Source organism: Aythya fuligula, chromosome 1 (genome assembly GCF_009819795.1).
Source record: "Aythya fuligula isolate bAytFul2 chromosome 1, bAytFul2.pri, whole genome shotgun sequence".
NCBI classification, from domain to species: Eukaryota; Metazoa; Chordata; class Aves; order Anseriformes; family Anatidae; genus Aythya; species Aythya fuligula.
In genome coordinates, this window is record NC_045559.1 from 137,082,707 (window position 1) to 137,204,602 (window position 121,896).

Below are 121,896 nucleotides of genomic sequence, written 5' to 3' on the forward strand. Positions count from 1 at the left end.
GCAGTGAAATATTAAAGCTACATCAATGCCCTTGTCACTACTAAAATTTCACTTGAACAGTGTAATGTCAGCAATCAGCAAACCTTTGCTGTATGCAGAGGCATCAGTGATGTGTTAGCTGCTGAAATGGTATCTCTTAGTATAAATGCAAATCTTCAGAACTTCTGCCCTTAATTAGTTTTGACCACTCAAAGTATCATCTGTGAAGCCATTTATGCCACTTAGGCTTGTTAGCTGAAGGTCATTGATCTTATAAAGAGCTAAGATGTTGGCTGCTGTTGGCTGCATTGGCCTCTGTCAGGCACAGCAGCTCGCGGCTAAGTGTGTAACTCTTCCACAGGACAGCAAAGGATGCTAAAATCAGATGTAAAATACAAGTTTATTCAAAATGTTGATGATGATTAAAACTTGCACTCATTTCTGAGCCTGCATATATATGTGCAGCAACTCCTACCTTACTATTCTTATTTTTGGTAGGGGATTGACAGAGGTGAGGATATTACTTCAGCATTGTCTCCACTACTCCTGACAATCCGTAAAGGCTGAAAAATCAGGGCATGAGTTGGTCGATGTGCAGCACCATGGGTGTGGATAAGCCTCTTAACTCTTGCCTTTTGCTTCCAGTTCAGTCCATTTGCCTTCACCCCGTGACATCTAAGCTTCATATCAACTTCTCTGAGCTGTGGTGTTTTTTCCCCGCTGTGCCGTATGGTGAAGGAACACCCTGGACTTCACAGCAGGACCTAAGGGGATGTTATCTGCTTGGACTGTGGTCTGAGCAACTCCTGCGTCTGGTACCCAGGAGGACGATAGCAGGAAATTACTATTAATTTTGCAGTTAATGAATAACACAAATAGACACCAGGCTCTTTGCAGCCTCCTTTTGTATCCAAAGACAGAATGAAGCAAATACATAGAATAACTGCAAGGAACAAGCTGCACTGTTGTGGCTATAGGATTAAGGGATGTGTTTTTTTTTTTTCCCCAAGAGGATCCCAGATGGAGTGGATAACTGCTTTGTTATCCAGGCTGTCGTCTTATATTTTGGAATTATTTTTTTCTAACTTGCTTTTTAGGTACGTATGAAATACCTTACCCTAGCTTGTTATTTTGCTATTAAACAATGAAGACTTACTGTGAGAAGGCACAATGCAATTGTTTTGCTATTTTTGTTGTGGTGGCTTAGGTTAATATATATATATTTTTAAACTTGGGTAGCATAACTCTCTGCTGGAAAACTATTCTGATGCTTCAGGGAAGATTTACTGACAGTTTTGAGCTAGCATTTTCAGACAAGGAAATTCTACTGTGAAACAAACAAACAAACACATAAAATGTGAACTACGTCCAGTTTGTAATTTCCTGTGAGTAAGCCAGGCCTAACATAATGTAACAGGGCTGGCATAGCTGGAGTGAGTGGAGATGACATTATCACAATCGATTATAGAAATGAGATTGGAGTCCTGTGACCTTCCTTCTTTAAACAAACAAAAAAATGTGTATTTTTTTCTTAAAGATCATTGAGAGAGGCACATCAGGATTTTACTCTCTACACCATTGGTGTAAGTTTGTTCTTTCAGCCTGACACTCTTGCTCCACAACTCACTTTGCCATCTTTCTTTACTGTGGATGAGATGCCTGCACTTCTGAGTGTGATTCCTCCATCTTACTGAGGGTGGAAAGAGTTGCCTTTGAGGTGTTTATTCCTTGCCACTGGCAGCAGATTAGTCCAAAGATCTAGCCTAAAACAGCTGATACTAGCCTCAATCAGTGCTGTATTTTAAAATAGCATAAGTGGGAGGAGTATTGAGGGTCACTAATTATTATAAAGACAGTATGCTCTACAGGGTTGTTTCTGACAGTTTTCTATTTTAGATGTGAAATCCCGGTGACCCCCCCTTCCAATTACACCTAGTATGTACCACTGTAAATCAGTTACATCTGATTTACTTGACATCAAATTTTTGCTGTTGTATTACCCCGATGAGAAGTAAATGCCACCACAGATTTCAGATGGGACTGCAACTGCCTGTCCTCAAAACAGGAAGGAAGCGTGTACGTCTTGGGTAACTCATAAAACTCAAGGGATCTTTTCATCTGCAAAAAGTTATTTATTAATAACATATCTATAAACAACTTCATTAATGTCAGCCTCCAAACTAGCTTGTTATAAACATGCCAGGCTGTAAACTAGATTTACCTTTTGGATCTGGTTTCAAGCATAGTATATTAGCTCCAAAGACAGCTCCCATTTTCTCAGCTCCTCTTGAGGCTAAGTTAATAAATACCAATATAAAAGAGAAAAGAGGCTATAGAAGTGAAAAGAATTTAGATGCCATCAGTAATGGAGAAAGGTTGATGGTATGAGTGGCAAAGGCTAAAAACTTTATAAAACATTGATATCTCAAATGTGTTATGTTGAAAGCTAGAATCCATCTGGGACAGATATAGGAACAAGAATCACACTCTGGGAGTGGTGGTGGGAAGATCTGCATTCATTGTTTTAAAATGCATGTGGGGCCAAAACTACACGCAGATACTAGGGGCTGTTGTATGAGGGGCAGAGATCCTATAGGAGAAGGTCCCTAAACTTTACGATTAAGCTAGAGTCTTACCATCACAGCACAGACATCGCAGCTTTACATCATAACAGTCAGTCAACTTCAGAGAAAAGGTTTCATAAATATTTATTAAAATCTTATATACCGTCTGAAAATGGACTAGAAATTCAAAATTGGTAGGGAAGAGAAGATTCATAACAGCTCATTTCCCGGTGTTGCAGTTTTCCTGGCTATAATATTCTTCAAAGTGTTATGAACAAGATAAGATGAAAAAGACTTTCAGGGTCTAATTTTTCAAAAATACTGATCATTGAGATTTTGAAATAACATGGTGTAGAGACAAATCTGCGATCTGGTTGAGAAGTAATGAAAACCTACTGCTCTGAAGAAAGCATTAAGAGCTGGGAACAACCACTACATAAGACTTAGCAGTGTTAATGCTCCCATCCCGAAGCAGAAGAAAACCGGGTGTGAATGCTGTTGGTTGCAACACTTGGTTGTGTTTGCTCCGAACATAAAATACCACAAATGCAACAGAGGTTAGTGTAGGAACAAGCTGAAGCACACACTGTCTTGGTGGACTGTTTTCCTTCCTATCTGAACTTCATTTTAGACCACTCACGCTGTTGGCATCCCCTTAGAGTGCAAACCATGTTAGCGTGTCTGAAATATCGCGTGATTCTCCCTCAAGGATAAAATACGTTCTGAAATTGTAATAAACGGGATGGGATTGGGAAAACAGATGAGAAGGAGCAAAAAGTTCCTGCAAAAAGACTGCTGGTGTTTTGGGTTGGTATTCATTTTACATATTAAGGACAGTCCCAATAAGTTGTTTTGATTCTCTTCCCTCCTGCCCCCCAACCTGGGCTTGTGCTTTGAGCAACCTGTCCTTGACCTTTCTATTTAGCTGTTAATACCTCGCCCAACACCAGACAGCAAGGACAAAACATGGCATAAGTTCAACTCATTCAAACACTTTTTTAAGTAAGTTTTTTTTTTTTTTTTTTCCCTTATGAAGCATTTTTGTATGGAAGGATACCATATGGCTCTAGGTTAACAAACCCTTTATAGAAATACTGCTTCCTTTCCTGTTTAAATGAGTAAAGATTCCCATCAGCATTCATAAAGTGTTTCCCTATACATTAAGCAATGTAAAAAAGCTAAAGTGTTTTGGCCACCTTCCAAGCATTAGGAGAAACTCAATACTTGGTAGTTTCTAAATGGAAAGAATTAAAATTAGCATCATGCTGTCTTCTTATATTGTAGGAGATTTTTCTCATGCTTTGATTATTGGCTAAAGGATACTGTTCCCCTCTCTGTCTAGTAAAATTTCATCCTTCTGCATCCACCTACACTATCTAAAGGGCATAGATTAAAAAAAGTCTAGATCTTTAAGAGATCTAATGCTTTTCTCATTTTGCCAAATAATTTCCATTTTGTTCCTAAGTGCATTCTAATTTGCATTCTAATTTGGGGAGGGAGCAACATTTTTGTTTATCTGCTTAAACTCAAAATTCAAAAGGCACTTGCTGTTCAAAATGAACACTGAACATCCCTCCATCACGTTATGTGATTGTGAAGTATGTTGCAATGCCCACTGATAGGTTATTTTCTAAATCTTAACTGGGCAACTAGCCTCCTGTCAAGCAGAATAGGTTCAAATACTGGTAATCTATTTGCATATATAGACTACATATACTGATAAGCTATTCGCATAATGCAGACTCATTCTACCCTCAATATATAGGTCAGTATAATAGAGAGGATATAATTCAATTTCTAGCTTTTCTAGCATAACTAGCATTATCTTGATGTTTGGGTGGATTTTAAGGTTTTATCTTGATGATTTAAAAATCTAATTTTTGTAGGTGAACTGTTTTATGAGCACAGCTTAGTACTGTAATCTTTAGATCCCATAATAGATGTCATTATTAGCAAATCTTATTTCCTGTATGGAATATTCCTGTAATCGAGAATCCCCTTTAAATTCAAACATATCCTGCTTGGCTTTAAGTCATTAATTGTATTTAATATGAAAATGATAAAGAGCTTATGGAGGTTGCTAATTTTAGTATGTGGAATGCATATATATTTCCTATCTGAATTTCTGACCTGTCCTTTGCTGTATACCAGATACTTTTCATTTCCATAGGTCTGTAATGGATATCTGAGTATTTATACACTATTTATTTCCAAAGTCTTCTGAAGATCTGCTTAATGAGCATATTCAAGCTGCCATTTCCAAAGCTACTTTGCGAGTCAGAGAACAACATCCATCTCAAATATTTTATGAAATAATTATTTTGAATCTATAATTTAAAGAAATATAAGGAAAGAATTAATTTATTCTTGGTGTTGAGTTCAGAGATGCAAATCAGATCAGACTGGTTTGGGCTGTAAAGCAAGAGCCTTCCTGGACAGAAAAACTGGGGCTGGCCTGGGGAAGCAAAACAATCCTTTTTCTCTGTAATGGAAACATTACCTGGAGAATGAGCTGTTGGGATAGCATTTTTCTGGGAGATTAGAAACACTCGTGGTTGGTGTTGGATGAGCAAAATAAAGGGTAGGTGAGGCTGAATTTTGAGCTTACTGAAGTCAATGAAAACTTCACTGCTTGCTTTAACAAGGGCAGGATTTACCCTCATTTTAAAAATAATTAACTATGCAAAATGTAATTAACAACGGAGTCTAATTAGCTACCTTTGCAAAGTGTGGCTTTATTGTGACAGGTTTTAGTTGCTCTGTCCTTCATTTTTCTTAACACTGTGAGTTGCTTTTCCAACACCACCTCTGCAATTGAGCTGTGTCAGCTGTACAATGCGCTGTGACTCACAGGTTGAAGACTCTTTCCACAAAGAAAAACTGTCATGAGAGAAGGACTTGTTGAAGCTCTGTGTGTAAGCAATATTCTTCATTTAAGATCAGGGCTAAGTGAAAAGGAGGGGCAGGGTTAATTTAGTTCTGTTTAATATTAGAACAATACAGTTTCCAAACTCAAATGGGTATGTGTCACTGCCTAATCAAGGTAGGAGTGAAATCACCTTGGAAGTGTGGATGAATGTGAAGGCTTGGGGTTAGAATAAAGATATGTAGAGAAAAAGATGAGAAACAGCAGGGCTGTGACCACTGCAGGTGAGAAAGGACCAGAAAGCCATGCATGGAGGCAGGAGATGTTTCATTGTCCTAAAGAGACATAAGGAAACAAGGTTGGGATTTTGATGGCAAGGAGTTTGGGGTTTTGAACAAAAAAGCTGCTTCCATTGTTTGGTTGTTCTGCTTATGTAAATTTATTTTATTATTATTATTATTTTTTTTATTTTATTTTTTCCCCTCAGTAATTAAAATGGCTAGTAGAAAGCATCATTATGACTATTTAGAAATACTGGTGTGGGGGGGGGGGGGGAAGGAGAAGAATCCTTTTATGTCCTTGCTCTGTCCTGTTTTCCCTCTGAAGAAAGCACTGGTGTGGAATAAATGTACTGACCAATGTGAACTGATGGCATTCATTGCAAATAATATAATAAAGAAGTAATGGGCCTCATCATGATCTTTTAATTGCATAAAACTGAAATTTTGGCCAACAGTCCAGTTCAGAGTGTCTTAAAATAACAAAAGCTACTTGTAAAAATTTCTCACTTTCTTTGGGAAAGCTTTCATCACAGAGAATTAGCCAGGAAATTCTTTGTGACCTGTTTTAAACCCAGAGAGGACTGCATTTTGTATTTTGTGGATGATAACACACAAAGACTTCGAAACTCAGTGGGAGAGCTCAACACAAATGGCTCTTGAAAAAAATTACAAACAAAAAAGCCATTGTCTCGCAGCGAACAGTTGGGCACTGCTCTTACAGAGATGGTTTTGTGTCCCTTTCACAAGAGTAACAATTATTGAGAGAAAATGAGAGAAAAGGAATGTCCCACATTCTGCTGCTGATATAACAAGAACGGACTCCCTAGAGCTCACACATTTAAAATAATTATTAATTAGTAAAGATTTGACCGTTATACCTAGAACGCCTGCGGGTAGGGCAGGGTACTTGGTTATATGTAAACATATACTTTAATATTTGAGGTCCTTTATGAATAATAATAAAAACTTCTATTGTTTTGTTCATTGGTTCTTAAGGTTTTGGATTTAGGCACTTGAGAATGCAATTGTCTCATTTTTTTTTGGTGACTGATCCTGTCATTACTTATGATCTCATTGGCACAAGTGAAATAAAAACAAATATTGTGCTACCTAGATTGTTCAGAGACGCTTCTTTTCCTTCTGTCTGTTCTGCTTTAGATTATTAGTATTAGGTTATTAGTATTTAGCATTAGTTTATTCAGTTAGTTTCTGTTCTTCCCTGTCTCCTTAGACCTGTCTGACTGTAACAGCCAGTGCATGGAGGTGAGGGGAGGGCATCATTCATGCTAACAACCCTACGTTTTCCAGCCTTGCGTGTGTACCACTAACCTACTTTTCCTCTACCTCCTGTACCCCGAAAGTGCCTCTTCTTTGGTATGTCTCCTCCTCCACATTTACAGCAAAAGGGAGGTCTCCTGCCCAAAGCCAGGCATTTTTAGAACACACTCTATTGTTTGTAAGTGCTCTAATAAGTGCAACAGAGAACGAGACCTTATTAGAAAGCATTCTGATATGCTTACTTATTGCTTTGGTCCATTTTAATAGTGGTTTATACAATATATCTAGAAGCAGCTACATGTAAATGACTGACTTTGTCTGTCCATGGAAATTAGATTTTTTCATGTCCAGCCATTTTGCTGGAGGAAGCAAGAAAGAAGTGCGAGGGTTTTGACAGATTTGCAGTGAAAGCAAAGAGTTTTCTTCCACCTCACTAGCAGCCTGCCCTGCCATCCCGAGGATGTCGGTGTCTCTAAGGCAGGGACATCAGATCCACTTAATGATTTTCTTGGGTGTAAAGTAGGTTACTTGAGCAAGCTGGGCCACAAAGGATGACAGCTGGTGAACCGATTTTCAAGATCATATAATCTTGCTTTAAGGTGGAAATATGCATCAGAAGAGTAGAGTGCAAGAGTGGCTGTGGAGTCGTAGCACTTCACCTGTTTGGCTTGAACTTGCCTTCAGAAATCTGCCAGACATGTACATTACCACCCTCATTACGTTGGTCTGTCAGAAGTAAAACAACACATCATTGTTATTTAAACAACATCAGAATAACATAGTTATTGATGGATTTAATAGTGCGAATACTGTGTATAAAGATGAATTACAGGTTCCAGAGTCTTTGCATTTTCTGCTTATTAATGTAACTGAATTGTTTTTAATAATATCATCAAAATAATAATTTATGTTGTTTTACCAGGTATACTTTTATCTCTGAAAAATTTGGTGGGTACATAGTATTTTTGTAAATGAGAATGCCATTTTAGATTGCATCATGCTATTACAGTGCATTTGAAATGCAAACAAACATTATTCATCAGAAGTGAAATCTAAATCTGGAAAATACAAACTAATCCATAAATTCTTCAGAAGCATCACTATCTGTTGAATTTCCTTGGTTACTGCACCCAAATATGTTTTGATTTTTGTGGAAGTGAGTGAGTACAGGAAGTTCCAGCTGAATATGAGAAGGCACTTCTTTACTATGAGCATTGGCACAGGTTGCCCTGAGAGGTTGTGGAGGCTCCTTCTCTGGAGATATTCAAAACCTGCCTGGACGCCATCCTGCACAATGTGCTCTAGGTGATCATGCTTGGCAGGGGGGGTGGACTAGATGATCTTCAGAGGTTCCTTCCAACCTTGGCCATTCTGGGATTCTGCGGGTACCTGCTAATTGGGCCAATGATTCAAGTCTAACAGGTTAGCCAGTTATGCATTCTTCAAATTATTCTCATCAAGAGTTAACAATAGAAGATTACTGCTGCTTGTTATTTAGTAAAAGTAAGAGATTTATCTGAAATAAATGCAAATGACCTTTCTGGAGAGCCAAACAAAAATAGCAAAGAATGCAGCACATGCAAAGCAGCTCTCTGATATCTGACTTGCATATCAAGATCAATGGGCACCATGGTTTCAACCAAGTTTTACTAATGCCTTCTGGTTTGGACTCCATACATTGCAAAGTGTTTTTTATCACTACTCGCAATATGACAATATGACTACTTTGTTATATTTCCAGTCTACCAGGAAATAGGAGACTAAAACATTTCCCATCCTGGAGTGCTAGTTGCTGCTCAGACATGGACTAGCCAGAGTAGACATGACATGAAATGCATGACAAAACTTTCACTTCCCTGATATATAACATAAAGCTTTTGACATACAGGCATTTGGGCAGATTTTTCAAGGGAAACCACTTTTGTTTTTAAAGGTTCATATTTTGGAGTTTTGGAGAGTAACTTCTGGAAATACGTTATTTCTGTATTTATTATATTCTATATTTTATATAAATTTTCAGGCAGTTCAGAAACGTACAACTTTTCACTTAAGGTGGGTGTGTCTTGATCCCATATTGGTCCATGGTGAGTCACAAGCTGAGCAGCTAGGTCATGGCAGCATTTTTCTGTTACTTGGAAAATGAACACCAAAAAAATAAAATTCGCTCCACTTTACTGGTAATAATTACGACAATGTTTCTTAGAATCACAGAATGGTTTGGGTTGGAAGGGACCCTAAAGATCATCTAATTCCAGCCCCCTGCCATGGGCAGGGACACCTCCCACCAGATCAAGTTGCTCAAAGCCCCATCCAGCCTGGCCTTGAGCACCTCCAGGGATGGGGCAGCCACAGCTTCTCTGGGCAACCTGTGCCAGTGCCTCACCACCCTCTGAGTGAAGAATTTCCTCCTTATATCTAATCTAAATCTACTCTCTTTTAGTTTAAAGCCGTTAATCCTTGTCCTATCCCTACACCCCCTGACAGAGCCCCTCCCCAGCTTTCCTGTAGGTCCCCTTTAGGTACTGGAAGGCCACTGTAAAGTCTCCTTGGAGCCTTCTCTTCTCCAGGCTGAACAACCCCAACTCCCTCAGTTTGTCTTCGTAGGAGAGGTGCTCCAGCCACCTGATCATCCTTGTAGCCCTCTGGATTGCTAAAACAAGTCCATGTCTTTTTTTTTTTTTTTTTTTTAATTCTTAATCATAATAAAATGATTTGCCTAAGTATGATAACCTTTGCCCAAATGCATGCAAATGGTATTGGTTCTGTAGGAATTTTGTTGGTGTGCAGCCTGTGGTTGCACATGGGCCAAAACCCATTGTAGTCTCATCTGCCAAGCCCTGCTCCCACCTTTGGGCTCCTTGAGTGCTGGAGAACTGCAGTCTACATGCTGCAAGATACTGTAATTTTGATTAATTTGCATTTTGCACTACTGATCCATTTTGTCATCCCCGGCACAGTTTCAGCTTTTCCCTTTGGCAAGGGGCGCGCCGCGTTGGCCTGCAGCCCCCCTCGGCCCCTGCCAATTCCCCACATCACCACACCATAACAGCGGAACCTGCAGCTAAAATGACTGAAGGAAGTAAAGAGCAGAACAGCACTTTTTTATTTATTTATGTTTCTAAATCGATTTCTGGGTATAGTACGGTTTAGCGGAGGACTTGTTAGTGTTATGTCAGAGGTTGGACTCGGTTATCTCGGAGGTCTCTTCCAACCTAGAAGATTCTGTGATGACAGAGGGCTGTGTTTTTGCTACTGTCTATTTGATTTTACTTTATTTTATTTTATTTTGTTTTATTTTAAGCCGTGAGGCGGTGTCACACTTCAGGCCTTCACCATGCTGGAGGGGGGGGGGAGAGGTTGGGGGTCTGAGGGGGACCCCCTCCCTCTGCGCACTGCCCATCTATCTCCACTGCGCCGCTCCTCTCTATGGTGCGGCCCACTCGGGGCAGGATGTCCCGCCTCCCCCTCCCTTCTGATTGGCTGCGAGCCTCTCTGGCGTGCATAGGGGCCGGGCTGAGAAGGGGCCGAGCTCCCCCCCAGCTTCCAGTGTGGAGGGAGGGCGGGCGCGGGGAAGGCAGGGCCCGGCGCTGCCGGCGGACGAAGTGGGGGGGGGGGGGGCGGGCGGGCGGGTAGCGGGAAGGAGGGGCGAGGATAACCCGGGGCCGAGCGGGGCGAGGCGAGGCGAGGAGCCGCCGGTGAGTGCGGGCAGCGGGCAGCGCCTCCATCGGCTGCTGGGGGGCGGAGGGGGGACACACACACAGGGACCCCCCCGCACCCAGCCCCGGGATATGGCGGCGGCGGGGCGGGGGCCGTGCCCGGGCCTCCCTCGGTCCCTCCTCGGGCCCCTCTGGGTCCCCTCCCGGTGCCTCCGTCCCCGAGGGGCTCGGGGCCGCCCGGGGAGGCCTTCCTCGGGTGCTGGGGGAGGGGGTGGCCAAGGGTTTCCAACCCCCTGAGGCCCCCCCGGGGGGTCGCTCGCACCCTAAATTATTCAGGGCCCCGGGGGAGCCGCCCCGAGATACCCCCTGGTTGGCTTTGTGCCGGGCTGTTATTTATTTTTCTGCTCGCTGCGTGCCGGGTTGCTATTTATTTGTCTCCTCCCGCAGCAGGTTGGGTTGCTCGGCCAGGAGGCTGGCGGAGGGAAGATGTCTTCTGAGGCGTTTTGTCTGGCTGCGCAGGCGAGGTTCGACTCCAAATGGTTGAAGACAGACCTACAGGTGAGGCGTTGGGAGACCTTCCAGGTGCTTTGCAGGCTGGGCTGCAAAAGTGAGGTGGCTTGCTGAAAGGAATATGTACCTGGTATCACACTGCACTTCACACACACAGGCGCACAGAATTTCTAGGTTGGAAGAGACCTCAAGATCATCGAGTCCATCCTCTGACCTAACGCTAGCAGTCCCCACTAAACCATATCCCTAAGCTCTACATCTAAACGTCTTTTAAAGACCTCCAGGGATGGTGACTCCACCACTTCCCTGGGCAGCCTGTTCCAATGTCTAACAAAACTTGAGGGAACACTAAATTATTTTGAGCTGCAAATCTGTATTGTCAGTCCAGTCTCTTTTGCATAGAAACAAGCTGGACTACACGTGTGTGTTATCCTTGTGCAGTGCCAAAGCACACACCTGTGTACAGAGTGTTACTGCTAGAACAGAGTTCTTTAGGCTGCTGCCAAACTTCTGATCTTCAACCAAGTTCGTGGTTTTAATACACAAGAAAACTGACGTGAAAGACACTAGAAATCAACTTAAATTTTAAAGAGTTCAGATTAGCTGTTACCCCAATTGCTTGGGTAACAGGTGTAGGCTTCCTTTAGGCATCCTTTTCCAAGGGAGTTAATTTTGTATGGAGTCTGTCAAAGAGAGGTGGCTGAAATGGAACTGGTCTTTGTACTGGTATATGGTGAATTTTGCTATAGAGGATGACATGTTTACTTATCAAGATTGTGTGGTAGGGGAATGAGGATATTATCATGTTTGCCCAATTTGAGTTTGAAAGCAAAGAGGAAAATACAGAGAAGTTAGTGTTTTGGGTCAGTTACGTTTGTTTTGGATGAAATGGGTAACTAGAATAAGTCCTTGTGTTGTCTGTCTTCCTTCCTCCAGATGTAGCATAGAGATACCTTACTTTGAATAGGCTTTGCAAGTTCTTGCTCAAATCTCTGAAGTTCTTGTTGGGACAGGTCGGCTGGTGTTATTCCTTTGATAGATTTATTTATTTATTGCATCCTGAGTGACTTTACCCAAAAGTCCATCCTGCATAGGCTGGATGGTAGAGTTCAGCTGTCATTGTGTCTAGACAAAGGCCTGTTCTATGCACTTGTGACCCAAAAGCAAACTTTTTCCAGTATTTTACATCAAACAAGCTAAATCGGATTCTGAAGTGACAAGTTTAGTATGCAACCAACAGGGCTCTACTATACAATGTAAGGGCCATAAAATTACAGGGATCACCCTTGATTTGGCTAGATTAGTTCTGTCTCTTGTTTTTTATCCTTTCCAAAGGCCAAAGTTTCGGTTCAATGTTAGATGTTTTGGCTAAGGAGATGAATACGCTTAGTACAAAACAATTGGAAGATAAATATATTAAGAGTTATAGAAATACTGTTTCTAGTCCCTGGATGCTTAGTTCTAGATGGCAAATAAGTTGCTTTGGCTGTTTTAAAATTGTAGCTGAAAAAATGGCCATCTGTCTGGAATGGCTGCTGAATATGGATTGCATACTTTTCTTCCGTATTATACAAGGTGAACAATGTGACTATTCATGTGATTTGTCATATTTTTCCTCTCTGTTGTAATGTTTTTTCTTCTGCATCCCGTTTTTTATGCTTACATGCACTTTTGACAGGAAGGTTTCGATTGCCATCCGTACCTTAAGGATTATTTTCAACTGAGTGCATAAAATGCAGTGAAACACTTGTCTTTTATGGGACAGTTTTATAGCTAATGGGTTATAATAATTCCACTAAATAATAAAAATCTTAATTTGTAACAAATCTCTATGAATAAGTTCTATGAGAGTTGTTTATGAGTAATAAGTTAGACTGTAATTGCCAGGGTTCTCCCTTTGTTTTCTTCTAATCATGCTCTAGCCAAAATAATGAGATTAATGAAATAAGAGAACAGTAATCGTTTGTGATCTGCTGGACACAAACGTCGCTTCTCTGGAATGTGAAGCGTAGGCAGACCTCCCAGGTATCATACAGTTTTCTTACTAGGTTAGCAATTTTTGGCATTAGGCAGGTCCTCGTCACAGAACTCTGTGTAGATGTATCTGTTGGTTACTTTTTATTAATTAAAAAAAAAAAAAAGGCATGTGGTTCTTGATTTGCTCTTTTTATTGTATTAAATGGCAGATGTCTTCTGTCAAGTAAAGGGGTTTTAGGCTCTGGGGAATTTTTGTATTGCCTGATTGACCAGCATGACCTAGCTACTTGTGAAATCTCTTTGTAGACATAAATCCTGTATCACTTTGTTCTTTTTGTACCAAGCATGCAGATTTCCTGCCTTGTATGTATTTTTTTTTTTTTTACCTGCTTACTGTAGAAGGGCCTTGTCAGTGTTCAAGAGATTATTGACAGAAATAGAAATTATGAGAATAATACCTAGGAGAGATTTGAACAAAGGCACACTGATTTAAGTGAACGAATCGAGCTGACTACATGTTACTGATTAGAATTGACTCTGAAACTCTTCACTTTGCACCTAGATTCATAATTTCTTGCTTTACAGTAGTCAAAGAGCATGTTGGTGGGATTCCTTGGAGAAGGAAACTTGTACTGGGGAGTTCTTCACCTTAGGAGACATACAGAGATTAACCAGTCTCTAAAAGTAACTTTGTTGTTGTTGTTCTTGAATAACATTCTTTGCTGTTGCCTAATTTGAGGGTTATAGCTGGAAGTGGAAGGGAAGTATTTCTTCTGATTGATGAGCAGTTTCCAAAGTCTGACTCCTCCGTTTTTCTTGCCTCTGTTGCCAGAGGCTCTTTATTTAGACTTGATGGCTGTGGCAGTCACTGTGGATTAGAGGCACTGAAATGTCTCTGATGATCATTGGATTCTTTTTTGACTTTAGCTCAAGACAATGTTGTGGTAATAATGTAATAAATGATACTCTAATGTTATGTGCATTAATAGCAGTCTGTAACGTAGTGGTATTAATGGAATAAAATCCATGTGTCATTCTTTTCTTAGCATGGATTGTGTTTAATCACCTGTGAGAACCACTGTTTCAGCTGGCATTCAGGCCAAATTTAAGTATACTTACTGAGTTTTGGGGTGTTGGTGTTAACAGACAAAGCCAGCATGGTGTAGCATATTATTACTGTTCTTAAGAAAGTATCTGAGCCCTTTGTAGTAACAGTGAGCCTTTAGCCTCCAGGAGCAATTGACGTGGTGTGAAAAGTTGGTGGACACTATATGTCTTGATGACAGAATTTTTGCTTCTGTTAATATTAATTAAATAAGCTTCAGAGAAATTATTATAGGAAGCCAAAATGCTGTAGACTTAGGTGCAGCCCACAACTATGTCAGATCTTTTTTTTTACAAACTTTGTAATTAATTGACCCATTATTGTATGTTTAACAGCTGCTAGAAAAGTCTAAAAAAGTTTAGAAAAGTCTAAACACTCATCTTGTAAATTGTGTTTTATTTGTGTTGTTAATGATTGTTGTTAATTTGTGAATTCCTTCTGAACTTGGAGTTGCTTGAAAGGTTGGATTACCACTCATTTGATTTTATACATTTTATATTTTTGGTTTTGTTTTAATGCATATTAAAGCATATACCCATGCATGTCTATTACTAGTAGAAACCATCACTTGTGTAACAAAATCTGTAACGGGAGATTGTGTTCTAATGGCTATTCTAACGAAGGCATCCCTCTTAAAAGGAAAACATAACAAACTACAAATGCTAGGGAAGATTAAAGTTGTTTACTTAAACCTAGATAAGCAGTTTGCCAAGTCAATATGAGCTTTAAATAGTTCCATTGAAGTGAAGGTACTGCACCAGTTGTTTAGAACCTGGTGCAGAGAAGTTTAATTAGTGATGGCTGAATCATGAAAAAAACAGAATCAGTCAGCTAATGAGATGCATGCGTGTGTCTGGTGCTTATTGGACTGCCCATTCTGGATCCTGCAGAGGACTGTTGTGCTTAATAGCAGGGGATAAGGGAGAAAAGCTTTCATATTCCTGTAGCATGGGGGAAAAAAAACCCACAACGAAACTTTAAGCAATAGTGAAAGGTGCAAGGGCTGTCTACGAAAAAGACTAGCATGGATTTTCATCAGTTTTCATTCAATTTATGGTTGGTAGGCTATTTCTGTCTTCTTTTGCCACAGGGATTTGAGAGATCCTTTTAAATTGAAGCAGTCGCCTATTAGAGTTGCATTTGTCTGAAATCTTTTCACCTTCCCCCAAAGTTAAATTTGGCCTCTGTATTTTTGTGGAAGGCCAGTTGTTCTAGCACCTAGGTCAGTATCTTTGCTGATGTAAGTAAAGGATGTCTTGACTGTTAAGAAGTTAGTGAAAGATGTTTTCTTTGTTTTGTTGATTTCCCAGTCATTTTCTCCTTAGTTTCAGTATGCTGATCAAAAATGAAATGTAAAACTGCAAATGAGAACTCCTACCTTTTTAAATGTGGTGAAATTTGTAATGGAGAATTCTTAATATCTAAGAAATGAGGTAATTCTCCCTCCAGAATAAAAAGGAAGGGTCCAGAGAAGAGGTGAGGACTGGACTTTACATGGAGTGATAGGCTGGAGAAATTAAGATCAATGTTTGTGCAGGTATTTGGGCTTAGAGCTGCTGTTCCTCAAATAGAGGAAGTTAGAGAACTTCCCTTTGAAGTTTGAGGGTAAGACTTAGTTTTTCTTTGCTTTTGAACTTTAAATGTTAGTAAAATTTTGCAACAAATGGAAGCCTGGTCAACAGGGGGACGTTTCTAGTTTGACCCCAAATCTGTTGAAGTGACACAGGACTGCTGAACTTCATGGTCTTTGTCACCAGAACTTTAGAGCAATATGTTAGACCTAATGATGCTCCTCTGTGCTTTGTATGGGTGTGATTAGCAGCTGGGGTTTGTGGCATGCTTTAACAGGGAAGGAAGGAGGCTAGGACAGAATATAGAAGACAAAAAATGAAACATAAATTGAAGGGATTTAAAACAGTGAAAAGAGTGGAAAGGCTTAGGAAAGCACTTACTGTTTCTCCTGTGATATTCTTCTGTTCATGTGTTGAAAAAATATTTTTCACCTATTTCTAAATAAAAATGTATTTTAACGTACCTTTTAAAATGCAACCTATAGCTAATGCAGAAGTAACTGAGTGGAAGAACAGATTTCTGTCCACATTGCCCCCCCACCCCAACTGCTGACAATTCTGAGGTGAAGATTATTAAGTAGCTTATATTTTAAATCCATAATGACGTTTTGTGATTATCTTCTATTTCCAACGTAGCTGTATAATCAGGAATCCTACCTGAATCAGACCTTATGGCCTGTTTTTATGTTGTTTTCTTTCACTTGCATCATTTTTCTTGAACTCTGTTTAAGTTTTACAGAGGCTTCTGTGCTTGTTACAGGACAGTTTATGAAACCACATCAAGAATGCGATCTGCTAGAGCACATGGAATAAGCGTTGTCTGATTTTAAATAGTTGTCTTTAGAACCGAATCACAGCTTCTGATGGTTTTTAAAGTAACTTACTGAAAACAAACCTTGTAGTGGTGTTTTGAGGATTCCCAGAAGCTTATCCAGTTGTGGTTGCAATGTTTCATTTTGTAGAAATGTAAGGAAATGCTAATGCCTTGTTCTGTAGAGGTGATGGCAGGAAAGGGATATGTATGGGGGCAGAATTTCACTGCCAGCCCCATTGGAGAATAGGAATAACATATGCTAGCAACCAAACTAGAGATCCCTTTGACTGAATTAAGTCTTGTACTAGACAGAGTAAATTACAGTTTAACTGTAGAGATAAGATTAGCAAAAGATTAGAGTAGGGGCTGCTCAGTTTACAGTACAGTAAAAGTTTGCTTTGAAGTCTGTTTGGGCCCTTGCTTTTTTGACTTGGGTAAGTGATCAGGACTGAGATTTAGGTCTATGTGGGAAGTATAAATTTGGTGAGGTGCGTGCCTTAGAAGTGCAGAGATCAAGAAGATGTGGTCTAGAGATGAGAACGTGTAATAAATGGTGGAAGTAGGTTGTGTTTGTGAAGGTGAGGTGTAAAGGAGATGAAGATGTGTGGTTGTATCTGAAAGGAAGTTAGGAGCTATTATGGGAAAGATGAGGGAGATCTGGGGCATGGGGAATGCCACTTGATACGATGAAATGAGTAGGGAGGTTAAGAACAAGTGGCAGGGCTGTAGGGTACTGGTTAGTGGGGCTGGAGTTATGGCACTGCTGTTGTCTCAGACTTGGGAAGCAAGTGTCTGGGTGGTGGGGCAAGCAGGGACTTGGGGTCCTTGTGGTAAATTTACAGAGCTTACATCTCTGCAACTGTCAACAGTTGGAAACATTCAGTGAAAACTTATTCTTTGTTAATTTAGTGAGTTTGTCAAATTAATCCCTTTAAACATTCACAAATGAAGGTACTAAATTATTAGAGGGAAAGATGATCGTGTAAATCAAATAAATAGTGGGTGGGTGTTAGACTTGTACTCTTGTACTTGCCATGCCAGTATGTCAGAAACAGTGAAGAGACAGTAAGATGTAACATACTCCTGCAGAATATTTGTGAGAAGTCATTGTGAACAGCACCCTCTTTTTTAACAAGTAATTTGCATATTTAAGTAACTGCATGGCATGCAGAGGTCCCACAATACATTGAAAGTTCTAAATTCTGCTGGTTAATAATTCATTCATGTTAAAACATACTGGCTTTCCTGATACTATTATTCTGTCATTTTGTGCTTACATGTGCGGTGTGCTAGTTAGGGAATGACTTTTATGCTATAAAGTTGACTTATTGTTATCTTCAGCTGCTAGTTTCGCAGAAAAACAGAGGGGCTGAGGCTGTCAGGGCCCTCTGGAGGCCACCAGGCCCCAGCCCTGCCCCAGCAGGGCCACCCAGCGCAGGCTGCCCAGGCCCATCTCCAGGCGGCTTTGGAGGGCCCCAAGGAGGAGACCCCACAGCCTCTCTGGGCAGCCTGTGCCAGGGCTCCTCACCCGCACAGCACAGAAGTGCTGCCTGGGGCTCAGGGGGAGCCTCCTGGGGGCCTGGTTGTGCCCAGGGCCTCTGCTCCTGGCACTGGGCACCACTGAAGAGAACCCGGCTGTGTTGTCGCTGCGCTCTCCCTTCAGGTGTTTGTTGACATTGATGAGGTCCCCCTGAGCTGCCTCCACTTCAGGATGAACAGCCCCAGTGCGCAGCCTTTCCTCATATATGAGCTACTCCAGTCCCTTAACTGTTTTCATGGTCCTTCACTGGACCCTCTCCAGTTCATGTCCCTCTTGTACTGGGGCCAGAACTGGGCCCAGTGCTCCAGATGTGGCCTCACCGGTGCTGAGCAGCGGGGGAAAGATCACTTCCCTCAACCACTGTCAGTGCTTCGCCTGATGCAGTGCAGGACACCGCCAGCTTTCTGTGTGGCAGGGGCACATTGCTGGCTCGTGTTGAACTTTGTGTCCCTCAGGGCCCTTCCTGCCAATCTGTTTCCCAGCTGGGTGGCCCTCAGCATATGTTGGTGTATGGGGTTGTTCTTCCCCAGGTGCAGCACTTGGCACTTCTTGTTGAACTTCATGAGGCTCCTTTCAGCCCGTCAAGGTCCCTCTGGATGGCAGCATGACCCTCTGGCATATCGGTCACTCCTCCCACTTTCTGTGGGTTAGCTGAAATGTGAAGGGAGTTGGGAAGCTTCTGTTACGGTTCTGGAATTTTTGGATTATGTCAATAAAACTACTTGAACAATTTATCCCTTTAAAATTCACCTTCGCTTCCACTTCTGGCTGTCACAGTGGCGCTGTTTAATGTGTTTGCTCTACATCGAGTAGATTAATAGCGACCCTGTTACAGTTGGAATTGAGTTGCCTGCAGTTACGACACGTGAACTGGTTGTATGTACTGCTTCTTCAATATCCTTTCAGGCGGTTGCTTTGGTTATTGCTGCAAGGAAAGCCCGATAGTCCTTTACGTTCAAACTTGTCCCTTCCCCCCTCTCCCTCAGTGCATATTCCACTAGCAAAATGTTAACGACAGCATGAATGAAAGCAAGTTTGTTTTTTTGGAGTCTGCTTATAGTGTAAGCTTCCACATGACATATTTGGAGGAGGAGGAGGAGCGCTCTCTGACCTATAATCTCAGTGGCTGCTTTATCTTTGTGCAACATAACAAGAAAATGACTGATAAGAATTTGAACGCCAAACCCCAGGCAGAAGAAATTTTGTTTACTCTTTCAGTTTTGAGCTGCTTGAAGGACTTGTAGAGCTTAGGGATATGGTTTAGTGGAGGGCTGTTAGCGTTAGGTTGGAGGTTGGACTCGATGACCTTGAGGTCTCTTCCAACCTAGAAAATTCTGTGATTCTGATTCTGTGACTTGAGCGAGCTTTGTGCCATGTAAAAAGGTTAGAGGTTAAAATGGAAAAAATCCTTTTCATTCTGCTATGGCAGTGCTTACAAAAGTAGGAAGTTTTCCTGATTAATATAATGTTGCATTATGAAGAATCATGAGTTCAAAGGCTGTAGGTTTCTCAGTGTGTAAGTTTAAGGGCAGTGAGAACTATTTCCATGCCAGGGTGATTTGAGAACATAAAATGGAAAAGATGACAATTTAATGGGCAGAAGCCTTTATTTTGTGAAAATTATTTTTGCAAAAGTTATTTCTGCAAATCATCCCAAGGGTTGCCTTCTTTCCTATTTCTCAAGCTTGTGTTTTGCCATAGATTAGCATTGAGCAGGTGAACATCCTAAAATAATTAAACATCTTCTATGCAATAGGAGCCAAAAACAGTGAAAAAGAAAACCTATCATTGACAACTGGGAAAAATAAATTCTTTAGGTGTCCCAGTAAAGAATATGCCCATGTCTGATGAAGGAGAAAATGAGCGCCTGTGCCTTTGTTGAAATATTTATAGACCTAGAACAATGCAAGAAATTCAGTCGGTGATGGAAGAGGGTTTTTTGTTTGTTTTTTACTTTGTTGAAGTGTGGCTTTAGTTCAATCTATTCTGTGTTTTTTTTTTTTTTTTTAATTTAACCCAAGCGTAAAGTTTTTAGGAAAACCCAATCTCTGCAAGAGACCCCTATTCCCTCTAGCCCCAAAGAAAAAGGAATGTCACTTTCTTTAAAATAAGTTCACAAAGTAATTCTGGTGCTGCATAATTGGTAAATTGCAGATGAGTTGAGTGAGGTCTAGGTCAGACTGTGTGATTCTTCTCTCTATTACCTCCCTGAGGAAAGGAAATAGCAAGTGACAAATACATACAATTTGTCAGCCCGTACTTTGAGTAAAAGAAAAGGAAATCATTAATACTTGTTGGAGTGAATTTCTGGCTTATGCAATATGAAGTCAAAAAGCTAATGTGGTGATTTAGTATGCTGCAGTGGTGTCATAATGTGCAACCTGTCTTTAATTTTTCATGTTGCTTAGATTAGCTGGGTCAGCAAATGACCTCCCTGCAGTTGGTTGTGGCTCTTAAAAACTGTGATCTTCAATAAAATATCCTTAGGAAACTGATCAAAAGAAAGTACAGGCAGACTTCTGTGGATAAAGGCAAATATTAACAGCAGTTGTGTAACTTCTTTGTGTTATTCCTCCTCACTTAAAACACTTTGGACTTGAATGTTAGTTACATAACCCAAGAGTGCTTCTAAATAAGCTTTCAGCATTTTTCTTGGATGTCTCCGCTGCACGGCTCTGGCATGCTGAAGGAATTCTGTTTGCCAGTTCCATTTACTCCCCTTCTCCCTTCTGCTACGTGGTTGCAAATTATAGCCTGGTTATTAAGGAGTTCGCTTGAGATGTAGACTCCTGTTTTGCGATGTCCTATAGAGCATAGATCACCGGCAGCAGAGGAGAGGTTATCTTGGTCAGTAGGTTTCTTCAAAGGAGATTCAAGGTAGTTTCATGAATTGGTGACCTTCGTGTCATGTACCCTGACTGAGTTCCATGCTCTTCAGTCTCTGGTTTGGAGAGGGGATTGTAGTGACTTCCCCTGTGAAAAAGGGGAAAAGGGATTTACCCAAATTAGTGCATGATGTCATCTTGAAATCGGGTATTTCTGAGGTGACCAAATCATGCTTTTTATGGGAGTTATTCACCAAAAGCAAATTGGTCTTGCTGTATTTAAGTCCACACAGTCAGATCAGATAGTTCTTAATCTGAAAATAGCACAGCTAGAGAATCGGAGATCCTGAAGATCATTTAAGTCTCTGTCAAACACACAATGAATTTACCAGTGAGGTGACATATGGTGTTTTTAAAAATTTCTTCCGTGTTGGCTTGAGGGGAAAAATACAACTGTATGTAACTGCATATAACATTGTTTTTTTTCTTTTTTTTAACAGCTTGCTTTTACACGAGATGGACTCTGTGGCTTATGGAATGAAATGGTAAAAGATGGGGAGATTGTATATCCTGGAACAGAATTAACACAAAGTAGTGAACTACCTCCAAGAAAAGGTATGTTTTTTTTTTTCCTTTTTTTGTGGTGAAAGTGGAATTCGGAGTTCATACTGGTTCATACTGGCTTTGGTTTCTTGTCACGTGTCTACACAGTCTGCCAGTGTTCATATTTTGAGTTAAATGCAATTGGAACTGATCTCTTTTAAAGTGTGCAGGAAGGTAATGTCTGAGTCTTCAAATGAGGGCTTAAATCTGTTCCAGTCTCTTTTTAAATTAAACATCATAACCACTCGTGTTATGATGAGCGAGGCTTGGCGGTGTCCTTCTGTTCACTCTCCTTGGTGTGTTTACAGCTGAGGCCTTTGTCTAAAGGAAGTGGGCTGAGGAAGGGGTAAAGGTGATAGTGCTATTTCTAATTTTGTTTATAGTCTTCATGAAGTGACTAAAAGGTCAGCTGAAAACTGTCCGCAATCCAGCTGCACATGTAGTGCTTTTTTTTTTTTGTCTTCTAGTTTCCTTTAGGGCAGGTCAAACACTGCAAATCAAATGACAGAGTAAAGTATCTATTCAGATTAATAATCACATTCTTTGATTAGAGACTTGCTCAATATTTTACGAAAGGAATAGAGAATTATTAATATCTGTCATTGGATATTCAATGATTTTCATCTTTCTGAAATACCTGGATTTGGTGTGCCATTTAGCTTCCCCTTTATCAATAAGGGGGTTTGTGGAAAGCAGCAAAAACTTTCTTAAAAATGTGAGTGTTCAGTTACTATGAATAGCACAAGTAGTCTGCCTTTTTGTTCCTTTGGAGGTGTGAAGTGTAGGTCCAGTAGAGTGGAGGTCATGTCCGTTCTTTTCTACGTACTTCTAAAACACCTATATATTTTTTTTTTTTTTGGAAGCTACAACAGTTTAGAAATCTTAAGAGTTAAGAGCCTGAGAAGGCTATATTCAGATCAGTGTATGAATTCTCTTTCAGTGTAGTTAGCCGCCTTAAATGCCACCGTGCTGGGCTGCAGGGTTTGTAAGGTGTAACTGTTTTGTTTACTAGACTTGAACTTTGAAAAGGAAAAGTTAATCAAGGCTATTTCTGGTCAGCGTTGATCAGGTTGTATGTTTGATTTGGTTAGGCACTAGTGAGTCGTGAAACCAGAAAAACTGGTGGTCCTTTTGCAGCTCAAATTGAATTTCATGAAATGAAAATGTGGAATACTTCAGTCTGTTTAGTTAGTAGTTCATTTTTTACATAAATGTTGTACAAATCTATTTCAAGAGGAAATGGAAAAGTGCATGCCAGTAACCAGACTTACATAAATCCTAGTGTTTTTATATGAAAATCAATATATTCAAATATCAATATTTGGATTATGCTGCTCTATCGACTAATTTGGAGATGAGAGGTTGCTGTAGTCCTTTTTATTTAGTCTGTTGTAAGAAGTTTTGATTTATACTCATATGTTCTAATCCTTTTACTTCACTAGTGCTGTATCGTTCTCTGCTAATGCTGGCTGGGCTGCTGGGCAGAGGTGCTTCATTCTTGCAGCGGGTGATCAGCAGAGGCAGTAGATTGGAAAACCACGTTACTGATAGTGAAAAGGATTCCTTCTCTTCTCTAGAAAGTACAAATACTGCATTTGTTTTCCTGTTAGCAGAAACATTTGGTTAGGAATAACCCCTTTGTTTTTTCTTCATGACACTTTCAGAAAAACATGTGTGATTAATGCATCCAGGGAAATGAGTTTGCTTGTTTCCAAGTATCACCGAAGGGCACAGCTGTGACAGTAGTGATGTTCAAATTCAGGTGTGCTCGCGGTATGGCATGTACTTAAAAGGTAGTCGGGCTGCCATCAGGAAAATTGGATCAGTTTAATGTCTGGAAATACTAAAAAGTATTAAAAATATTTTTTCCTATTAAGCTTTTAAGTTAGGAAGCCATTACTGTACATTTTGAAGATGTCAGTTGATGACGCAAGTCCTTTTTTTGTTTCCACAAACTTGTGTGTAAATGGAATTTCTGTTTCAATTAGCTACATTAAATAAGGTAAAACTATAAAATAATCAACTTCACGCCTCTGTCCTGTCACTGGTAAGCACAGTGGGTTTCCTCTCCTCTTGTTGCCTCTTCTCTTCTGTTGTGCCCCTTATCTGGAAGTTGGACCTTTGTCTGTCAGCCTGGTGCTGTTGAATGCATGCGCCTCACTCAGCATTGTGTCTGCAAACAGATGATCAAGTCCAAATGCCCAAGTGGTTGCAGAGAGGCTGGCACAGCCCAAACCTTTGTAATGAGAATAACAGTATGTGGGAAGTGGTTATGCTGGCTACCCTTCAGACAACATGTATATGAAACTGTAGCAGTGAGCAGGCATGCAGGCTGGCTCCTGCTTTGAGACTCCTTTCATGTTTAAAAAAGTTCTTTCTTACATGGGAAAAGTGCCTCTCTTTTTCTTGCTCTTTGCTGTGTCCTGCAAGCTATTTACATTGGCTCTACTCAGTGTTCTAGTCATTCAGTACTCAGCTGTGGATTACCAGACTCTTTGCAGGACCAGAGGAAATCCGAAGTCATCCTGTTGGACAGTTTGACTTCATAACTACCAAATGCTTTATTGCATGTTCGACAGATTTTTTAAAAAAATCATTTAAAAAGTAGTATACCCCAGAAGACAAACTTTATTTCTGGTTAGGGCTGGGTGATTGGAATTTTCTGTCATCTGGACTTCCACACCTTGGAGGCTGTGTAAATATGATTTATATATGGTTAGGCACGCATCCTTCCTTCACAAATAGCAATCAACATGTATGTATATTTACGTAGTCTATATCATGTAAAACACTTAGCATTTGGGCTTTTCAGTGAATCTTCCTCATCCCATGTAGCAAGGTATAGTCATTGTTATCCATCCCCTCATCTTTTCCTTTGCAGAAGTCAGGAAGAAGCTGGACTTGAAAATGTGTGTGTCCAGTGTCAGTGATCAGGTCTGGGGGAAGTTTTCACAAACATGTTGCTTGCAGATGCTGCAGATCTCAAGTTGCTGATCCTCTGAAGGGTTGGTGGTTATGGGAAAAGAAACTGGAAGAGATGGCTTGGATGTTTAGGGCTTCATATGTTAATGCTGTTATCTCCTGGCTGGCTCTTTGGCGGAGGGAACTTGTTATTTGTTACTGGTATTGAAATATTTCCTCGATCTCAGATTACCAAATACTATTTTAGAGTAATTGTGAAACGCAGCCTGCCCTTAAAGCACACTGTGTAACTTGTGAGCGGCAAGGTATTTGTGGCAACATCTGCTGGGAAATGGTTGCAGGCTTTTTTCTTCTGCTGAGGAATTCCTGACCTGATCAGTTGTTGGAACCGGGAGCAGCACAAGATCTTTCTGTAGTAGGTGCTTGAGGCAATTACATTTCATGTTCAGTGAAGAAAATAAGGCCCACTTCTAGCTGTTTCCTTTCTCTCCCCTCTTTATGCTTTGGGAGCTAACTTCTAGCTGTGGATGATTACTTCAGTTGCTCGGTTTTCACTCTCTGAGCATACCTACCTCATCCTGGAGGCTTATGATTATAAACCAAAATCCAGTTAAGAGAAAGTTCATTTGGGGAACTGTAACATAGGTGTTTTCCCCTTCTACATTCCTCAGTGTTCACACATCAATTTGAGAAAAATGATGTTAAAATAGGCTGCCACACTGCCACTTTTTTTTTGTGTGTGTGTTCTTTTGAAAACTGCCTTATTGTTTGTTATTTTGGTCTGTGCAGGCTTTTCTCAAGTTTTCTTCCTTCCAGCCCCCATTTTCTTTGGGGTTCCCTTTCCACAATCCCTTTCTCTAAGCATAACTGAGCTGCCATGAATATGAAGACCGTGCTGCTGCTTTTAATTTAGACTGATACCAGCATTGTCCCTACAGAGAAAGTGGTTTTGTGCAAGCATAGAGAAGTCTTTGAGAAACAATTTGTCATGGGATTTTTATGTGGTTTTCTGTTTTTTTTTTTTTTTTTTTCTCTTTTAGCTCAGCTCCCTCCTTTTTCCCCCTACCTTCCTTTTCTGCTCATATAAGAAAGTAAAGAAACTCCTCCTAGTGGATTTGTGTATGTTTAATGTCAAGGTTATTTGTGTACGACACAGTGCTGAAGTTCCAGCCTGGGCTGGGACCTCGTCTCCTTGCAGTGAGGGACTAAGTTCGTAGCCCTTTGTTGTCATCCTTTGCCAAGGATCTGTTAAAAAGCATAACAAGCTCTCTCGCAGCTCTCTGCAAAACATAGTGCCTTGGCACAGCACCCTTCTGCCCACTGCCTGAAATCCCAGCAGCTCCTGTGGAGCGTGTCTTTAGGTGTGTGGGTGAGTGGGGAAACAGCGAGAGCATGGTGTTACTGTGGGAATAGTCTGAGCTGCTCTGGCTAAACAGGGTGCTTGCTTTAACTCCATGATGGGATTTGTGCCTTCGAATGCTACTTCTGCCTTGGAGTAAAACCAGCTGAATTCAGTCATCTTTTGGACACGTTTTATTATGCTGATGACTGCTGGACTGGTGGATGCTCCTTGGTATTTGGGAGAGATGGTCGCACTTGGTATAGTCTCCACTTGAAAGTGGAGTATCCAGGCTGCTTTTCCTGTGCTCAGGTGAGCTGTGCTATCCTTTCCTTAGCCCACAATCTTTTCTGTAGCACTAACTGTGCAATTGTCTGTTTTTTCCCTCTTTGCCTTGTCTTCAGGTGCCACCTCCTGAGTGCTGCTGCATGTTGCGGGTTATGAAACGTTGGCTTTAATTTAAAACTTGTATGATTAAGGCAGCTGAAAAAAGCTTATTTTGGGAGGTGCTATTGTCTGCAGCCAAGGAAGTGTTTAGCAAATAGTCAATCACAGATCCAGTTACAACCAGATCAGACATTCATTTTTTCTTCAAGCCAGATGGAGGAAATGGTTGAATGTTTTTGGAAATTGCAGTGCTCTGCGTGCTCTGAAGTAATGCGAGCCTTTGATACCCAAGTGGGATAGGTGCAATCAGCTGCGTTGTATCTGGCTACAGCTGTAAACTTCTTGCTTACTATCATCTCCTGGAATGTGCTGGTGCAAATGTTTGTATTCGGTGATGGGGGGTGAGATGGGAGGAAAGACAAAATTGTGGTTGTGGTCAGGGTTTCTGGGAAGGAGTCTGTAGCCTGGCTTGGCAGATAGGAGCTGAGGACCAGTAATTTTTAAGAGCCTGGTAAAAATGTCTGGGTCTAATCTCTTCATGGATAGGTTGCAAATGCTAGTATTGAGAAATCTGGGGGGGGGATATTTTTAGAAATGAGGGTTGTAGTGGGAAATGCAGTTGCCTGCGAGGCCCTGAATTGCAAGGCAGTCTTGCATGTTGAACTGGCTGGAGGTAAGGATATGGAAATCCATACGAGTAAGGAGAGAGACTTCCAGCTGTCTGGTTCCTCTGTGTTTAGCAAATTGGGGCTTTCATGCAGTCTTTGATTACAGAGATAAGTGACTAATGTCTGTTTTCTGTCTTCATGAAAGTAATCTTAAAAGGATTGCAAATGCTTTTTTATTGCTTGGGTAGAAAGTGGTGGTATTATTGCTTGCTGGTAATTACTAAGATGCTAGATATGTTAGAAATGTTGATACACTGCATAAAATTAGCGTAAATGTCAATGTATAGCTCTCCTTGATTTTGAAAGTAAGCCAATTGCTGTATTTTACATGTTGGAATATGAAAACAAGTAAATGAAACAAGTGGAGGTAGCTGAGAACAAAGTCTGACTTAAAGTGCATTTATTGCAATGCTGACTTTGTGTTAGTGTGGCTTTTAGTCAGATTACCTAGGAGGTTGTGGCAGTGACTTCAGCATTTTGAAGTCACTGTCTTATGAAATGTAACATGAGACCTAGCACCTGTGGCAGTTAACATGGTGCACACCACTGTATTTTCCCTTCTTTGTTCTATTAATGATAAACAATATGGCTGTAAAAATTTGGGCTATGAGCTTTACCTTTCTAATCTAGATCTGAATTAAAGGAGGAAGTAGTTTAACTGGTCTCTCTCTTTTTTTTTTTTCCTCCTTTAGATGATAGCACTGAATGCCAAACTGCATCAAAGAAAGAAGAGCAAAATGACAAAGAAAAGAAAGATGAAGAAGAGGCTCCGCCGCCCACTTACAGGGCCAAATCGATTGTTGAGAGTTGGGTGTGGGGCAAACAACCAGGTATTGTGGCTGTTTTGATGATTCTCACCGAAGCATTACTTTGTTCTATATTGATCACTGCTTTTGTAGCATCAGGAAGTAATTGGATCAAATGTAGTTGTTGACAGGTGCATCTGTTAGGTTAGTGGAATAAGTTTGGTAAGTGGTTAACTGTGATTCAAGATAAACATTTGCCATAACTACTTTCGGGTTTAATTACGCTCACGACTTGGAGAGTCAATTTGCACCTTTCGTTCTACTTGAAGGAATGATAAATTGGCTTGGAACAAATGCAGTTATGCAGTGAAATATTAAGATGCCTTTAGATTTCTGTTCAGTTACAGACACACACAAAATGCTTAGTTTCTGAAGCCTGAATTTTCTGCAGGCAATAAAGGTTTAATGGGTGGTTTTTCTTTTTGGATTAGTGGTCTGGTATGAAGGAGTTTGAGTGAATTATGGGAGGAATGTTGAAAGGGTTTGTTCAATTAACTGTCCTGACCTTTACTGACAGTAACATCACCTGTGATGTCAGTGGGAAAATAGTCTGTGTTCACATCTTCAACTTTGGCTCTATAAAATACTGATCCTGATACTGAAGCCAGTTGAAGTTTGTAGCTCCTTATTGCTGCAGAGCAGCAACACATTGTCTGAAATGATCCAACTTTGAAAGCAATGTTACAAAAGAAGCTTCACTTCAGTGGTTTGTTTTGTACTTCTGGTGCCTGATACTACCTGATTCAGATACTGGAATGTACAAACTTCAGAGACATCTGTTGTGCACCTGTCCCCTCACCCCGAATCACTTGAGGATCCCTGGCAAGAAGCATTGTCTCTTCAGTGCTAGAATCTGGATCTGCGTAGCTGTCTTCGCTAGGGAAGCCCTGTAACTTGCTTCTGTTGAGCCATAGGTCAGCTGCCAGTCTGCTGTCCTCTGCTCTGTGCCAGCCAGCTTTTTCCCCTTTCTTAAGGACAGAAGGGCAGATGGGCTTGATGTCACTCTAGAAGTAGGACAGAATTTTGCAGTGTAGGAGGAATGAAAAGAATTGCCATTACAGTGGAAGGGGGAGGGAGTGTTTAAGGAGGGAGACTGTGTTGAAGAGACGCAAGTTAAAGGTCATGTTATTTTTGTTTTATATTTGTATTTAATGCTTGTTGCTGAAGAAGAAAATAAACCTATTGTAAAAAATGGTAATCTAAATACTAACTATCCTACCAAATTTCTCTCAACTGACCAGGGTGTTTGGGATAAGAGCTGGCCTTTAAATTTACTCTCCAATTATTTATTTAAAATTAAAAAAAAAAAATATTAAAACCTGTTTAGAAAAGGTGTTTGTGTGTATGGAGATTTCAGGAAAAAAAGTTAACTTCTTGCATTAACTTTCAGTGCTTATATATGGTATGGCTCATTATTGTTGAACATATTATTTCTAGGGTAAATATCTATGAAGATTTAATGTACTAAATTTGTATTCCTTGGTTTCAGTTACCTTTTGTGCTAGAAGATCACATCACCTTGATCTGATTTAACTGTCTGGGACAGATAAATCCTGAAACAATATTATAAACATACTTGTATTTTATTTATATAAATGTAACAGGTGGCTTTCACTCATGATTGTAGGTAGCTTTTTGTTTTCTATTTGTAAGAAATAGAATTAACAGCTGCTTTTTGCACCATGCTAGTTTTTGTGGCTTGGTAATTCATTTTGGAAAAAAAAATACTGAATTAATTCAGTCTTAGTGCTTTGCATCTGTCTCATAAAACAAGCAAAACTATTTTAAGCTTGTCTTCTGTCATCCTTCCGAAAAAATAAAATTGATCCTTCGGTATTTGTCAAAAGCATGAAGGAGCTTTTGAAAATGAGAATTGTTTTTTAAAGATATTCCTACTGATCCAGTAAGAATGAAAAACTTACCATGTTTTCACTTGTTTTATGTTCCTTCACGAGTAAGGTCTGTGTTTTGGGTTAATACTCCGAGCTATATTTACTGAATTTAATGATTTATATTATGAAAGTCTTATGTTATGGAAGTTGTACCTAGGCATTAGATAGTGGATTATCTATGTTTTAGAAGTGCTGTAATACAGTCTTACTTTGCCAAGAAGTCTGGAGGATCATGCTATTGAACTTCAGCAGGCTAATCCAGGTCGCTGGGCCTTGTGACATCCCTCCCCCATGAGAACTGAGGGATTTGGAGAAAGCACAAAAAAAGCTCTTCATAAAATGTGTTGAGAAGCAGTGCTTTTTGTCTTCCACTCTGTTTTGTGATCAGGGCACAAGTTCAGTGAAGCAAAATGCTTTCCTCAGTTCTAATTTATGCTGAGATCACTGCCAAAACAGGGTGAAGATGTCATACTTGTGGTGTTTTTGTTTTTTTTTTTTTGAGTGGCCTTACTATGCTAAGTTCTGTAAAAAGAAATAAAAAATGCGTAAAATAGTAATAAAAACATGGGTAGTTTATTATTTGACTTAAGTTGTTTTTCTTCTCTCTGGCTTCAGTGTTCATTTCATATTCAGCTCTTACTTGATGCCAGATTCGAGCCTCACTTATATAAGTGCTTATCTTCCCTTCGTCCTGTCCCCACAAGACTGTGCATTCATTAGCTAGTCCTTCTGATTTTTCTTAAAAATCTTGTTTTATTAATTTCATCCTTTTTCTTGGGTAGTCGGACCTGATTTAGCAGTCTGTTTTAGCAATGAATTAAACCACTATGCTGGTAAATCACTGTCATGGCACAGCACTTCTGGGGGCTCCTCAAAGAGGAGCTGTTTATAGATAATGCTGCCTCTTGTTTCCTTGGTAATGTTAGTATAGCTAAGTGCACTGAGAAGTGGTTCAGAGGCAATGCCTAAGGGAGGGGAAGTGAAAACCACCCTTGTGAATTCAGTGAGATACACACGAGAAACATGTCACTGGCAACAGCAGTTGAATCTTCGTCTCCTGTAACAAAGGGAGAGACACGCTGAAGCTTTGTTCTGTAGGAGCTATTATGTGAGTCAGGTTTGTATTGTGTACAGAAGTAACAAAAGCATTGGTGGCATTGAAAAATCTTTTTTTAAAACAACAGATTAAAAGTTAGTGACACATTTCCACTTTGATTTAAATAAATAAAATTCTTGATTGAATGCTTTTAATTTCAGCTTTAGAAAAGCTGATAAAGAGAATGGTTCAGTGAGAGGATGACATTTGCCCAAGGCCTACCCTCCTGTTTTACATCTCACAGAACTTCTGCCTCCCTGTTTTTTTTTTTTTTTTTCTCCATTTTCTTACCACTTCAAACAGTTTTTAAATCCCCCCACACCCTGAACTTGAAAGTTATTGTCTGGCTCCAAGCATCTTTTTGATTTTGAATGTTGAATCTTTCAACACCTCACTAAATGCCTCACTAAATATGAATAGGGTTAGGCGTGCTGATGGGTGTCCTTTGGACAGGGGGAGCGAAGAGAAGGAAGCAAAAAGCTAACCACCCATTAGGAATTTGTTTTTTTCACAGCACCCCAGAGGGGCTGAGGCTGTCTGGGCCCTCTGGAGGCCACCAGGCCCCAGCCCTGCCCCAGCAGGGCCACCCAGCGCAGGCTGCCCAGGCCCATCTCCAGGCGGCTTTGGAGGGCCTCCAAGGAGGAGACCCCACAGCCTCTCTGGGCAGCCTGTGCCAGGGCTCCTCACCCGCACAGCACAGGAGTGCTCCTGGGGCTCAGAGAACCTCCTGTGTTCTTAATATAAAACAATTACAGGAGTATATTTAGCCATGTCTCTGAAGAAAATCAGGTGGATGTGATGGTGTTTTTGTTTTTCCCTCTAGCTTTTGAATCCACTGTGCATTCTGTGGCATTGGCTTGCTGGCCTAGCAGATGCATGTTAAGCTGGGCTGACCGCATCCTCTGGCTGCTCTTAGTCCAGTGGAAGTACTGTGTAGTAGGAGGGGAAAGAGACAAGACAAAACATAAAAAGCTGTAGGAAATTAGAGCACATTAGCCCTGCTGCTGACAGGAAATGTGTGCTCTTTATAGTAGTACATTCTTGCCAAATTGTTTGAAACATGTTTTGAATTTTCAGGTCTGAACTCTCTTTAGACCGTCTCATCTGTATTTGCCTTTTGCTAAAGCTCGTGTCTCGTTGGAAGGGCATTTTTCATGATCTTTATTTGCCACTTAGAAGCCTGCAGAGTTCTCTACGAGAGCTACTGACACAAATGTTAAGAAACCATTTAGTATGTTACTTTTTTAAAAGTTGATAAGGGAGCAAATGTGCCCTTAACAGGCTACCTGCCTTAGACTTGTGTCGGATCAGTGTATTGGCGGTGGCTGAGGTGATTTAAGAAGTTACTGCCTTCAGCTGCTTGTTTTGCCCCCTCAGAGTTGCTGACGGAACTAGGGAAAGCATCACTGCTTAACCCTGTTCTGCCAAACGATCTAGGTTAAACACTACTGGCATTTTTCCTTCTAATGCAGGGAATTTCTGGCAGGATGAATTAAGAAGTGAAGACATGTAGTTATGTTAGCTGCCGTGGGGAGGCAGGGATGTGATAAATTTTAATAGAAGATGGTAAAACCCTTACCTGCCTCCGCTGCAGCCAGGAACATATCTGACTGTAGTTCTCACTTAAAAAGCATTCTGTGAATGATAGCTAGAGAATTTAAACTTGTGTGTTATGACATCAACTCTTACATTGTAGGTGTGGATTAGGTAAATAATTTGTCTCCAGCCTTCAGAAAATAGCTGACAAAGCAGAATGTTGCAAGGGACATCTGGCATCAAGGACTGGCGTGGTGGCATAAACAGTTTTGTTTCAAGAGTTCGCTGTAACCTTCTCAGATGAAACTCGAATCGTTGCTATTAATAACCTATTCTCTCAGTAGTCTGTTTAGACACTGGGTAATATATGTTGCTCGGGCTTGACCGATTTCACTTGGTCAGTTCCCCAATGTATTGAAAACTTTCTGAAGAGGAACTAAATTTTCATCAAGGCTAATCTACTTATGGAAGAAGAGAAGATTTAAATATGGGAAGTGTGTAGATAACAGCTCACTTAAAAAAAACACACAACATAAATCCAAAGACACACAGACACCCTTTTCCCCCAACAGTGTTACTTCTAACAAAACAATGCAGTCCTTGGTTCAGTTTTGAGGCACATCTGAGTTGTAGGATTACCATAGCTAACATTGTCTGGAATAGCTGTTCCAGCCTTTACCTACACTTTGCGTATGAAATTTCTTCTGGATTATTGAAATAATCAAGTACATATAAAGTATTTTAAGAAAGGAATTACTTAATTTTGGGAGAAAGCCTCCTAAAATTGTCGCCATTTCAGATTGTGAAAGCAAAGTGAGAGGAGTAAAGGAAAAGAATTTTACCACAACTCAAGTCAGAAAACTTACATTAATGGTTCATACGTGTTTGTTGACTTAGACAGGAAAGAAAAATAACTTGCTTTTGAAATGAAATATCCCTTGCTTTAAAAAGTACTATCATGAAGTTCTCGTTTTGTGAAACTTTCTGTATTTAATAGGACTCAACTCCAATCATCTTGAAGTATTATGTAGATCTTCTGTATTAAACAGAATTGAACCTTTGAGGTACTTAAAAGCTACAGTAATGTTATTTTTTGTCAGATGAGCCAGTTGTCACATCAGATCATTGACTATCATGTTGAGTTTCTTTCAGGTAGTCCCCAGTATGTATTGTGCTAGGACTTAATTTTGTAGGTGCTGCAGATGAAACATAATGCTTTTTTTTTTTTTTTTTTTCCTGTACAGACATGGTATTGTGTGCACACAATGGTCAGCTTGAAAACTGCTAATGCTTGACTTGCATACATTGTATGTGCTTTTGTAGGATTTTTTTTTTTTCATTCAGAGTTTGTATGGTGTCTCCTATTGCATCAGAGTGGATGGGATTTTCGTAACAGCAGTAACGTGCCTGATTGGAGCTGGCTCTGAAAGTATTCAGTTGTGGTCTTTTAGGGAAACTTCCTCATAACGAATTACATCTAATGTAGGTAGCCTCTGCCCATCCTGATTCTTTCCCTGTGTCATATGTTTATTAAGTGTATTACTTTGAAAGGAAGGGCTCTGTCACCAGAAAACATGTTGTTCCTTAACTCTCAGAAAGAATCTGAGGGGCTGTTCACCTGCAGATAACTTGTCAGCCAGGAGGGGATTATGAAAACTGTAGCTCTCTGTTAGTTTATAGACTCGGTGGAGTCTGGCACCTAGTGCTTAGTATCTCTATCACCAAACATACACTCTATCATTTTCCCCAAACACAGACGCTAATGAAAGTGCCATTTTTTTTCCATCAACTGTTTATTTACTTTTCCTGTGGATACATGAGTGTGTAATATGGGGAATGAACCTGCAGAGTGAAATTGGTTGACAAATAGGTGTGTCAATAGTGACCATATTCTGTTACAGTACTTTGAAGCTGAGTAATGCTAACACTTTTCAACTGATTTTTTTCCTTTGAAATTATGGTATTCATTTGGAGGTATGCTGGAGCTTCGGGCTGGGGACTCATCCAGTCACCCATGAAAACTTCCTAGTAAACTTACATCATGTTAAAGGACATAAACATAGAATTAGAATCAGTAAGGTTGGAAAAGCCCTCCAAGACCATCTGGTCCAACCATCCCCCTACCACCAATGTCACCCACCAAACCATGTCCCAAAGCACCAGGTTCAACCTTTCCTTAAACACCCCCAGGGATGGTGACCCCAGCACCTCTTCCAATGCCTGACTGCTCTTTCTGAGAAGAAATATCTCCAGATTCCCAACCTGAACCTTCCCTGGTGCAAATCATTCCCTCTTGTCCTATCCAAAGCCAAACCAAACATGCCTTTATCAGGCATTTGTTTTATTTATGTTTAGTTTACAGAGTGATCTGGCGTGGCTCTGTTCAGCTATGGCTGACAGATCTGTCTTACAGATGTCTTTGTAGGGAATTTTATGGGGCAAAAATTAAGGATATTGTGGCTTTTTTGGTCACATTTCCTGTTGTTGAGCCAAAGCATGGATGTGTATAATAGCTGCTATTATTTCTGTCTGATTTCTTAAGGTCTAGGCTGTAAGGAACACTTACTGTTCTTACTCACTAAAAAAGTCAGTTGTTCGTCATAAGCGGGAAAAATGCAAATTGCCTCAGGGAAAGGAATCTAACACATGAAATAGTGAAATGTGAGTAGCAGTGTTGAAAGCAGGCTGGGGTGATGGGTGACAACAAGCTGTGTGTGACTGGGCAATATGATATGGTGGCAGAGAAGGCTGCTTGAATTCTCTGCTGGCCACACAGAGATTTATTACAGAGGAAACAAAACTTTGAAATACTTTAGAGAGTTACATTTACAAAAGAATAAAAAGCCTCCTGCCTCATTAGATACAATTTTCAACTCCAGATGCTACCATAAGAGTGTCTGAATTTCTATAGCTTGGAGGCTGCTATTCCATTTATTTTCTTTTCTCGAAGGCTTTTGCCATCTTTTCACAAACACAGGTACATATTTGCAGGTAGCTTTTTTTTTTTTTTTTTTTTCATAGCCCTTAGTCAGGCATCAGTTGAAACAAAGTCACTTCTGTGTGGCAGCCAGGCAGCAAATGCTGGTGGTTGGCTTCGGGACGAGGGCTGTAGTGAAGAGAAAAGCAGAGTGGGGTGGCCCAGTGATCAGACTGTTAATAAAGGGAGAGGAAAGAAACCCTTCCAAGACAAAAAAAAAAACAAAACCAAGAACTTTGTTGCTGTCTATCCGAAGAATTAAAGCTACAGAGAATGTTTTAAAAAAAAAAAAAAAAAAAAAAAAAGGTGGGGTGGGGGAGGAAAGCACCCCCCCAACCAACCCCAACCAAATAGAAAACATTACTCCAAAATTCCTGTTTTCAAGTGTTTTGAGACTGTCTTTGTCATGTGTCATTAGATAATTTGGACTTCAGGCTATTGAATGTTTTTTTCTGGTTAGCAAAGAATTCTCTGGTGGTGTCGGTACGTAGGTCACATCTTTTATTTGCTGGTTTTTACTTGTGGGTGTCTTAAATTTCTGACAGCTTGTTTCAGAAGCTAACCAGCTCTTGGCAGTGACCCTGGAGCTTCTGAGAGTAGCTTTATTACTTCTGAGAAACTTAAGATAATGTGTATCAGTGCAAAATGAAAGCATGTTTTCCTAGGTACTTGCAAGGTTGTTGCTTGTACTTAGGAGAAGTCTGGCTCTGAGGTCTGCTGTTGATAAGAATTTGCTGTATAACTTGTTTTGAACACTTGCATAAATATTTTCTATGGCATTTTAATCTCAGACACGAAATATGAAGGTTAAGATGTATTCACACCAAACTAGCTTTAATGATAACTGTAGTCTTTGTGTAAACACCTGTTAAATATGACTTGTAATTGTGTAATACATACTGCTAATTAGAAATGTGCACATTAAATACGGAAACAGTGAATTTCACTAGGTTTTGAGATTCAGGCTTCTAGTCAGCTCATAGTTGTTAATTGTTCTTGACTTTTCCTGGTAATGTATGTAAGAAAGTTGAACGCCACTAAAATTATATCTTTCTCTGATTCTTAGATGTGAACGAATTGAAAGAGTGCCTTCATGTACTAGTGAAGGAACAGCAAACTCTGGCCACGCAAACTGCTACAACAGCTCTTTCAGCTATGAGGCTAAAGCAGAGGCTCGTTATCCTGGAACGATACTTCATTGCATTGAACAGAACAGTTCTTCAGGAGAATGTCAAAGTTAAGTGGAAAAGCAATAGTATTCCTCTGCCTACGGTGGATAAGAAAAGGTAATGACAAGTTGTATGGATAAGTTAATATATTAGCAACATCATAGAAGGGTTATCAACCTCTGCGTGACAGCTTAATGGGATTTCTTTCTCCTCATGAAGCATTACCAGTAAAGACAGTCTTCTTATTTAAGATGGTTTTAGGTGGTGCTATCTACCACACAGTTTTTTATCCTTGGCTGATGCTTACTTATGCTGACTGTTCATATTGGCTGACTTTTATTATAATACACTTCAGTAGATGTTATTCTTTGAGCGATAAATCAGACATTTCATCTGAAAATGTTTCAGGAGAACTATCTGAATAAGAAATTATCTTGTTACTTTCTATATCTAGATAGTTTATTGACCTAAGAATAGAAAAAAAGTATTAATTGAGGCATTAAAGAAGCTTGTCAATAGTTAACTAGTTGCTGTTGGACAGAACAAGCAATTTAACCAGGGAAAATTTTATTTTAGATTAGCTGTAGCTTCAAAAATTAAAGAGACAGTAAGCAAATATCGTGGATGAGTTACCATCTGTGGGATTGTTCTGATGGGGATGTCTTTCTCTGAATAATCTGTTCTTTGAAGAATAATTTTTTTCAGTTCTGATTAAAAAAGAACACTGGTATGTTTAAATTATCAGAGTGCTTAAAAAGAAAAGCCAGATTAAATTTTCCCTTGCTTGAAAAAGTCTTGCAAGTTCACTTTCATTGTGATGTGAGATTAAAACCAGGTTTGTGATGGTTTGCATAAAAAACAAAGGTAATAAAAATGTTTGGGAGTCCAGTGAATGCCAACAAAAATTCAAGTTCTCTCTCTTCTGTACACAAACCAATACAGAAGCTGCAAAGAGATTTGTAATACTGACACTTGAGTGAAAAGATAGGCAATGACAAAATGGATGAAATTTGTTATCAGTAATTGAATAGAAGATTTATACAAAATTTAAAATTCTAGGTAATGCAGTCCAAATACACTAGAAGTATGAACATCCCAGATAAAAATGAGTACGTGAAACATTATACACTTGTGTATTTTTAGTATGCAGTCATAACTTCACTCTAAGTAATTTAGGAGCCTTTCCTATGGCAATTATGCCAGTCTGGTTTATTTTTTCTCTGTTAAGCTTTTTGTTGTCACACATAGGGTTAGCTGGGTTTTAGAACAGCTGAAGTTGCATTTTGGTTGTCGTTTTGGTGTTGACCACCGTCATTCTCAAGAGGAACTTACAACTATTTATATTAAAAAAAAAAAAAAGTAATTGTATCTGCATGCATATAAATAAAGTGGAAAACTGTAAAATACATATATTATTAATATTTTTTATAATGTAATTGTTACATAAACTGTATAGAGACAATGCAAATATGATTTTTTTTTAGCCCAAGACCTGTAGGGAAAGGTGTAGAAGGACTTGCACGAGTTGGATCCCGAGCAGCACTTTCATTTGCATTTGCGTTCCTTCGTAGAGCATGGAGGTCAGGTAGGTCTATTCTGTAGCATACTGTGGATATTTTTGATTTCTGAAGACAATTTTTTCATAAAAGCACGTGCATGTATTAAAGATATAGCTCTATGCAAATACTTATAAATATTTGACTACCATAATTGTATCTTACTTTTATGTGGTATTATGTCCAACAGTGTTGTTGTCGATCAAAGCCATCGGAGCCAGTCATTGCTATTCAAGCCAGTCCAGCTGCTGTATTGTGCTGGGCTACTTTTGTGCTTAGCTATACAAACTGGGATTTCACAAAGAGAACGCGTCTTAATGCCAGGTTTCAGAGAAGTTAGATTTATTTTTCAGAAAAGATGTATCACTATACTACTGCAGCACAGTAGTCTTTCTTCATTCCTCTCAGGCTACGGGATGCAGCTTCCTCCCCACCTGTGTGGAGGATCAGTAGCGGGTAGTAGTCTGTCGAGCACACCAGTTTGGGGAGTGTCCTGGTGATATCTGTGATCTGGGGATTCAGGTAGACTGCAGACTTCCCTATGATGAGGTTCAACTCTGCATACTGAGCCCTCTGCTTCTCTCAGAAAGGAATTGCCTACTACAATTACCCATCTTTCTTTCTTATTGGAGTCAGTCTTGAGGCATGGTGTCACTCCTCCTGTGTGTAACCTTGTAGTTAGGCCTTCCACCACACCCTCTCCTACCTCTCGTTCAAGATTGAGGGCCTCAAACCTATTCTGGAGGGGCCCCTGGGGAAGTGAGGTAGGTAGGCAGGGGGCTTGCCTGTGACACTGAACTGGGACTCGCTTCCAACCCTCATCTTCTTTTTGGTCCCCTCCCTCTGCCCAAGAGTGACAGGGCAGGGGCTCCACCACCCTTTGGGGGGGCATCCCCCGGTGCCGTTCTCTCTGGTATGCCAAAGAGTTACTCCACCAAGCAGTCTCCAGCTCACATGCTCCTTAGTCTCTCCTTAGTCTTTCCACCTGCTCCTTGATTTCTGTCACCGTGGCCAGCACACCTTGCACCTGAGAACTGGCAGTCTCCCCGCTGCCCTCTCCTGGCAGCAGCAGGCTCAGGCATTCCCTGCAGCTTGAGGCCTGAGCAGCCGTGTCTCTGGGCAGGCCACAGTCTTTTTGAAGTGAATTCTCTGCCTAGTGGACACCATGGTAGGTTTGTTGTCTCACAGACTTACCTAAATATTTGTCTCATTCTGTGCTATTTGTTTAGATTGCGGTTATTTGGCTCTTCATCTGGGCTAGTTCTTTTCCCAGTTGCCTCAGCAGATGCATAGCAGGGCAAGCTGTTTTAAGACTTGCTGCCTTTCCAAATGCATTTTTTTTGTGAAGCAGATTGTTCTTCAGAAGTCTTGCAGTCAAAATGTTTGTATGAATATTGAGAACTCATGTACATATTAAGTAACTCGTAACAGTGAGATTAAAAAAATAAAAATCCACAGTGTTGTAAAGAACATCTGTATGCCTTCTGTGAAGGTGTGGGTGTAACTAGTGTTACTGTGATCCTTAGGTGAAGATGCAGACCTGTGCAGTGAGCTGTTACAGGAGTCACTTGATGCTCTACGAGCTCTGCCAGAGGCATCCCTTTTTGATGAAGGGACTGTATCTTCTGTATGGCTAGAAGTTGTGGAAAGAGCTACTAAATTCCTAAGGTCTGTTGTGACTGGGTAAGTTTCTTCTTTAGGGTATTGCTGAAGTATCTGTTACATGGCAAACTTAAATCTCCTACCAACTGACGGCCTGAGCAGAAATAGTTTAGAAAAGAAAAACAGTTGTTTTCCATAATGTTACATCAAGCAAACAAATGGTACATAAATTGTTGAAATGACGCTCCTCAAGCATGGTTTAATTCCTTTAACTATTTAAGAAGAACCTAAACTTGAGTATTCTGAATCACCCTGTATAGACTTACCCTAAAAATACTATATCACTGTTGTAAGCTGTATCCATATGAAGAGTTTTTAGTAATGCAATGTATGTGTATGCTTTACTGAGCCTTTCCACTACAGCAATATAATACAGACTGTGCATAGGGGGACAAAATAAAGATACTCACTCTGGACTTGGAGCACTCCCTTACTTTTCCCTGTTGTTTAATAACTCTTGAGCTTACCCTTTTATGATTGTTAAATTATCTTTTGAATACTGGAACTGCATCCTTATGGTGAATATCATAAAGAATATTTAAATTATACATGTGAAAAATGTGTTTTTCATGTTCTTACCATATTTAAGAGAGCTAAGGAACAGATAGTGAAGCTTTGGGCAGTTTTAAAGCTTAGTTGCCACTTTAAAAATAACCTTTTGTGGAACGTGTCAGCTTTTGTTACATGCTTTCATTGCCAATTTTATATTCTTTAAGTTTAGTGGTTCTCGGTGTTTTGTAGATGCTTTTGTTAAGCAAATATCTATTGTTTCCAGTTATTTCTTAGCTAATGGATATTGTTTGATTTTTAAATAGAGATGTGCATGGAGCTCCCAGTACCAAAGGCCCAGGGAACATTCCGTTACAAGACCAGCACTTGGCACTTGCCATATTGCTAGAACTGGCAGTGCAGAGGGGCACGTTAAGGTGAGGAGCATGAACACTGATTTTTAACCACTGCTATTGGTTTGAATGATCAGAGCAGTGCCTGTCTTCAGTTTTCATTAGTTTTGTATAATGATTGTGGTTCAAAACATGTGGACCTTTACTGTAATGCAGTGGAGATCAAACTCTCATGTTAACTAGATTGTAAAATCCATTTTTGATATTCTGACATCTACTTAAAATGTAAAGCTGTGACATCTGGTTAAAAATAGAAAGTGAGTTGTATGGATAACCTAAAATGGTTTCCCTAAAAATGCTTATTAATGTAAGACATAATCTTCCTCTTTCAGCCAAATGTTGTCTGCAGTTATGTTGTTGCTTCAACTTTGGGATAACGGAACGAGGGAAACGGATAATGAGCGATCTGCACAGGGAACAAGTGCACCCCTTCTACCTTTGTTACAAAGGTTTCAGAGTATAATATGTAATAAAGACGTGCCCAATACTGAGGAAGAGATTCAGGTACTTACATTTGACTTAGTTGGAAGAGGCATTATCTTGGTATCAAACTTGATTTCGCTGACTAAATTAGCTACAAAATTATCCAAACAAAATTTGGATTTACTTTAGCAGTAGTATTTTCCTGATGACATATATACATGCACCATTGTTGTTTGATTTTTTTTGGCGTACATTTGAGTTCCTTGAGCTAGGAGGAGGAATTTCATAGTATGATTATAGATAAACATTGTATTCAGAGCTAATGCGTTTGTGTTAAGTTACAAATGTGACCAGTTAACTTTTCTGCACATTTGGATTGTTTTTATTTAATTTTGTAAGAAGTTAATTGAATTACAACTCTTAGTGAATATTACTGGGGTTGATAAAACACAGCAAATGAGTGTTAATGCACTTACAACTTCCTATTCACAATATGGCTGAATTTTCTCAACATAAGTGTTCGGGATTTTCCTTTACTATAAGAAAAAACATGTGCCTGTTTAAATAAGCTTCTCTTAAACTTGTGCAGATACTCAGCATATCTATAGTGTATTCTGTATCTGTATGTGTAGTGGCATGGAAATATGTTGAATATTCTTCTGACTGTTCTTTTTTCCTTTTTAGCTGCTGACTTATCCTCTGAGTCCAAATGAAAGTTTTCTAAGGTATCTGACTTTACCACAGGACAATGAGCTAGCAATTGATCTGAGGCAAACTGCAGTTGTGATCATGGCCCACTTGGATCGTCTAGCCACCCCATGTATGCCTCCACAGTGTAGCTCTCCTACATCTCATAAGGTAGCTATTTGCAGAATCAAGTTTAGTAAGATACATTTCCTAAAAGTGTAACTAGTTTTCAGTTTGGAAGAATAATGACTTTTAAGATTGTTTTGTTTTCCTTTTGATTTTCACATGGTAGCTTTGAGTTGCTTAAATTTGTCTTTGGTATCTTGTACGACATTCAGAAATCTTTCAGTCAGCCTTGGAGTACAATTCTATGGTTTGGGAACAATTCTTTCGTATCACAATATTATGGCTAATTCTGCCATGTTTTGGACTGTTCCTGTTGTTTATCAGAGAAAATTCTCAAGACCAGACTTACTAAATGTTGGCTGTCTGGCTTACTTAAAAACCAACAACAGGACAAACCAACAATCAAAAAAAAAAAACAACACCAAAAAACAAAGAAACCTCTTTATATGTTAAACTTCCCATCTTGAAAGTCTACACTTCCTGTACATATTTATAGCCTATTCAGTAAAAGACTGAAAGTGATGCATGCAAGTTTTTATTTTTGATATCCTGCTAATAGGCAAGACTTTTTGACCATTGACAGTAATGACTGTCAAAGATGTGAGTATATTTAGCATAGAAAAGCTTAAAAAATACAAAACCAAAAACGTTGCTGCATCTTTTTAAATTAAGTTGCATATTTCAAAACTGTACTTACAGAATTTCTTATTTTCTAGGGATCTTTGCAAGAGGTCATTGCTTGGGGTTTAATAGGTTGGAAATACTATGCTAATGTGAGTGGTCCAATTCAGTGTGAAGGACTTGCCAATCTTGGTGTTGTGCAGATTGCCTGTGCAGAGAAACGTTTTTTAATATTATCTAGGAATGGACGAGTTTATACGCAAGCATACAACAGTGATACACTGGTGAGTTTTTTGCATATTTTTGAAAATGTGTTCTATATTATTTCATTATTTCATGCAATAGTTCTGCTTTTATAATATCTTGGAAGAGCAGATGAAGACATGCTGATTTTTCTGAGCTTCTTTGTTGTTGTTTTTGAGCTTTCAGAAGTTAAACATATCTCATTCCTGTAATTTCTGTCAGGCTAGAGGTTATGAGTATTATAATACTTGATTTCATTGCTATTCTGGCCTTGGTAGCAGCTGTAGAAATCAGCAGATGTGAAAGGAATTTTAGTTCAGTGCAGCATGCTCAAACTGTGTAGTTTGTCAGACAAAACTGCACCGTAACAAACATTTGTTGCTAAGATCTTGTTTAAAATAAACACTGTTTTCATATATACTAAAGAAGTATAAGGATGGGAACAGAATAGTTGCAGAGCATCATTTTTATCAGATTTAAATAGCAATTTGGCCTTTTCTCTACTTATATCTACTTCATTAACTTAATAGATTTGACAGGTTTGATAAGCCTTGGGAAAAGTGTTCCTAGTTATTCTCTATATAGGCAAATGATGGAAAACATAAGCGATTTTAATAACTCTATTACTTTTGGTTCACAGGGACCACAGCTGGTGCAGAGTTTAGCTTCCAGAAATATCGTGAAGATTGCAGCACATTCAGATGGGCATCACTATCTTGCTTTGTCAGCAAATGGTGAAGTTTTCTCTTGGGGCTGTGGAGATGGTGGCAGACTAGGCCATGGAGATACAGTGTATGTAATAAAAAAAAAAAAAGTAACATTTGTCAGTGTTCTGAATTCATAGTAGAAACTATTTAGTTGTGTGTACAAACGCCCATAAGAAATATTATTGAAATGTGGCATGCTACACTGAGACCATGCGTAAAAGGTGTAATATACCCTGATCATGATTTATTAAAGGGTGCCTGTACTTTTCAATCATTGTCTGACAAATCAGGCAAGTAGGAAACGTTGTTAATAACCATATTTCTGATACTGTCCGAGCTGGTAGTTGTGACTTGTTCAGCAAGTAAACTGGCTGTTAATGCTGGCATAGTAACTGACCGTTCCTATGTATGTAGTGTTCTATGTGTTGTCATTGTGGCAAGCAATTCTTGATAATGAAATTGTCATAAAGCCCATTGCTTTGGAAGTTAATGTGTTTCTGCAAAATCCTGGTGCATGGTCTCCATACCTCAGACAGTCTCATTAACAAGCAAGCGTTTTTTTTAAGTAGGCAGCTAAAGATTCATAACCTCAAATATTCTATTGCTATACAAAACAATACAAAATATAACGGATAATCCATTTTTAAAAATAATTTGATTTGATAATCTATTAAGTATTTCACATTTACCGTAAGCATTCCCTATTCAACTCTGTTACCAAACAAATTATGTTCTCTCTGCATATATTGTCTTTTTAATATTCCTATTTCTGCACTGATGCTGTCTGAAATACTTGTGAGTAGACAGCGTAGTAGTAGTTGCACTATTACCAGGCCTTTTGTTTGTGGTTTTATGAATCCATAGTGTATTTTCTCTAGGAACATTGATTCAGATGTCAGTGGAGTTGTCTTTACAAATGCGGTCGTGTTGCTTACATCATTCATTTTGCCCTCTGACACCCCTTACTAAACAATAACATTATTGTCCTGCTTTTATGTAGGAGCATTTTTTTTTACAGGGGTCCGGTGGAGGGCTATGAAGATGATTAGGGATCTGGAGGTCCTTTTTTAAGAGGAAAGGCTGAGAGAGCTGGGGCAGGGCAGCCTGAAGAAGAGAAGACAGAGGATCTTAACAGTGTATATAAAAATCTTAAGGAAGTATGTCAAGACAATGGGGCTGGACTCTTTTCATTGGAGCCCAGCAACAGGACGAGGAGCAGAGGGCACAAACTGAAACACAGGAAGTTCCTTGTGAATATGCGGAAAAACTGTCTTTACTGGGAGGGTGACAGAGCTCTGGCCCCCAGAGGTTGTGAAGTCTCCTCCTCTGCAGATACTTAAAACCTTCCTGGATGCCATCCTGTGCAACATGCTCTAGGTGACCATTCTTGGCAGGGGAGGTTGGACTAGATGACCTCCAGAGGTTCATTCCAACCTCAACCATTCTGTAGGAGTGCGTATCAATATATTTTAGGTTGTTTCTTCCCCCTGTGTTGAATTCCTGATAAGCAAGGCAGTTACTACACAAAGGTTAGAACTGTAGATGCTACATCTGAACAAATAATGTTATAAAAGATAACATTTTTGTAGTAGGCTTAAATATTTCTGAAAACCACATCATTGATTTAATTGGAAACAGAAATCATAGTTGTCAGACATCTCTGTTGCTTTGTATGTTGTTGAACAATCTGAATTTTATTTTTGATTTACAACTCTATTTTGATACCTCAGGCTACTAATACGATTTGCAGGTAGAACTGCATCAGTTATTTTCTAACAAATATGGCACACCTTTTATTACCTACTCGTCAGATCACCCTTTGTGAAATATGTCACCTTCTCTTTAAACAGCCCTCTGGAGGAACCAAAGTTGATATCTGCCCTGTCTGGAAAGCAAGCTGGGAAACATGTTGTTCATATAGCATGTGGAAGCACTTACAGTGCAGCCATTACTGCTGAAGGAGAGCTATATACGTGGGGACGAGGAAACTATGGCAGGCTTGGTCATGGTATGTTATTTGACGTCTTAAAATCAGTTGTTTCTCAATTAGCTGTTTAGTGTTTATCTCAATCTTTTATCCAACCTACCCATAGCTGATTTGAGAAGCATACATTATGAGAGGAATTGTCTCTCAAATCCACCAAGTCTTTGAGCTCTGTAAAAATAGGCATCTGGATGGAGAAGAATCATAGGGAATCTGCATTGTCCCGTTCCCTTCCTTGTGAAGCAAAGACAAGTGGGTGAAAATCCACTTTTCTTGTGGGTGAAATCCGTATTAGATACCTAAGAAACCATATGGGAGCTCAGTCATAATACTCAAATCTGAAAAGAAAACAGAACAACCCCCTCCACCCCAAAACAACGAAACACCCAAAACCAACCAGCCAAAACCAGAAAAACCCACCAAGCCTTCTTGGTTTTGCTGCTCACCTTATCTACTTTATATTGAAGGTTCCAGTGAAGATCAGACCATCCCAATGCTCGTCACAGGGCTGAAAGGACTCAAAGTTATTGATGTGTCATGTGGAAGTGGAGATGCTCAGACTCTTGCAGTTACTGAAAATGGTTAGTAGCAAAATATAACAGTTAAGCTTGACTTTTCTTGCTTTCATTCTAAAGATATGTATTTATATTGCAAATACCATGCTTATTTTTAGTGGCTTTAACTCTTTAAGAATTTGAAGCTGAAATTTCATTTGGGGAAATATATATGTGCATTTATTTTGTATGTTATGTGCATGGATAACATTTCTATGTATATGTATGCAATATACTCATTTTGAATATACGTATTTGTATTACCATTTGTTTGATATACATTTAAAAAAATGACAAATCTATAATAGACACACAAAACATTAAATATATGTACATCTGTATTTACATTTTATGCATCGTATAATTAAATAAACTCATGTCACAACAGCAAGATTTTTGAGGAGGGATGTTGTCTATGTTAACCCATGGAAACTGACAAAGAGAAGCTCCTTCTGGAATCCAGCTTCCTGGCATCCCTGAGCTAGATTCCCAATGCGAGAGATTCAAAACCTGAATTTCAGTGTATGAGGTTAGGCACTAAAGTCATCATTTGGAAATCAGGTATCTCTTGGAAGCGAATTATTCTATTAAAATGTAGCTGGTTATGGTGATATGCACAATTAAAAACCTGAAAGATTTCCTCATACAGGAATTTAAAACTGAGATTTCCTAATTATTTTATTCCTTGGTCCTGTTCTTGCTTATCAGAGTACCTTTGGGAATAGCTTATGAAAGGATGGAATGTAAGTGCTCTAGAATGTAAGACAAAACTTGGAGATGCTCATTCTTGAACTATTATTAAATGAAGATGCAGAATGACTTCATGATTTTTGATATTGTAGGGCTTAGATTAAGTAGTGAATATCGAAAGGCAGTGATAACAGACAATGGCAGTTTTCACTTCATTTAGTGAGATGATTTGAGTGACAAGAACTGAAAACAGAGATCAGCTTTCACAGACAATTTGACCATTCAGTGTGGAAATAGTATTGCAAGTTCTTAATAACTAAAGATCAAACTAGAGGCTTGATTTGTGGCATATTCTCTACTACATATGCTTTTAAGAAGGACTTTTTGCACAGTAATGAATTTTTGTGCATGTTATACATGTATTTCTGTGCTAGTTTGGTCAACATGAGAACTTTACAGATTAAGAACCACTGTTCAGAACTTTCTCATCCTTCATATGTATTTCATGAACTATTGAAAATGCATTAATAACTGATATTCCTAATTTACAATTTCAAAATTGTGCTAATTATAGAATCTCAGATTTTTTAAAAATTTGCTTGTTAGAACAGATAACTTTATTACATGAAAAAGCAGTGCAATATTTCTGTTTTTCTTTCTCTTTAAAGGCCAAGTATGGTCTTGGGGTGATGGAGATTATGGAAAGCTAGGAAGGGGAGGCAGTGATGGTTGCAAGACTCCCAAGCTGATAGAAAAACTTCAAGACCTGGACATTGTGAAAGTACGCTGTGGAAGTCAGTTCTCTATTGCTTTGACCAAAGATGGTCAGGTGTACACCTGGGGAAAAGGTGACAATCAGAGACTTGGGCATGGAACGGAAGAGCATGTTCGATATCCCAAACTTCTGGAAGGTTTGAAAGGTAATTAGCTGGAAATACTCAAAAGCTTTTTGTTGTTTTGGGAACCTTTAGCTAGGAAGTGATGATCTCAACTATACAAATGACAATACCATGTACTCTGGTGTCATATTCTATACCGTTTTCATTGTAAAAGGTAATTGTGCACATTTCCCATCATTTCTGCCTTTCCTGCCTTTAAAATTTCAGCAGACGTAGAGCTACTATGGTAAGATTACTTTAAATGCTGCTTGTCCTAGTGTTCTACTTATTCATACTGTTTTTCTCCTGTTAGGTTTGCAGGAATGCTTATTTAAAGACATGTTTTTGCATTGTCAGGAAAATATTTTTGACTAGTTTGTAACAGTGAGGGTTACTTCTTCAATGTGATAGAAACCTGAGGTTCTGGAGGGGAGGATGAGGAGAAAAACTTTCATTTCACTGTCTTTCCTAAAACAGTTGTTCATATATAAGGAATGCTCTAATAGAAAGTAACTTCTGAACTAAGGAGTATAATGTAACTTTGTAGTCCCAGTTCATGGGTGGGGAGATCTTTTAATAACCCTTTCCTGAAAAGTGATCCAAGTGGAAGGGATACAAAATAGAAGCTGTTTGTTTTGAACTTGTAGACTTTCATGTTTCTCTGTTAAGAATCTTTAAATATTCCCTTGATTTTTCTTTTACTGTACTCTTCCAATCCACTAGTAAAGCAAAGGTAAGACTATTGATGTCCATAACATGTTTACAGTTAAGTGTGAACACAGTTATAGTTAAGTATAAGCACAGTTTTCTTTCCTTCTGATATTTTTCTCTGTTAATAATTACAGTCCTTAAGTTATTTTCGATACTTTACTTTTTTACTCAGGAAAAAAAGTGATAGATGTGGCAGCTGGATCCACGCATTGTTTGGCACTGACCGAAGATAGTGAAGTGCATAGCTGGGGGAGCAATGATCAGTGTCAACATTTTGACACTTTGCGGATCACCAAACCAGAGCCTACAGCTCTCCCAGGATTGGACACAAAACATATTGTTGGAATTGCCTGCGGGCCTGCTCAGGTGAGTTTTTAATCTTTGAATTGTTAACTGCAATTTGTCTCTATATGAGACTAGTTCTGTACACTAATCGCAGTCCCTTTTTCTGTGCTTGTATGAATTCTTTTATTCCTTATTCTGAACAGATGAAGGCTTGGAAAAAAAACAAATTTCATGCAATTGTTCTGCCAAAAAGAGATGACTAGCTTTCCCTCTGAGTATTCTGAGTAGCTATATCCTCCCCACTTGCGGAGCACTTGAAGAGTTGTTTAGCTGAATGTTTACTGCAGCAAAGATAGTGAGGTATCCGGATTGGCATAATAGCACTTTGGAAGATGTGATAATGAAGTTCTTTTCTGGGATTGGTAGGGTTTTGTGTATGTTTACAGGAATGCAGGCAGAGAGTTCTCTTTTGCAGATGCGCAGATACTGCTGAAACCCATTGAATTTTGCATTTTTTTTTCTATTTATAGAGTTTTGCTTGGTCATCATGTTCCGAGTGGTCAATAGGCTTGCGTGTGCCTTTTGTGGTGGATGTTTGCCCCATGACCTTTGAGCAGCTGGACCTTCTACTGAGACAAGTGACAGAGGGAATGGATGGCTCTTCTGACTGGCCTCCTCCTCAGGAAAAGGAGTGTATGGCTGTGGCAACGTTAAACCTTCTAAGACTTCAGGTACCCTAAGTTTCTTACGCATTGAGTAGTCAGTGAGATAAATGTTTCAGTAAATTGCTTGGATGAAAATAATGGATGTAGGGTGTTTAAAAACATTTTATTTGATAAGAAAGTGAAATAAGTAGAATATCACTTCCTACTCCCTGAAATTTTGCAGCTTATGGTTGTTTTAACTTTGGCTTTCCTTACTTTAAAGCTCAGAAATATTATACCCCCCCCACCCCCCAAAAAAAAAAAAAACAAAAAAACCTCTTTTCTTCTCTTGACTGTATTTGAATGTCATTAAATATGTAAATGGTGTAGGCCTTGCATACTCAGTCACTCAGTAAACCCATTCTCCTAGGGATTGTAAGCATTTCTAAGAATTTTAAACAGCATTTCCAAGAGTGTGTCCTCTTCAGACTGTATCTGACACATGGTGAAGATATGTTGCTTTACCTAGCATAGTATAGGGGTGTAGAAACAGTTACTTATTCTTTAGGATAATTGAGAATTTTAGTTGAGAATTTCAGGGGATATGTTAGTAAGTTAGTTGATAATATTTGACTGTTAATTTAAATTCAGTTTATTTCAGCAAGCCAGCATTTTCCTTTAATTTTTACAAATTTACAGGTAAAATGTTTATATCTAGGTCAGTGAATTTAGTTGCTCTAGGACTGCCTTTTTTTATTTTATTTTATTTTTTGTCAGTTTTGTATGTTCTCTTAATTCAAATTTCCCATTTTTTTTTCCCTCTTTCTTGTCTTTCAGCTTCATGCTGCCATTAGTCATCAGGTGGATCCCGAATGTCTTGGCTTAGGTTTGGGCGGCATGCTGCTGAATAGCCTGAAGCAGACAGTCGTGACGTTAGCAAGCAACGCTGGTGTTCTTAACACAGTGCAGTCGGCCGCGCAAGCAGTGCTGCAGAGTGGGTGGTCTGTGTTGCTGCCAACAGCAGAGGAGAGGGCTAGGGCTCTGTCAGCGCTCTTGCCCAGTGCAGGTTGGTTCTAAGATGAAAAAACTCTTTGGTGCTTGCTTTTCTAGTTCATTAATAGTTTTTTTTTTTTTTCCTATTTTTAGTTTCAGGAAATGAGATGAATGTAAGTCCAGGCCGTAGATTTATGATTGACCTCTTGGTGGGCAGCTTGATGGCTGATGGAGGCTTAGAGTCTGCACTAAATGCTGCTATTACTGCAGAAATTCAGGTACGTTCTAACGGCTTTGCAGTTCTATACAAACAGAGGAAGGAGATGTATCAAGTGTCTTCTGAAGTTTGTGGAGCGATGTTATCCTCTGTTGACCTGAAACTTGAAGCCTCAGCTGGTGTTTGTATGGAAGTATGAATCATGTTCTCCTTTTTAGACAAGTGTTCCTTATTGTTGCCTGGAGTAATGACTTTAGCAACTGTAACAAATGTTTTTATAAAGCTCTGTAATAGCATAATTTTACAAACTGCTTTGTAACTTTCTGTGGGATTCTTAAGTTCTTCACTTCCCTGATTACACCCACGCTTTTCCAGCAGAAATTTCATCTGTTTTACTTAGAATTCATTCATCTTGAATTCCTTTGCAACATCCCAAATTTCTGTAGGCTCAGTTTCAGACTGGTTCAAATGTTCATCACAGAGGATAAAAAACATTTTGTATATATTGCCTTCTTCAATACCCTCAGAGGTACAACATCCTCTTTACAGACTATTTTAAATTACTGTATTTATGTATGGCTGAGAAAGCACTAATGTGCTTTTTCCTTGTGCAGTTTAATTCTTCCTAATATATTTTCTTTTTGGTTACTCTCCACTGTTGGTATATTGTGAAGTATTTGATACAGAGGAAATAGTTAATGTATTAAGTTTTGCTTTATGCATTAGTGTTAGTAATTAGTATTTTTTGTTGCATTTAAAGACATGCAAGATGTATTCTCAGCCAACTCTACTATGGTATGTCTACACTATAGTGTAGGTCTGAGATGCCTGAGCTGGCTTTAGATACATGCTGAAAGTGATCTATTTGACAGCATACAGCACTGCAAAGGGTAACTTCAGTTCCCTAAAAACAAGGTGAATTAGTCATAATGAACTCCTACGGAGTCTATAGTTCTGTAGCAAATCAAACCCAGCTTCTGCAATGGACTGGATTCATTACTTTTATAAATAGAGAGTAAACACACCTTCACTTGTAAACTGTGCAGTAGCTTCTGCCATGTTAAAGCAAATAGAACAGAAATAAATTGTTAACTTGGTTTGGTGGAAGCAAAATTTGGAGTTTGTCTTGCTTTGTTTCTCCCTCTGCCCTTTCTTTGTACACTATAATTATTAAAAAAATAAACAAATCCCACATAGTCCTTTTGGAATATACAGTATATATTTCTATATAGGTAAAAGTAACTATTTTGTTTTCATGAAAACTTATTTTACCTTAGCAAAATATTTCATCATGACAGTGGAAGTCTGTGCATTTTCTTAAACTTGTTCTGCATTTTTAGGATATTGAAGCAAAAAAAGAGGCACAGAAAGAAAAAGAAATTGATGAGCAAGAAGCAAATGCATCAACGCTTCATAGGAGTAGAACTCCATTGGACAAAGACCTTATTAATACTGGAATCTATGAATCTGCAGGAAAACAAAGTTTACCATTAGTTCAGTTAATTCAGCAGTTACTAAGGTAATTACATCAAATTTAATTTATTTTTGCATGGAAAATCTGTTAGAGAAATATTTTACAAACCAGTCAGATAAAGGATGGCTAATTTTAGTTAGCAAATGCAGTCTTCATTCTAGAATTCTAGCTCCACAGAATTCAAAGCATTGAACATTTTTCTGGTTTATATTTACCTTTATATTTACCTTGGCTGTTTTATGTGGGTAAAGTTCTCTAGCTAATTACCTGATTTTAGGAAGATTTATTACTTTAGCAGGAACGTCAGCGCAAATTTATTTAGAACTAAATGTTCTGCATCAGGGAGACCAATACTCTTTAAGTGGGGAAGACACCTGAATTCTAGATTCTTGACACTGAGAAAGCTGTGAATACATGATTAATAAGGTGCTGAGAACAAAGCTTCTTTATGCCAGCTACAACAGTTTAACGTATGGTAGGAAGAAATGATGAGCTTACTAAGAAACTTAATGTGCTTTTTCAATTAAGTGTGATGCTTACCACGTAATATAATCAGTACTGAGAGTCTTCTGAACTAGATAGTGTCATGACTGTTAAAATAGTCAGGTTATGTTTTTGTAGTGAGCGATGACAAAGATTGGTGTATTTTAAATACCTCCACAAAGGAAGCCTGACTTTTTGGGTACTATGATGCAAACAAAGTAACAACGTCCTACAAGGAAACTTTGCATAGGTTTGTGAGAAGTTCCAGCAGAAGCTTAACTTGTGTTTCTTTGGCCTGTCTTCACTGTGAACTCTTTTAAATTCTTCACAATGTTTGTATACCAATTAGGAACATCGCTTCACAGACGATAGCCAAACTAAAAGATGTCTCTCGTCGCATTTCTTCTTGCATGGACCATGAGCTTTATAGCAAAGAGAGATCTGCTTCTCTGGACCTGTTGCTCCGTTTTCAGCGTCTACTTGTTAGTAAACTTTATCCTGGAGATTGTGTTGGGCAGGTCCCTAATACATACAGTAAGTTATCCTAAAAAATATGTTCCCCCTCCCCAAAGCACTTCTGTAACACATCTTTTGCAAGATTGTAGTTTCATGTTTTAATTTGTCTTCTTTCATTTGTCAGTCTAGTTGTTGACTTCTGAGAAGTGTTTGGAAGTAGTTTCTTTAAATTGCTTTCTGTAAAAGAAAATGCCTCTTTGGAAGGCAGTAGGATCTAGATCATACAGTTTTAAAACTCTTGAGAGTTTTAGAAAAATATTTCTTTATTCAGTGTTAATACTGAGTGGCTGTGTTTCAGAAGAGTTTGACAGCTTTTGAAGACTTCCTTAAACATGACTGTGATGGTTTTCTGTGCTTTTCCTGCTTTTTATACAGGTCCTGACCTCTTAGGTGTTGGCTCTTTACTGAAGAAATACACTGCTCTTCTGTGCACGCACATCAGTGATATACTTCCTGTGGCAACCAGCATCGCTTCTGCTAGTCATAGGCATTTTGCAGAGGTATCTCATGTTGTAGATGGAGATTTAACAGGTAGGTTTTTATTTATTGTCCCCCTGTCGTTCCCTTCCACAAACCAATAAAATGTTCTTGGAAGTGTTAAATGAGTGAAAAAGAATCTACTTAATATTTTGGTTGGTGTGAGAGAGAGGGGACAAAGTTGATGTAGAGAAGAAAAGAGCTTTGTACTGAAGAAGTAATGGAAAGTAGAATGTGTTGCTTGGTGATTTACTTCTGTGAAGCTATTACCCCAAGTCTTTAATTAAATCTGAATATTGGCTCTGTTTTTTTTTGTGTTTTAGGCATTCTTCTTCCAGAACTGGTGGTTTCTATAGTGCTGCTACTCAGTAAAAATGCTGGATTAATGCAGGAAGCTGGTGCTATCCCTCTGCTGGCTGGCTTGCTAGAACATCTAGATAGGTTTAACCATTTAGCCCCTGGGAAGGAAAGAGATGACAACGAGGATCTAGCATGGCCAGGAATAATGGGTATGTGCCTGAAGCATCTGTACCAACTTATTTATATTTTCATAAAGTAGCTATGTAAAAACAATGACTATTCGTATGAACACTTCTTGGGAAGGGAATTGTGTTTTACAGGACAAATTTTTATTAACCAGTATACAGAATTTACTAGCAGAAATACTGCTGTATTTCTTAAGGAAGTAAATTCTTAAGGAAGTTACTTGTAAAGGTAGGATTAAGCAGAGTATAAATGCAGCTTTTCAGAGAAGTAGTGCACTTTATGTAGTGTTTTGCATAAGTTGCAACATCCATTTAATTTTTCCATTTTGAGAGTTTAAAGTTACAGTGAATACACGAGTACTTCTCGTGTATACTTCTATGCATTTTGTTACTAATTCTGTTGGCATTTCATAACAGGCTGTCTCTGGGGTGAGAAGAGAAGCAGAAAACATGCATTTCTAACTGAGCTTTTAACTGGTGGAGGGAGGAATGAAACACATGGTCAGCATAATCAAACAGAGTGAAATGTCACACTGATAGTGTGTTGGGGAGAACAAAAGCTATATGAAAATTCAGTTAGTGGTCTAAAAGAACAAAGTGAGATGGAGATGCCCACGTGAAAACCTTACTTTGATCTTTCTTGCCTAAATGAAATTACATTTGTTTTGAAATAGTGTATTGATATGTAGATTGGAAGACTTTCCGCATGTGTAAGTAACTGCCTTTTTAAATAAAAACGTGGACTTAAACTGAAATTAAATAAAAATCCAATGTCTTGCAGGCAAGCATGTAGTAAAACTGAAGTAATTTTAAGGGAGAACCAAACAGCAGTAGTCTGCTAGAATAGTTGTACTGCTCTACCTCCAAACAAAACAGCTGTGTAGTTGGGTAATGTCAGGTCTATTGCAAGGTGACATTGAAGATTACTGCATAAAAGAATACAGCATTTAGACAACGGAATTGCATGCTGTGTATAGTGGGAAACATCGATATTGAAATCAATTTTGACTTCTAAGCATGTCAAAAGGCAAAGAGCCTTTGAATAGAAGTGAAGAATTCAGTTATGTGACTGTTAAAAGGATGTCCAGAGAAACTTTGCTTTTTCTATTTCTGTTAATAAATTCTCTATTCTTTTTTATACCTGTAGGTTCATTTTTTACTGGCCAGAGTTGCAGAAATAATGAGGAGGTGACGCTTATACGTAAAGCCGATCTAGAGAACCACAACAAAGATGGAGGATTTTGGACAGTAATCGATGGGAAAGTGTATGATATAAAGGACTTTCAGACCCAGTCTTTAACTGGCAATAGTATACTTGGTGAGAATTAGCATCTGAATTAAATGCACAAATTACTTCTGTTTAAAAATAGATGGCATAAACAGGCTTTTAGATGCTATTCTGACTACCTCATTCTCTCATTAGCTCAGTTTGCAGGTGAGGACCCAGTTGTTGCTTTGGAAGCTGCTTTGCAGTTTGAAGACACAAGGGAGTCAATGCATGCCTTCTGTGTTGGCCAGTATATGGAGGTAAAAATGTTATAATAGATGCACGCTCTCTTAAGTAAAGTACTGCTTTCTTTCCAAAATCCTTGTTGGAGCTCAAATTCTAGCTTTCAACTCATCTTTCTTTTTCCCAGCCCGACCAGGAAGTGATTACAACACCAGATCTCAGTACTTTGTCATCACCTCTAATCGACACAGAAAGAAATTTGGGTCTTCTCCTTGGACTGCATGCTTCCTACCTGGCAATGAGTACACCACTTTCTCCTCTGGAAGTTGAATGTGCCAGTAAGCAAAACTTCATGTTGCATTTGTCAAAGCACACCAGAAAAGGCCAAACTAACAGAACATCTTCAGTTCTTCAGAGGACAGTAAAACTGAAGTTCTGTATTCCTGATGTTAATTACCACACTCAACGAGGCCAAAGAATTTAGCAAGATTTAGATAGGAATTATAATATAATTTTGAACAATTGCATATTCAGAATTTTGTAATATACAAGGTATAGAGAATTTTCAAAGAGAAGGATATCTAACTGGTAACTATATAGCACAGTTAACTCACAGTGGAGTACTCCAATAAGAGTGCCTGAAGTATCTGGTGCTGGATTCTTCCATGTTGAATACCATTATTTTGTGAATAGAGGATATGATTCCATGTTAATCCCAGAAAAATGGCTAAGGCCTTCTCATCTGTAAACAGGTGGTGACTGCCCTGTTACTTGATTGTTTCTTAGTTGTAGATTCCTTTTTCAGTTGAAAAATGTTCCAGCAAATGGAAGAGTTGCTGAAACTTCTGTTTGGAGCTGTGTATGCATTTCGTTTCCAGGATTTGTTGAGTCTCAATAGCTTAAGCTTTCATCAGAATACAGATTTGTGTCTTCTTTATTTTAGAATGGTTGAAGTCATCTATCTTTTCTGGAGGCTTGCAAACTAGTCAGATTCACTACAGTTACAACGAGGAAAAAGATGAAGACCACTGCAGTTCACCCGGGAACACAACCCCAAACAAATCAAAACTATATTCACATCGATTAACTCTGAGTGACCATTCACAACCCTTTCTCCAAGCTATTGCAGATAATAATATTCAGGATCATACTGTGAAGGTAAGCCCTCAATTGTTCTGTTTAAAAAATAAAATTGCTGAGGACGTAGTGGTGGCATGAAGCAGTTTTGTTGGTGCAGATCCTCCAAAAGTTACAGCAGAGCAATTCTGAAATAACTTTTTCTATTGTCTCTGTGAAAGGAATGATTGAATACTATTAATGGATAAGAATTAACTTGATATCGTAACAGTACAGTTTTTTCTTTTGAATTTTGGAGTGTAGAACTAAGTATTTTAAGTGTATTCTTACAGAACAAATAACAAATGCATTACTTGTGATATCAGGCTTCAGTAGTATTGACAGACTGTGCTCACTTCCAGTTATCCAGAGATAACAGTAGCTTCATTACCTGTAGCTGTGTTAGTCTTTTTACAAGATGAATGATACAAAGTGTTTTATGTAGTATTGGGTTGTAATTACCATGTATTTAAGTAGTTGTGTACTGTGTGGTGTCTCTGATTTCTGAGTACTATCTAGGTCAGGTTGTGTAAACCAGTTATTTAAATGCTGGCTGGAGTATTTTGAATCCTTTTGATTGTATTTAAAAACAAAGCTAAATAGTGGCCTTTTTGTGTTTTTGTAGGACTTCTTGTGTCAAATAGAGAGATATTGTAAACAGTGTCACTTAACGACACCAATCACATTCCCTCCTGAACATCCTGTGGAAGAAGTAGGACGTTTGTTATTATGTTGTCTTCTGAAGCATGAAGATTTGGGTAGGTAGGCTTGTGGTGTAGCTGTTCCAGAATACGTTTTGTACTGGTTTAAACTCTACTACTCATGATTTTGGAAATGCATGTTCAGAAATTGTCTTTTCCCATTAAGGTCACGTGGCATTGTCTCTTGTTCATCCTGGTACCCTTGGAGTTGACCAGGTAAAACATAAAACCTTACCAAAATCCGTAGTGGATGTGTGTCGTGTTGTCTACCAAGCAAAATGCTCACTGATTAAGGTAAGTCTTTTACGTACTGACATTTGGATTATTTGAATTGTTTTATTTAAAAAGTTGCTTATTCTTTTTTTTTTTTTTTTAATTGTATACCTCATAGTGATTTAATCTTTCAATGTCTTTTATAGACCCATCAAGAACAAGGGCGTTCTTACAAGGAAGTTTGTGCTCCTGTCATTGAGCGTTTGAGATTCTTATTCAATGAGCTACGTCCTGCAGTTTGCAATGATCTCTCTATAATGTCTAAATTTAAACTTCTGAGCTCCTTGCCCCGATGGCGGAGAGTAGTTCAGAAAATAATTAGAGAAAAAAGGAAAAAGAGAGGTAAGGCAACATTAATATTGTTTTTTATTTGAAAGAGGGAAAATTAAGCTCATTCTAAAGTTTACTGCTCTTTTGTTAGCTGAAACGTCAAAACCTTGCTTTCTGTTACATTTCCATGATTTCAAAACCAATGGTTATACATCAGTTCCCAGGGCAAAGGCAGGCAGATGAGGGAGACAAGCTTAGGTGAGGCATGCTTCTTTGAGTTCCGGCATATTAAAATTGCTGGTCCTGAATTGGTTTTAGTGCAGCTTAACCAGAAGTGATATCTTATTAAAAATCATGTTGTATTAAAGCAATGTGGTCAAACATTCAACTGTTCAACTGGAAAGCAATTGTGTGATGAACACTCAGGTGCTTTTGAAGTTTGCCTTAAAGATATAAGCATATTGCAGATACTACCAGAGCTAATTTTGTAGTAGCTACACCTAGAGTTTACTGAAGTACCCTTCCATTTTATCCCTGGCAGATCTTAAATGTTCTGTATGCTCAGGTTATCTTGCAAACCTAAAAATATCAAGCCTAAAAATATGATACTGTAAATGTTACCAGGTTACACAAAGGAGTAACTTTTTATTTTTAGTGCCAAAAAAATCGGAATCTGCTGATGTAGAAGAATCCAAAATTGGAAATGAGGAGAGTGATTTAGAAGAAACCTGCGTTGTACCTCACAGTCCTGTACCTATAGATAAAAGGCCCATACCAATCAAATCACCTAAGGTAGGATATCGGATAAATCAACCTTATAAATAAAAAGAAGAAGAGAAAGAAATATTAGTTAAAGCGATGATTGCAATAAATTGACAATATTCTAATAGTGTTGTTTGGGATATGTGACTAAGTATGGCACACTGATTTAGTGAAACTTAGAATAATTCATAAAAATAATCTGTTGTATTATACTACATGCATATTTAGCATATGTAAAGATATACCTTCTCAAATTATAAGATTATTGATAACTTAGTGTTCAAATAAGGCTTCATTTCAGCATAAAATTATGATGACTTACTACTTTTTTGAATAGTAATGCATTTGAAATTGTATGTAGCAATTGTAAACAAGATAATAAATTAGAAATAACGTTAAATTCTTCACTGTCTTTGAAGACCTTTTTTCCGGGTTTATGTGAAATAACTTGTTTTCAGTAATTTAACTTGGTTTAACATGCTACTTTCTTGTTTCACAGGATAAGTGGCAGCCAATTTTGAGTACAGTTACAGGTGTCCACAAGTACAAATGGCTGAAACAAAATGTCCAAGGCCTGTATCCACAGTCTGCCCTCCTTAACACCATTGTTGAATTTGCACTTAAAGAAGAGCCGGTGGATGTTGAAAAAATGAGGAAATGTTTATTAAAGCAGGTAAAGTGGATGAAAATGGGCATTGACATGTTAGCAATTTACATAAGTATTTACATTTTTTTTTTTACCTTTTGCAGCTGGAAAGAGCAGAAGTTCGTCTGGAGGGAATAGATACTATTCTGAAATTGGCAACAAAGAATTTTTTGCTCCCATCTGTGCAGTATGCTATGTTCTGTGGATGGCAGAGGCTTATTCCAGAAGGAGCTAATATAGGGTAAAACTTTATTTTTCATTTTCCTTTCACAATTCTATATTGAGGGGAAAAAATACTTACCTTTTGCTTGTTGTTTTTGTTATGTGAAGGGAACCTCTTACCGACTGCTTGAAGGATGTTGATCTCATCCCACCTTTTAACAGAATGCTCCTAGAAGTAACTTTTGGAAAGTTATATGCATGGGCTATTCAGAACGTCCGGAACATCTTGTTAGATGCCAATGCGAAATTTAAGGAATTAGGTGAATACTTTTTTCTTCTTGCTGTTGGCTGGGGAGAAAGGTGTTTTAAACTAACATCATTACATTCTTTGAAGTTCCCATTAATTGGAATTCTAAAATTAATTCCCTTGCTTTGTGCTAAGAAATATTTTGACCTTCTTTCTCTGTATTGTCTGTTGTCTCCTCACCTCCAACTCACTCTTCAGTGTTTGAGAATGTTGCTGGTTTTCCAGCAACAGGTGATTTGATTATTCATTAGTGACATTTTAACATTAAAATCTAAGATGTAAGAAGTTCTTGGAAGTTTGGCTTGTAAATTCTTAAAGCCAAGTGTGGAATCAAGACATATTTTAAGCCAACATTCAAATAAATTTGTACTTTATTGTTGCTTATATTTTACTGTAGCTTCCTAAGTGTCAACTGACTATGTTACTTATATTCCTTCTGAATTAGGTGTGCAGCCTGTTCCTCTGCAAACAATTACTAATGAGAATCCAGCAGGACCAAGTCTTGGAACTATTCCACAAGCACGTTTCCTGCTGGTTATGCTCAACATGTTGACATTGCAGCATGGTGCTAATAACTTGAGCCTGCTCCTCAACTCTGGCATGCTAGCATTGACACAAACGGCACTGCGGCTGATAGGTACGAAGTCTGAGTCTGGTTCTGTTTTGTTGGGAAGAAACCAAATTTACATGTTGGTGTACCCAAATTACGGAATGACTTTGCTACTTAAAAGTAGTACTTTAAGCTGTTCACCTTTAATCCTACTACCCCCCTCCCCCCACCCTCGAAAGAAAAGAAAAGAAAAAAGAAAATGAACTGTAAATATGATTGAGAGGGAAGTCAGTTTGATTACGGCCTTTATTCAGTTGTGATTTTTTTCCGTAAGCTTTTGCCTTGGTCCTTATTTGCAATACTTTGGAAGTGACAATACACCCAATACATTGTTACATCTGCTCTACTTATTAAAACCCTTCCCAGTCTGTATATTTAAGCTGGAAGCTTCCCTTGTTAAATTTTTTACAAAAAAACAAATGTGGTCTTTTGACCTGATTCTTTTTCCTGCTTTTTTAAAATTGGTTTTCCTAGACAATATGAAATACTCATTATTTTACTTAACTTGAGTTTTCATATGAAGTTTTTCCCAAAAAAGTTCTGTTTGTACAATGACTTAGCTATTGGCCTCATCATTATAACATCACTTACTTTTTCAACATGAATCATTGTGCATTTAAAATCATTACATCCCAGTTCTCTAAAAAGCTCAGGTGTGTTTCCTATTTATTATTTCATGCTACAAACCTGATGTGCTGCAAGGTTTAAGTGTGACAGAGGTACTTATAAAAAAAAAAAAAAAAATGAAGCTGTTATTAATTTTTGTGTGGCATCTGTTTTTCTTTTTTTAATTTTAGGGCCTAGTTCTGATAACATTGAAGAAGATATGATTGCTTCTTCTCATGGAGCTTCTGCCACGGTCCTAGAAGAGTCAAGAAAAGAAACTACACCAGTTCAGCTCCCTGTTTCTGGACCAGAGCTGGCAGCCATGATGAAAATTGGTACCAGAGTGGTGAGAGGGGTAGACTGGAAATGGGGTGATCAGGTACAACTTATTCCATACAGGTTTGAGTGTGTTAAAATCTAAAGTTTGTGATTTTTTAATTTTTAAATGTTAAAGGTAATTTTATGTTTTCAAGACTTGGAGAGTTAACATAAAATAGATTAAGTATTTGTTTAATTTTGGTTTTGGAGATGAAAATTCTTTTTCTAGTGAGAATGTTCTGATTCGTGATTTAGAATGAAGTTGGATCAAATTTGCTACAAGATTATGCAATTCCAACTAGGTGTGTGTTACTTACATAGTATGTTTTTGAATAGATTAAAGATTAAAACATTAATGTTGCTGGAGTTGACTGGGATAATTTCTCTAGAAGACTGTGAAATGTTTTCCAACTCTATGCTGAATTTTAAAATGTTATTGAATGTTTACTACCTGTACATTAGGTTAGCAGCAAAAAAGAGCAATAGAGTTATTACTTTATGAACTTTGAGTCTGATATAATGTTGATTGTATAACTTGAGGCTCTCTCTTTTGTCAGGATGGGCCTCCTCCAGGTTTGGGTCGTGTGATTGGAGAACTGGGAGAAGATGGCTGGATTAGAGTACAGTGGGACACGGGAAGCACAAATTCTTACAGAATGGGGAAGGAGGGAAAATATGATCTCAAACTAGCTGAGCCACCACCGGCAGCACAGCCCGCAACAGAGGATTCAGACACTGAGGATGATTCTGGTAAAATAAATAAATAAATAAATAAATAAATCAAAACAAAACAAAACAAAATGAAGGCAGGGTGTTAATTGAATTCCAAAATTGACATCTTATAATATGAAAAAAGGCTGCTTTCACGAGAAAATGCTAGATCAAAAAGGCTAATTTAATAAGTCTAGATTTCTGGCTAGAATCTTTCTTAAAATATATTTATCATGAGAAAGGTGGATAGAAAGCTTAGTATCATATTTGTTGCATATTTATGGGCTGAAGAAATCGTCATTACCCAAGTGAAATAGTTTGTTACTGGTCTCAGGAGGTATACGTTTGAACTTATTCTAATGCTATTCTAAAGTTTGCATTTTACGTGGCCTAATTATGTGGTCTAGTTACTTTCTTACCTGTTGTCAGCACTGCATTCTGAATTTCTTCTAAATAGTTTACTGCCAGAGAATAAATTGTAATATTTGTAACTAATTTGTAATAATTGTAAATATTTGCACAAAATGCCTGGTTTATACTTAATCCCTTACCTTCTTCATGTCAAATCATCTAAAGAAAATATTTACCATGAATTTCTAGCATCTTGTTTTTTGCAGATTTTTTTATGAAATAGATTGACTTGGTATGATTGTATCTCTTTGCCTTTTGTGTCTCCCTTCAGAAGGAGAACAAGTTGAAAGAAATCTTCACCCTACTGCCATGATGCTGACAAGTACCGTGAACCTCTTGCAGACACTGTGCCTCTCTGCTGGTGTCCACGCTGAAGTCATGCAAAGCGATGCTACTAGGACCTTGTGTGGCCTACTCCGTATGCTTGTGGAGAGTGGAACAATAGATAAATCGGGTATTTTCAATTAACATAGTCTGATTCAGCTGTGTGCTTCTCTTTTGTGTTTTGTTCTTAGAACTTTGTAAATCTTTTGTTACTAGTTTTTATTCTTTAAATAGAAAATGCATTTTTGGACCTTAAAAACTTGAATTGTTGACAAAAACAACAAATGATCTTGAGCTTTCATAGAACATTAGAAGAAGTAGCAGGAGAAGTTTGTCAGATACTGAGGATTGGGATATATATGTAATTGTTTTAGGTAATGAATTTCTTAGCAGTTGTCTTCTGTTTGGGGGAAGCAGTGTGACTGGGTATATCGTATTCATTTCCTAGCTTTGTAATTTCAGGAGTAATGCTGTTAACTACTTGAAATGAGGAAGCAATATAAAGATGAGAATTGTTTTGGAGGCGTATTTAAGAAAATTAGTCTGTAAAATTAAAGTTCCTAGCTCCTATAATGAGTTTAATAACTCAGTGTTATGCTTTGTCCAAAAATCCCAAGCCTATAGTATACACAGAATTATGTAGCTGGTAGCAAAGTCAACTGTTATATGTATGTCTTTCTATTTTCAGCTTCCTTGCCAAATAAATTAGTTTATAAAGAACAGCATAGAAGCTGGTGCACACTGGGATTCATTCGAAGTATAGCGCTCATGCCTCAGATGTGCAGCACTCTCAGTACCTCTCAGTGGATAACTTTGCTAATGAAAATTGTTGAGGGGCATGAATCTTTCACTGCTGCTTCACTACAAAGACAGGTAACGTGTGCATTTCCAAATGACTTTGATAGGCCATGAATTCAGTAGATTTTAGTTGTCTTAAAAAAAAAAATGCATGAAAAAAGAAACAACGTGGGAAATGTACTTAACAAGTTTCTGATTAATTGGAAAAAAAAAAGTTAACTTTTTATATTTAGGGTTCATTGTTTAAACATTGTAAAATATCTGTAAAGATTTTGAATGTTCAGGGTAGTTAAGGCTCTCTTGTTCTACTGAAAGCCTTAAAATTTTGTGCAGTTGTGAGGTCAAAACAGAGTTCCAAAAACATTCTCTGGAGAGCCCATACAACATTTCCTAGAAGTTGAATAAAGAGAAGAGAGAAAAATGATTAGGAAAAAGGTGCAATTTCATTGTAAAGGTATCAAGTTAGGTATTATCTACTGTCCTTCCTTCCATGCTAAACTATTGTTACTGTTTTAATTACAGTCTTAAAAAAGCTGCATCTTTGCATCTAATTTTGGCATATTTTTGTCTTTTTTCCTATTTTTTTCTTAATATCTTTTAATGCTTTTTTCATGAGATAGAAAAGACACCTTTATTATGGAATAACTCTTCCAAGTTTTAAGACTTGGGGATCAACAAATCTTAATCTTTTCCTTGACTGAGATATCAGAGTTTTTTTTTTTTTAACTTAAATGTGGTATCATAAAGGCCTGTACACTTGTTTTTGCAAGCTTCCAGTGATTTCTTGACAGTATTTTTCATCTAGTGAGCCTTCTCTCATCATCCAGGACTTAGAGCATTATAGTTATCTGTACTGCTCAGGGAATACTTGAGAGAAATGAACATTCCTCACATGCCAGCATTTAGCTTATTAGTAACAAGGAAAAGATGAGACCTTCAAGTTTTAAAAAGTTGTAGTATTGAAAGAGGTTTGCAACAAGAGATTCTTCTCTTCACTGCTGTTGGTCAGTTGTATTTGTCTTCTGGGCAGAAGATGAGGAAGCTTGAAACCTGAAATGCTCCTGCTCAGACTATGCAACCCCATCTTCTCTGGTAATGCATGGCTGTGCAGTTCCTTGCCAGGGACAGTTCCTGTCCATGTTCCTTGTCAGGGCTGAATTGTCTAGATTTTAGAGAGGTAGCCCGTTCTTTTTACACTATTTCAGAGGCTTTAGTTACATAGTAAATACTCTTGGGTGTCACTTTGATTGTTTTTACCTTCTTGTATCGTTAGGCTTTACATTTCACATTTTTTTAAATTATCATACCTTCATTGCAGAACACTTGGAAACTTTCATTCTGAAATACATGTTAGTGCTAAGTTCCAATTCTGTAATTGGAACACTTCCCATTCTTTTTCTGTTTTTCTTAATGTGATTTTCTTTAATATGATTTAGTCTGTCACATTGTTTCCCAGTGTGTGTTTGTGTCTTAAATACTGCAGAGGCTGGATTCACTTATAAAGTGTGACAGTGGAACTGTTTCTGACTTCAAACTGGCACAATTTAACAAGTTTCTTAGCAAAATGAACAGAAAATCGGTAGCTCTGTAACTTCTTTAGCCAGAGAGAAATTGGTATTGTAGGAAAAAAAAAAGCAAAGGAAGGCTAACTTTTTCAGTGTTCTTCTGTATTTAATGTTTGAGAATTTTTGTAATATTTGGGGACTTAGAATGGAATAACAACTTTGTTCTCTTTTTTAGATTCTTGCTGTACATTTATTGAAAGCAGTACTTCCATCCTGGGATAAAAATGAACGAGCAAGAGACATGAAATTTCTTGTGGAAAAACTGTTTGGTTTTTTAGGCAGCCTGCTTAGTACTTGTTCTTCAGATATCCCACTACTCAGAGGTAGAGGAATTTTCCTCAATGGCTTATTTTTTTTTTTTCATAGGAATTGCATGCCTTAAACTGATAACTCTGTGCAATTGCTTTATCTTTTCAGAATCTACTCTGAGAAGGAGAAAGGCCAGGCCCCAAGCATCTCTAACTGCAACTCACAGTAGTACTTTAGCAGAAGAGATAGTGGCACTGCTGAGGACACTCCATTCGCTAAGCCAGTGGAATGGACTCATAAACAAGTACATCAACTCTCAGCTAACCTCCATCACCCACATCTTTGCAGGAAAACAGTCAGAAGGGGTAGTTTCCACGTTTTAAAATAAGCTCATTTTTTATAGCAATATTTATTTTGAAATAATAAATGTAAACAATATTAAGCTTAACTTTGAAACCATTTTTTAATTTATATATATGTATTTGTGTTGTAATCTTTAAATTAAAGTATGTTTAATTGACCTTGTGTTTTAAAGCAGAAGGAAGCCTGTTTTCACCCTACAGTTAATTTTATTGTTCTTTCTTAGGCTCTTTTGGATGACTACTTCCCTGACACCGAGAATCCAGAGGTGGGAGGCCTAATGGCAGTGCTAGCCGTGATCGGTGGCATAGACAGTCGCTTGAGACTGGGTGGGCAAGTGGTTCATGACGAATTTGGAGAAGGCACGGTGACACGCATCACCCCGAAAGGGAAAATCACCGTGCAGTTCTATGACATGCGAACATGTAGAGTGTGCCCACTGAACCAACTAAAACCAGTAAGTGAGTTTTATTGAGGCTTTAATACAGGGAAGAGTATAGCTTTGTGAAATTAGGCTTTCACTTGGTGCAAAGAATATCTTTTCATTGGGTTAAATACATTGACATTCAAGACCTGCAATGCTCTGAATGCTAATCTAAGATGATACTGATGCAAGCCTCTATCGGGTCTTTAATGCCTTCATTTGTTGGGGAGGTGAGGAGAGGGTATTTGAGCTGAAGTTTTTTGACTTGCAAAATTCCAAGTCCTGACAACATGATTTATATCTCTTACATGAGAAGAGCTTTCTTATTTGTCTTTCATTTTATTTGCTAACTAATGTAGAGACTCTCAACATGTTTTCACTTGAATCTTAATCTCAGACTGGTTAACAAGACTTGACAGAAAGCACAGCCAAGGTGCCTGGTCTGCTTCAGGGATTGTAGTTCTTCCTTGCTTTAACTGTGTCTTGCCTCTTCACTAAGTATAGCTGGGATTATGTGGTACAGATACAAGTTTAGGAGCTTGGTAGGGAATAGAAATCCTCTCCAGTTGTTTGTTTTATTGTTCTTGACCAGGTACTGCTTCTTTCTCTTCCTCAGTTAACAATAATACAAACATCTGAATGACTTTGTCAAATTTTGTAAAATGCTTACCAGTATTTTTTTTGTTTGTTTTTGTCTTTCTTCTCCATCTCTGCAGCTTCCAGTTGTGGCTTTTAATGTAAACAACTTGCCTTTCACTGAACCTATGCTATCCATTTGGGCTCAACTAGTAAATCTGGCTGGAAGTAAAATAGAAAAACACAGAATGAAGTCTCCCAATCAGGGTCTTTCCGGTACAAGTTTCTTTTTTCTTTTTTTTTTTTTTTTTTTTCTTTTGCTTTCTTTGCTTTTGTTTTCTTCTTAAAGGGCTCGATATTCTCAGGGAAAAATACTGTTAACAGCAAACATATATTAAAAAAAAAATCTGTAACCTTAACTTTCTTCTTAATTGACATTGAATAATATGCACTTATGAGACTAGTTTAGCTAGGAGAAAAATTTCCCTGCACTGCAGGTGGAATACTGTTCCTAATTAGGTGAGAAAATATAAATATGGTTTGGGGCTGGTCTTCTTATGTTGAATTGGTTTAACTGTTGCCTACATATAGTATCTTAACTGCACTTACTGTACCATATATGAGCTGTATTGTTGTCCGAGGTGTGAAAAGCAGGAAGGTGGTGTTTTTAATATCATACATCACAGAATGCCTGCAAACTTCTTATCCAGGTACAGTTCAAAGTAACTCACACTTCAGTAGCATTTCACAAGTTTTCATACGGAGTTAAGATGTAAACTGATTTTTGGACTGAGGTTGTATGAATATAGCCATCATAGTGTTAATGGCTGCTTGATGTTTCTGATAGGTCAAGTGGATTTGGATCTGCTGAGATGCCAGCAATTAAAGCTGTACATACTGAAAGCAGGCCGAGCTCTGCTCTCTCATCAGGATACACTACGGCAGATCTTATCTCAGCCAGCTGTTCAGGAGTGTGCGTTAAATCCTGCAGGTATTTGGAAATGCAATCTGTGTGTGTCACTGTTTGCTTAGGTGTTAGAGCACAGTGATTGTAACCCTTGCTAATGGCAGTTGTAGGTTAGAAATTAGGTTTGCCCTCTAAAGACTCAAAATTAAATATTAGAATTCAGGGATGACTTAACAATGTATATTAAAAGCTGTCACAGGAGATATTCAGCACTTAACACAGTTTGAGTGGTATGGCAGCAATTTGGTTTATTGATGGCAAGTCACAGTGATTAGTCTACTGCATGTTTGAGTTGCTCAATCTTAATATAAATTGGGTACCTTCTAAAGATTAAAGTTTCATTCACCATCAAGCATCTCTTGACCTTGAGGAGTAACCTTGAGAGACATCCCTGCCCAAGGGGAGATCTCTGCCATGCAGCCTGCTGCTTCAGCAAGGAGAGCTCAAATTAAGCTTTCTCTGACTGCTTTATTTATAGGATAAAGTGAGTGGGTCATAGTCATACTTAGTCTTACTGAATTGTTTTTGACCTCTCAATGTAATTCTTTATTTCTTTGTAAGGGTTTTCAACTGGTTATCTGTTTTAGGGCTTGTACCCCTTTTGATGGTGGTCACGGCTGTGTGCATTCGCCAGGTGCTTTATTATTAATGAGCTGTCCACTTTAGGGAATAGTCACATTGAGGCCTACTGTGGTTAATAAGCTAGAGCAAGACTTGTGTTATGTGCAGGAGTTGAGTGTGTCCATCGCAAATACACTTTGACTTCTTAACTTTGGCTTTGCAGAACAAGTGGGTCAAGTGTTTGAAGTTTAAATATTGGAGTTAGCTAAATTTGTAGGTTTTCTATAATTAGTACCAGGCCAGATTTTTTTATTTAAAAAAAAAAAAAAAAGTATTAAGTTGTTTTTGCAATGCTTGCTTTTTCTGATTCAAAGCTTAAAGTATGAAATGTCATTTAGTTATTTCGTTGAATTAAAATGCTTTACAATTTCCAGAGCAACAGGTACCAAGAAATAACATGTTAAACAGAACCTCAAGAGGAATTTAAGGAACTGTAGTTTTAATTAATTTGAATTAATTATCTGCATGCATGCATTCTACACATAAAAATAAAGGAAATAGCTTTGCCATCTTCCAGTGTAGTTATTGATGCCATTCTAGTTCATATTAACTCTTTGGGAACTTCTGAAGCATATAATGTCTTTAAATAAATGTTTGTTCAGCTTGTATGTTTTGTTTTATTTTCAGTTACCAAATTCTAAGTCAACAGAATTATCAGTTTTCTTACAGAAATTGAACAGATTTTACTTTTACCATTGGATTTTTAGGGCAGGAGGAAAAAGCTTTAAAAAACAAACAAGCAAAGACAGCATTAAGTACATGATGAGTATAGTTACTCTGCTATTGTTTCAAATATGAAAACTTTTTTTGGAGTTAAGAAGAACAGTCTCACTTTTCACTTAAGTATCACAGTAAAGATCCAGGAAACATGAATGTTTATGCCAAAAAGAATATAAATAATAAAAATGGCAGAATCGAGAGGCAGTTGATTCAAAAAAGGTTTATTCTTTTGAACGGGCAATGAATACTTATTCGGAGCTCTTCCCGTGAGGTGTATTAGAAAGGGAGGTGACTTAGTCCAGCAAGTAGGTACCATGATTTTGGGAACAATGAAAGGAGGTTGTTAGCTATCTTAAAGTAGTTTATTGTGGACCTCTGTATAATCAAGTTGTAACAAGGTCGGTTCACAAGTTGCTTGAGCAGTTTCTGCTAGACATGTTCTAGTGAATTTCTGTAAAACTAGCGTTCATGATCTACAAATTTCTCATTTGCTTTTTGTATGGAAGTGTAGCACACATGGTTTAATCTTAAACATGTGCTTCCTGTGGAGAAGAGATATGTGAGAAGTAACAATATGTTTGATCTACTGATATGATTTATTCTGGCTCCAAAATAAGTCCTCTGATGGACTGGTGTAACACGGTTTTGGTTAAAATAATGTTTTTGTTTCAAGAGGATGGAGCAGCTGCCTCTCCTGACATAGGAGATATGTCTCCTGAAGGACCTCAGCCTCCCATGATACTTTTACAGCAACTTCTGACAGCTGCTACGCAACCATCACCTGTGAAAGCAATATTTGACAAACAAGAGCTTGAGGTAGAGTCTGTCTTTTCTGCTAAAAAGTATCTTAATAAATAACCCTTTTTAAGTCACATTCCTATTGAAACTCGTTAAGCTATATGTTAAAAAGTGGCACTGAACCCTTTTTAGTAAATAACGTTTAATTTCACATGCACACACAAACTGTACTAAGTATGCTTGTTTTACTTAGACTAATGAGTTTGTTGTCATTTAGGCTGCTGCTTTGGCAGTGTGTCAGTATCTGGCGGTAGAGTCTACGCATCCATCAACTCCAGTGTTTGAAGACTGTAGCTCTAGTGAGGCTACAACACCCATCACAGTGCAGCATATCCGGCCCACGAAAGTGAAGAAACGCAAGCAATCTCCAATTCCACCCCTTCCCATTGTAGTTCAACTTATGGAAATGGGATTTCCTAGGAAAAACATTGAATTTGCATTAAAATCTCTGTCTGGAACATCTGGAAGTGCGTCTGGGTTACCAGGTATTTCATTTAGTTAATTTAATGATGTTAGAAGGAAATTTTGCTAGCAGATTAAAATGCTACTTAACAAGGGAACAACTGTTCTCTATTTGGATATAATCCTAGGAATGCCAGAGAATCCCTCAGTAACAGACTATATTTGTTTTCTGTATTAGGAGTGGAAGCGCTGGTTGGCTGGTTGTTGGATCACCCTGATGTTCAAATTACTGATCTCTCTGATGCTGATACTATCTCCGATGAATATTCAGATGAGGAAATAACAGAGGAGGTCGAAGAAGCTGAAGCTGCTTGCCCTGTGGTAAGTACCAGGTTACTAAAAAGTAAGTAAGGCTAGCTGACTGTAAATTGTAATTCTTTTCTTTTATGAACTTGGTTAGATTTCAAGAACATTGTGCTGACCCAGGCTTTCAAGACTAAAAGAAGACCACATTGGCCATAAGTTTCTAAAATAGACCATAAAAGATCTCAAGAATAATCTGTGAATGTATGTATGATTAGCACAGAAGGAGGAGTGGAATGCAGGTTTATCTTTCACTATCAGTAACTCTAGGTATCCCATACAGTTAGTCTCAGTTTCACGTAAACTAGTCTGTGCTATAGAGTAGTATTTGTAAAGGACTCCTTTAGTTTATTTTTTTCTTCCTTTGGCTGAAAATAAAAGTAAAATGTTAGCAATAAAGCATAACTAATGAATTAGTGAATAAATAGCAAAAAGATGCCAGTGAAATAACTTCCTTTTCCTTATAACAACTGTTTTCAGTGATTGGCAAAAAAAAAAAAAAAAAAAGCCTTTTGAGTGTGACGGCTTTAATGTAACATTTTTGTAAACATCTGTACTAAAACAGGAATCCTGTAATTCTCAATCTTTATAAAAAATACATCTTGAAAGGAATGATATTCCATCTCGTCAGCTTGTTTTTGTAAGGGAACACTTAAAATCTGATTTTTATATAACAACAACAAAAAAGTAATGTAGTCTAAGTAAGAGACTACTATTCACACACTTTTGTTTTTTTTCCTTGGCAATCACACAACCTAAGGAGTGGAATGTGAATGTGTATGTGTAAGGCTAAGTAGATTACTCACAAATCCTTTTTGCACTAATACTCTTTGGCAAGCAGATTTCATACAAGCAACTTAGCGATTTTTTTTCCACAAATCTTGAAAATTTACAGCTTGGCAAGTCATTCTGGAAACTAAGCTTTAAGGTAGATCATAAACAATAGCCCTATAAAGAGTTGACTCATTGAAGATTTTTCCCATGAAGAATTGGCATGTAACTTAGGTATGATACTGGTTTTTTTTTTATTGGATTATCTTCATTTTCTGCTAACAATCCTATTTATCTGAATTTTAAACAATTTTTTTAACTGTTATATGTTTATCTTGGGTTTTTTTTTCCAGTCAAATGGTGCTGTTGTAACAGAAAGCCAGACCTATAAGAAACGAGCTGATTTCTTAAGTAATGATGATTATGCTGTGTATGTGAGAGAGAATATTCAGGTAAGTATTTTCCATATAGCTTTCATCACCATGCTTTCCTTCTGGTACAAACATCTCTGCAGAGCTCTGACATTTTATCGTTCTTTTTCTGTAGGTGGGGATGATGGTTAGGTGCTGCAGATCCTATGAGGAGGTTTGTGAAGGAGATGTTGGCAAAGTTATTAAATTGGATCGAGATGGCTTGCATGACCTCAATGTACAGTGTGATTGGCAGCAAAAAGGTGGTACTTACTGGGTCAGATATATCCATGTTGAGCTTTTAGGTAAGTTGGTTGCTAACTTTTTTTTTGAATAAAAAGCTTGAATGATATATTAAGGGAGATGAATTTTGGGGGTGAAAAAAAAAGTACTTACCATGCATTTATTCTCATGACTGCTAGGTTTCCCACCACAGAGTTCTGCCTCCCATATCAAGATAGGTGACAAAGTGCGAGTGAAAACCTCTGTTACCACACCCAAATACAAATGGGGCTCTGTTACTCACCGGAGTGTGGGAGTTGTCAAAGGTAATGTATATTCAAAATGGGGCATGGGAGATAAAATGGGAAAACACACAGACTTTCTGCAGTGTTTAAGGACAGAATCTTTTAGACACACTAAGAAATCATACTGTTGTGATTTCTCTCTTACTGATGATAAGAATAGAATGTATGTGATATCCGTGATGGGTTTAGAGACATGCCCAGGGAAGTGGTTGAGTCACCATCCCTGGGGGTGTTCAAGGGAAGGTGCACAGGTCCCTGGTGCACAGGGACTTGGTTTAGTGGGTGACATTGGTAGTGGGATGATGGTTGGACCAGATGATCTTGAAGGTCTTTTCCAACCTTAATTTTTTTATGATTCTGTGCACTCTGTACCTACCCAGTACTTTTTTGAGCTGCTGTGTTCACGTCTAGTAAAGAGATCTTAAGAATTTGTGCAGTTTCCTGCACAGTTGTAGTTCTCCTGTATACTTTGGATGAACCACAAAGGTTTATTACGGTTTCCCTTTAAGAAGTAAACATGACTTGAAGACTCTGTATGAAAGTGAGCTAAAAGTGAGGTACACTAATGGCAATTGATGTTACAGAAGTAATCTTTGGGGTATTGATTTTTTTAAGAGGTACAGATTTTGGTCATTCTATTTATGCTTAGAAATGCTCTCTCCCTTTGTAATATGAAGTCAGGGAATTTTAATATATTTTTATCTATATTCTATTTAAACATATATTCTACTTATAGAATTCTTTCGTACTCCTTTTCTCTCTGCACCTTCCCAGACTATCTGACTAGGTTAATACGTAGTTCCATTAAAACAAAAGATTGCTTATGAAAGAGACTTCTGTTTTTTTTTTCTTGTCCGATGTTGACTGTAGCCCTGGACTCTGCTGCATTTCATAGAGATTTGTAACACGTTTTATTTTCTGTTTGTTTTTGTTACAGCTTTTAGTGCCAATGGGAAAGATGTCATTGTAGACTTTCCTCAGCAATCTCACTGGACTGGATTGTTGTCAGAAATGGAACTGGTCCCCAGCATTCATCCTGGAGTCACGTGAGTGATGAATTATGTCTTGTTTAATGTATATAGTTTATTATTTGGCCTTATTGTCTTGATTCCATTATCTTGACTGCTGGTATAATTAGCTTCTGTAATGAAAACTGCTAGAAGTGTATTTATATTTTCTCCTTTTGTGAAATCAGGTGTGATGGCTGTCAGATGTTTCCTATCAATGGGCCTAGATTCAAATGCAGAAACTGTGATGATTTTGACTTTTGTGAAACCTGTTTTAAAACTAGGAAGCACAATACCCGACATACTTTTGGCAGAATAAATGAACCAGGTAAGTTTCAGAATTCACGTGCTTCCAGGATTTACTCAAAATGAATTTGTTGTAAAAAGTTTTAAAACTCAGCATCGTATCATAATGAAATTAATGGTTGGACTCACCCTCTAGACAACAAAACATTTTTAACACATCACAGTGCTGTAGCAATTGCTTGTGATGAACTACACCAAAATGCCAACCCTTAAGCTTTTGTTCTAGTGTTAAATAAGTTTAAAAAAGGCTGCCTGACAACTAACTCTTTGTTAGAACTGATCTATACCAAGAACCAAAATAGTGTAATTCTTTAATCTTCCTGCCTTTTGCTGTCAGTTTAACTGTAGGTGAATGGATCCTCATGACAGCAGTTAAAACTTTAAATATCTCCTCTAAGATTCATTTTTAGAGATCTATTGCTCTGTAATAGTGTTGCCTAGCAATGTGTGATGACTGTTGTCTCACTTCGTCCATGATTTGGAGACTCTAGATAAATTTGTAAGAATGGCCTGTTACAAGAAAGGGAAACCTTTTGAAAGACTCATCAGAATTCTTTACTTTCTAAGACGAGAACAGTTGAACCCATTTTAACTCCCAAACTCCTGGGTTTTGCATCATCATTAATACCTGAAATTGGCTTTTGTTTATTTTGTTTATTTTCCCACCCAGCTAAAAATCAGTCTCACATCAAGCTTTTGCAAGGTGATGCTGGCTTTTGAACTAAGCTTCATATTTACACATAGCCAGTCTGATTAGTTTGGAAAATAAATAAATACTTACTTCCTACTAGAGATCTTGAACATACTTATACCTACTAGAGATCTTGAACATATTTATATCATGGTCTCTTGAAAGGGCGAGAAAGACTTCCCATTAAGAAATCAGTTAGTATGGTTGTGTATTGGTAATCCTGCCCATTGCACTGGGTGTAGGTTAGAGAAGTTGTAATATTTTTGGCAGGCTTACTAGAAGCTACAAACATCAGTAAAGGGCTTGTGCAAGGAGGAAGACCGCAGCTCTCTAACCTTTCTTGTTCTTGACTAAGGTTCAGAATTTTTGAGTGATGAAATTTAGATGCATATGCTCCTGTAAAAGATTTCTCTTGAGGGTTGGCTGAATATTTTTCATGTTCTGTGGTGGTGTACAAAGCTCACGTGCTGTGGGCCTACGTTTTGAAGTGTATGTACCATCGAACTTTGATTGATATTTCAAAAGGAAGGGACATTTTTCAGAATTACTCTTAGTGTTATACATTCCTAGAGATATTAGAGCAATTTTCCTTAATTTGTTGATAATCATTTTTTATGAAATCATGGATGGTTTCTTGGTAGAAATCAATCCTAAGAATAGAAGGTGTGACATCCTGAATGACAGGCATGAGAACTTGTCATCAGATACAGTGCTTGGAACTCATAAAAAGGAATAAATTTCAAGCTATGCCCTTTAAACATGAATAATATTACCATATATATGGCATGCTTTCTTCATGCTTATGTGTCGCGTGTTCTACTTTCAGATCACATGTCTGAAGTCTTTGATTTCTTCTGTTTCCTTTCATGTTGCTTATGGATTTATTTAAAACAACTTTCCCTGAGAGGTGCATGCTTATGATTTCATTTAACCACGCAGGTCAGTCTCCAGTGTTTTGTGGGCGTTCTGGAAAACAGCTGAAGAGACGGCATAGTAGCCAGCGGGGAATGCTACTGGATGATTGGTCAAGAATAGTGAAGAATTTGAACGTCTCGTCCTCTGTGAATCAGGCTTCACGACTTATTGATGGTAGTGAGCAGTGCTGGCAGTCTTCTGGCTCACAAGGAAAGGTAATTTGAAACCGTAACTGGTTTATTCTGGCATCCTTTCTTCTCAAGAGGATAACTGTTTACCTTACTTTGCTAATATATTTGTTTGTTACCTTCATGTAAGATAAAAAAGTAGTAAAAACAGACATCTGAAGTACAAAGCTATGTTTCTTCATAGTAAATATGCCTGTTTTTAAAGCTGTGCTTCATTACAATTATTTCTTGTAAATTATAAGGAACTTTTGTGAGTTTTGAGATACAAGGTAATTATTTTACTCTGTGGTTGATGATATGATTGCAATAGCCTTTTCAGTGTAGTAACTGACATTTTTTATCATGTTGATTATATTTTACTTAAGTGAGTTTATTGCAAGAGGAAAAGCACCGATGTTCCTACTAAATACAACTCTTCTGGCTGCTTCTCACTTGCACTCCTTCTTAGTCTATTGGCCCACAGAGCTGCGTTGTGGCCAGTGTAGGCTTCATTTGCACCTAGGCCTCTTTCAAAGATTTATGTTGTCCCATTTCTTGACCACCAAGGGTATTTTGTTTTCTCAGTCTTCTAGATGGTGTTGCTCTTGAGTGAAATCAATTGCTTGCTGCAATTGTTTCTCTTGACATGGGGGTTGGACTGCCCAGATTCCATGCGTTACAGATGTGTGCCAGTGTACCATTGGAGAATGTTTTTTCACTCTTTATAGAAAAACACATTTACTCTTCTTAAGTCATACAGTGATTCTACAAATACCATCTGAAAATTATTTTTTTTTCTTTTCCTTAGCACTGGATTCGCTTGGAGATTTTTCCAGATGTTCTTGTTCACAGACTAAAGATGGTAGTGGACCCTGCAGACAGCAGTTACATGCCCTCTTTAGTTGTAGTTTCAGGTATGTGAATGCACTCTGAGAAGCTTGAAAAATACATTTTTGTATATCCAAGAGTAGGTATTTATCTGGCTTCAGTCAGTATAGCCATGTATTATGAATACATGTATAACACATGTATTCAACATGTGTTCCTGTTCATGACACAAACTCCTTATTTTAATGTATTTTTTTTTCAATGTTTTGTTTTCTAGGGGGGAATTCCTTAAATAACCTTATAGAGCTGAAGACAATCAACATAAATCCTACAGATACCACAGTGCCTCTTCTCAGCGATTGTACTGAAGTAAGTGAACTTTGTGTTCAGAGAATTATTCCTGTATGCGAATAAAAAAAAAATTTGTTGAAAGAGATGGATCAGAAGAAGTGCTGTTATTATTAAAGCATGGTATTTTACTTTTCCTCTCTATGAGAAGCATTTCCGGCAGTGGTAAAGTTATTTATCCTGGTAAGTTTTACTGTAACCACAGTGCAACTCTGTAATAGCTTTAGCAGACATATATATTATTTTTTGTGTGTGATGTAAATCAATATACTTATGAACCAAGGTGGCCTCCCAATAAACTTAAATCTGGGGATCACTTTGGTAGGTGATTTTATTTTGCATGGTAGTTCTGATCATTTTCAGCAACAAGAAAGAATGAGTACTGAATATTTTAGATTGGAAGTGAAATCATCAAACTAATGAGGCCACATGTTTATCTTAGAGTACAAATTATTTTGTGCTGAAAAGCCAAATAATTGAAATTACAAATTCATTTAGTTAATGGTTACAAAAATCAAGCAAAAGTTCTAAGTCTTTCCTAAGTTTTGTAAAGCTATAGAGGATGCAGAAGACGGCAATTTTTTTTTTTCTTCTTAGTATCACAGGTATATTGAGATTGCAATCAAGCAGTGCAGGAGCTCTGGAATTGATTGCAAAATACATGGCCTCAGCATACTGGGACGTATACGTGCAGAGGATGAGGATTTGGCTGCAGTCCCTTTCCTTGCTTCTGATAATGAGGAAGAAGATGATGATAAAGCTAACACTGGGAGGTAGGTAACTGTAGGTGGGGGCAAAAAATTATAGAGACTTAGCATCTATATATTCCATTCAGGAGATTACTTGTAAGCAATGCAATTTAATTAGGTTGAATGGCAGAAAAAGAAATCAGTATCTTTGTCAGAACTGTAGGTAGGCCATTTGTTAATTAAATATATTTTGTAAGATTATCACACTGGTAAGATGGTAGCATTTTGTATATCACCTACTGTTCTCAACCTGGAGTTGAAATCCTAGCTGAAAACTTGATAAATTCATACTTGGTATATATTTACCACTGCTCAAGAGAATACACACTCTGGGTTTTGTGATGTTTGTTTTTCGTAGCTACCTCTCAGCTGGGATGATATAGTTTGGATACCAAAACTATTCCAGTATTACAAAATCAGTAGATAAAGTAAAAAAAGTTTATATGTTGTAGCATGAAGGTTGCTTAGACTAACTTTTTCCCTTTTTTTTCCTACTCCTAAATATCCTCAGTCTTGTTAGAAAGAAGGCAGCTGGGCTGGAATCGGCAGCTACAATAAGAACCAAAGTTTTTGTGTGGGGACTGAATGACAAAGATCAGTTGGGAGGACTAAAAGGTTCTAAGGTATGTTTGTGGTTTTAATACTTCAGTATGAGATGGAAGCAGCTAAAAATAAAATATGCAAGTTTCACACAACTCAAATTTAATTCTAACATGATCGGAATTTTAAAGTTCATTACCAGAATCTATTACGGGTAGATTTTCATGGGTTTCTGATGTTAAGAAGTGTAGGTATATGCTAGATGGAAAGTTTAGAGCAAATATGCATTTTGGTTGTTACTCTGAAATCTAGTTTTTTTTTTAGCAACCACTTAACTGTTTGGTTTAGATGATAACAAACTAATTGTCTTAAAAATCTGTAGTGCACTCTGTTTTATTCCTTTTGAGTTTATTATATACATTAAGTGTAGATAATAGTGAACTTCTCTATGTATTACCTGTAAGCAGAGCTGGTTCAGTAATCAGAAAAAGAAGTTTAATTCTAATTTTTTCATTAGTGTAACTTGATTACATTTTAGTGCATTTGAAAGGAATTTCAGGTCTTTTTGCAACTGCTTATGCATAATTTTTGATATGATGCAAGATGGGAGATGCATGGTGAACATTGAATCAGTTTGAGATTTTAATCTGACAGGTATGCTAAGGGCATTAATTTCTAAATGAAACGTGTACTGTTGTGTCTGTGGAGTGCCTTTCACAAAAAAAAAAAAAAACACGAAGTTAAGCACCCTCAGTAAGTTTGCAGGTGACACCTAGTTGGGCGTGGGTGTTGATTTGCTTGAGGGTAGAAGGGCTCTGCAGAGGGCTCTGGGTAGGCTGGATTGGTGGTCTGAGGCAAACTGTGTATGAGGTTCCACAAGGCTAAGGGCTGGGTCCTGAGCTTGGGGCACAACAACCCCAAGCCGCGCTACAGGCTGGGGGCAGAGTGGCTGGAAAGCTGCCTGGCGGAAAGGGACCTGGGGATATTGGTCAATAGCTCCCTGAATGTGAGCCAGCCGTGTGCTTAGGTGGCCAAGAAGGCCAACAGCATCCTGGCTTAAATCAAAAATTAGCATGGTCAGCAGGACTATGGAAGTGATTGTCCCTCTATATTCATCTGGACAGTGATGTCAATATTAGCTTACAAAAGGCCTATGGAAAGTTTTTTTCCCTATATACTGCAATAAAGAAGTCTGCTGGAAACTGTTTTTTTATCTGCATAAAAATAAATAACTGATATCTGCCCTTCTTATAAAAGTGGATATGCCAGGTTTGAATATGTTAATTTAAAACACTTGAAAAGGGAGTAGTATTAGTATCTATCCATAAATATTCAGCTTGATCAAAGACTCCTTTGTAGCAATGAGGAAAACAGGTTGCTTGTTTGTTTCTCTTCTTGACTTTATCTCTAATCCAGATAGCTAAAGTGTTTTGCTATTGAAAAACTTAGTTGTGCTCCAGTTCCTGCATACTGATTAGAAGTGTGTTGGTCAACTTGTGTTTGTTTCAACTTGGTTTATTTTGCTTTTTGCCTTTCTTCAGAACTGAGTTAGATTTTCTCAAGAGAACTATACTGAAAAAAAAATCCTTGTTTTTATCCCATTTCATTTTCTCTCAGGCTTCTTGTTTATCATGGTTTCAGTATTGTGTGCCTTTTCTTGGTTTCTGTCTTTTGCCTAATGTATATTAACAGATGTGTGAACTATCTGAATAATACAGGGAATTTCCATGTATCTTAAATGTAGCTGTCAGATTAAGTGGATGATCACTTCAGAATAGCTCTTCTATTAAAAGTATAAAACTTTAAAATGTATTGTAGTAATTTCTGTTTCCTGTCTTCTCTAGATAAAGGTTCCTTCCTTTTCTGAAACCCTATCTGCCTTGAATGTTGTACAAGTAGCTGGAGGGTCCAAAAGCCTTTTTGCAGGTAATACAAGTTTAAAATATGTATTGGGTATTTAAGAGCAGAAATAAATTTCCAGTTTCAAAACATTAACGGTGTTACAAAATGTTTTTTTCCCCATTTTAGTGACTGTAGAGGGTAAAGTATATGCCTGTGGAGAAGCTACAAATGGAAGGCTGGGTTTAGGAATATCTAGTGGAACCGTGCCTATTCCTCGCCAGATTACAGCTCTCAGTAACTATGTTGTAAAGAAGGTGGCTGTTCACTCAGGTACTGGCTATTGCTATGCTTACGTACATAAACAGAGCATATTAAGCCTAAAAATAGAAGTTGTTTTGCAGTTTCTTGGGTACAGTGATGCCCCAGCATGCTTCTGTTTTTTTATATATATTTTTTTTATTTTTTAGAAGTAGAGTGTTAAGTACTGGAGGTCTTATGGTAAAATCTGTGAATTTTGAACATTCTTAATTTCTTAATTTGAACACTCTTAATTGCTGGAAAAGTTTTTGCAGTCTGATCCAGAGAAAGTATTTTCATTTTTTTTTCATACTGCTAAATTGTATGTGTGATACTGTTTTTTATTTTCCTTGCAGCATTAAAAATAAATTAAGTGATTATTTTTTTCTTTTAAATGTGCCAGGAAGTCTACATTCACAATTGTTTTGTGTTTTAAATTAAATAACATAAAAGCTGTTCAGAATGTGACTAATGTGTTGGGTAGAAAGGCTCATACAAATAAGTTGCAGAAACAAAGCAGTATCAAATTTCTGAGATATCTGCTAGACCTCTGCCTGTTTCAATGTTTAAATTTGTTTTTACTTTCAGGTGGCCGGCATGCTATGGCATTAACTGTTGATGGAAAGATATTTTCATGGGGTGAAGGAGATGATGGAAAACTTGGTCACTTCAGTCGAATGTAAGGATACCAATTTTATCTGTGTTCCAGTAAGAGAGAACATTGCTATTGTGTGTCATAGCACAGCTAACCACCACGTTTGACAATTACAGGGTTCTTAATTTAATAGGAATAAAAAATTGTGTCCAAAAAGACTTTCTCAACAGAGTATGACAACTAACTAAATAAATACAGTTCAATCCTCCACATGGCAATGGTAAAGAAAATTTAAATTTGTCAGGATTGTATGCAAATGGAACAGAGTTTTGAAAGAAAAAAGATATAGATATAACCAATGGGGAAATCTTTGTTTTTCGTTCTGGTATATTCTGAGATGTTGCTCAGAATACATAGAAAATGAAAGTACTCAAATCAGATATTTAATATATGATGATACATAAATATTAGGGGGGTGTGTGTCACTCAAATCTATGAAAATGGAAGTCCAGATTAGAGCAGTATTATCATTTCCTTGTTCAACTGCCTCATGTTTTCTGTGATGTATTAACAGAGAGACTTGGAATTCTTATCATGGGCATTTATTGGGAGCTAACTTTCCAAAAGTCACATGTATATTTATAAAACATGAATAGTGGCTCTGATATAGTCAATATTAGAAAACCCTTTTGAGTTGAAACTCTTCCCTATATTCAAAGTATATTGTTATGATGTGAATAGTAAATGTTTCCAGTACTCTCACAGAAACCTGACAATAAATTCCAGTTCTGATTTCTCTTATTAACAAGCAAAATTGGGATGGAAATGTCAACTTTTAATCTTATTGTCTGCTCTTTGTCATCACGGTGGAAAAATAGTTATACCTAACAAATCACTCAACCTTGGGTGATGATAGGATATCAGTTTTCACTTTATATATATGCTTTTTAATTAATTCATAATTTTGATTTTGATATTTTAGTTTTGTCACCTAAATTTTGCAGTGTAGATGCTTAAAAAAATTAAAATCCAGACAAAACCTTTGGAGTACATTAGAACAGTATAAATTTAAAATGTATGGTGCTACTACAGGATACGTCTTAGAATTGTAAGCTTTATTTTATTTTATCTTCAGGATACTGTTAGTTTTACACAAATATTTTTTTTAGGTTATAGAGGTTGATGTATTGTGTAACTCTTTCAGAAGTGATGCAATGATATATTCTTTACTCACTGTCTTTAGGAACTGTGATAAACCCAGACTGATAGAAGCACTGAAAACCAAACGGATCCGTGATATTGCTTGTGGCAGTTCCCACAGTGCTGCCATTACCTCTAGTGGTGAACTGTATACATGGGGTCTTGGAGAATATGGAAGGCTAGGACATGGAGATAATACTACACAGCTGAAACCTAAGATGGTAAAGTAAATGTTTCTCATCTCTGATGAAATGCGAGTGTTTAGTGACTGATAAAGTAAAGCAAAGCCAAAACTGTAAAAGCAGTATGAAGACATCATTTTGGAGCAATCTGATGAGTTTTTGGTACACACACCTCTTTATTAGGTATGCAAGGTATTTCAGAAAGGCCAAGAATCACAGAATGATTTGGACTGGAAGGGACCTTAAAGATCATCGAATTCAAACTGCTGTGGGCAAAGACTCCTTGCTCAAAGCCTCATCCAACTTGGCCTTGAACGCTTCCAGGGATAGGGCGTCCACAGCTTCTCTGGGCAACCTATTCCTGTGCCTCACCACCCTCTGAGTGAAGAATGTACTCCTAATATCTCATCTAAATCTCCCCTCTTTTAAATTACCCATTGTCCTATCACTCCACTACCTGACAAAGAGTTCCTCCCCAGCTTTCCTGTAGGCCCCCTTTAGGTACTAGACAGCCACTGTATTGTCTCCCTGGAACCCTCTCTTCCCCAGGCTGAAAATCCTGATCCAGTTTCTCTTGCTTTGTCATGGAAAATGATTCAGAGCAGCTAGTGCTGTTCTGAATATCCATGTCATGCATCTGCTTTGACACATAGCTGGAAGCTACTGTTGTCACTGAGCAGTGTTGGATATTGACTAAGTGGGGCTTGATTAAAACTTTCCTAAATAGCATGCTCAGGCTGGACATAAAGAACAAGATTAATTGTAAGAGCTTGAAAACGTTTGTAAAACTTTTAAAATATAATGAATCTCTTTGAAACATCTTTTTTTCTGTTTTGTAGGTTAAAGTGCTCCTTGGCCACAGAGTAATTCAGGTTGCTTGTGGAAGCAGAGATGCTCAGACTCTCGCTTTGACAGATGAAGGTAGGAATGTCTTGTTCCAGAAGCTTTCTGGCATGTAGGACTACTGTGATCGTTGTTTGACCTGCAGTTTGGTGTTTGTTAGGTTTGGTGTTTTCTTGGGGTGATGGTGATTTTGGAAAACTGGGCCGAGGAGGAAGTGAAGGATGCAACATTCCTCAGAACATTGAAAGACTAAACGGCCAAGGCGTTTGTCAGATTGAGTGTGGTGCACAGTTCTCGTTGGCACTGACCAAGTCAGGAGTGGTATGGACATGGTACGTTAAATATGCTGGAAAATATTAACAAAGCAATTGCTAAGTATGTGTTATTTGCTGCTCTTTGTTCATCTTAACCCCATCTGTGCCTTCTCTGTGTGCAGACTTCGTCTTTTAGATTGGAATCTCTTTGAGACAAGCTGTGATCTGTTCAGTTACTGTCTTGTAGCATGCCGAGTTGTCTGTTGTACTTTGTTTTTGCCTGGGTCTCACTGAATCAGTGGAGGAAGTAGAAGATCATTCCCTCTTAGGAACAGTAAAGCATGCAAAGAAATGTTAATTTTAGACTTTGGAGCAGACTGTGAAAGAGAACATGAGAATTCTATCATGGAGTATGTAGCCTACAGTTAAAATAGAGACAGAGTAAGGATGTAATAAAGTAAGGACTCATCCAGTATTGAGAGGAGATGGAAAGGACTGCACTGGAAACACATGGGACATTGCAGAGTTCATTGCTGCTCAGAAAGCCACTGAATTGTCAGTAATGATCCTTTTTCTTCTCTCTATCTGTTCACTTCTGCTTTGTTATGAACACAAACTGGCTTTTTAAGTTTATAAACCTTTCCTAAAATTTTTGAGTTTCCTGAGTGGCAGATCAACCTCAGAGCCTTACCCATCTTTGTGTAATATAACTGTGAGCTGTTTGACATATATCAAAGCTAAGAAGATGTAAAGTGATCCTTTTTGTTTTATAAAGCAGCAATTGATGAATAATACATAGAGAAATTGACAAAACTTCTATTTTTATAAGTTTCTTCTCTTCTTAAAAGGGAGAATTGCTTTTAGGAGAGTTGTCATTTCTGAGTGGCTACTGGAAGCTGTATTTGTCTCTCACTTTTCCCCATATTTTAAGTTACTGTGGTGACAAAAGGAGTAAGAGGAAGGGGAATTTGGCAGTCTTTAAGGATGCTTTGCAGAATTCTTGTTCATTCTCTCCTTCCCCCTCTTTGTCTTAATACTTACTTTTAGTCATAAAATCTACATCTATTTCATGACATTTCATGACAGGATTACAATGAGATTTTTTGTCTTTCTGCTGTACATGTCTGTACTTTAGGGTGGCAGAGTTCCTTCTCACTTTTCTTATCTTTATGAGTTTGTACTGATTTGAGGGCAAAATCGTAACTTCTGTGTTGTGTCCTTAGGTAGGCAATAATACACTGGAGGCAAATGTGACGTACAGTAACATCTTTTCTTGAGATATTGGAATTGGTAGTACTGAGCTGCAGAACTGAGTGAATGGTTACTAAAAACACAGTGGAAGAAGTCTGTTGTTTTCGTCTTCACTGATGTTATTAGAGAGATTTTAAGCTGTCTGTTGCTTTTTGTCTATTGTATATTTTCAGTGCCGTTTTAACTTCTGTATGACAAGACTAGATAGACTGTGGAGGCTTGAGAGCCTATACTGAGGCTTGCAGTAGTGTGAAAAATGTCAGTTCTGCCAACATGGTAGTTTTTGTATTATTTTTTTTCAAGTGAGTGGACATGGCAAGTGGTCTGTTATTTTTAGGTGTATCTTCAATAGTATAAGCTCGTCCAAACAGACTTGAATGAATTTTGTAAGTATACAAATTCAGCTGCAATATATACAAAAAGTAGTCATAAATGATGCCTGTTCTATACTGAGGTGAAAAGAAATAGGGTCTTAGTATTAGAGTTACATTTTGTATCCTTTGTATATGTGATGAGTATATATCATTTACGCAATAACTGAGGAGTGTTGATTTTGGAAGCTGCATTGACAAAGGAATGTGCAAACAGTGTAATTGTCCTGAATTTTGCTTTTATTTTTCTATCTGTTTTAGGGGTAAGGGAGATTACTTCAGGCTAGGCCATGGTACTGATGTGCATGTCAGAAAGCCGCAAGTAGTGGAAGGATTGAGGGGTAAAAAGATCGTGCATGTGGCAGTAGGTGCGCTCCATTGCCTGGCCGTTACTGACACTGGACAGGTATGCTTCCCTTTATCCTTGATCCAGAAAGAAACAAACTGTTGAAGAAGACTGTAATAGCATCAGTGCTGATTAAATAGAAGAAAATTTTCTCACTATATTTATTTGCTTTTTGAAGTACTGAACAAATATGTGCATTTATTATAATTTGAAATCCATTAGCCTCCATATTACTGTTGGACTTCAAGTGTAGTTGTTTTAGTATTTTTTGTTGTATTTTCTTAATTTGTGGATTATTCACATGATCTGTTTCTGGCTTCCCACTCTTAAAATGAAATAGTAGTCACAGTATTTGGATAGCCGCTTCTGCTGTGGTCCAGCATTGTTACTATCATAGTATTGAGATCTCCAGTGTAATTACTGTGCAACTGATTCTTTTAATTTAATTGTTCACTGTGAACATTGAATAATTTATGTATCAACCAATGATTTATGAATCTACAGTAATTTTTGAGTCACCTGATAAAGGACTGCTTTGATTTTTTAATGTATGGTAATTCCTGCATTATTTAAAAATAAAAATAAAAAAAAAATAAGTCATGGCAATAAGTTTTCTGAATTATCTTGGCTTAATAATACAAATCACTAAAGCTTCTCTGCAGAAATTTTAAAGAAAACAATTATATGAGGCAATCAGTGAGACAAAGTAATAAACAGAAATGTTTACTGGCAGGTTTATGCTTGGGGTGACAATGACCACGGACAACAAGGCAACGGAACGACTACAGTCAATAGAAAGCCCACTCTTGTACAGGGCTTGGAAGGCCAGAAAATCACCCGGGTTGCTTGTGGATCTTCCCACAGCGTAGCTTGGACAACAGTGGATGTAGCTACACCATCTGTTCACGAACCAGTACTTTTCCAGACAGCGAGGGACCCTTTAGGTGCTTCTTATCTTGGTTGGTATTCATCGCCTTATGTTTTCTTTATGCCACTGCAGAGCTCGTTGTGTTTGTGGTTTAACAGTTGATAAAAGAGTGCAAAAAGAAAAGTGTGTTTCAAAAAAAAACAAAAAACAAAAAAAAAGACATAGAGGAAAAAAAATGAACAAAAAACATTCCTGACCCAAAAAGCAAAATCTCTTCTTGAAAATGGAAGATAAAAAGGATTTGCTCAGAAGAAACATTAGTTTGAATGTTTGTTTATCTTCAGGCAATTAAAATGCAGCATAATTTATCAAATGCCCCAAATTCTTTGTCTTTATTCTGTGATAGAGCTTTATGAAGATAATAGTAGATGGATGCTACTGTCTTCTTACATTGTCTTTTACTTAATTTCTGTTTTTTTTTTTTTTTTTTTGCTAAAGTAAGTGACTAAGAATTAGGGAGGCAAGAAAGCGATGTTTTTGTGTTGAATATAAAAGGGCCAGCATTTTGCTAATTATTTTCTTTCAAAACATGGGTATTTAAAACAAGATCAAAAACTACATAATAGAATATTTGTTTAGAATTGCAAGGGTACCTAATAAATATTAATGCTGTTCGGGAATTTTTGTTTAAGAAAAACTTGTTTTAGATTCCAATAGAGAAAGTATTTATCTGTATCACACCGTTGTTCGTGACTAAGTAACAAGGTGGAACACTTCATTTTATGAAAAGCACTTGCTGAAAAGCCTCAGTATTGACTTTAATATTGCAGCTGTAGGAACTGCAGTTTAAAAATCTCCTGTAGACTTAGATTTACAGTCGTCTTTACTGTGTGACAGAGCCCTGGCACAGGCTGCCCAGAGAGGCTGGGGGTCTCCTCCTTGGGGATCTCCAAAAGCCGCCTGGAGATGGGCCTGGGCAGCCTGCGCTGGGTGGCCCTGCTGGGGCAGGGCTGTGGCCTGGTGGCCTCCAGAGGGCCCTGACAGCCTCAGCCACTCTGTGATATGTGATCTTTAAAGATTTACAAAAAAAATAATAAAAGAACATAAAAATAAATACTTGCTTTCTCTTTTTTCTCCTTACTTCAGGTGTTCCTTCAGATGCAGATTCTTCTGCTGCCAGTAACAAAATCAGTGGTGCAAACAGTTCGAAGCCGAATCGCCCTTCCCTTGCAAAGATTCTCTTATCACTTGATGGGAATGTTGCCAAACAGCAGGCACTGTCTCATATTCTGATGGCATTACAAATTATGTATGCCAGGTAGGCATGCAAGTGTTCTTGTGTCTTAAGGAGTGAATGATGATATAGCTGGCTTTCTTTTAGTGCCTGTTGAGTCAAATATAAATGGTTTTACCAATTTGGAATCCTCAGGATGGGGCCAAGCTTCATTGGAATTATCTTTTGATGTTCCTGTTAACTTTATGATGTTGTGGTTTCTTCAGAATGAGGAAATTTCCAGTACCTGAGGAAAAACAATTGTTTATTCAAGAATGCTCAAGTAAACCATGTAAAAGGAGCATAAGTAATTTGTGATAGGTGAAGTGGAAGAAGCAGTGGGGGACAGGGTGAAAAGAATAATAAAACTTTGCTGTGCCCTCCTTGTTGGTAGAGAAGAGAGTATATTTGTGCTAAAATTTATAAAGATGAACTTATGTAAAATAGTGTGGCCTTAAGAAACAGCATTAACCATCTGACTTGAAGGATGGGGATAAACTACTCTATAAATTCCAGAGTTTGGAAACCTTTGGTTATTTTATTAAGACAGGCTCATATTTTCTCAAGTTCAACAAGGGAGTATAATTAGGTTTATGTTCATCTGTCTTAAATGATTTCAGGGATGCAGTTGTTGGAGCGTTGATGCCTGCAAGTATGATTGCACCAGTAGAATGTCCCTCTTCATCGCCAGCCCCCCCGTCAGATGCCACGTCTACAGGAAGCCCCGCAAATGGAGATGAATGTATGCTTGTAGGAGATCTAGAAGAGAGGCTGAGCCCAAATCCATGGCAGGACAGGAGAGGGGAGGTAGTATCAAATGAATTTTCCGACATCATTTAACAGTAAAGCTGAAAAATACTGCTCAGTGCTTAGTTTGATAGAGAGATTGAACAGTTCTTTTGTGCTATGATCTCTGGAGTGGGTATGCTGTGTGCGTCAGATTTGGAAAAACTAAGATTTTAGTCTGAAAGCAATCGAGAACTGAGAATGTAGTATGTCATTAAAAGGCAATTATGATTTTTTTGTAGTATTTTAAAGTTGATTTAAAAATATTAATTATTTGGTTAGATATCAAAGTAATTTTACAGGAGTGATCTTTAAAAAAAAGTCTGGATTTAAGGGAATCTTCAAAAATTACTTAGTGGAACATAACTTGTAAACTTATGTTAACTAATGTAGACAGGAGAGCTTGAATGAAATTTTACTCTCTTGATGCCTAACTGCTAAGAGAAGCAGATAAAAGGAAAGGCTTGCTACTGAAGATCTTTCTTTCTCAGGCTTTTAACATGCAGTGTTTGGGGTCATCTTCTGCACTGCAGACTCCTGTGCAGGCACTCATGCTTTATTGTGTTTTTGTAGCAGCTGGCATTTGCAGGGGTCAGGGCTGGTTTGCCATGATAGGAATATAAAATAGAAGCCAGAAAAACAGGGAGTGAATCTGTTGTATTTGAATTTGTCTGTTTTTGAATTGCTGCTGACTTTGAATGTAAACCCTTCAAACAAATAGACTCCTAAAGGATTTACAGTATCCTATTGCAGCCTTTGTTACTTACTGTTCATTTTGGTTAGGTTGTTTCTTCAGAAGATGCTGTGACGCCATCTGCTGTAACTCCCTCAGCTGCTGCTGCTTCTTCACGTCCTTTCATTCCAGTCACAGATGATCCTGGAGCTGCCAGTATCATTGCAGAGACCATGACGAAAACCAAAGAAGTAATGTTGTCAATGCCTTCCTTAAGTTCTTTCAGTGTTTTTATTGAGCACTTGTGCTATTTTAATACTTAAACTATTCTATATATGAATGCATTTTTGAAGTATATTAAAAGACAGGTTAATTAATATTACTTCCTTTTCTAAAGCTGAACAAGGTTAGTTTTAGAAAAGCCTTTCCACTTGAGAAACAAGTTTAACAGTAGACTAATTCTGCGCCCATGTAAACCTGTAATTAGTAATTGTCTTGAACTACCTTCAGACTTCTTCAGACAAATTACTGTGTTTAGATTCAATGAGATGCCTCTTTCTTCTTCGCACTGTCAATCTTTCTGCAATCTTTCTTGTTTTGTAGGACGTAGAAAGCCAAAGTAAAGTATCTGGCCCGGAACCTCAGTACTTGGATGAATTTACTAGTCTCTTAGTACCAGATGACACACGAGTCATGGTTGACCTGCTAAAGCTTGCTGTGTCCAACCGAGCAGGTGAAAAGGGAAGAGATGTTCTCTCAGCTGTTCTGTCTGGCATGGGCACAGCTTACCCACAGGTCAGGTTTTGTTTATCTTGCAGTTTAACTGTCATTTTTACTCTTAGCTTATTAGAAATTTGTCTTGTATTTGAAATATAGTTTGATTTACTGAGAAGCTTATTACGTATGAAAATTAGAGTTGAACGTCATGTATGTAAGCCTTAATGTTTTTAATAGAAATATGATATGAACTTACGTATTTGCAGTAAATGTCAGTATATTTCCTTGGTTTGTCATGCTGGCAAACCATGAAGCTGAATTAACCAAACCCTATTTGATGAATCTCTGGAACGTTAGTTTAAAAAGTTTCATGTTGGTTTTGTTTTACACTTAACTTTATTTCTCAAATTGGTGCAGTCATTATTGCAAGCTAAAATGTCAGTGTTGTTAAGAATATATAGTTCTTGATTTTTAAGGTTTATATTTGATGCATTGAAGCTTGTAACTCTTTACAAAGTATCTATGGATGTGGGTTCCCTTGGGAAAACTAACAAATGATTAATAGATGTTCTAACCCTGGATGCTAACAGCTGTACAAAAGAATAGGACAAATCACAGATGTTTTATATAATGTCTGCTAATAGGAATGAACTGAAAGTTGTTTAACATTTTCCAGCTTTACCCTTTAAATATTTCCCTAATGAGCATGATGCGTTTGTTTTAAGATCCTTACGTGATGTAGTTCATTTATGGCTTTGCGCTGCTTAAAGATTGCTTTGAAACATTGGAAATGATGCAAAGCTGGTGTTTGTGTTCCTTTTTAAAACTTGGATCGCTATCCGAAAAGATAAATAATGATTCTAATAAAGATTGTATATTGGATTCAGAGTTTTTAAAAATAAATGATATAAATGACAAGACAGCTACACTTAAAAGAATTAAAAATAAAAATGTCTATCTGTCCTAGTAAACTAGGATTGTGTGAGACCCTATCTGATGTGATTAGTATAGGAGTAATAAAGTGACATTTTTGGAGCTGTTTTTTCCAGTTTTTAAATTCCTTATTATGATCAGTTCTATGTATACTCCTGTTCTGGATTTGAGATAGTTATTTACCTCCCACCCCAGTGAAATGCAAAGTATATATGTACTAACATATAAGCATTTTCCCTTCTAGCATTAATAGTGAGTGGCTAAACAACTTTTTTTCTTTCCTGCTCTTTAAAAGATGAGTACTATTCTCTCTAAATTTTATGTTTTAATGTTATGTTTTGGTTAAAAGATTACATCTTTCACTAATCTCTTGGCCTATGATTTAGTTATGCTCTAGTTTAGTTTTTCTGCAAGGGAAAAATATTATTTGTTCTGGCTTTTACTTATTGGAGATTTATGGTGTTTGGCTCCTAGTTTTAAAATTTTTCAAGCTTTAGCAGCACTAAAATTATTTTTTAATGAATACAGTAGTTTATGAATCAGAGAGGAAAATGTTTTTTTTTTTTTTTTTTTTTTTTATTCAGGAAGAATGGTAGTTGGCTTTAGATTTCTTGGGTTAATCATACATACTTCTTGTAAGCTTGATTTTAGGTTTGTCTCTTTCTTTTTTTTTAGGTTGCTGATATGTTGTTGGAGCTATGTGTTACTGAGTTAGAAGATGTGGCAACTGATTCACAAAGCGGTCGCCTTTCTTCGCAACCAGTTGTGGTAGAAAGCAGCCATCCATATACTGATGATACATCTTCTAGTGGCACAGTTAAAATACCAGGTATAGAATTCCTAGAGTTTTGTTACTGAAATCCAGTTACTTGCAAGCCTACATGCATATTTTTTTTCCTCAGCTTACAAAAATATGTGTAGAACTTTTCATAGAACAATTGAATCATAGAACAACTTGGGTTGGAAGGGACCTTAAAGACCATCTAGCTCCAACCCCCCTGCCTTGGGCAGGGATGTCACCCCGTGCACTAGGTTGCCCAGGGCCTCATCTAACCTGGCCTCAAACACCTCCAGGGATGTGGCATCCACAGCTTCCCTGGGCAACCTGTGCCAGTGCCTCACCACCCTCCGAGTGAAGAATTTCCTCCTAACCTCTAATCTAAATCTCCCCTCTTTTAGTGTAAAACCATTCCCCCTTGTCTTGTCATTGTCCCCCTTGTCTGCCTGAGCAAAAAATTGTTCCCTGTCTTTTTTATAAGTCCCCTTGAAGTATTGGAGCCTTCTCTTCTGTGGGCTGAACATCCCCAGCTCCCTCAGCCTTTCTTCAGCCCTCTGATCCACTTCATAGCTCTCTTCTGTACCCATTCTACCAGATCAACATTACAATACAAACAACAATACATACAAAGATACAACAGTATAAAAATATTACTTTTAAAGTAATGCTACGTATCCTGTTGCTGTAATAATATATTTCTTAAAACACTTGCATACCACATGAACATCTCAGTCCTGTGAAATATACTTTTACCCACGTTTGGGTTCTCTGTGATGGAATTCTGTATACCATTTCTCTGCAGCTATGTATTACTGCTGTCTTCTGTTCAGTTACAAAGCTGAGAATAATCTGAGTTGTTTTCAGGGTCAGTAACTGAACACCTTTCCTTCAGCCTTGATCATTAGGAAATACTTTTTTCCTTTCTTTACTGTATTTTCATGTAATGCTTCCTTCAGTATGTTATCTGGTACTTAGTTCTCTGTTGCCTGTATCTTTTGATATTTGTCTTAACTGTAAATAGACTTTTTTTTTTACTAGGGCAACTTCAGTTGGGACTGTTCTTAATATAGTCTTCTGTCTTCTAGCCCCAGTTCACATGAGCTTTCTACGATGTAAGTCTTTCAAAGAGAAGATATTAGACAAACAATGTCATGAAACCAAAGCAAGTCCACGTTCTCATTTTTATTAATGAGCACTCTGGCTTCCAAACCATTGCATTTGATTTCATGTGGATTTCTAAAATACTGCATTTGTTTGTGGTATTGATTGCTCTGTAGAAGTGTGTAAATTCTTTGTTGCTGTTTAGGTGCTGAGGGACTGAGAGTAGAATTTGATCGCCAGTGTTCTACAGAGCGGCGTCATGATCCACTCACCATCATGGATGGTGTCAACAGAATTGTTTCCGTCCGATCAGGTGCTCTTCAAAAGTGTCTTGTGTGATTTACTGTTAAACGCTGAATGAAATGTACCACTGTGACATACTCCTTGTCAAAGATATACCAATAACAAAGAGGAAAAACTATGTAAATTGATATTCTCTTTTAAAGAAAAAAAAGAAGACAACCACTGTATGATCTACATACAGACATGAAAGATTGCTTTTCCAAAGAGCAGTTGGAGTGTAAAAAATTAATTACTAGCACCCATGGCACCATGTGTGAATTTCTGTATAATCAAAGCATATTTTAACAAATTGGAAAAACAATTGTAAAACAGTATTCTTTAGCTAGGTTTTGTCTTTTTCAAGTAATAATTATAGAGATTTGAGCTTTTTTACAGTCAAGACAAATGCTCTTCTGCTGTTGAATGCCCAAAATATAATCTAGGCTCTCTCTTTCTGTTTTCTGCTCTGATCTATGTAACTAACACTACATAAAATCTTACATCTTTTATCATAATCTGTAATTTCATTTTAAAGCACTGTTGATTTTTCAGTAGATGATGGAGGAATATTTTTAATCAAATCTTATATTGACCTACCCATACATTGTGTGCAAGGGTCTAAGTAGTTACTGCCTATGCTTAACACTTCCAAACATTCGTGATGTGGGCTTTTACTGTTCACCACTTTTTCCTCAACCTGCTTCAGTTGCACATGTTCACACGATTCGTTATTGAGCTGGCTTTGGTTGGAAAAAGACCTAAGGTTTACGAAGATCTGTTACAATGTACTAAAAGTTAGCATGAAAAGAACTTGAAAATTCTTGCAATTTTCAAACAGAACAAGGGATTCTAATAAGGTCTCATGATTGTCTTTTGAAAGAGGTATTAAAAGCACTGAGAACATATGTTAAAAGTGGTAATTGAACTGTTTAAGAATTAAGTTTTGTTAATGTAGCATCTTTATAGTTATATTCACGTGCTCCATATACCTTTTTATTTTGTATTGTATTAGTGATGTTTACAAGACATAATCATTGAGGGAAGTTACTGTTGGTGAGTGGCTTGCATTGGCTCAGTCAGTGTATGTGAATATGTTCATATTACCTGCTGTAACAGGTCGAGAGTGGTCAGATTGGTCTAGTGAGTTGCGAATTCCAGGGGATGAACTGAAGTGGAAGTTCATCAGTGACGGCTCTGTAAATGGATGGGGATGGCGATTCACTGTTTACCCTATCATGCCAGCTGCAGGTAAGCTCATCACATTTACATAAGGATGAGAGAGTATATTTACTAGTTTAGTTTCTACAGTTAAATTTATTCCACAATCTAAATATTTACATACTGTTTAAATATTTAATTAACATTTAAATATTTAAATTTATATTCATAGTATGAGAAATTTTTTTCATACCTGGGAAAAATTTTCAACAAAGTCCTGAGAGGTGTACTTGTACAGGAAGGAGAGAAACAGATATTTTTGTAATTGTTGTAACCTCTCCATCAGTGAAGAGAGGTTACTTCTGAGGCATAATTCATGTGATTTTTTTTCTAATGAGCCTTTGGAATTAGATGAACTATGTTGTGACTGGTGATAGGATGCAATGGAACGGCTTAAATCTGATTTGGGGGAAGTTCAGACTGGATATTAGGAAAGAGCTCTTCACTGAGAGGAGGGTGGTCAAGTGCTGGAATAAGCACTCGTGGTCATGACCCCAAACCAGTTGTTGAAGCCGTGTTTGGTAATACTCTTAGATACAAGGTTTAACTCCAAAGAGCTGCCCTGTGTGGAGTCACAAGTTGAACTCGATCCTTGTGGGACCCTTCCAACTCAAGACATTCGATGATTCTATGTCATGAAAGTGCATCTGCCTTCCTGTCCCTTCAAAGGGAGGTGGAATGGACCAACTCAGATGTAGACCAGCGCTGTAGACTGCTGCATTTGGTCAGCTAAATCCTGCCCTTGTTCTGTTCTTATGTCAGTTCAAAGGGAAATCTTCTCTACCTTCTATTTTCTTAGTTTGTTTTATTTTTTGTTTCTTGCAGGCCCCAAGGACCTTCTCTCAGATCGTTGCATTCTTTCATGTCCCTCAATGGATTTGGTTACATGTTTGTTGGATTTTCGCTTAAATTTTGCTTCCAACAGGAGTATAGTTCCTCGCTTGGCAGCTTCTCTTGCAGCTTGTGCTCAACTGAGTGCCTTAGGTAAGTGTAAGTCTTAAGTTTGTCTGCTTGTTTGAAGTTAAAATGATTGTTTAAAGTAATTCTGGGTTTTGTGTGCTTATGTTTCTTTAGCTGCTGGCCACCGAATGTGGGCCTTGCAGAGACTACGGAAACTGCTCACAACAGAATTTGGCCAGTCTATTAACATCAACCGGATTCTTGGAGATAATGATGGGGAAACACGAGCTTTGGTAAGCAGGCTGCAATGCTCTTCTCTGACGTTTTTCACATTAAGATATATGCAAAGCATTAAAAATGTTGGCCCTGCTGTAAAAGGCTTTTGTTAACCACAAAACAGGACGTGCACATGAATAGGCTACTTTCACAAGTCTCTAAGTCCCTGTAAAGGGACACCATTTTAGGGGAAAAAAAAAAGCTAATTCCAGTTTTATATGTGTGATTTTGGAATTGTCAAAAAAAAAAAAAAAAAAAAAAAAGAAAAAAGATGCAAATACTTCTGTATTTGGAAACAATTCGTCACAAAACTAACTGTAGTTTGGTAAGTTACTAATTTTTTGTCATAGTTATCTAAATAACTCATTGCAATGCATAAACAAATGTTCTTGTTCTGTGGTTTCTCCTAGAGTTTCACAGGGAGTGCTTTAGCTGCTTTGGTTAAAGGTCTTCCAGAAGCTTTGCAGCGACAGTTTGACTATGAAGACCCTATTGTGAGAGGTGGCAAACAACTGCTCCACAGCCCTTTCTTTAAGGTAATGCAATCAGTAAAGAATTCATTGCACAAGTTATTCTGGATTTTTTTTTTGTGATACTAGCTCACGTGGTAGTGATAGAGAAAATTCTTGTGAAGATTTTATTCTTATCTTAATTAATTGTGAAAAATGGGTCTGAAGTCACAGATGAAATTGCATAAAGATTAATCAGAATGCTGCTTCTAAAAGGGGAACCAAATATGCAAATACAAGATCAGGAGTACCTAGCTAGGCAGAGGTAGGTAGCCTTGAAAGTATAGTAGATTGCAGTTGAAGCTGTGTTTTTGACAACTGATTTGAGTTTCCCTAACAGGAGTATTGTATATTTTTATTGGTTTAAATACCCTGAAGATGTTCCTGACCTCTGGTTGGAAGAAATAAAAATGCCTTAAAAGTAAGGCTCTTTAGTTTTGGGTCTTGTACTTCAAAATGCAAAGAGCTGAGGAGGTCTAGGGAAAATCAACAAGAGTAAGAAGGCTGAAAAAGCCTCCCCTGTAGTAAAAGTTAAAATAAGAGGGTTTATCTACCTTAAAGTCTTCCAGTAAAAGGTTTTACAGAGAAGTAATCTATTGTTCACCATCTTCACCAGTAAACTAAATTGATTTCATTAGTGGAAAGATACTTACTTTAGAAATGGAAGGTAAAAAGTTCAGCATGTGTCATTTGATGTTGAAAAGATAATTAATCTAGGAGTATTTTTCACAGGGGTACTGTGAAAATTGTTGGATTGGAGGAGGAAATGAGATAGCTAACTGTGTGAAATTGTCTGGGTACACTTGATGCTGCCCAGTCAATGAGAGTAATGAAGATGGATAGCTCTTGATGTCCCCTGTACTTTACATTTCTTTGAGACTGTGTTCATGCCCTGCTGGTCTGAGCTGTTCTACTACATCAAATGCGTATTACTCTTTATTACACATTTTTGATGCATCTGTTTCGTTTGTCTGCAGGTGCTTGTGGCTCTCGCTTGTGATCTAGAATTGGACACTCTCCCTTGCTGTGCAGAGACACACAAATGGGCTTGGTTCAGAAGATACTGTATGGCATCCAGGGTTGCTGTGGCTCTTGATAAAAGAACTCCATTACCTCGCCTTTTCCTCGATGAGGTATTGCAGGAATATTTTAAATAGCTCATGGAACATGTGAAAATGTTCCCTTTAAAAGAATATGCTGAGATTTGAAGTGTTTTATGTCAACTACGGTAGGATAATTGGAATAACATTGTTTAATCCAAAATATTTTACAGGTGGCAAAGAAAATCCGAGAATTAATGGCAGATAATGAAAATATGGATGTTCTTCATGAGTGCCATGATGTCTTTAAGAGAGAACAGGATGAACAGCTTGTCCAGTGGATGAATAGGTTATTGATTTCAACTGTCACTTGTTTTGTCTTGTGATGCTTAACTCTTATGCAACAAACAACTTTTTTTTGTGACTTCCTAGAAGCTCTTTTATAACTTTTTTGTTTTGTTTCAAATTTTACGTAGACGACCTGATGATTGGACACTTTCAGCTGGAGGCAGTGGAACTATTTATGGTTGGGGTCACAATCATAGAGGACAACTTGGTGGGATTGAAGGGGCAAAAGTCAAAGTCCCAACTCCGTGTGAAGCTCTTGCTACTCTTAGACCAGTGCAATTAATCGGTGGTGAACAGACTCTGTTTGCAGTGACTGCTGATGGAAAAGTAAGCATACAATAAATAATTTTTTGTTAAACTCCCTTTAAAAATTTCATCCTGTTATTCAGAATAAGTTAGGCCAAGTCAGTAGTAATATGTGTATCCTATTTAATACATTAAATATATTTTTAAATGAAACTAAACTGTACCAACTCTGCCGGTACAACACAGGAATTCAATGTACAGTTGCATTAAATGCTTGAAACAAGACATGAATACTTTATTTTTCAATTCAGAACTGTGATCAGATTTTGGAAAACAAAGAAAGAATAGAAACAACAGGCTCATAGAGTCCCATAAAACAGTACAGACAGTAAAATGTGAAGGTGATGTTGCCTCCCTGGCAGAAGAGAGTTATAATTGGAATCTGAGATTGTTCAGGGCTAGCTAAATGCCTTTAAATTAGATATTGCAGGATTTAATTTCTAGATGCTTAAATCCTCAGTGGAAAGGAATGCCATGTAAAGATTTAGGGTTAGGTATAAGAGAAAAAAAAATAAGTTTGTAAATTTGAAAACAACTTAATTTTGATACGGATGGCAGCTTTGTGTAGAGGATGTGATTGAGATTTTTAGCTAGACTTCTTGTAACACTTTCACTATAGTGTATCACTAGATTAATGTTTCCGTCCTAAGCAGTCAGTATCATCCTTGTTAATGATTCACAAAAGGATAAGGAACGGATTAATTGCTTGACATCATTGCGTTGAGACAAATACCTTTTGGATAGACAAGAAGAGTAAAAAATGGTACTGTTTAAAAACTGCATGTATGGGATGGAATTGGAAGAAGCAATTGTGTTTACATGTGCTTTATTGCAAGGAAGAAAGAAAGCTACAACAGTAATGCTTGAAAGAAACATGTGGGTGATAGATGATATTGTAATACTATCACACACATTTATGTTTTCTAGATACTTTTACAAAATCAGCATTAAAATTTAAAATAAAATTCATTAGATTAGTGACAGCTCATATTGACTCGAATATAGCCTTATTTTCATTCCTGGCATGAGAGGTACTAAATTTCATTAGTTCTACTTTCAGGTACAAGTAATTGAATGTTTCTTGGGGAAGGAAAATTAAGTGCCTAGCAGACTAGAAACTGTGGCTTATGGCATAGGATTTAGAAACTTTGAAAATATAAAACCTTCTTAAAAAGTTCTTATTTTAAGGGGAATATGTGCAAACAGAATCACAGAATCACACAATTGAAGGGGTTGGAAGGGGCCTCAAAAGATCATTGGGTCCAACCCCCCTGCCAAAGCAGGTTCTCTAGAGCAGGCTGCCCAGGTAGGTGTCCAGACAGGTCTTGAATATCTCCAGAGAAGGAGACTCCACAACCTCCCTGGGCAGCCTGTTCCAATGCTTCGTCACCCTCACCATGAAGAAGTTCTTCTGCATGTTGGTGTAGAACTTCCTGGGCTCTATCTTGTGGCCATTACTCCTTGTCCTGTCCCCACAAACCACTGAAAAGAGGTTGGCCAAATCGCTCCTCTTTTCAGAGGAGGGATTTTTAAACCATTTTATCTTTTTTATTATGAAACATGTATTTCTTATAAAGCTTGAAAACCTAGAGCAGAATTTTCTTTGCATAATTATATAATCATATTTCACTGATCAATTTTTTGGCAAAACAGATTGAAACTGGTGACAAGAAATTGCTGTGCTTAGTATTTCCTTGATTAAGGTTAGATTGTATTGCAGTAAAAAGAAGTGTGGAAAATGGTTTTTCAGAATTTGTTTACACGCACCTGACAGGGAATGTTGGAGCAGGCTAGCATAAATTCCTCTTGTGAAACTGAATAGTTGCATGCTACCTGCAGCTACTGAGTCTGCCTTGTTTGGGTTTGAAAGATAATCTGAATTGCCATGGGAAATGCTCCTGTGAGTGTAGAACAGTTGATTAACAAAATTAAGTCACAGTTGCATATATAGGTAGAATTTTCTCTTTCTTTCTGGACTAGCTTGTAGAATTGGAAAAGTAGATAGTTTCTGGAAATGTAAAACCTTCTTGAGGTCTTAAAGGGAAGCTGAAGGCTTTAAAGCTAAGCACAAACCAAGTGGTTATGAAGAATTTAATTATGTGTCAGGTCATCTCTGAAAGCAAAAGAAGTTAATGTCTATGCAGTAGAGATGACATGAGTAAAAGGCCTTAGATGATAAATATGGTACCTGCAAAGGGGGAGAAGAGGTACACATACTGGAGGAGTTTGTGTTTGTTTGCAGCCAGCTGTTTCTGCTTCAGATTTTATGAAGAATTTGTTGCCCAAAGCCAGCCTACCTTTTCCGTCTATGTTGATCTAGTAAGAAAAAGAATGTAACCTCTGTTTCAACTTTTGTCTTTGTCCTTAGACTAGTATAGAGGCAAGCAAAAAGCTGTTTTTTTCAGGCTTTTCTTTAATTATCTTTTAGTATACATTCAATAAGAATTCTTCTCTACAATTCTAGTGAATGTTCTTCAAGACACAAATGAAATTAAATCGTATTCTTCATTTTAAAGCTGTATGCCACTGGATACGGAGCAGGTGGTAGGCTTGGAATTGGAGGAACAGAGTCGGTTTCTACTCCAACTTTACTGGAATCCATTCAGCATGTGTTTATAAAGAAAGTCGCAGTGAACTCAGGAGGAAAGCACTGTTTGGCATTGTCTTCTGAGGGAGAAGTTTATTCTTGGGGTGAAGCAGAAGATGGTAAACTTGGTCATGGAAACCGAAGGTAATGCTTTGAGGTGTTATTTTGTTAAACTGCTAATGGGTATTATTACAGTTGCGATGTATTTAAGTGTTATATGAGTCTGTATATTGAAGTCAGTGTTAAGAAGTGATATGGGAAGGCATTTTTTTAGATTGGAGAACTACAAAATACTTACCAGATAAAGTTACTTGGATTTCTGTGACTAGATCCTGTGTTCTAGCACACCTGTAGATGCCAAAGGCCAGTGGATTTCTTTTGGAATTTATCTTGTGGGTATGTGGAACTTCATGGCACTTTAGGAGGGAGCAGAACTGCCATTCTGCTTTTGATGTTCATATGCATTGTTTCCTATGTTAAAGGAGAAATTCTGTTGTGTTTGGGACAACAATATCCTGAACCAAAAAGAAAAAGGAATGTTTAAGTCTATGGAGAAAAGCAGTCCAATGCAATATACGTTATCAAAATTTCTAGTGTTAAATTGGACTGATCTTCCAGTGTAAATGCTTCTGTAATTTCACTTAACCTGTAATGCTTTAGTATAACATATGGTAAAATAATTCTAGTTTATTAACTAATTCATATTTCTGAATGAATAGTGAAACATCTTGAGGAAGTTAAACTGGCACAAAATTAAATTCTGAGGTAGATTCCCTTGTACTCGTTTTATAAAGCTCTCTGTACGTTGATGTATGTGAATGGTCTATCCTAAAAGTTCTCAAAACAATTATTTTCATTTCAGCCCTTGTGATCGTCCTCGTGTAATCGAATCTCTGAGAGGTATAGAAGTGGTTGACATCGCTGCTGGAGGAGCACACAGTGCATGCATTACAGCTGCAGGAGACCTTTTTACATGGGGGAAGGGAAGATATGGGCGCCTTGGGCATGGAGATAGTGAGGACCAACTAAAACCTAAACTGGTAAGAAACGTTTGGAATTCTGTACGGTTTTAATCCAGTTCTTAACTTCTGATTTGTAACTTCCAATTTCTGTGTATAAAGAATAAAAGGAAGAAGTGGTGGCATACGTTTGTAGGAAACGTACTGTTGCTTTAGGAAACAGGAATGGATTGAAAGAATGAAGTAAAAGTAGAGCTGTAAAGCTCGGCTAGAGATCACCAAACAACTTATTACTAATTTGTTTAACCCTCCCTGTCAAGCAAAACAACATCTCTAGGGTGTGTAAAGGTCACAGCAGTTTACAATTGGTACAGATTTACAAGCTATTGTTGCTTCCAGTTTGGGTGGAGATGGGGGAGTGAAGTATCTTAAATGCACTTTAACTGCCTGCACTCCCTTCACATAAGTACTTCGCACCGAAAATAACCAGATGTGCTCATTCCCCTGCTCACAAAAGTAGGGTCTACCCACCTTTGTTATGCATCCTCCCCTTCCTTTCATTCCCACCCCCTCCCCACCCCATTTTCTTGGTTATTATGAAGGTAGCTAGTCTGTAGACGAGTTTGAAGTATGTGAAGTTGTGGATGATGGATTGGGCTACCTCTAATCCCTTATTTCAAGTATGGGTGTGGACTGGGAGGATGCAGTTAGTGTGGATCAGTATCCTTTTACTTTGTGATTCCCAATTCCATACCTCATCACTAGATGGCAGCATTTCAGAAGTTAAGATGTTGATTAAATTCAGATAATGCAAGTGCTAGGAAATCGTAAATTACTAAAAGACTATTGGGAAATAAGTGGTGTATACAGTAGTGAACCATAGAAACTGAAATTATGTGAACAGAACATAGTCTTTGAAAACCTTACATGTTTTGTATGAGTTATTTTCCCTGACTTCTTCAGTAAAAAAATTTAACTTGTCAACCAAGTAAAAAGGATAATCCAGTATTTTAAAATGTGTAGTCAGCTTTCATTTTGTTGGTTTGAAAAGAGCAAAGGCCTTTGACTTGAATTTATTTACATGATCCTGTGGTATTTCAGACCCACAGTTCCAGTGAAGCACCTTTCCAAGCTGGGTTTGTTGTCTTTTATGAAACTAAATGACTGAGTCTTTTGTTGTAAACAAGAACTGGTGATTGCTTTACAGGTTGAAGCTCTCCAGGGCTATCGTGTGATTGACATAGCATGTGGCAGCGGCGATGCACAGACATTATGCCTTACTGATGATGATACAGTCTGGTCCTGGGGTGATGGAGATTATGGAAAACTTGGGAGAGGAGGCAGTGATGGCTGTAAAGTACCAATGAAGGTATTTGAATATAATTTTTTTCATTGTTTTAGAAGCCATGAGGTTAAAGAGAACAACAAAAATAGATTCATTAACATAAGCAAGCTTCCACCTACCTTGGGACATCAGGCTTCTTCTGTTGTTAATAATGGGATTTGTAGGATACAATGACTGGTCTTCAAGTTTTGTGCTGACTGAAGAAGTTGTACTTTGGTTTTCTTTTTGATGAAATTGCTGGCTCCAGGAATATTTCTTGTTTTAACTGGTTCTTAAGGTTAGATTTTTCCCAAGAAATCTTTATATTTCATAGAATCATAGAATGTTAAGAGTTGGAAGGGACCTTAAAGACCACCCAGTTCCAACCCCCCTGCCATAGGCAGGGACACCTCCCACCAGACCAGGCTGCCCAAAGCCCCATCCAGCCTGGCCTTGAGCACCTCCAGACATCCACAGCTTCTCTGGGCAGCCTGTGCCAGTGCCTCACCACCCTCTGAGTGAAGAATTTCTTCCTTATACCTAACCTAAACCTACCCTTTTTTAGTTCAAAGCCATTCCCCCTTGTCCTGTCACTACACCCCCTGACAAAGAGTCCCTCCTCATCTTTCCTGTAAGCCCCTTTTAGGTACTGGGAGGCTGCTTATAGCGGAGAAGAGTCTTCTCTTCTCCAGGCTGAACAACCCCAACTTCCTCAGCCTGTCTTCACAAGAGAGGTTCTCCAGCCTCTTGATCATCCTTGTGGCCTTCTTCTGGACTTGTTTTAATAGGTCTGTGGTGTTCTTGTACTGGGGGCCTCAGAACTGAACACAATGCTCCAGGTGGGGTTTCAGAAGAGGGGGAAAATCACCTCCCTTAACCAGCTGGCTGTGCTTCCTTTTGTTAATAAAGTTGTGTAATACTACCTCATGCCAAACTTTCTCTGTACGTTATCAATTCAAGTCAATATCAATATTAATTCAAGTATCAGCACTTGAAACAGAGATGAGCACTGTTTGTGTTGGAGAATAATATAAGAGTATGTAAGTGTATACCTGTGCACAGTGGATTTTAGATTCTTAGTCCAGAATCACACCTTTTTATATAGATACAGGTGTCCACATTCCATTTCTCAAAGGACAAAGCCTACCAGACTATCCCAAATAAGTTTTTTATTGCATGATGCAACACAATATGGAAGTAGCTTGTTTGTCTCATAAATCATCAGTCCCGTAGCATTGATGGTAAAATGACATGAGGACCTACACAGTGAGTAGGAACGGTGTATTGCAGGTTTAAGTATTTTTTTTTTTTACTGTCAGTAGAATCATATCCAATGTCAGAGGAGCTAGGGATGATTAATGTTAAGAATTTGGAGACAAAACCCTACTGTTTTTACTAAGGAGCAATTACTGCAGGTAAAATAGTAGATAAGATCTTAAACAATTTTCCAAGTCTGAGCTTCTTTTGAATGTTTAAGTAGTAAATAGTGGAAAGATGAAAGGAGTGGAATTCTACTAAAAGATCTATATGCATATTTTAATTCATAAGCGCATACACAGACACTTTAACACTTACACATCCTATTTGACTTACATGTAAGACATTCCTAAATACAAGGCAGTTGATGAAACCATAGCTTCCTTAATTAATTTTGATTTATTTTGCTATTATTTTTCTAGATTGATTCCCTCACAGGCCTTGGAGTGGTTAAAGTAGAATGTGGATCACAATTTTCTGTGGCTCTTACCAAATCTGGAGCAGTGTATACCTGGTAAATATCTTACATTAGTTACCGTTCCAGTCCCTGACGTCAGTGAACTTACTGTTTTTGCAATTGGATGCTTGCAATGGATCTGTGGCCTGCACACTTTTAGAAGAAACAAAATACACATTGAAATGTGGTGTAAAGACCTGCACAGAATAAGCAGAAACCATGTAGTGGGGTTTTAAGTATTTTTTTTTCACTCTGTCAGCAGAATCACATCCATGTCATACAAGCTGGGGTTGATTAATGTTGAATAATTGGAGACAGAGTCATATTGTTTCCCCTAAATATCAAATATTTTTGGTTGTTGGACTATTTATAAATATATCTACAGGCCTAATATCAGACAGAGTCTGTCCTCCTGTTTTTTCCTAAGAATAAAACGGAGTTTTGAAATGTTTTATCTTCTCTGTGCAGGGGCAAAGGAGATTATCATCGGCTAGGCCATGGATCTGATGACCATGTTAGAAGACCACGACAAGTGCAGGGACTGCAAGGAAAGAAAGTCATTGCAATTGCTACAGGGTCTTTACACTGTGTTTGCTGCACTGAAGATGGTATAAAAATCAGATATACTTAGTACTCAGATATTACTTAGTACTGCATTTGGAGGGGGAAAAATATTTTTTTGCTCAGATGTTGGTAGGCTGTCCTTGTTAAAAATACTGGTCCTTTATGTGCCTGGGCATATTTTGTTTGCAGATGTTGCATAAATCTTGAGTAGAAAGTATGTCATTGATTTACAGTGATCACTTAAAAAATAACAGAAGGCTTTTAATTGATAAAAATAACAGTTAAGTTTCATAAATACAGACAGTCAAAGAACAATACAGAGCTCTAAAAGTTACGACAAGTTCATCAAGGAGTTGAATGATTTGATTTAGTGTTTTTACAGTTTTTTTTTTTTTTACCTGTTGAGGTGTTTTAACCTGGTAAATGAAGCATTGTGCAAACAATACTGCTTTTTATAGAGTAGGTTGAGTGTCGTGGTTTAACCCGGCTGGCAGCTAAACACCACGCAGCCGTTCGCTCACCCTCCCCCCTCCCTCTCTGGGACGGGGGAGAGAAATGGAAAGTGAAGCCCGTGAGTTGAGATAAAGACAGTTTAATAAGACAGGACAGGAAAATAATAATAACAAAATAATAATAACAATAATAACAATAATGTTACAATGGTGATAATAGGAAAGTAATAATAATATGTACAAACAAGTGATGCACAATGCAATTGCTCACCACCCGCTGACCGATGCCCAGCTTAACCCCGAGCAGTCCGGCCCCCTCCCCCCGGCTAGCCACCCCTATATATTGTTTAGCATGACGTCAGATGGTATGGAATACCCCTTTGGCTAGTTTGGGTCACCTGTCCTGGGTCTGTCCCCTCCCAGCTCTTACTGCACCCCCAGCCTGCCTGTTGGCAGGACAGAGCAAAAGGCTGAGATGTCCTTGGCTTGGTATAAGCACTGCTCTGCAACAATTAAAACATCGGGGTGTTATCAGCACTCTTCTCATCCTAAGCCAAAACACAGCATTCCACCAGCTACTAGGAAGAAAATTAATTCTGTTCTAACTGAAACCAGGACATTGAGATACAAGATCTCTTTACAGCAGACTCACTCCCAAATTTAAAGTCTGCACAGTAACTGGGTGTTATAGATGGTAGTGAAATAGGAGATAACTGTAGAAAATGAAACCTTGCTTGGAAACAAGGTTGATATTTTGAAAAGGTTTTTCTCTTCTGGTCTGCCATTTCCTACTGCTCTGCAGCAGAACTTTGTTGTACACACTGTGAAGAAATAGATGCATCTAATACTAGCTGCTGTAGGAACGTAACTGTGTCATTTAATTTTTACCTGCAACAGATAGTGGTTTTCAGGGTGACTACAGTCCTGGAAATCCTAATTACAGTTGAGGGCCTCATTTGGTTAAAATATTTATAAAATTTTATTTTAAAAATATCAGAATCTTCTATCTTGGCTTCAGAAGTAATTACTTTTATTGGTTTAGGGGAGGTGTATACATGGGGAGATAACGATGAAGGGCAGCTTGGAGACGGAACAACTAATGCCATCCAAAGACCACGCTTGGTTGCAGCACTTCAGGGCAAAAAGATCAACAGGGTAGCCTGTGGCTCAGCACATACTTTAGCATGGTCAACCAGTAAACCTGCAAATGCTGGCAAGCTCCCTACACAGGTAATACTTTTGGCTTACTACATTCAGATTCTAAAGGTACTTAGTATTCTTATTGTTCATCCTCTAGCAGACATATTTCTTTTCTAAATCCCTGAATCAGTTTGGCATGCTTTGATTTATTTTGAGCCATTGTTTAACGTCCTTATTTCCAAAGAAAGATTCAGTTGGTAATCCAATACTGAACAGTAAATTGGAGGGAATTTTAATTCTATATTCTACCAGTGAGGATCTTCCTAGTGGGGTTCATCATTGCTTGCCTCACATTGAGAAGATTGGTTTTGAACATTCAGTTTTTCAGCTGTAATGATGGTGCATAATGCCTGGGTGTAGTGGTAAAGTATGTCTATGGATAAAAATAATTGTGAATTTTGGGATAACATGAATAGTCTGTCATGTTTCTAATACTTGCAGGCAGTTTCAGTCTAGATAATTACTATTAATATGCTATGAATATTTTTTTAGACACAACTGGACTCTGTATTAAGTTTTGACAGGGTGAATAAGCAATACCTGAATTTAATACAGATTCACCTACAAATCTTAAATTGTTCTGTTTAATAAAATGAAGTATATAATAATTCTAAATTACTTTTGGATATTGTTGCCTTATCGCAGGTTCCTATGGAGTACAATCATCTACAGGAAATACCCATCATTTCATTGAGAAACAGGCTTCTGCTGTTGCATCACATTTCTGAACTCTTCTGTCCTTGCATTCCAATGTTTGATCTTGAAGGAAGATTGGATGAAACTGGCCAAGGACCCTCAGTTGGGTTTGACACACTGCGGGGAATACTGATTTCACAGGGAAAGGTATTTATCAGGATAGTTTTTTAAGGCAGTGATTTGTAACTGTAAGAGAAATGTACTGCTTGAACAGTTTCTGAAGGAAGTAGAACTTTTTATCTCATTTTGTTCTGTATGTTGCATGTCAAATATTTGCATTCCAATTATGCAAATACCTTTCTTTGTGAATGTGTTCCCTTTATTATGTTCCCCTCTGTTTTTCATTATGGTTTTACTCTATCTTGTTCTTAAAAATAACTTTATATTGTAAGTCTTTTGTAGTGTAGGCAAATTTCTTTTAGAGTAATCAGTAGGTGCTTATTCGTGGGGGGTGGAACCACAAATTTCAAATGGTCATTGCTTTTGTATTTCAGTTGTTACAAACAGGTGATGCACAGCCTGATCCAAAGCTCCATGCAGGTTTTATGATTTTAGACTAGGGTTAAAAGGAAGGCAGTACCTAGGAGTTCAGTCTCAAATGGGTAAAGAAGCAGGGAATTTCACAGTGGTAAGGAAGGTTGGTCATGAGAAAGTCTAGATAATTAAGGTTCTTGAAGGATGCAAGATTAATTCAAAACTTTAGATGTGGAAAAGATGACTGGTGTTCAGTATGATCATTGGTTTTGGATCTGTATTTTCTCACTGTCCTAGTAACTTGTCTAATCTAACAAAAAATGATAACAGTATAAAAACAGACAAAATCCAAAATCTGCAGAGGACAAAATCCATTTGAAACTAGAAGCAGTTAATTTTTCTTCTGCAGTACTGTTCCTTGTCAATAAATAAGACACAACCTGTAACTAGACTCCTTAGAATGTATCGTCTTAGTCTCTTTCTCTAGACCCCAATAAAATTGTGAAGTAAAGAAATCTGGTAGAACACATACTTCACATACCAAGAGAAGACCACACATTTTTTTCCATCAAAACCTGGACTGGGGAGGAAGGAAAGAGAAGGGATAGCTATTCTGTTCATGACACTTTTATACCTTAATGCTATTAACAGGGAGTCTTTAAGTAAATTAAATATGAGAGTCGGTGTGTAGGAAGCATATTTAATGTCATTTACTTTAGAGTGGGTAGAACTGTTGTAGAAAGGCTTCAGATACAAGATGAAATATGGTAAAAGGTGTATTTTTTGTCCAAGGCATTCACTGGGGACAGCAGAAGTTGTGATGTTGTACCTGTATCTAGGCATTTAAGTCAAGCTTACCTTCAGAGATTCTAAAGACTTAAACAAAAAACCCACCTTCAAACTGAGAGTGTAAAATTGTATCCAAGTATCTAGCGAGTTAACCTCAGATATTTAAATTTGCATGAAAAGTTTTCCTTTTATTTTTTTGTTTATTCCTTTCCTTAGCAGGATGGTTCCTTCTTTGGCTTTTTTTTCATTGTTTTTCTCTGACATTAACTGTTTGCCATATACTTATGTTAGTGTGGTATAAATCAATTTATACTCAGTAGTGTGTTGGTTGCCTAGTAATAACTGAAGCTGGATGCAGTACAACTTTTCAAGCCATGATATTGAGTGATTGATGCAGGAGAGACTTTCCTCTTTACTTTTTGGTATCCCACGTGTTTCAGGCTTGAATTCTATTAGCACAAATAACATGCCCTTTAACACTTCACAGCTTCCTCTCCTGTTGCTCTTACTTGTTTGTTTTTGAGTATTTCAAAAGCATTTGATGCCTGTTTCCATGTCTTCTGAAGAGAGACTACGAGGCTTTATGCTTTTTCTAGTGTTTTGTGATGCACTTGGAAGAAAACTGCTGAAGACTGGTAGTACAGGATCAGTTTCTCTGTTCTGTTGAAGTCATTTTTTTCTCTCTAAATTGAAGTGTGTGTGTGTTTATCTGTGTAATATGTGCAGCATTCTTACTGGATAGCAGTTTTGCAACTTCATTTTTTGTATTTTTCTTTTTTAGGAGGCAGCTTTCCGAAAAGTTGTACAAGCAACTATGGTGAGAGATCGTCAGCACGGGCCAGTTGTAGAGCTCAATAGAATACAGGTATCTGAAGCTGAAGTTCTGGTTTTAATATGTATGTTTAGCCAGCAGTGCTCTATGTTTGTCAGGTCCCTTTGTGTTTCAGCTGTTTGATGTCCTAGTATACTTGGAGGAGTTGAATTGGAGGATAAAACAATGAAGAAGCAAACGTAGCAAAATCTGCTTGTTTTTTTTTCTTTTTTTTTCAATATGTTTTCATGCAGACTGTAGTTGTACAGGGGAAGGAGACACTTCTTGAAATATCAAGTGTGTGATTTGGACTGTAATGAATGAGCAAAGTATGTCCTGCTTGACAAAGGACTGCTTTTTCAAAACTCACTATATTAGATGATTCAAGAGAGTAGTGATTCTGATGCCTTACTTACCTTCCCAAGTGGTCACATGAATTACTCCGCAGTTGCTTTCGTATCATAGAGCATGAAGGGCTGGGGAGGGTGCTGGGAAGGCTCTTCGTTATGATTAAGAATCAGGCTCTTAAACTCTTGTCCTCTGCTGGTCATCACATGTAGTCATATTGATTGCAGAACGGTTTGATACAAAAAGGCTTTTTTTCTTATAATTGATGTTAGAAAATGTAACGTTGTGCCTTAGGCCAGATGTGTCTTTCTTTCCATAGATATTTCCATAACATAGAATAGTAAAACATTGTTTCTTTAAATGGGCTGAAGTCTGGTCTTACAGAATCCTCATGTGTTTCTTTCATTTAGTCATGTTTTTTCTTCCTTTTTTGATATATTAGAAAGTAAGAAAGCTACTCTTCGTAAGGTTAGAACGGAGAATTTGGGAAAATTTTGACTAATCAGCTTTCTCTTAGTGAACTGAAATATGTTCTATTTCTCCTGGACAATATTTTCTGCTCATTTGGTATGTTTTATTGGCCCATAAAACTTATGGGAATGTGACATGATTAAAATTTGTTATTTTCATATATTATTTGTGAATTTGAAGCTGAAGGGAATGCCAATGATCTTCCCATTACTCTTTTGGGGGAATTCAGAAAGTCTAGCAAGTAGTGCAAATATTTAACTTTAAGCAGGAAACTAATGGTTGGGGTTTGGGCTCATTTCTTAATATCCTTCTACTGTTGAGGTAATTTATAAAGATGAGCTTTCTCTTGTATTCCAGTCCATTACATGAATCTCTCTTTAAATCTAGAACAGAATTGGTCGCTGTGGGGCTTCTATTTTTCATAGTTTCCATAGGAAATGAAATATTTCTGTAACGCAAGTCTGTCCTAGATTTAGCCAAGTGAAGACTAAAAAAGATGATCATCATAATCTAGTCTGCTTATACAGTACCAATTAGAAGCCATAAATTCTTTAGTTAGTTCTTGCAGGGAATGGAAATGTGCTTTCTTAAAACTATTTGATTGATCCTTTAAGTAGAGATTCAAAGCTGTCTCAAACAGCTAATCATCAATGGTGGGAATTTTCATCTTAATTGTAGTTGTGAGTCTAACTGCAGCTAGACTCAAAGATCCCATTGCTGTCAAAAGACTTTTTTTACAGTTCATAAATTATATAGTGCAGTCAATTCAGTTCTTCATCTCCCTTGGTATAAAGTAAACAGATGAGGTTTTAATTGCAAGGTTTTTTGCAGATACTGACTTGTTCTTTAAAATGTTTCCTGAAATTTGCTGTTCAGTGGTTTCTTCAAAAATACTGTTAACTGGTCATAACAGCTGTTAACTTCTGTGAAGGCAAGCCAGGCACGACTCTCTTGTCCTGAGGTCAAGTTTTCCATGGACTAGATTCCTTTTAGGGAACTAATTTAGCCTGGATGCCTGCTGGGAGCCTCATGATAGCTAGACACAGCGTTTTGGGGGAGTGTTTTGTTGTTCTTGCTCAAGGTGAGTGAACTGTGAATATGATGGCGACTGTACTGCAAGTCACCAGAGTACCGACCTGGATTTTCTATAACATAAAAAAAATTGAGGGTAGATGTTTTTATGACTTGAGGTATAGCATGAGGGCAAGCTGGAATGCACAGCCATTTTAGGACACCATCAGAGGATTGCGTAGGGTAGAAGAAACCAAAGTAATGCAGTTTTGTTGATATTACTTGCTGGGAATGGTCTTCCAGTGAAATGCTTCAGAACAGCACTTGGATCCAGTTCTAAAGTGGCATGATAGAAGTAGTCAAAGACTGAGCTGCAAACTAAACCAAATTATGTTGGTAGATGGCTCCAGAGCTCAAGCTCACTTAGTGACCTGCTAACTAGTAAATAGATTTACCTAGTACTTAGGTACCAGACTAACTAAAGTGGTGTCAAATGTCAGTGGTGTCAAGTGTGGTGTTGAGATCTGTAGGCAAAGATGTTCTTACTGCTGTTAAATCATACCTTGCCTTTGGATGAAAGAGTATCGAAGCAGTTGAAAGGAATTTCCTCCTTTTAAAAGACAAGCAAATTTTAGTTATTAAGGAGAATATGTACTCTCAGGAACACAATATTACAAAAGATCTCCAAAGGAAAGGTTTTTCAATGTCCTCTGCTGTCTTGGGAGGAATGTTGCACTTCTGGATATATTAAATTCTACTTTAAGAATAGTTTCTTCCTCCTTACTAGGACTACTTATTAAATGTGGATTATAGAAATCCCACTAGTATGGCGATTAAAAATTATATGGCCTTAAGTTAAGCACAAGATATTAATGAATGGATTATTTGTTCTTTTGCAAGTGTTACTCTTCAGTTTAAAAAGCATCCCTCCTCCTTCCTGGTTGTTGTCTTGTCCCTTATCAAATGTGCTTTTAAAGGATACTCATTTCGTGTCAACCTTCGTTTTCCTAGACTGAACATGCTAAGCTTTTTTGTCTTATTTTTGTAGAATAGCTTTTCTATACTTTTGGTGCTGTATTTTCCTCTGTGCCATTTCAGTTTAAGCATGGATAACTGAAACTTGAAGGCACAGATGATGCATTGTCTGTGCTCTTGGAATTACCACACTATTTTTTTTTTCCTCTTCTGGAAATGGATTTCATTACATATCCTCGAATTGTGTTTGTTTTCTTCACAGATGTCTTCTATGTTAACAGTACATTTTTCTTTCTCTGCTGATTCTAACTAATAAGCTGCCATCTTTTTGTAAACGTTTTTATTAGTCTGTAACTGTGTGATCTTTTTCACTTAAAAATGCATTAACCGAATTACAGATTGACTTGAGTGCCTCTCCCCCTTTGTTGCAGTGGTTCTGCTCACAATAAATGACTATTCACTGTTGCTGTATGCTGTTTCTGAGCTGCTGCATTTCTCTGTGGTCCAGAGACCACAGTTTTGCTATTTTCCAGTGAAGAGTCTTACTCTTTGCTAAAAACTTTTTACATTTTAATATGGGCATCTGTCAGCACAGCAATATATTACGGTTCTGGCAGAAGTGTCAATAATCCCTCATGGCATTCTTACGCTGCTTCTCTAAAGTCAAGTCATAACCATTCCTGCATCTAAAGGATCAGGTTAAATGAAAATCCTGCATTGCTAGTGAGTAAGTACTGAATTAAACGTACAATAGCAAATGTGCATACCTTTCTATTCAGTTCAGCCAAGATTGCTTGCCATTTTATTGTCACTTAATTTGTATTTTCAGTCTGTGGTTTGAAAGTAACTGCTGCATTCACAGACCATCTACTCGTGCATGGTCTTTTCAAGAGAAGATTCACTGATTTCTCAACTTAAATTTCTTTGGTATCGAAATTCCTTAAAAGTCTACTAAACTAAAACAAGTTTGTGTTGATTTAGAACATCCTATACATGAGAAGGACTGGAGTGTGTCAGCCTTTCAGGAAAACCTGAAAGAAACCTGGCAGATCTTTTCTTCACAGCATCCAAAGCATACAGCAGCAGAAGAGCTGGATTTTGAGATGTATTATACCAAATATAGATGAGTGGGATCAGTCTAGGCTATTTCTGCATAAATACTCTCATTGATATTGATGAATTATATGCACCGTAGGATTCCCTTTACAGTCAGGACAGGTAGAGAATATAAAATGCAGAACGCTAAGGGGGAAAAAAACACTTCAGGTTTCTCCTGCCTTCTGTCTATTTTCTTTCCTCTCTGTACTGACGAAATGCTCTTTGTATTCTTAACCATTCTGTGTGCATCTCCTGCAGCAAAATATGTGGGATTACCCTTGCATGGCATTTGTTAGGAATCTTAATCAAATCTTTAAATATGCTACTTTTTTTGGTAGGTGCTTAAGAAATGCATTACTGTGTGTACACGCAGGTACACACGTTCATTTTTGGTAGTGCTTGCTCATTTTTAGATGCTGCTAGTAAATACCTAAATATTGTCATTAATTAACTTAAGAAAAACCATGTATTCAGTTTTCTGGCCAACAACAGACACCCTGATTTGTTTTGTTTGTGAAAACCTTACCCTGGTTTGACAGTGAATTGTATGAGTAGAAACAGGATGAAATAAGTAAGTGGATTGCAATCCAGGAAAACAAACAAACAAAAACTCTCGAACTATTAGCAGTTTCTTCAGAAACAAAGAGAAAACTTTATTTTTTAAGAAACTTTATCAGTGATGACCCACTATCTTTCCATTTGCTTCAAAGATGAACAGATAGAAAGCGATGAACACTGAACCATTTGAAATTAAAGATGAATGAGGTATCGGTGGTTGAGGGAACACAGAGTTTCTTATCTAGGGAAGAAAGCGCACAGGGCTGTCAGCAGAACTGGTAAGAATCATTCAGTCCGACTGCAGTGACTTCCCTTTTGCTTTTGCATTTTACTCTTAACAGCAAAATTACTAAGGTCCAACCAACCTACCTAGAGCAATCATTCAGCAGTCTTAGGTCGATTCAGGATGTGTGCTAGAAGCACATAGATAACCAGATGCTGTGTTTTTGGTCTGTGCCGATTTCTTCTGTTACTTGGCACTGAAGTTTGCACAGTTCATAAATGGTGATCATCACAGTAATCACTCAGTTCAACAGCTCTGTCACAGAGTTAGGAACAACATGCCTAAGTCTGGGGAGGAACAACCCAGGCACCAGGACACTCTGGGGGCTGCCCAGCTAGGAAGCAGCTTGGCAGAAAAGGCCCTTGGGAGCCTAGTAGACACCAAGCTGATAAGCCAGCAATGTGCCCTATCCACAAAGAAAGCTAACAATATTCTTAGCTGTATTAGAGAAAGCTCTGGCAGCAGGTTGAGCAAGGTGATCCTTCCCCTCTACTCAGCACTGGTGAGGCCGCACCTGGAGCACTGTGTCCAGTTCTGGGCTCCCCAGTACAAGAGAGACTTGGGGCTGCTGGAGAGAGTCCAGCAAAGGGCCATAAAGGTGATGAAGGGAATGGATGGAGTAGCTCTCCTGTGAGGAATAGCTGAGAAAGCTGGGACTGTTTAGTGTGGAAGAGAGAAGGCTTGGAGGAATCTTGTCAGTGTGTATAAATACCCAAAGGGAGGATGCAAAGAGGATGAAGCCAGGCTCTTCTCAGTGGTGCCCAGTGGGAGGACAAGAGACTGCAGGCACAATCTTTGTTGTTTGTTTTTACTGGGAGGCAGGCTGCTCACTGGCACAGGTTGGTTCACAGAAATTGTGGAGTCTCCCTCCCTGGAGATCTTCAGAAGCCATCTGGACCACGTGACCTCCAGAGGTCCCTTCCAACCTCAGCTGTCCTGTGATTTTGTAGTAGTTCTGGGCTCCTATCAGCCTGAAATTAACTGCTTTTGTCTTCCTGGAAAGGGTCAGGATACGTCATAGGAGTCTGTGCTACCTGTACACTGTACATTTGAAACTGGGTTCTTCCTCTGTATATGCTACAAAAATACAGAGTAGACCTCTACGGTTGTTTCACTGAACACATTAATGTTTTAAATATGAATCAATCTTATATGTGATCTGCACAGAGATGCTGGCTGAAATTTGTTCTCACAGTGATTTCTATGCGTTTATTCAACAGGTAAAACGTTCTAGGAGTAAAGGTGGACTGGCTGGGCCTGATGGTACAAAGTCAGTGTTTGGACAGATGTGTGCTAAAATGAGCTCCTTCAGCCCTGACAGCCTTCTGCTTCCTCATCGGGTTTGGAAGGTCAAGTTTGTTGGTAAGAGGATTCCCTCTCTGTCCCCAATTTGCCCCAACTGTTTTGCACTTATCTTTACTGTTTTCTTCTGGTTTAATTTTTTAGAGGACCTGAAGAAGGGAAGGAGTATAGTTAAACAATGTCTATGTATAGGCAGCATAGCATGTTACTTCCTAACATATAAGATCTTAGGAAATATGAAAACTTTGAAAAATGATTTTATTAATAAACAAAAAACAAAACAACAAAAAAACCCACACCCAAGATGAATGGAAACAGTTCTGTAATTGTCCTTGGACTCCAAAGGCAACTTTCTTACATTTAACAGGCATTTTGCAAAACCTAAATGTGTTCTTCATCTGTCAGAATCTGTAAATAATCCTGGTTAGCTGCTCTTACTTTGAATTTCTTACAATTTGCATGTCACTTTGAGCTTTAAGATGAAATGCAATTTAGTTTGAAGACCCACTGTACCTAAATGTACCTATTGTATGTAAAATACATACAAAAATCTACTTTAAAATGACACTTAAGAGTCATGTTGCTTAGGCTTTCTTTTACCACCTCTATTGTTCTGTTTTGATTAGTGTTTAAAACAAAAGTGGTTGTTAAACCCTGGCAAAGTCTAGTGTGTTGCTGATGATCGTTCAAAATAATACTGTTTATGAGGAACTGGAAATATACAAATACAAAGGAAAGCATAAGGTGTTTTCAGAAGAATAGATAAGACAGTGTAGCTTTTAGTAAACTTTTGCTTACCCAGTCATCCCTGTGGAAGGAAATTCAGTTTATTTCAAGACTTAATTTAGAAACATTTTTGGAAGAGTGTGTAATTTTAAGCCTGTTTTCTTCTCCAAGGTGAATCTGTGGACGATTGCGGCGGAGGTTACAGTGAATCAATAGCAGAAATGTGTGAGGAGCTTCAGAATGGGCTGACCCCTCTGCTAATTGTGACACCAAATGGAAGAGATGAATCTGGAGCAAACAGAGATTGTTTCCTATTAAATCCTGCTGCCAAGTCTCTCTTACATATGAACATGTTCCGTTTTCTGGGTAATTTCTTACTGACATTGTGACACGCTACTTGAATTACACAATCAGAATATTGGAAATGAAATAAATAATAATTAAAATACTGTGTTTAAACTTACAGGTGTACTTCTGGGCATTGCTATCCGGACTGGCAGCCCTCTGAGCCTCAACCTGGCTGAACCAGTATGGAAGCAGCTTGCAGGAATGAACCTAACAATTGCTGATCTCAGTGAGGTAAGTGTGAAGTTTCTGAGTAGGGTATAGCTTACAGAAGACAAGCAGACTCTAGCATAAGAAATTCTCTGGGGATTTGCTTCCCTGCTGTATGTATTTGTAGCATTTTGACTAATCTTTCATATTTTTGAGCCAGTTTATAAAGATCACTTGTACTCACTGTTAAAACTGTACGTTTGTCTTTCAAGAGTAGCTAAATAACCTATTTGAATTGTAGAACATTCTCAAATGCACTCATAGATTTGACTAGATAAATATTTCTGCTTAAACTCCTACTTGCCAGCAAACCTTTCCATAGCTGTTACTGTCTGAAAATGAGTTCAAACTACTACTGAAAATAGTTCACACTGTCATACTGAACATCACAAACTTTCAATTTCTGTTTATTGAACTCAGTAAACGTGGAGTTAAGAGTTAGGTATTTGTTACATAGAAGAGTTCCTTCTCAGCTACTGTCATCTAAAAATATACCTACCGTAAAAGCACCAAGTCATTTACTTGTTGGTAAGGGGATTCCTTTTGTATCAAAACAGCCATCGGATTTTGTAGAGTTAATCATGTTTTTAAGCTTTAAATCTATTTTCTTATATAACAGTTTCTTGGCAAATGCTCCTCAAAAGGATTGAAATCTAGAACATGTGTGCCTTCCAACATCCCAGCATAATGCAATTTTGTATAATATACTGAGCTATTTTACTGCTTTGGAATTCATGTAGGTGGTTACGGTCATTAGACATTTGACTCAATGCTTTTGGTAGGTGGCACATGATGCAGTGCTTTGGTAGGAAAGAGGCACTCTTGTATAGTGCTAATAAATTGTTCTTAACATATGGTTATTTATTTTTCAAAAGGTTGATAAAGATTTTATTCCTGGGCTGATGTACATTCGAGACAACGAAGCTACATCAGAAGAGTTTGAAGCCATGAGCCTCCCGTTCACTGTGCCTAATGCAAGTGGTCAAGATATTCAGCTGAGTTCCAAGTACACCCATATCACACTGGATAACAGAGCTGAATATGTGAGGCTGGCAATAAACTACAGGTTTGTTGGATAAGTCATTCATATTATTTAAATGGACAAGCATTTTATTTTAAAAATCTTTAAAAGCTTTTGAACAATATGATTCTTTAACCTCTTATGTACAAATAATGTTTTCATGCGATTTGATTTTCATATTGCTTTTAATCTCTCCAAAGCAAAAAGATTAAACTTAAGTTTTAGGAAATAGCATTTAGGAAACAAAACAAACTATCGTGCATGGCTCTAGATTTTAATAGCTGTCCTGACATAGCAGTTCTGTCAGCCAGTTTTGTGTGGAGAAATTCCCCATCCTTCTAGTTCATCCTATGCAATAAAATAGTAGGCTTGAAACTTTATCTTCCATGCAATTTCCCATCTTCATATAGCTCTTTATGAAGAGTGCTTTGGTTTAGTACTACTGCTCTCATGATTTTTCCTATCATCCGTTCAAGTCAAGAGCAGTCCCAGATGAATTGTTCTTCTATTCTCATCTGAGAAAGAACACTCAAAACAAAGTGTTCATACCCCAGACACCATCAAATAAGTGACATCTTCCTGCAGACAAGTAAATTCATCCATAGGTGACAGAAGCTGAACAATGCACTAAAACGTGGGAAATAGTTCAGCGTTTGTGCAAATGGGCCTTTGGTTACTTAGATACCTAATCTAGACAAGTACATTGAAGAAGCAACTCTGGGCATCTTGTTATTTGAAACAGTGAGCCCAGTGCCTGTTGTGCCTATTGAACTGTGGAAATTAGATGATTTTGATGAGAAACTGATTCATAGGTGTTTTATTCTCCTCACCATAGTTACCTATTTTAGAGAACACTTGAGCCAGACTGATCATCACTTATACTTGTTAGTTTGCAGTGCAATGTCTGCCAACAACTACTTGAATTAGTCCTTGTTTTCACATGTATATACATGCTCCAAATGGATATAGACTAATATTTAATGCTGCTTTTTGACAATAGAGAATATAATTTGCAATGGATAAATGATACATAAAATACCAAATGGATACTAAAAACTTGCATTCACTTGGAGAAATGTTTCTCTTGTCTTGAAAATTCTAGCTGTCATCAAAGGACAACAGTGATTTTGAAGTGTTATACAGTTAGAAATCTTTTGGGAAAAACATTTTAATAGATTTTTTGTTTCTTAATATATGAAGCCCTTGAGAGAAAAACTAGAACCTGAATAGAAACCATGTGAAAAAGTGGATACACAAGAAAGACCTTGTCCTGAGATCTTTGTTTATTTTGGTGATGACAAGCCTGAGGACTGGACATGTCAATGATGTGAATGTCTGCTGTTCAGAGCTTAGCGTCTTAGAAATTAGCTTAACAGGAGAGGAGGAAAAAAACAAAACACAAATCATGGGTGGCAATAGAAGCACTGAAATGTTACTTATCACTGTCTGAAAACACAGCAAATCCTTTTCCTTAGATGTAATGTTTTAGTTCAGACCCATTTTTCTTTTACTGTAATGTCTTGTCTAGTGTTGGGAATGTTTGAGGGCACAGTCTTAAAGTACAGATGATCTTTGCCCAAGAGAAATTCTTTTCAAATGGGGTATTGGTCTGTTCTTGCCAGGAATAGCACATGAATAATACTGGAACGAAAATGTTCAAAACAGTGGAAAATACCTCTCCACGGTGAGCTTGCTGTGCAGTATGGAATGCTGTAGAAACTGGTACAAGTCAAGTATCAGGTGTGATAAGCATTAATTTTCTTTGGTGTATAGCTGGAGACTTGAGGAGAACACCTAAAGCTCCCTTGATATTACAATAAGTATTAGTTAAAAATTTTCAGGAGAAGGCATTCACAGAATCCCTTGAAATGTGTCTCTGCAGGCTTCATGAATTTGACGAACAAGTTGCAGCAGTTCGTGAAGGGATGGCCCGTGTTGTTCCAGTTCCTCTGCTTTCGCTCTTTACAGGATATGAACTGGAAACCATGGTATCAATTTCTGTTTTGCTACCTCTGTCAGACTAACTTTTGAGTTGGATTCTTCATTTGTATTTTACTAATCCAAGATTATGGAATAATAAAACCCACATTTAATACTGTTTACAGTGCTTACTCTGATTGCAAACACTTCGCTCAAGGAAGGACTAGAAAATATTTTATTGCTCTCATAGTGTTCAAAAAGTTATTTTGATATAGCTGAGCAGTGAAGCAGTGACGGAATGAATTACTTGCGGAGATTTAAAAAAAAAAAAAAAGGGAATTCCAAAACTCCATCAACCCAACAACAATAAAAAGAAAAACCCAACCCACTAAACAAAATCACCAAAAAATCCCAACCAACCAACCAAGAAAGAAAAAAAAAAAACAAAACATGGTAAGATGTATTGAATTCTGAGAGCAGTTTGGTGGGAGATCAGCCCTGTGTTGTTAGAGGTGAATTGGAGACATTCCTCCTAGGTAAATTATTGAACTCTTTATGTGATTCAGGAAGATGAAAGAAGCGTGTTGTCCCTTGATGGGAAGATGTACATTTAGTATCATTGTAATAGGAGACTGTGTACAGTACTTCAGATACCTGAATTCTCATTTTGTCAGCGTAAAGGCTGATTAAATATTTTAAGAGAGTGGAGGAAACAAATCACCTGCAATTGATTTGATCAGACTTGTAGCTTATCGTTATATTCTCTTTTTCAGGTATGTGGAAGCCCAGATATTCCACTTCACCTCCTGAAATCTGTAGCAACTTACAAAGGAATTGAACCAACTGCTTCCTTGATACAGTGGTTCTGGGAAGTGATGGAGTCGTTCTCCAATACCGAGCGATCTCTCTTCCTGCGTTTTGTGTGGGGCAGAACAAGGCTGCCCAGGACTATTGCAGATTTCAGAGGGAGGGACTTCGTTATTCAGGTAAAGTGTGTGGGATGGGGAGCGGGGCTTTTAATTTAAATAGCTAGAAGTGGAGGAGGAGTAGCATGACTGCTGTGGTTTAACCCTGGTAGGCAGCTAAACACCACAAAGCCACATGCTCACTCCACTTCTGCCAGTGGGATGGGGGAGGAGAATCAAAGGCAAAAGTTTGAAAACTCGTGGGTTGAGATAAAGACGGTTTAATAAGTAGAGTAATAAATTAAAGTATTGTTTCAATATTTATTTGTGGTGTGGGCAGTAAATCAAAAAATACAGTGCTGTTTGTTTTTGACAGGTATTGGATAAATACAATCCTCCAGACCACTTCCTTCCCGAGTCATACACTTGCTTCTTTCTCCTGAAGCTACCCAGATATTCTTGTAAGCAAGTACTAGAGGAAAAACTGAAATATGCCATTCATTTCTGCAAGTCTATAGACACTGATGATTATGCCCGGATAGCGCTGACAGGAGAGCCAGCTGCTGATGACAGTAGTGATGATTCTGATAATGAAGATGCAGATTCTTTTGCTTCAGATTCTACGCAGGACTACTTAACTGGGCATTAAACCAGAAATAAAGTAAGGGATATAGCTGTTACGAGCACTGAGGCAAAATGCCAAAATGATAACGAAGCCAAGGACAGTTTAGGGCTCAGAATATAGAGTATGTAGTCAGAGGAATCTTCTGAAAGTTGGGAAAGTGTGTTTGCTACTCATGGTAGGAATTAAGGGTTACAGCTTAAACCATCAGCTTAGAATGAATGGCACAGTATACGGGCATTTAACATTTATTTTAAGAGCTGAAAGTGGCCCCCCATAATGCTGCACTACATTTAGAACCTTTGTGTTTACTGAAGTGTTGTAAATGTTTATATAAATAAGGTAGTGCAGCATCCAAAAGGCAGTGAAACCTTTTAATTTGTGGGTGCAGTAGTTTTTTTCATATTAAGTGTTGTGTTCTGTGTATCTTGATTGTATATTGGAAATACTGTGCAACAACTGAATAGTATTATAAATATTTCAATTAACTTTACTAGAAGTTTGTTAAAATTTTTTGAACATTGAATTAACATTATTCCTTGAAATTCTTCTATAGATAATAAAAATGGCCAATAGTTTCACCTTCACCCCTGGTTTGTATATTTTAGCTTATGCATTATTTATCTAAAATTTGATACCTTTCTGTGAACAGCATCATAATTCTTATCATGGAAAGTGTACTGTATATAATTTGTGCCATGTAAATGCAAAAGTTATAATTTCCCTCCAAATAAAATTCTGCCACAGAAAGAAGTGCTCTGTGTGTGTGTGTTTTAATGGCTGTACGGCTGTCACATGGAATGAACATTACTTCTACTCATCCGAGAAGGGTTTCTGCAATTCACAGTTGTTGGTCAAACACTGCTGCTGTTCAAGGAATATGCACCAATAGTAAGGTACGTTGCCATTGACAGAAGGTGAGCTGTAGTAAACTCAGAGCAAGTCTACATGGCACATTAACAGCAGTGGTTATGTGCACCTTGTTTATGCAGTTGTTCCAAATGCTGCTGTTGTCAGTAATGGTGAACTTCATCTCTGGGGAAAAAAAATCTCCTTTCAGGAAACGTAGGGGACTGATGTCTTCAAGTACCTTCATGTAGAAGAAAATGACAACATACGTAATGACATATGTACAACCTTGTCCCTGAAAACCTTGTTGCTAACAGTATTTTCAGAATTGAGTGGAAAGTGATGTTCAGTAATAATTAGGATAGGTATATGCACGTGTTTATTTAAACTCTTACAATTGAGAATTGATTCACTGTGATTTTTTAGTGCTTGTATGTGACTTCTACTCCAACTTTAAATATTAACTGCGATCATGAAATCATTTTTCCTGAGACGTAATTGGTATTTCGAAATAGTGGTGTAAAAAAAAAAAAAGGCAATGACTTTTATCTTTGCTGCTGAATTCAATTTCTTCTGAATATCCTGAGGTAGAGTGGAGAGTCTGGTACAGAAGTGCTCATGTGGTTGTCTGCTGTCCTTTGCCATGGTAACACAGGAGCCATTTAGGCATCAGCTTGATCAAAGAGATTCTGTAGTCAGCTTTTCAGACGTGATGAATGAGTCATGCCCAAATGCCACAAGCCCAAGGACTTGAGACCAAGTTCAATTGCCATTCTTGCAAAATCAATTTCAGGAGTGTACAAACTACTATAAAACACAGTTTTAATGGGGTGTGTCACTGGGGGCAAGGAGGAATGTGACTATCAAGAGTTTTTCTTCCAAAAAAAGCAGAAAGGACCTATTTGTTTTGTACAGTAGCACGTCCCATTGTTAATTTGTGGAGGAATAAAAGAAGGTTTTTAAGCTTCCTTCTTTGCTTTCCCATCCTAACAGAAGAGTCCGGGGTGCCCTATTACAGTGTGAAATGCTTGTCATCTATGGCCTG

At 37.9% G+C, this 121,896-nt stretch overlaps 1 protein-coding gene across 4 annotated transcripts; it reads left to right on the top strand.

The window, feature by feature from the left end:
- The first annotated feature begins 10,606 nt into the window (after positions 1-10,606).
- Positions 10,607-120,755, top strand: HERC2 (HECT and RLD domain containing E3 ubiquitin protein ligase 2). Of its 4 annotated transcripts, none has more exons than XM_032185444.1 (93): positions 10,607-10,663; positions 11,072-11,182; positions 21,467-21,581; positions 27,578-27,715; positions 36,259-36,478; positions 37,846-37,946; positions 39,444-39,600; positions 40,395-40,505; positions 40,814-40,985; positions 41,589-41,762; positions 42,434-42,622; positions 43,222-43,373; positions 45,139-45,296; positions 45,740-45,853; positions 47,185-47,436; positions 48,278-48,471; positions 48,921-49,121; positions 49,872-50,100; positions 50,181-50,305; positions 51,585-51,763; positions 52,551-52,735; positions 53,093-53,248; positions 53,518-53,703; positions 54,827-54,997; positions 55,103-55,206; positions 55,317-55,467; positions 56,073-56,287; positions 56,871-57,003; positions 57,113-57,240; positions 57,366-57,561; positions 58,145-58,281; positions 58,751-58,924; positions 59,002-59,138; positions 59,228-59,379; positions 59,812-60,003; positions 60,774-60,961; positions 61,458-61,650; positions 62,294-62,476; positions 63,035-63,219; positions 64,885-65,032; positions 65,127-65,323; positions 65,545-65,775; positions 66,459-66,594; positions 67,166-67,309; positions 69,300-69,442; positions 69,642-69,909; positions 70,065-70,207; positions 71,314-71,412; positions 71,507-71,675; positions 71,793-71,918; positions 72,835-72,943; positions 73,093-73,232; positions 74,841-75,031; positions 75,792-75,897; positions 76,089-76,180; positions 76,757-76,932; positions 77,420-77,531; positions 79,293-79,374; positions 79,477-79,620; positions 80,176-80,266; positions 81,426-81,603; positions 82,404-82,485; positions 82,568-82,739; positions 84,545-84,689; positions 85,363-85,588; positions 86,644-86,815; positions 87,391-87,577; positions 88,340-88,480; positions 88,833-89,024; positions 90,555-90,708; positions 91,964-92,071; positions 93,157-93,288; positions 94,084-94,242; positions 94,333-94,451; positions 94,845-94,970; positions 95,921-96,076; positions 96,217-96,332; positions 96,460-96,658; positions 99,154-99,368; positions 100,087-100,264; positions 101,391-101,552; positions 103,187-103,278; positions 103,690-103,829; positions 105,280-105,467; positions 106,083-106,280; positions 108,178-108,261; positions 114,172-114,313; positions 115,151-115,345; positions 115,446-115,558; positions 116,410-116,600; positions 118,438-118,543; positions 119,249-119,461; positions 119,757-120,755. In XM_032185444.1, the coding sequence occupies exons 2-93, from the start codon at positions 11,111-11,113 to the stop codon at positions 120,027-120,029; spliced, it is 14,520 nt and encodes a 4,839-aa protein (XP_032041335.1). In that variant the 5' UTR covers positions 10,607-10,663; positions 11,072-11,110; the 3' UTR covers positions 120,030-120,755. The 4 variants fall into 4 exon arrangements, with proteins under 4 accessions (XP_032041335.1, XP_032041351.1, XP_032041362.1 ...); XM_032185460.1 differs by having other exon boundaries at positions 39,444-39,585; XM_032185450.1 differs by having other exon boundaries at positions 10,635-10,663; positions 11,075-11,182.
- Positions 120,756-121,896: the final 1,141 nt, after the last annotated feature.

Bases quoted from the DNA above. Each gene is read 5' to 3' on its own strand.
- HERC2 (XM_032185444.1), top strand. From the start codon at position 11,111: ATGTCTTCTGAGGCGTTTTGTCTGGCTGCGCAGGCGAGGTTCGACTCC. The intron at 79,621-80,175 runs GTACTGGCTATT...TTTTACTTTCAG, and splicing joins GAAGGTGGCTGTTCACTCAG to GTGGCCGGCATGCTATGGCA. The intron at 99,369-100,086 runs GTAATGCTTTGA...TTTTCATTTCAG, and splicing joins CTTGGTCATGGAAACCGAAG to CCCTTGTGATCGTCCTCGTG.